The 138,069-nt window shown below is 49.0% G+C and overlaps 8 protein-coding genes and 1 long non-coding RNA gene across 17 annotated transcripts in view; 3 read left to right on the top strand and 6 right to left on the bottom strand.

Moving 5' to 3' along the window:
- NXN (nucleoredoxin) overlaps positions 1–28,743 on the bottom strand; it is a 46,869-nt gene extending 18,126 nt beyond the window's left edge. Inside the window, exon 1 of the mRNA XM_063402778.1 lies at positions 28,336–28,743. Coding sequence (XP_063258848.1) covers positions 28,336–28,653 — 318 coding nt within the window. The 5' untranslated portion in view covers positions 28,654–28,743. The remainder of the gene's footprint in view (positions 1–28,335) is intronic.
- A 5,278-nt stretch (positions 28,744–34,021) lies between these two features.
- LOC134553289 (multidrug and toxin extrusion protein 2-like) lies at positions 34,022–43,288 on the top strand. Its single transcript, XM_063402777.1, has 17 exons — positions 34,022–34,179; positions 36,052–36,153; positions 36,594–36,662; positions 36,979–37,127; positions 37,272–37,314; positions 37,936–37,980; positions 38,365–38,462; positions 38,696–38,793; positions 39,101–39,214; positions 39,390–39,457; positions 39,861–39,969; positions 40,359–40,434; positions 40,716–40,785; positions 41,311–41,443; positions 41,711–41,805; positions 42,035–42,116; positions 42,427–43,288. The coding sequence occupies exons 1-17, from the start codon at positions 34,084–34,086 to the stop codon at positions 42,675–42,677; spliced, it is 1,698 nt and encodes a 565-aa protein (XP_063258847.1). The 5' UTR covers positions 34,022–34,083; the 3' UTR covers positions 42,678–43,288.
- Positions 43,289–43,860: 572 nt separating this feature from the next.
- LOC134553288 (multidrug and toxin extrusion protein 1-like) lies at positions 43,861–49,904 on the top strand. The gene is made up of 17 exons (XM_063402776.1): positions 43,861–44,448; positions 44,534–44,635; positions 44,806–44,874; positions 45,157–45,305; positions 45,402–45,444; positions 45,545–45,589; positions 45,924–46,021; positions 46,173–46,270; positions 46,780–46,893; positions 46,981–47,048; positions 47,293–47,401; positions 47,536–47,611; positions 47,690–47,759; positions 48,060–48,192; positions 48,477–48,571; positions 48,911–49,055; positions 49,427–49,904. The coding sequence occupies exons 1-17, from the start codon at positions 44,290–44,292 to the stop codon at positions 49,636–49,638; spliced, it is 1,785 nt and encodes a 594-aa protein (XP_063258846.1). The 5' UTR covers positions 43,861–44,289; the 3' UTR covers positions 49,639–49,904.
- Positions 49,905–50,033: 129 nt separating this feature from the next.
- On the bottom strand, positions 50,034–56,044 carry LOC134553285 (aldehyde dehydrogenase family 3 member A2-like). Its single transcript, XM_063402773.1, has 11 exons — positions 55,979–56,044; positions 55,172–55,344; positions 54,737–54,968; positions 53,692–53,777; positions 53,395–53,603; positions 53,116–53,233; positions 52,870–53,011; positions 52,552–52,718; positions 51,904–52,003; positions 51,033–51,268; positions 50,034–50,892 (listed from the first exon to the last, which is right to left on the bottom strand). The coding sequence occupies exons 2-11, from the start codon at positions 55,331–55,333 to the stop codon at positions 50,866–50,868; spliced, it is 1,479 nt and encodes a 492-aa protein (XP_063258843.1). The 5' UTR covers positions 55,334–55,344; positions 55,979–56,044; the 3' UTR covers positions 50,034–50,865.
- Positions 56,045–56,501: 457 nt separating this feature from the next.
- On the bottom strand, positions 56,502–63,798 carry LOC134553281 (aldehyde dehydrogenase family 3 member A2-like). 6 transcript variants are annotated; one of them, XM_063402767.1, is made up of 12 exons: positions 63,666–63,798; positions 62,855–63,028; positions 62,267–62,498; positions 62,037–62,122; positions 60,975–61,183; positions 60,677–60,794; positions 60,431–60,572; positions 60,113–60,279; positions 59,879–59,978; positions 59,235–59,470; positions 58,193–58,316; positions 56,502–57,922 (listed from the first exon to the last, which is right to left on the bottom strand). In XM_063402767.1, exons 2-11 carry the CDS (start codon positions 63,014–63,016, stop codon positions 58,236–58,238), a joined length of 1,533 nt encoding a protein of 510 aa, XP_063258837.1. In that variant the 5' UTR covers positions 63,017–63,028; positions 63,666–63,798; the 3' UTR covers positions 56,502–57,922; positions 58,193–58,235. The 6 variants fall into 6 exon arrangements, with proteins under 6 accessions (XP_063258837.1, XP_063258838.1, XP_063258839.1 ...); XM_063402768.1 differs by lacking the exon at positions 63,666–63,798 and adding an exon at positions 63,493–63,595; XM_063402769.1 differs by lacking the exon at positions 63,666–63,798 and adding an exon at positions 63,358–63,461.
- Positions 63,799–67,852: 4,054 nt separating this feature from the next.
- On the bottom strand, positions 67,853–104,862 carry ULK2 (unc-51 like autophagy activating kinase 2). Its single transcript, XM_063402760.1, has 28 exons — positions 104,170–104,862; positions 102,884–102,976; positions 101,646–101,687; positions 93,299–93,331; positions 92,878–92,914; positions 91,573–91,746; positions 89,498–89,571; positions 88,880–88,981; positions 88,494–88,552; positions 88,103–88,185; positions 86,133–86,183; positions 85,660–85,745; positions 84,891–85,062; positions 83,949–84,009; positions 83,637–83,729; positions 80,553–80,690; positions 79,399–79,544; positions 79,103–79,183; positions 76,165–76,451; positions 75,858–76,051; positions 75,117–75,226; positions 74,167–74,319; positions 73,372–73,580; positions 71,980–72,158; positions 70,995–71,113; positions 70,472–70,629; positions 69,811–69,946; positions 67,853–69,725 (listed from the first exon to the last, which is right to left on the bottom strand). Exons 1-28 carry the CDS (start codon positions 104,260–104,262, stop codon positions 69,658–69,660), a joined length of 3,231 nt encoding a protein of 1,076 aa, XP_063258830.1. The 5' UTR covers positions 104,263–104,862; the 3' UTR covers positions 67,853–69,657.
- Positions 104,863–105,034: 172 nt separating this feature from the next.
- Positions 105,035–109,951, top strand: LOC134553287 (uncharacterized). The gene is made up of 4 exons (XR_010081061.1): positions 105,035–105,333; positions 107,842–108,044; positions 109,616–109,682; positions 109,823–109,951. It is a non-coding gene; the product is annotated as an uncharacterized LOC134553287 (long non-coding RNA).
- Positions 109,952–110,969: 1,018 nt separating this feature from the next.
- On the bottom strand, positions 110,970–118,215 carry NLE1 (notchless homolog 1). Of its 3 annotated transcripts, none has more exons than XM_063402770.1 (13): positions 118,146–118,215; positions 117,736–117,927; positions 117,435–117,652; positions 117,270–117,349; positions 116,955–117,031; positions 115,655–115,752; positions 114,121–114,313; positions 113,400–113,535; positions 113,143–113,189; positions 112,805–113,007; positions 111,764–111,923; positions 111,609–111,679; positions 110,970–111,153 (listed from the first exon to the last, which is right to left on the bottom strand). In XM_063402770.1, the coding sequence occupies exons 1-13, from the start codon at positions 118,152–118,154 to the stop codon at positions 111,141–111,143; spliced, it is 1,497 nt and encodes a 498-aa protein (XP_063258840.1). In that variant the 5' UTR covers positions 118,155–118,215; the 3' UTR covers positions 110,970–111,140. The 3 variants fall into 3 exon arrangements, with proteins under 3 accessions (XP_063258840.1, XP_063258841.1, XP_063258842.1); XM_063402771.1 differs by lacking the exon at positions 118,146–118,215 and adding an exon at positions 118,039–118,132; XM_063402772.1 differs by lacking the exons at positions 115,655–115,752; positions 116,955–117,031; positions 117,270–117,349; ... (1 more) ...; positions 117,736–117,927; positions 118,146–118,215 and having other exon boundaries at positions 113,400–113,593; positions 114,121–114,257.
- A 547-nt stretch (positions 118,216–118,762) lies between these two features.
- Positions 118,763–136,859, bottom strand: AKAP10 (A-kinase anchoring protein 10). Of its 2 annotated transcripts, XM_063402761.1 has the most exons (15): positions 136,507–136,859; positions 132,900–132,947; positions 130,666–130,848; positions 129,871–130,389; positions 128,398–128,496; positions 127,877–127,961; positions 127,418–127,541; positions 126,251–126,387; positions 125,126–125,270; positions 124,235–124,408; positions 122,736–122,845; positions 122,310–122,392; positions 121,700–121,752; positions 121,022–121,114; positions 118,763–119,988 (listed from the first exon to the last, which is right to left on the bottom strand). In XM_063402761.1, exons 1-15 carry the CDS (start codon positions 136,664–136,666, stop codon positions 119,983–119,985), a joined length of 2,019 nt encoding a protein of 672 aa, XP_063258831.1. In that variant the 5' UTR covers positions 136,667–136,859; the 3' UTR covers positions 118,763–119,982. The 2 variants fall into 2 exon arrangements, with proteins under 2 accessions (XP_063258831.1, XP_063258833.1); XM_063402763.1 differs by lacking the exon at positions 132,900–132,947.
- Positions 136,860–138,069: the final 1,210 nt, after the last annotated feature.

Below are 138,069 nucleotides of genomic sequence, written 5' to 3'. Positions count from 1 at the left end.
AGTCTGTCTGAGGAACACACGAGCAGCACTCAGGTGGAAAAGTGCCCTTGGTGCAGGGCTGCAGGGAGCAGCAGAGCCCATTGCCCAGCTCTGCCTGCAGCCCTGCCACACAGAGCAGCTCCAGGCTCAGATATCCATGGCCATTCCCAGTGCTCCAGCGCTGCGGGAACTCCTCTGTCCTTGCTCACTGACAGTGTTAAACTGCAGCTTTTACATCGTGCCTTAAAGGGTTTACAAGCACCAGGGGCCACCCAGGCTCTGCAGACAACAGGCTGCTCCCTCTCCCTGTCGATTTAAATCTAGTTCACGCCTGTCCCTACGATTCAAGCTCAGCTTGGGCAAAAGCTCCTCTTCCAGCCCTCCCTCACTGCTGCTTTTCCTCTGTGCATCAGGGAAGCCCCTGAGCAGAAGGGGAACACAGTGAAGGAACAACACAGCCAAGCAGCGGGGGGAGACCAGATGGTGCACGCCAAGGTCTGACCCCGTGACACGGAGGAGATCGAGCAAGGCTTGGGATAAATTAATGTCCATTGTGCTGCTGCTTCCCTCTGAAAGTAAATCAAAATCTAATTACAAAATACAATGGTGAGAGAGATGTCTGCTCTGGGAGCGTTAATGAGCTGAGGAGGGAGGATTTGGAATTGTAATAAACAAGATTGATGTGAACAGCTGAGACAGACAGCACAGGGCACTGGGGCTGCTGGCCCATACGGACACCATCGCTCCCCTCCATGTGCACACTGCCTGCAATGGCTGAAAGCCCAGTCAAAACCAACCTTAGCACCAGTTTCCCCTGGCACTCAGCCTGCCAGCACCTGCTGTGGACATTCCAGCAATATGACTCGGTGCAAGCAAAAAAAAATCAAAAAATCAACCCGCAAGTTCTGCTTGTCACTTCCATCCTCGCCTTGCTGCGGCTCCACGGTGGGACACTGGCACAGCACGGTCCAGCTGGTGGCTGCCCACATCGCCCCACAGCTGCTGGGGGGACAGGGGAGACCCTGAGCTTTTCTTCCTCCTGACCAGGGAACACAGCAGCAGCAGGTTTGGAGGCGAAGCAGAAGGAAATCCTCTCTGCAGGTTCCTGGCATGGCAACCAAGGGCTGCTCTTTGTTCCCCTGAGCAGCTCCACAGCCAAAGGCTGGGATGAGGGACCTGGGCCAGCCCAACCTCATGTCCTGGCGTTTCCTCCCATCTTCTTCCCTCACCACGCTGTTTCCCCAGTGCTGGATGTTGCACTTTGCAATTTCCCAGGCTGTGCCATCCAAGGGACTGAGCGTTTTGTTTGAGGGCAAGGCAGCATGTGGCTGGCTCCGAGCACAAGCTGCCTCCTCTCCCCCTGACACACACACAGGCTGACAGGCTGGATCCTCCGCAGCCCACATCTGATAGGAAAACATTTAATTTGAGCAGAGCTGAAGAGCAGTTAACATGATGTATGGAGAGCAAAGCCCCAGGGCCCGCAGCAGACACGGGAGCTGGCCCGGTTGTTTCACATGTGCAGGTTTCAAAGAGGTGCTGGGATGGCAGCTTGATTTGATCTCAGGATCAGGAGGAAGCAGCATTTGACTAAACATACAGATAACAATACAGGCAGGAAATCAAGCAGGGAGGATGCCACCAGACAGGCTGGTCTGTCAACACTATGAGGATGTTTTTCATAAACATCTTTTTTTTCAAATGTTTCTCAAATTATATTGAATAGCCCAAAGATGATGCAGAATTTAAGGATGCAGCATTGCACCCAGGACTAAGAAATACACCTCCATGTACTTCCAATAAATGTTCTTTTTTCCTCCATGCACACATTCCTTTACCTCTTAAAAGGGTGCTTGCACATGAACAAGGTATTTAATAAACATTTCTTCTTTCTGTAAACACACAAAAAGCAGCGAGGGCAGCAGGAGTTAAAGCGTACATGGGAAAATTTTAAGACACATGTAGAAGTGTATCATCCATGGCTCCTATAAATTACACCCCCAAATGACTAACACTGAGTAAGAAATAGCTATGTAAACACAAAGGCAGTAAGAAAATACAATAATTTCTGTCTCTCTATGGGAAAGGGATATTTTTCCATCTGTTTATAGGAAAGGCGAGGGGTGGGGTGGGAGTCTGGGATGTTGAACTGCAGTTCAGGGCCTCCCTTGGTCCCATGTCTCATCTGTCACTGGAAGTGGGACAGCTGCCAGGACATTCCTACCCACTGCCTTTGCTGCTACTGTTCACTTGAGTGCTGGCAGCAGTCTCAAGGCTGAACACCTTGCAATCCCGGATCATTAAAAAACAAACACTTCTGAAAAGCCTTGAGCTTAGACAGAGTTCCCACCAAACACAAAAGCCTTTTAAATCAGCAAGGAAATCGGGATTTGTTTTTTTGTTTTGTTTAATGCACACAATGAGGTATTAGTGGGGTTTCTGTTTTGTTTTCAGTGGTTAATCCGAGAGGGAACCTTACACAATCAGACCAACAAAATCCTGGAAAACAATGGAGTATTTGTTAGCACTGTAACACACCCTGGGGAGTGAGGGCTCCAGGATGCTGCAGCCAGGAGCCTCCCAAGCAGTGACAAGCCAGCACCAGGACATCCCCCAGACCAAATACACAGAAGATTCCTGTAAAACTATCAAGACTATCTCAGATACCCTCTTGTGCTCACTGTTGCTGAGGTATCCACTGGGTGGATGGCAAATTTGCTTTTCTACAGCACCTTTTGAAATGAAACAGCTCATCCATCGCATCACTGTGATGCTTCTTTACAAGAATCTCCACTCAACACAGCTCTTGCATCACTGCAAACACTCAGACTGTCTAAAAGCAGCCACTTTTCTCCAGGAAAAATCTCGGGAGAGGCTGCACTGGATGGTCTGGTCCTCCCTACAGCTGCATCCATCTCGGTGTCTCAGAGCTGACAGCACTGAATCTCATCTGGCAGCACTCCTGGTTTGCAACCCAAGGAGGATTTTCATGCAAAGGTCACACAGCTGCAGAGCTACAAAGGCCACAACCACAGCCCTGGCTGCGGGGGCAGCTCTGGGCTTTGCATGCAACAGGCTCTGCTCACAGCCCGGGAGGGCGGCACAGCTCAAGGGATTCACTCTAACCACAGATCAAAATATGCCAGGAACTAACCAGAGCCAGTTGCTCTCAAGCTCCAGCTGGAAAGAGCAAGCCCTGCCAGTGACAGCTCCGAGTTATCCCTCTCCTCCTCGGCTCTTGGGGTGGAAGGGATCCCACAGCCTGTGTGACCCAGCACTCACGGGGGCTTCTCCTTTGGAGCCCCAAGTCATCCTGAGCAAACATCAACCCACCAAAACTGCTCTGGGCTAAACCACTGATGATGCTGATGTGTTTCCAGGGCATCTCTGCCCTCCTATCACTTCACCAGCACAGCTGAGCCCCAGAGCTGTGCTGGCCTGAGCCAGCACTGGGTGCCCTGCGGGGAAGAGCATCCGAGTGAGGCTGACACGGGCAGGACAGATGTAACACAGGCTGCTGGAAAATGCTCTCCTGCTGAGCACTTCCCTCCCTCCTGCTCCCCAAAGTGACACTCAGCCCCTCGGCAGAAAGGCTGGAAATGCAAACCTGCCCCGGCCAATGATCTCTAAATGGGAAAACGCCACTGAGAGTCCCACGTTTGCAATTAATCACTTGTACACATTAAAAACCAGGGCAGAACAAAGCTGCCCAGAGCTCAGAGGCACCAACAGCTCAACTGCAGTACAAACCAGCAGGTAGGAAGCTGGAGAAGCCACTTCTTCATCCACTCCTTTTGCAGAGCAGCTTTTCCATCACACTGTGCTCCAGCAAAACTGGGGAACAGGGAAGGGAGGGACAGGAAAAGGAGCAGAGCCGTGGTATGGGCTGGGCACAGAGGAAGGGGAGGGACAACCAGCATGGGGCCAGCAGACAGGGCTGAGGGGTTTGTGACACACACACACATGGTGGGCCAGGTGCAGGGCAAGCAACCCGATCCATCCCCGAAACCCAGCACCGAGCCACAGGAGGCTCCCGGCTCCAGAGCCATCAGGAATGGGACAGCAGCCTGCAATTCCCTCTTCTTCATTTTAAGGCATCGTGCAATAGCCAAACCAGTTAAGAAGATGAGCACAGACAGTGAAAAATCAGTAGCAAGGTCAAAAGCTTCACGGATGAAAGCGGGAAAATAGAGTTTCCCAAAGAGCCAGGAGTCTCTGGTCAGCATATGGACGAAGGCAGGACACTGGTGAGAGCCTTGGCCACCGTGTCCCCCCTGCCACCCCGAGCACGGCACAGACAGTCCTGGATAAACAAGGAGCTGCTGCCAGGAACTGATGAAACGTGAATCCCACGGGGGTGTTCAAAATGTCAGATAAGATGCATCACATTAATTCCCTCTACTGACAGCCAGCCCCAGCTGGAGGGGGAGGCTTGGAGGCTGCAGGATTCAGAGAGCCAAGGATACCCAGCACCAGCTCTGCCACTGAATCTCTGAGTCACAATCAAAACAGGAGGTGACACAGAGGGCTGCATGGCAGGAGGGCTACCTCATATGTTTTTGGTGAGAATAAAGAAGATTCTGTGCAAAGAAAAGGCAAATTGTGTGTTCTTTTATAGGACACCGAAAACTTCTGTGCGCTGGCAGCGACCCTCCTCAGATGGGGCTGTATTTCAGCTGTTACTATATTCAGTTTGTAAAATGCTCTGGGATGATAAAAACCACTCCAGAAACAGTTACTAAAACTGTTTCCAGGAAATAGATTCACAGAGCTGGAGAAAGCCTGGTGTTTTTACAAGAGTTTCAACTAGAGAAAGACCAAAGTTAGGCAGGAAGTTTTGCCTCCTTGTCTTTTCAGCAATAAAAAAGAGCTGTACTGGGGTTTATTTGATTCTGCAACATACAAAACCACCATCAGTTGTTTCCTCAAGTAGCCTGGCTTGAGATGGACAGCTAACACCCCCCAAGTCACCTGGAGTTGTAGGCTTTCTGCCTTAGTCAAGCTCTGGATTTGTCTGCTTGCATTCTTGCTTTATCCTGTTGCTTTCCATGATTATTGAATTGTCCAGGAGGTGATCCCAGGGTAACTAAATCCATCCTGCTGAGATTTCATCCAGGAAAAGCACCATGGGAGCACGATCTATCTTCCCATCCACACTCCAGCCTCAGTGCTAGGAAGCAATGTATTTGGAACTGGATGAGCCACAGGAAACGCAAGCAAATCATCCACTTGTGTCCAAGTGACTTTTTCCAAGGATCTGCCATGAAGTTTGAGGCTCAGTCACCCCTTCCCCACCCCTGGGTCAGAACTGATTGAATGCAGCCACCGAGTCAAACTCCAACACACTCATCTCCTTTGGCAGCCCTGCGGTTCCGCTGCGAGCTCCAAGCTTTTCCCCTCTTTTCCCTCTCCCTCCTCTCGTTCAATTATCTTGCTTCATCTTTATTCTGTTTCCAGGAACACTTAGCAACAGGCTCTTGCAATCAGCCACCGGCAGGCAGGATCTGAGGAGGAGACTGCAGTTGCGATGACCTTTTGCTACACTCATGCAAATTTTAAAGAAAGTATGTGAACAATTTGCCTTTTAAGTATCCTCTGCTTACATTCACCGGGAGTTAATCCTCCTTCTCTCCTCAGAGGCATCAGAAACACCAGATTTTCTGATTTTACACTAATGAGAACAAAACCTGCGGCTTAATTCCGGCTTACTTTGTGGGATTTTTTTTCTGTATCTCACGCTGTGAGCAGAACCTGAACGGGTGAAAATTAACATGTGACACCTGGCCTAGACCTCAGGTCTGCTCAGACACCAAGTGCTCCTGTCAGCAAAAGCCAAGTGTGGATCCAGGACCCATCCCAGCAGCCAGACTTGTCCTGAGATGGTCAAGGAGCTGTTGCTCCTCTTGGTGAGCAGCTTTCCCTGATCACCATCAGAGACTTTCATCCCAGGACAGCCCCGGGGTACGCCAGGAGCCAAACACTGCCTCAGCCTCCCATGGAACCCCAGCTTTTGTCATCTCCATAATTAAAGCTCATCTGCCAAGGCAGCAGATAAAGGCTGGGACAGAGGTTCAGGACGCTCATTCCCATGGGACTCCTGGAGCACTCCTGCCAAATCCAGGGACTTTGGCAAGTGACATCCTCCAAAGCAACACCCCGACCACCACAGGGCTCTGGGAGGGACACGCTGGATGGAAATGGGTAAATCACAAGCCTGGGTTTGAAAAACCACAGCAACAAACTCACAGCAGCCGTTCTTACAGCCACCCCAATGGGTGCTGGCAGAGGAGAACAGGCTGCAGCCTTGATTTTCATCAGATTTCAATCAAATCCCCAAAGCTTTCCAGCACTTCCCCAGCCACTCAGTGATTTTCCCACATACACAACCAAGTTTGGAGATAACCCACAGCACACACCAGGACAGCCAGTGCAATGTGCAGGGCACAGAGGCATTACAGCATTTAAGTACTTTCTCCTTGAAACAAATACTCTGTGTTTGGAATAAAAAATCCCATTTTTCTTGCAGTGGCTAGAAGCTGAAGGGAGGGAATGGGTGAATACCAGGTACCAAGGCAGGCAGCTCACCTCCTGCTTTCTAAGTGGTGTTCATAACCAGGGAAAGAATTTGCAGGGCCCTAATCTGGGAAACAAACAAAACAAAAACCCCTCACAGATCTTTGATACTTCAGATGATCTTAACAAGTATAATCTACTTTTTTTCCCCCCTTTAAAAAATGAAAAGTCTAAATAAGCACGCCATTGATCCGATTGCTGAGAACAGCATCTGGAACATCAATCTCTGCCTGAGACTGCAGAAGCTGCAGGAGAGCTCAAAGCAGCCAAGGCTGCCCTTGAACCAGATGCCGCTCGCTCTTGCAGAAACGCCTGTGGATCTGTGTGAAAATGATTAAACAAAATTGCTCCCTCCTTTTTCAACTTCAGAACTCAAATCTGTTTTCTCTTAGAGGGCAGATGCTCATTACATATCCCACAGCACTTCAAAGGGCAGGAAAAGAAGGAAGGCGGCCACCCTGCCATGCACCAGTGCCCAGGGTCCTGCCTGACCAGCACCCACCACCTCCCCTCCCCAAAACCTTTGGCTTGGGGTACAGAGGACAGAGGGTCAAAATGTCTGTTCAAGCTTTGGTCCCCACTTAGTGACAGCATGAAAGATGCCAACCAGAGGCTGTCTGTTCCCACAGCAGCAAACAGCAGCCACGTGTTTTGTAGGGAATTCTCTTGGGGCTTCAAAAACTCCAGCTACTACAGCACCTCAGGGAGCCCCAAAACTTGGGTATTTCTCCAATATTCCTTCCCCATCAGTGCTTGAGCATTCAGAGCAAAAAATACCCAAGCAAAACTTGGGTATTTCTCCAATATTCCTTCCCCATCAGTGCTTGAGCATTCAGAGCAAAACACAAGGGACCATCAGTCCAGTCCCAGACCTGTAACTCCCATCCAGATCCAACCAGCATCTTCTTCAGATGCTCTTTAACAAAATGAGAACATCAAGAGAACATTGCAGAGGTGCCAGGGGCCTCCCAATCACCCATGAGAGGTTTGGCAGGATGTGACTTTAGGGGCTCCAAACCTCGTGCATTTAATGCCACACCTGATTCAAACCCCTGTGCTCAGAGGTGAAAGGCGAGTGAGGGATGGGAGGCCTCATTCCCAGAGCCTTCTCACTTATTTTAGTTCACAGACCTCAGAAAACTCAAGGCAATCACTCACCAGCTCGGATATTTAAGGAGGAGTGTGGGGAAGTGCGCCTGGGAAGCAGGAAACACAAAGTCAGCTTCATCCAAGATCCAAGAGAGAGGAGTCACAGCCAGGCTCTTACTTAACAGCTTCTTCCAGGCAACCCACTGCCTCATCCGTCTTAATCTTTGACCGCTGAGAGATGAAAACAATTTATCCTCATTCCCTGCTCTTACTGAGAGGTTACAAGAAATAAAACTAAACCAAAGATCAATGTTATACCCCTTCTCAGACAAACTCTGCCTGACCTGGATTTTCTCAGCATCCTTTTATCCAGAGGAGTGTTTTGGCTACAGCTTTGCAGAGGAAAGCCGTGTGAGCAGTTAAAAACCTGGCACTTTCATGTTTATACAGCCAGCTAAGCAGCACACTACAAAGGCTTTTCTTCCAAGTCTCTCCTGACAAGCCAGCATCGATAAATTACATAATCTCCCAGGAATTATGATGCACAGGGGGAAAAAACTCCAATTCCCTAGGTAAGAACCAAGGGTTTAGAAAGTGAGAACTGAAAGAAAAGTCTATACAAAAACCATCCCAAGATTAGGAGGCAACTTTTTTGTACTAAAAGGAGACAGCAAAACCAGCTGTAGGTGCAGATGCACTCCTTTCCCATGGCTACCAAGAACTCACTGGGCCCACAGCTGAAGACAGAAATACCTCCAAGGTCTCTCTTCTCCCAAATATCCCTATTTCCAGAAAAACCAATCTGAAACAAGCCCCTGTGTTTGACAAGCAGTGCAAGTGGCTACAAGCACGAGAAGAGATGAGCTTCCCAGTCTGAGGGGTGCAACTGAGCAATGAATCATAGAACAGAATCGTGGAATATCGTGAGCTGGAAGGGACCCACTAGGACCATCAAAGCTGCTGTCAGTGGGGTGCATCCAAGTACAGCCTGAGCTCCCAGGCTGTATCAGGCTTCACACACTGACTGTGTACTGAGCTGTGTTGGTTTTACATGCTGTGTGTGCAAGAGCCAGGAAAAATCCATCTTCAATGTCAAAACAAACCCTAAGGTAAACACAAAGGCAAGGCCATGTGTATTATTCAGTTAAACAGGCACATAAAGGAGAAGGCAGCCCTGGCCATGCGTTTGCTGCTGATTTTTGTTGTTTCTCAGTGAGCACACAGAAAAATGGGCCATGTTGAGCCCTGCATGAAGCAGATGCTCCCTTCTCCAAGAACAAACCTGCTGCTCCTAATAAAAACCAAGAGTTTTACAAAAGAAACCTGTATTTCACAGTTTTTGCACTGCTCTCCCCCACCAGTGAGTGAGAAAGGAGCACACCTTGGCCCCTTGCAGACACAATGCCCCAGGGCTTGCCTGGGGTTGGGCAGCTGGGATAAACACCCAAACCCAGAGAATTCCCAAACTCTGAGAAACCAAACCAGAGCCAGCTGGTCTGTAAGGCTGCAATCCTACAGAAAAGTTTTGTCTTCAAGTTATCAAGTTTATGGCATTTGCTCTGCACATTATAAATTACACACGTGGTTTTTAAGGAAGGGTTGTCTGAGGGTCCAGGTGCCCAGTCAGGCCAGGAAGCAGCCAAGGAAGAGGTCCACCTGCACAGAACCTTCCACAGGAGCTCTACCACAGCTGGATTGGGTTTTCTGTGCTTCCTCCAGGAAGGCTGAGCAGCTCCTCCCTCCGCTGGGCAGAGCTGGAGCCTGCCACATCAAACCCTGGGCACAGAATTGGCGGCACTCTGGATTACTGACAACTTCCAAAGGATGAGAAAAGCCCTTCTCGGGTAAGTCCTTGCTGCTCAGTTTGCTGAAGGGCATCAGGACAGGCTGAGCCAGCAGCTTTGCTGAACATTTCCAGACTCCGTCTGGCAGCCTGGCACCCAGCCTGCTCCTCCTTTTCCGTGCCAACAGGGACACCCGGATACGCAGGACCCGCGTCGGCTACGGCAGCTCCGAAGCCGAGGGGAAAGGATGAGTAACTTCTACAAGAAAGATGCTTCCACAGATTGTACAAAATGAATGCTTTTCAACTCTTGTGCTTGCTTAGGAAAGGAGAGATTTAAAGCCCCAAAGCCAGGCTGTTTGTAAAAATAAACAAATAAATAAGAACGAGTCCCAGATTCTGTTCCGAATCGCAGGGACTCAGCAGGTGGCAGATGGTTAAAGCCAGAAAAAGGCTATTTCAGATCTGCAAGCTGAAATATCCCCCTCCATCCCCCCTGCAGATCTACAGGAGGGCCACAGGGAAGATTTAGCACCTGCAGCTTTGGGTTGTTGCGGTTACCTTTTAGCCCATTTAAAAGAATATTACCATGTATTCCCCAAGGAAGTCCATAAATAGGAAAGGATTCTGCTCTAATCCCCTATCTACTCCATTCTGGATAATATGGCATTTGGACAAGCACTGCCAAAACACAGATTTATGGCAAAGCTGAGAGTTTGCATGGCCAACACATGCTCTAAAAACTCAAGATTCCAAGGAATAAATAAAACCTTTCCTAGGATACAGATGGCTCTTCAGTTGTGGAAGCTTCATGATACGAACCTGTTTGCAGGATTTCTGCTTCCCTCTCCTATACCAGGCAAAAGACAAGTTTATACTGATTTTCCCCAACACCAAAATCAACTGTTCTCACTGGGTGTTCTTGCTGATACCACCAGCACACAGTCACTTCCCATTTCTTTACTAATACTTTATAACATCTACCAGCTATTACCTATCCAACCAGCTTCAAACTTCTTTTCTGACAGAGACCAACATCAAAGGGAAAAGAACTAAGAAAACTGCAGACGAAGGGAACTATAAAAAGTACAGTTGATGAGTGCTACAGTTTTACTGCTTCACTGGAGACACCAGGGAGCTGTGTGTTCTTAGAAGTCCCTCAGTGAATGTGTATTAAAATAAAACAAAAAAACAAGTAACAGCAATTTTGCACACAACTCGGTGCTACTGCAACTAGATTTTGTAATGGAAATGCTGAAAAGCACCTGGAATACAGAGCCAGTGTAACACATTCATGTGGCTGTGAGAGGCAGAACTGGTGGAGGCAGAAAATTCAGCACCAAGTGCAAGCAAATCTATTTTCCCACCTGAAAAGTCAAGCCAGTGAAGACACATCCACTCCCAGAGGCAGCAGGCAGGATTGTTTCCTACTCCACACTCCCTAGGTGTGATTTTAAATTACTCACTGCTGGAGCTGTCACACAACTCCCTTGGGTGCCTGCACCACAGCCCCGTACAAAGGCACAGATGAACTGTCAGGCACAGCAGCAGGGTCAGGGAGGGGCATGCTAGGGTACAAAAAAAAAAAAAAAAAGAAAAAAAGAAAAATAGAAAAATGCAGTCATTTTTGACAAAGGGGAAGAGCTGCATCCCTGCCGAATCTCTGTGGTTGCCTACACACCCTTTGGATCCTGGCTACTTGCAAGCCAAACATAAAACCAAGGATATTTGTTCAAAACCCACAGGCGGACACTGTGATTCTATTGAAGAAAAAAATACAACTGGCATTCATTCCAAAAACTTCCCACCACTGGGACTGGGATTCAAAACCAGCACTGGGCAGCGAGGCCAAAACACACTGAGAGCAGACGCCTGCAAAAGATTCCAAGGGAAATTAGTTATGTGGGTTTTAACAAAAATAAAATGAAATCCAATGTTTACAAAGGGAAAAAAAGGCAGCTTCCCTAGGAGACAGTGCTGCAAACACCCTTTGCAGATAAGTCAAGACCTGTCTGAGGCTTCCTTGGATTCCTCTGCCACCTCCTCCATCCTCGGAGCTGGCAGGGAAGGGGCTGCCCTGTCCTCCTCCACAAGGCAGAGCCACGCCAGCTCTGAGGAGCAGTGGAAAGAGAATTCTCCATCCATCCCTCCTCTTCTGTCAGCCTCAGGGAGCTGTGGCCAGGGGAGGACGAGCTCCTGGGCTTTCACTGCTCTGCTTGTCCCGTCTCATCTCTCTCCAGGAAAAGACATGGTGGGCTAAAGCTGGACGAGCAAGTGGATTTACAGAAAGTCCCAGTTTCCCTTCTTGTGTGCTAAAGTCAGCCTAATTCTGTAAACTTCTCTTTTTCCCTTAAGTAATTTTTCTGCAGCTGAGTCACACACAGCTTCTGCCAGGAATTTTTATAATTACTGAATTAGAGCAAGGTTTTGCCTGTGCACGCCTGACAACATCTGCTGATGGAAGCGAGCTCTGCTCAAACTCTTGCACAGCCCTGCAGGAGCAGGGCTGAGCGCTGCCCTTCCTCCCAACAGCACCTCTCACGGGGCTCTCCTCACTGCTCCTCCTGCAGAGAGCTTTGCAGCTCCTCATCCACATTTTGGGTGGAAGGAAATAAACTGGAACAAAGACCAAAGGGTACTGAAGGTGGAGGAGAAACGCTGTCTGCCTCTTGGCTCTCCAAGCCTGTTGCTGGAGCATCCCTGAGGCAGCATCCACAGCTATGTGCCTCTCCATCAGCTGCATAGCTGCAAAGCCATCGTGCGTCACATCTTCCGTGGAGACAGACAACGGTACAGAGTTCCATAAAACCACGGAAGAAAACAACTCCCTCCACCTCCTTCTTCAATGCACACAAGGAGTTATTCTGTAACAAGGCTCCGACACACAACGCTGGTCCAGACTGAAGATCAAACACAAGCCACGTTCAGATAAGCCAAAAGCAGACATCTGGCATTTGCAGCCTAAACTACACACTTCCTGCATGATCCAAAAACCTCCCACTTTATGCTACAGGTCACAAATGTAAAGGAATTACCATCTTTAGGACTGAGCTGTTCAGCCTCCTCCTTGATTCTGTTCGCTGGAGAGTGATGCCTGTAGCCTCGTGCTTCGCTGTAATTTATCCCACACTGCACCCGAAGGGCTGAATTAAGAAAACAGGACAGTTGCCAAGCCCTGAAAAGCGAGGATGTGCTGGAAATATGCTGTATCTGTAGCTTTAATCCAGTCCACTTGCAGGGGTCTTTACAGCATGGCCACATACCATGTGTGCTCACAGTCCTGACGCAGTTAGAACCAAGAATAGATGCTCAACTAGAGAGGAATTACTCAGTTCTGGGTTTCGGGCTGGTTGTGCATTCACAGCACTCAGCTTTCTTCACTTCACACTTTTCATGTGCTGCTCCAAGGCAAAAATGAAGGCGTCTTGCCACTGCAGACTGGGATTCTTCTCAAAGGATTCTGAATTTATTTTCATAAAATCCTAGAGAACTACGTTCACAACACCTCGGGTTTAGAGACGAAGAAAAGAGTTACAGAGAAGCCCTGGGCATCCAGTTCCAGAATCAGCCTCCAGCTCCCTTTTAAAAAAATAAATAGCACGGAGCAGCATTTTAAATGTTTGACGTACAACTTCCCATGAGATCATCTGCAGCAGGAGCGCTCGGCACTTCTGCAACTCAACCCTCACCCTGGGGACCTGGGAAATCAAGTCCCTCGTTGTGCATGAAAAGCAATTTACCCAGCACCATCCCTGAGCCCTGCAGCAGCAGCAGAGCAGGAATTCCAGCACTTTACTCTCTCTTTTAGCCTCCAAGGTCCTTCACATGGAACCCCGTCCTTCACTGGGCTGCCTCAGTTGCCCTCCAGGAGCAGCAAGGGCAGGGGTGCCATGGAAAAAACCCATACGTGATCCCATAATTAGAAACGGCATCGTAACGTATACAGGGGGATGAATTAAGGTTGCAGAGGAATACTGTAAATTGGATGCACATTTCTTGTTCCATTTTACTGCCTTTTTTTTTTTTTTGCCCTCTCCCTTATTGGGCTTTGGCTGCGTTTCAGGTTAAGCTCCTAATAAGGGTTGGAGTTGGATGAGATTTTTTCAGCCCATCAGATTGCAGCCTTCCAAGCCATTGAAATGAGATTCGAGCTGAACTTGAATTTTCAATAGTTTGGCCTAAAGGCGAGGGTGTTAACAACAGACCTGCCAACACCTCCTCCATGCAAAATGTCTGAAAACATGTCTACACATCAAATGCTGCTCAGGCTCTGCTAGACAAAAGCCACAAAGCCAACATCCCAAATCCACTGCTGACTTGCTTGGCTGGTTCTCCTGCCAGTGAAGCTTATACAACTTCTCTGAAAATCTACTGAACCTCTGTATTCTCTCTAGGAAAAGGGGTTTTCCCCCAAAACCCCTGTTGTGGTTTTATTATGGTAAGTCAAGGTGGGGCTAAGGAGACATCAGGTAAATCAGGTGGACACATAGGAGGCACACACACACCAGTTCACCCAACACAATCTACCTAAATGATACATCCCCAAAATTAAAGATACTCCAACAACATGCACAGGCTTCAGTCAAGACCTCTACCAGTACTGTGAACTTATTTTTAAATGCTCAAGTCTATTTTCTTGAGGACATAAATGTTTCAGCTTCCATGCCACCAAAATTATTTCCATTTCACATTTCCAGTGGACTGATGAACATCCATGGCTACTTTGGTCAGTGCTCCAAGGAGCAAAGCAGTGAAGGGAAGGTGCTCCTCTCCTTCGATGTGAAAGGATAAGACAAAAGAAATTATGGTTTCTTGAACTGCATCCAAGGGAACGTATGCCCTGCTGGAGTGCCTGGCAGGGCACCAACAGCAATGGAAATTTCAGCTTTCAAAGAAATAATACTAAAGAAGGGGGTGGGAATATCATGTAGGAGCTGAGGTGACACTAATCCCATGGACTGTTTTACAAACTGCCACTTCTCTCCACTGAAATTAAATCCTCTGCAGAAAAATCATCTGGCTCCAACATCTTTTGCTAAGTAGAGCATAAACAGAATGAAGAAGAGCTCCTAACTGAGCAGAAAAGGGGCTCAGATGGGCTGCTAAAGGCAGGAGAGTGGAGGGACAGCAATCAGACCACTGGGAGTTTGCATTTTTCTTTGGATGGTCACTGCAGGATCTTTGAACCCCACCAAGCCAATAAAGCTCTTCCAACACAGCGGGGACCCTCTGCTCGCTGTGAGGGGAAGGACAGCAGGGTGGGAGGAGAGCACAGCACCTCCCACACAAAGGACTGGACTTGATTATCAACTTATTTTCTTTAGTAACATTTAGCTAAGCAAGCGGGGAAGAACCCCGTGGTGTCCTTTAGTGGCTCTTTCCAGGGAAGCTGGAATGAGGCTGTTCATTCACCCGAGGAGCTGAACAGGCTCGGCACGGCAGCAGGAGCTGCTCACACCAATATCCATTTCTCTGTCGGGAGCTGCTTTCACCAGCACAAACAAGAAACACTGAAAATGTGTGAGTAAATGGCACTTTGAAATCAGAAGGTGTCTGGCAGCTCTGTGTCAGTGTGATGTACCCTCCAGGGCAATTACACACCGGTTCACATAGCTTGAAGCTCTGAACAAAGCAAATGCTGTGAGTAATGGTGGAGAAAAAAAACACAAAATGGCATGAAAAGTGTTTGCCCAAGCTCATATCAGGCAGGACTTATCTATCCCTGTGACACAATGTCCAATCTGCTCAGCTACAGAAGAAGTTTAATTTCTTTTTTACAAGGTTCATGATCTCAGCATCGCTCTGGCCATGAACCCACTGCATCAACGCTGTGCAAGGATGACTGGAATTATTTAACAGCTGAAGGAAAACACAGGTACAGCTTGTTTGCTCCTCATTTTAATGTCACTAAGCAGCTGTGGGTGGACACAGGCAAAGCACTGACTAGTGCAGGAGCAGCTCAGGGCCAGGCACATTCTCACTGACTCAGAGGGTCAGAGCCAATATCTACATAGATCCTGACTCCCTTAAATTCACCAAAGCCCCCCCAGGGTCAGCCTGTGCTTCTGCACAAGGCAGGTTTGTCCTCAGGGCAGCAAATGCCATGTGACAAGCACACACAGAGCAGCAGAGAGAAGAAAAAATCTGTAGCTGTGCTAATTGCTGGAGTAATTACAAAGTAAAATACCAAACTAAATACCACAAGTCTGAGAATGAGCAAAGAACCCTTTTCCTTTCTGGGAGCTGCCTCTCACAAATGACTTTCCCCACCAAAAACCACCTCCATGGGCCCAGACAGGCGTTTGAGCAGATGACTAAAAAATGTCAGGTATTTCTCTTTTCAATAGATTTTTCTCCAGACAGGATGAAAAGCCCTTTCTCCTGAGCAATTGAGTTTTCCCCACAACAGACACGAGCTGGCATGTTCTGAGCATTTGCTATTTCAATCCCAATTAAGTAAAATAGTAATTGCTGCACCTAAGGGGTTCTCAGCTCCCTAAGCGGAAACACTTTATACATACACAGATTTTCCTAAGCTTTACTACTGCCTACTTAAGACATAGATTGAGTGATGAATCACAACTTCAAATTCTTTATTACTAAGCCTGGCAATCAACACTGCCACTTTCTGGCAAAGAAACCCTAAAAGCCTTCACCTGTGATGTCATCTGCTCACAGATTTATGTTCCATGGGGCGCTCCTGTGACTCCTTCACTGAGGAGGCAGCTGGGGAACAGGATTTGTTCTGGATAATCCCTGCTCCAGCTCTCAGGAGGGGAGGAAACAGATGAAGATGAACTCCACCAGAGATGGCAGCCACCACTTTGAGGGAATTTATTATGCCCCAGCCACCTGCCAGGTGTAAATCCCATTTCTAGTTTCAAGCCTGGAGAAGGCAGAGCCATGAAGACAGAAGGGAGGTGAGGGAAGTCTGCACTTCCCTTTCCAGATCCCAAACCTGTGTGTCCTCAGGGGAGGAGGCATCAAGCCTGGCCTGTCACTGTGGGGGAGGCACAGCCCTCATGGTGGGGAGGTAACACACAGCCCTACAAAACCAACTGCAGGGTAAGGACCATCTCCTTCAAATGCAGCTCTCTGAACAGAGCCCAGCACAACAGACCTGAGCTGCCAGCAGGGCTGTAAACTCTGCCTGGGGTTATTATTTTCATAATTAGAGGGATGGCCACGGACAGAGGTGGTATTTGGTGGCCTCTTAACCTAGAGACTTACTGGGGTTTATGCAGATGACTCCACTGTTTCAGCAGCAAAGCCTGCAGCAAATCCTCGTGGGGACAAACATCAAACCAGGATCTGGATGTGGCTCAACACAAGGCCACTGCTCGGTCAGCCTGAGCCAAAGAACAACACAAAACACACAGGGCTCAGAGGGAGTTTAATTTTTAAAATTGACTAAACCCTGCAATTCAAATCTGGGCTGTCTGAAGCAAAGGGACTTTTCAGGTGAGGCACCACTCCTTGCTCTAGCCCAGACCTCATACCTCTCTCCCTCCACCCATCCCTCCATCCATCTGCTTCTCTCACACCCACCATTCCTCTCCAAAACATCTCGTCCCAACCTAGGAGGCTCTTCCCAAGCTACCACATTCCCATCTTTCCACCTGAAGACCCACTGGTCCCACACAGCAGCAGGGACATGCCTGCAGGGAAGGGCAGGGACAGCCACCTGCTCTTCTGCTTCTGGTTTGAAAACTGCCTCTCTAGGCAAAAACTCATCCTGGGAGCCACCAGGATCTATTTTGTGCACCACCTAAGAGATAAACACCAGTCGAGGTCCTGGATGCTCCTGCCACACACAGTGATTAAACCATCAGTCGGGACACAGGGAATTAACGCAGGCAGAGAGGGACAAAGGAATGAAATAGCTTCACTTGAATCCTCACAGCTTAACAAAAGCAAAACAGGGTCAGACCTACTGAGGAAAAAAGCAAAAGATAGAAGAAATCTCATTTAACAGTTGCTTTTCCCAGAGAGAAAAGCAGAAAAGCGAGTATGCAGCAAACGAGGATCAGGCTGGGATGAAGACAGGCACGGAGGGCAGTGCTGTGCCACAGGCAGGAGCACACACAGGACACTTCGTTTTTGATCAGCAAGAAAACACTGTAACAGAGGTGATCTGCAGCTCTCTGAAGACAAGGAGGAGGCCAAATCCCTGGAACAGCAGCCCATAGCATTTCCCTTTCCTTTAAGAAAGAAAGGAGTGGAAGCTGTGCCATACGTTAGCACTTAAGTAGTCCCTTAGCCTCAGTTTCTCACCATCTGCACTACTCTCTGAAACTCCCCTACTCATTTAATTTATTGCTGTGTGTCTCCGCCAAAATCAAAGGCCGAAATATCAGCAATCTTGGTGGGAGGCATCCAGCTGCTCCAGCTCACTGTAGGAACAAACCCTATTTGTGCAAAGTTGCATTGAGAAAACCAGGCAGCAAATCTCCCTAGGAACAACTTCCCGTGCTTTCAGATTAGCAGATCAAGCTGCAGGCATTAAGACCTTTCCCTGTCTCTATCTGTGAAATCCAGCACTGTAGGACACAAAAATGGGTCTTTTCTAACCCTGGAACGAAGCGATTTGGGAAGCACACGGCACAGCAGCAGCAGGGGGCAATGGCTGAGGGAAGCAGAGCACAATCTCAGGGTCATGTTCATCAGCTGTGTGAGATGAGGCTTTTCCCTTTTCCTGGGAGTGCTGGGACCTGGAAATTGTGTCTGTGGCAGCAGCACAGCCCCACTCTGGTCACTCATCCAGCCCCCTCACACCTCTGCTTCTCTGTCCATGGGGTGAAGCCAGCAGGATTTCCCTAAGCATGCAGCTATTTGCAAATTTCCAAGCAGAGATTACAGGGAAGAGCTCATTAGAAGCAGCCTGTAATGTAACACACACAGGCACCTCTGTTCTATTGCCACAAACCTGAATCAAAAAGGGAGCATCCTAAAAAATCAGCTCACAGAGTCATCAGCCTCTCAGAAGCAAATAAGCACAGCTCCCTGGCCCTCTTAAAACACCAGATATCAGCTGATAAAAGAGGAGCAATCCTGCAAGCCAAACACCCAGGCAGTACTTGCAAGGCAGGATTTGTAGCCTGGTGCCCTTTGATTTGCTCTGAGAGTGACAGAACTGTAGTCAGAAAAACATGAAGGGGAAGAATATTTCTAATGTTCTGGTGACCTGTACAATGCTGAAAATCCCACCAGACACAAGAGTCTGCACAAGGACCAGGGTGCTGCTGCTGCTCAGACACTTGGAAGGGCAGACACAGGGACAGAGCTCCTCAGTGGGGTGGGGACACCCAGACCCCCAACAGCGCTTGGACTCACTTGGCTCTCAGGGGCTGAAACAATCACACAAAGGAAGTTTCATCTGCTTCACAGATCTGACACCAGATCTGGAAATTGTCATCTCCTTCCCACGCCATCACACAGCTTGGTTCATTTGAAACCTGGCTCAGTTCAGCTTGTCTTATTCCTGCACACAACAGCAGCAGCCAAGCAAAGAGTGGACAAGCTGGGACCCCCAGCGAGGGCCAGGCAAGTAGAGGCTGAACTGGAAACACAAGGGCACAGCCCACAACCAAAACACTCCACACACATCTCCAGCCCAGCATGCAAACCTTTCAACCAGCAGCAAGCATGAGGGGATGGAGCCGAGATCCCTGGCAACACTGCTAAAATCCCTGTGTTTCTCCTTTATTTTGGGAGAGGCAGAATAATCCTTTTGAACTACCCAAGTGGGGGAGAACCAACATCTGTTCAGATTCAACAGCTTGGGTCTCGCTGCTTCAGCTCCAACTCCTTCCCGGCGGCTGGGGAAGGTCTCTAGCTTTTATTCAGAGGCACTGCCCTCACGCAGGGCCTTTCAGCAGAGGCTCGCAGAGCACCTCACAGACATTTAATTAAATCCTACTGCCCGCCCCGGTGAGGAAGGGATTACAAACAGGCCCCCGGCTCCAGCAGCAGCTCAGCAGCACAAGCATCTCTTTCTCTGGTACGGCCGAGGCAGTTGCAGGAGTACAGCAGTCCCAGCTCCACCGAGCTCTAAATACACATCAAACAGTCCAGAGACTTTGAAGAGCCAGCAGAGCAGAGCAGAGCGACCAGGAGCATCCTCTGATGGGATGGGTAGGGGCCCCTACCCCAAGGAGATGGGTTTAGAGACAACAAATCCGTGTTTTGCTACCCCTCTGCAAATTAAACTATATATTTCCAAAGTATGGCATTCCTGATGACCAATTCATCCACCCAACAGCCCTGGGAGCTTCATAAAATGGAAAAAACTATTTTCCTTTCTTTTTTTTTCCCCCACGCTCACCTATGGAGTAAGACTTTTGCTGGCTGAATTACATCTATTTAAACAAAACTAAGTTCAGACATCTGCCTTTGCACAGTGTCAGCTGCGAGAAATGAGCTAACATCCAGATGCAGTGGCATGTCAGGATTAGCCCAGGCTGGGGCAGGAATGCTTCCATGTATGGAAAAATATTGGAGCAGTGAAACCATAAGCTTGGAGCTGAGTGAAGTGAGAGGCCCTGTCAATGAAGTTGCAGGCTCAGGTTTAGAGGATTTAGCAGCTCAGATCCACCATAAGATCCTCAGTGTGTATTACAATAAATTTCACACTTTTTCCAGAAGGGACTCCTGCAGCAATGCTGAGAGTTATGAGAGTGAGATCCTACATCCCTCTCTTTGCTCTGGAAGCCAGGCTGGAACTGCTGGGTCCCATTAACACTCCCCACGCCAGGCACAGGCTCGGGCACTGGTGGAGATGTTTGGCTACTCCAAGGCTGCTGCTCGCCCATCCCTGGGCTGTTCCTTCTGCCCAGCTGGATTTATCAAAGCCAGCCAGAGCTGGAACCGAGGATGAAGCAGTGGCAGTTCAAAAGCAAATGCTGAGCTGGAGCAGCTTGGCTGGGGAAGCAGTGCCCAGTTCTGCCATCATCGTGGCAAGGGCAGTGACTGTCAGGGCATGCAGAGAGAGCCTGAGCAGTGTTTCCTTCAGCTTGACACAAACCAAACGGGCTCATTTGTCAGCATCCTGAGCTAACACTAATGAAGTCATAGCTATGACTTCATCTCTCCAGTGGGAATCTCTTGGGAACGAGGGAGAACTAGAATTTCTCTCTCCGGCTGCTCATGCAGTTGCAATTTGTTTCAGTCGCCTTATACTCTCTTCTGCAAACGTTACTTAATTCTCACACAGATTTTAAAATCCTTGCCCTGAAATGTAAAATAATGTTCCCTTTTCAACTGTCAAAGCCCAGCGTTGCTGAGATCTCTCCTGGTGGGATCTGACCCTTTGTGCCAGCTGCCACCCACTCCCTGGGGTCTCAGCACACAGCTATTTTTCATACCTCAAACATGTAACTAAAATCTGGTTACTCTTGCCAAATTCATTTTAAACAGGGACTTTTGCACCTTTTCTCCATTAAAATATTTTAAAGTCAGGCTGGATTTAGCCACAGTTGCAAAGACAGACAAAACGTTGCTGGAGGACCCTGGAGCTTCTTTTCTTGGCTGGACAGGACAGATTCCAATGCTGCAAAAACCACGCAGCAATGAATGTCTCACACCACTCTGCTGCCACAGCGCCTTGTCTGCCTGGAGATAAATCCAAGAATTGTCCCAGGGTATCCCTGCTGCCTCCCTCATCACAAACCTTCAGCTGTGGGGTTTGCTCCCCTCCCGTGCACCATTCCTGGTGTCCACAGCTATCACTAGGAACGCATCCTTTAGGAACCAGATGGTTTGTGGTGTTTGGGCTCTCCCCACACAGGCAGGGACCCTGCACCCTCACACTGCCCTCCCTGTGCCTCGTTGAGGGCTCCCATCCCTTTGTTTTTAGGCCAGAGGGGCTTGCTGAGCTCCAGAGTGGGTTTGATCAGACTGCAGCTGCTCAGCTGCCGCCCTGATGCAACTGAGCAGTCACTCACTCACCCTAAACAAAGGCTGCAAATTCTTTACATATTAATTGTTGGTTGCAATTGTTCACAGTGCTGAAAGACAGACGTGACACTATGCAGACAACATTCCTACATCTTTTTAGTTCCACCCTGCCATTAGTTGTGTGTACTCTCTGCCAAATCAATAAGACACTGCATTTTCCTTGGAAAACTGAGATGAAAACGTGATCGGCTATGAGACAAGGCACTCATGTCGTAATCTGAAATACTCACATAATTCACTTTCCCACGAGAGAATTTACAGGTCTATCTGCTTACTTGTCAACTCATCCCACTCAGTTTCTCCATTGACCTTGTCTTTAATTTACAACTTACAGATTTAATTCTGATTGTGGTTTTTTGCCTACAGAGCATCAGCTGAGAAGCAGCAGTTCCAGCCAGCACAAAGGAAACTGCTCTGTGGAGGGACATCAAGGCAGTGCTGGAGAAAACCCTCTCCCCACAACACCCCCAAGTCCTCCATCTGGGCTCCCACCTCAAGAACAGAGAGGAATTAATGTGCTCAAAGCCCGAGCTGTAATGAATCCAAGCACCCTCCCCAGGCTGGCAGTGCTCCCTCCTCCCCAGCCGTTATTATCTGGAGATGGCACAAAGTGATCTGTCTACAAAAACATTTCAAACCTATCGTGCATTACGCTGTGATGTGCCATGGAACCAGTTTAGAGAGCACACGCAGCTATAAAGTCGTGATTATTCAGTATTCAACCCAGCCTGAAAGCTCAGGAGTCAGCTTGTTATTTGCTGAAAGCGGGGGGCCTGAAATTATCCGTGAATAGTTCAAAGCTGCAGTTAATTCAACATCTCGACTTTCAAAAGCATAAAAATCACAGATTCCTGGAGCGTGTAAGCTTTTCAAAAATTACAAACTACTAACTGTCAAATCAAAGCAGCAAATAGAAATCCACATGGCTGATAAGACAAATAGTTGCATTTTAAAGAGTAATTAAATATCACTTTGGAATATTTTGCTTGGAACTTGTTTCTCTGATAAAAAAAATGGGGAGGGGAAGGAGGAGGAAGCAATCCACACACACCAATGAGCTTCTCATCAAACAAATGCTCTGGCAAATGCTGCTCAAATTTGTTTTGCTGAATTCAGAGTTCAGTCTGCTGTACCACAGCCTCGTATGTCCTCTTAGTTTCCCTAGATCCCTACATTTCACATCAAACTCTAGCAATAAGGAGGAGGCAATCACTATGATGAATGTGGATTGCTGGGGAGGAGGGTTGGGACAAGAATTCCCGTGGTGTGGTCACCAAAAACTGCAATATTTTCTGATTTGACTTAGATTAAAACCATGCCCCAACTTCCATGCTGGGAGCTTGGCTGAAAAAAACAGGAATGCAAAACAGAGAGCTCTACCCAGATGCAATTCAGAAGTGAAACCTTACCCCAGTCCCACACACTCACCCCACTAAGTGCTGCTTTCAAACACTAAAAGATTGTCCATGAGAAAGGATCAAAAAACTCCAAACCATCCTGGACTCTTTCAAAACCTGAACCTGCCAGCAATGTCACCACAAATATCACCACAAATATCACCCAAACTTTCTGGTACTAGGCAATACCTGTGGGCAACAATACAAAATAACTGAGTACTGAACAAGGAGACAGCTACTGCATTTCAAACTGAAATGTTATTGAAGCACTTGAAGAAGCCACCATCCAAAGGCCACACAAACCTGATGTCAGTTTTTGGGATGTGTACAGAGCCCTGTTCAAGAACCAATCCTGTGATCCTGTGATCCTGCTTGTCCCCACCCTGGAGCCAGGAGGATTTGATAATGGAAAGATGCCCAAGGACTTTCAGAGCAGGTCCTAAAACGTGGGTAATTACCCACTGAAGGATGTAATAAACACCACAGCAGACTACACGTCAGCAAGACTTTTAAAATACTAATTTTCCCCCAGGGAAAGCGCTCAGGCAGGCAACAGTTTGGATATGGGGCAAAATCCAACCTCCACAGACGTCAGTGGTGTTTTTGCAGCTCTTGCAGGACCAGGACACAGTCCCCAGACTTGCAGCCTACTGACGCTTATGGGGATTTCACAGAAGGATTAGGGTCTTGGCATGAGAGAGGACTGCTAATTGTATGGAGGGTGACTGCAAAGCTGTGTAAAATACACACAGAAATAATCTGGAAAAAAGGCATCAACAACAAGAAGAAGAAGTCAAAATGTTTTGGCTTCGATGTCATCTGCACAATGTGGAAATACTGAATAGCTTATTCCTCAGTCATAATTGGAGTTCACTGTTGAACGTCTCAAAAATCACAGGGAAAAACGCTCCATTGTTCTGCACTTTCTTTTGTAAAGCTGTTACGTGTTCAGCCTCTAAAGAATGCATTTTTGGAGAAGAACTACGCACTGATTACTTTACAAAGTAAAGTTCCTTTGCTCGGTCCTGCAACCTGAGAGTAACGAATGAAATTGTCAACCGTGCATTTTTAAACGAACGTTTTCATTTCAACATCTGGATTAAGATGCCACAATGAAAAACAGCACACAGGCTTCCCTCTGCTCCCTTCATACATCTCCCATTCTTACATTTCAGAACCAACAAAGTTTCAAAGCAAACAAAGAATCAGTTGGTGCTGCTAATGCCTTGCTTCTTACTCAATAGCCTGATGTCATGAAAAGACCATATTTTTCAAATCTGCAGCTCCATAAGCTGAAGATTTCATATACATTCCCACCCCAGAAATATGAAGTCAGGAATACAGCTGAAAGTAATTACTTAGATATTTTTATATGATGAAATTCAAAAGCTGCTTCAAGTGATTTACAAAATCTTCTGTAAGACAAATCCCACATCTGTGCTGACCACTTGCCTCCCAGATCTCAGCAGATGGCAGTTTCAAACAGAAAAGTTCAGAGTCCCTGAAAATCAGGGTTTACCTTAAGCTGTAATCAAGGGTTTGAAGATTTTTCCTACACAAAAAAAAAATGTGGACAGTCCAATTTAATGACATTTCTATCTTCTCTCCACCACTTCTTGTATAAAGTCTACCTACAAAATTAGTACCTGGTGTCTTATTGGGAGAGGCTCCCATGGCAGATGATCTTTTCAGATAAAGGGAAAACACTCTGTCCCAACCAAAGGGAATTTACCAGCGTGAGCAAAGGGAGATCCTCCAAATTGTTTTCAGATACTTGACTGAATAATCACAGAAAAACAACCAACATGTTTTGCATTTATTTAAATCCAGAACAGAAGCATCTCAGCCTTCCCAAGAAGAATCTGTACAACACTCAACCAGATGCATAAACACAGCAGAAAAACACAACACACAAAAGAGGCAAAGCACAGCCCCAACGCCACTGCGGCACTGTGTGGATGCACCAAGGAAGCGTTGGGAGAGAATTCAAGATTAAAAAGAAGAAGGAATGAGGAAGACAACTGGGCCAAGAAAGCAACAAGTAAAAACAAAAGCAAAGGCAAATAAACAACAGCGAAAGATAAACTGCTGCTCTCTCAGTGTAGAGCTTTTTCTCCTCCAGCACCCAACTCTACTTGCTCCCACTCCTATGTGGAACTATGTGAGAGGATCTACTCAATGGAGAATATGGTTTATAATTTTTTAGCAGAGAGGCCAAGATGTCCCACAGCAGGACAGCACTCCTCCAACAGCCTGTGTGCCATAAGGCCTTGAAAAGCCCCCAAATTCACCCCAAGTGCAGGCAGACTCTGAGGCAGGGATGGTGTGGAGCTCACCAGGAGAAGTCTGGGATCCTTCCAACAGCAGGAAGGGAGATACCTCACTGTGGGTGCTGGGGGACATCAGGGCATGTGGGCAGATGGGGGCTGAATCAAAGGAATTAAAGCTGTTATTAAATCAACCCTCCAGAACTCGAGCAGATGTCTGTGCAAACAGACAACAACGAGGTGATGTTAAACCAAAATCACAACTGAAACAAAGACACAGAGCAACCTCTTCTCCCCATTGCTCTGCTCACCCATGCCAGGCACTATCAGAAAACAAATCTATCACCAAAAGCTACCTTGGCTGCCCAAACCCGGGGCTGAACAACTCAACTGAGGGACGTGCACCACGAGTTAAAGGCTTTCCAATCCCATTTGGCGTGTTCTGGTTTTACCCTTGAAAAAAACCCACCCAATAATGGGTCTGGCTGCGGCTCAGACGGAGGCATAATGCCATCCTCCTCATTAATCAAAGGCTTTCCCCACGGCCAGATGTTTGCTGACTTGTACTGCTTTCTTTTATTACTGGTTTGGAGGCAGAAATTGCTGCGTGCTGAAGTTACTCCAATTGAACTGGTTGTCCCTGGTAACTGCACCCCGGCATTATTGAGTTACCGAGGCATGCAATGAAGAGTGGCTGTTTGCTTTGACAATTCCATCCACTTCCCCCAATAACCATCAGAGTAAGATGCTAATTTACTTTTAGGACTGTGGGAATTTTACTGCAAACCCAGAAAGGAGCCTGGGTTTTAAGATCTGTCAATGCCTGGTGCCCAGGGTTTGGAAGAAGGAGAGATGTAGAAAAATGCAGAGTACACCAGAGAAGGACAATGATAGGCAGACCTTAAAAGTCGTGTTTTTCAATAACACTGAGCAACAAAAGTGATGTTTTTATATAGGATAGGAAGACATCATCTTTCCACAAAGCTTTCATGGCCTCAGTAGATAAAGTAACCAACCTACAATGGGAAGAGTTGGCCAGAAAGGACTTCTGGAGGTCTTTGAGCCTGAGCATCACCCACATTCAATGCTGCTGGGCAGATCTGCTCCCAAACAAGCTCTTTAATCTGCATGGATGGGGAGCTGAGAGCTCAGGGACAGAGCTCTCAGTGTTCCCACCTCTCTTGCTGTCTCTACCCTGCATCTATAATGTCCCTTTCTTCCCATAAATCTACATAATTCGCTGGGGTTTAGGAGTATCCCTTAGTGCAAAGGAACCATAACTCAAAAGCACTGCCTACATTCCTCTAATGCTTTTGTTTTAAAACAAATTAAGCCCGTGAGGTACTGAACATATGCTCGACATCCCCAGCTCTCGCTGGCATGTTTTTGAAAAATAGAAAGTTTGTGCTTTTCTGGGGAGTCAGGTCATTAACCCGACTATTTAAAAAATCAGCCTATTACACAAGGAAACTTCTAACTGCCTGAGCTACAGGTTATAAATCTCCTGTTTAGAAATCTGATATCCTGACATAATTGCCCTTACAACTTACAAATAGGTTCTCTGTTATCCGTAGATTAAGCTTCCTCCAAAGCCACATCACATCTGCTTAGTTTTGAAAATATACAGCATGAGCTTCAATTACTTTACACTCCACACAAAAATAATCCTGAATTTAACTCAGGGCTTCTTGGAATAAGAGTTTAAGACCCCATAATCTTTTTATTTCATGTTTTCGTGCAATCTAATAGATGGAAGCATTGGCCAGCATGTAAAATTAATGCCACCTTCCACTTCTACGATTTCCCAACCATTTAACTACATTGCAGTGGAATTTTTAAAGCAAATATGGCAAGCAGAAGTCCCACCATCTAAATAATCTGAAATGTTCTGTAGGGAAATGGTCAGCTACTAATTGGAACCACAGTGTTTTTACATCCCTGTAGGAAGAGGGTTTGGTTTAAAAGAAACCTGAGTTAAATTGTAGTTTCTCTGAAGGATGAAGCTTCTGTTGCAGCTCCCCTGGTTAATGGAACTGCTCAGATCCCGAGCACTTGGGTGAGCTCCCAGTTAGAAGTGTCTGGACTTCAAAGGGGCAAACTGGGGGCCTTGGGCAGCATTATCATCCAGGTGCACAGCATTAAATACGTGAGGGGTTTTGCAGAACTGCGGGCTTAGTGACAAAAAACGGTAGCAAACGAGCGGAAAAAAAAAGACAAATCCGTGTTTCAAAGCTACATCTCTTCTCAGCAGCAGAGACATCACACGGCGCTGCCAGACAACAGCCAACTTTTCCTTAAACAATTCCTTTACCTAAGGAACAGAACAGGGCTCAGAGACACATCCTGAAGATGTCATCCCTCTTTTCCCAACACAGCCTTGCAGTGTCCAGGCACAGGGGATGCCGGAGGGGGCTCAGCACCCCCAGCCCTGCAGGTACCAGCGTTATCCCAATCCCAACCAAAGCTGAGCCTGAGTCTGCCCGCTGCTTCCACACCGCTGCCTCAGCCACCAGCCAGAACGATGGTTAGAAACAGCACTGTGGGGCACCACCTTTTCAATTCTTACTCAATTGCTTCCAGAGATTAGATTTGTAAAGAGGATTTTTTTTTTCTTTTAAGCGTTGCAAGTTCGTTGGGAAGTGGAGGTTCAGCCTGTGCCTTCCTTTTCCTCACAGCCTGCCCCGTCTGGGTCTCAGCGTGCTTTCTACCCATTATCTTTCAGATTGAACTCTACGGATGAGAAGCTGTAACTTGTACAGCATCGAGCACACCGAACGAGAGGAACAAACCCCATCCCACAAACTGGCAGGGCAGCTTCGCCAGCAGCTCCCAGCCGAGCCGGGCTCACTCGCTCCTCAACCACCGCGTGTCCTCCCACGGCCGGCAGAGGCCACGGCTCCTTTCCGTGCCCAAACCCACGCAGGAGCCCACGGGCACCGTGTCCGCTGCCCACGCCAAGGTCTGGTTTCCTCGGGCGCCCACCTGAGCGCCGCCGTGCCCGTGTGGGGGCTCGGAGGAGCTGCTCCCCTCACGCCTCACCTGCAGCCCCGCTGCTCTGCGGGGCCCGGCGGCTCCGGCCGCCCGCACACACCGCGATGCCCAGCCCAGGGCTCCCCTCCCGCGGGGCTCCCAGGCCCCGCAGGAGCCGGGCGAGACCGCGTCGCCCCGCGGGACAGCAGCCGCCACCTCCCCGCCGCTTCCCCGGCTCCCCCGGGAACTTTCTGGAAAGGCCGAGCCCCGCGGCCCCCAGACAAAGCCCGGGGCGCGCCCCCCGCCCGGCCGCGGGTCTCACCTTGCGGTGCTTGTCGGCGAAGGGCAGCGCCAGCCAGGGCATGGCCCGCACCGCCTCCTGCCACTGCTGCTGCTCCTGCTCCGCCGACACGAAGACGATCTCGAGGCGCTGCCCGCCGGCCGCCGCCGCCTCCCCCCTGAAGCGCCCGTAGAAGGCGGCCAGGCTGGCGCCGAGCTGCGCGCAGGGGCCGCCGAGGCTGCAGCCGAAGTAGAGCCCCACCAGAGAGACCCCGCGGGCGGCCAGCAACGACACGGCCACCTCCTCTCCGTCGGCGCCCACCAGCACCTCTCCCAGCACGTCGGTGAGCGCGCCCGCCATCCCGCTCCGCTCCCGCTGCGCGCCCGCTCCGCTCCCGCTCCGCTCCGCGCCCGCCAGCCGCGCACGCCCCGCCCCGCCCCGCCAGGGGGCGCTGCCGCGCCGCGCGGCCCCGCGCCCGCCCCCGCCTCGGGCAGCGCCGCCCCGGCCCGGCCCCCCCCGCGCCCTCAGAGCCGCCCCGGCCCAGCCCGGGCACGGAGCGGGGCACGGGCTGATGTACCGCACACCGATACCGCACACCGATACTGCACACCGAGGTACCGCACACCGATACCGCACACCGATGTACCGCACACCGATGTACCGCACACCGATGTACCGCACACCGATACCGCACACCGAGGTACCGCACACCGATACCGCACACCGATGTACCGCACACCGAGGTACCGCACACCGATACCGCACACCGATGTACCGCACACCGATGGGTGGGGTGTTGGGGAGGAGTTCTTCCCTGAGAGGGCGAGGCGCTGGCGCAACTTGCTCGGAGGAGCTGTGGGCGCCCCGTCCCACGAGTGTCCAAGGCCGGGCTGGATGTGGCTCTGAGCAGCCTGCTCCAGTGGAAGGTCTGCCAGCCTTCCACACAGGATCACACAGACCTCAGCTAGGGTGACAAAAGACCTTTGAGGTCAGGAGTTATGACAGAACACCGCCTTGTCACCCAGACCGTGGCGCTGAGTGCCGCATCCAGCCTTTCCTTAAACACCCCCAGGGGTGGTGACTCCACCGCCTCTCTGGGCAGCCCATTCCAGTGCCAAATCGCTTTTTTTTCTGTGAAGAACTTCTTCCTAATGTCTAGTCTAAACCTCACCTGGTGCAGTTTAAGACCGTGGTCTTGTCGTGTTGCTGTTGCCTGGGAGAAGAGGCTGACCCTTATCTGCCTACAACCTCCTTTCAGGGAGTGGAAGGCTGATAAGAGAAGTGATAAGGTCCCCCCTGAGCCTCCTTTTCTCCAGGCTAAACATCCCAAATTCCCTCAGCCACTGCTCCCAGGACTCCTTCCATAAGGTGCCTTCCAACCCAACCATTCTGTGGCTTCCCGCTGGCCCCATGAGGGTTGATCAAACCTCCCCAAATCCCACGGATTTGTTCCCTTCTTTGTTTCCAAAATCGAACATAAATTCATATTTACCCCTATCAAATGCAGGCAGAAAAACCTGAAAGCCAGTCCAGAAGCATAAACATAAATTGGGCTGCATTGAGTTACACCGTCTGGCTGGCTGGGATACAGAAAGGAAATAAAGAAAAGACAGTGACATGCAAACCAGGCTGTAAAATGTATTTGCTCTTTGTAATCAAAGCCTGCAATCTGCAAGCCTGCAGAATTCACTGCAGGATCCTCAGCTGCTCCCGACTGATGTCCGTGTATCCATGCTGCAGACAAGCCCCAAAACAGCACACTGAAATCTTACTATCTACTGCAATAAACACCTTCGTTTTTACAACCCTTCCTTATTTGGCTTCTCCTTACTGCTGTTGTTTTCAATTGTATTTAAAATCGTTGTATAGCATCCAGAGCCATTAGGGGATGCTTTATAAATACAATTAATTATCATTACTATTATTATTACAGCTTTACAATCTCTCTTTTCTCTTGCCAAGACCTGCTCCCTAGAGGTGGTTCAAAGCAGGAGAAGTTTTGTCTTGTTTTTTATTTGTCCTGCCTTATCTGACTTAATTAAGTATCTGGGTTCTTCAGGGCAGGGAAGCTGTTTTTTAAGTCTGCAACCCTGAACTCAACCAATCCATGCATCAAGATAAATATTCTGCTGTAAAAATAATATTTATGGCTGCAGTTAATATGTCTGGCCCTGCTTTTAGTGAACAAAGCAGGAGGAAGATGCTCTGAAATACAGAACAAGTCAAAAGCAGTTCTCTCTTAAGGAACAATAAAATAAAATGAGGAAACAACTGTTCTTAATGAAAAAAAATCACAAGGTGAGGTGTGACTGAACTGAAGTTACACCATGAGAGCACTAGAAATGAGGTGGATGAGTGTTTGTCCAGGTGCTGGTTCTGCAGCAGAATCACAGTTCAGGATGCCCATTTGACAACCAGCTTGAGACACTGGAATTAAAGAGTCAGGACAGCATCCCAAGGTTTTTAATAAGCACTTTCTTGTCCATACAGAGCCAGTGCCTATCTGCATTTTTCTAACTCCTATTTATTTTTTATAAATATGGGGGGTTTTTTTAATAGTACACACTATATTTTTCACTGAAGTATTTAGCAAGGTTTTTTTTCCCCAAAGTATTTGCCAAATACTTGGCGTATATTTGGCAAATGGTTTGGCACGCTCTGGGATTTCCCTGGGTGTTTAACAGACACCCGGTGCTCATTAGGGTCTTGAAAAATACAAACACTGAGGGAAGGAGGCAGGGTTGAAAGTGCTCGGGTGAAGGAGCCCGAGACACGAAGGGCTGGAAAAAGGGAATCCGTGTCCCCCTCCCCGCTCCCTCCCGGTGCTGCGGGAGCGCCTGGAGGGGCCGCGGACCCGCGGGGCTCCGGTGCCATCTGCCGGGGACACCTCGCACGGCAAGAGGGGACCGCGACCGGCACCGGGGAGGGAGCGGGGAGAGCTCTGCAGGGAGAAAAAGAGGCTCAAAGGGACCTTGTGGCGCTCCACAACTCCCTGAGATTGTAGCCAGGCGTGGGTCAGTCTGTCCTCCCAGGTACAGAGCGATGGGACAAGAGGAAACGGCCTCGAGCTGCAACAGGTTGGGTGTTTGGGAAAGATTCTTCACCAAAAGGGTGGCCGAGCCCTGGAAGAGGCTGCCCAGGGTGGTGCTGCAGTCATCATCCATGAAAGTGTTCAAAAAACGCCTGGATGTGGCACTTAAACTGCCGAGTTACCCTGAAGTATCCGCTGATGGCACTGATCATCTGATCCTATGGCACGACACGTACATAAAAAATAATTGGATTGCAAAAGGCTCTTCAGTTTTTAATTCAGCTGTATTCTGGACTCCACGTTGCACCGAGGGCAGTGGATTTTCCACAGTATTGTGGACATCAGCCAGCAGCAAGGTCTGTTAAAGAAAAGGGACCCACTTCAAACAGTTCAGTGTTTGACATAGATCCATTGTGGCCTTCTCCTTTTGGAGCAGCTCTTAATCACGAGTACATTTGTGGGGTGTATTTTAGCAGCAAGATGCTTGTTGTGTTTCAGATTATGGATATCCATATCCAGAGAAAGCCCAGGGCAGCCATCCTGCTGGAATCTGCAGGGAAAACAAGGGCTAATTCTGCTCTGCACATGATGCAAGTCAACTGCAATCCTTCTCTCAGGTTATTTTTTGTCTTCTGGAGTCTCATCAGCATCGCAGAGAACTGCACAGAGTTCCAGCAGCCCAAACCAGCTCCAGCAGGGCAGACTGCCTGCCTGCTCTGGCTGGATTGTGGCTGGTCACACATTAACTCCTTTAAACAGGTCTGTGCTAAGGTATCAGACTCCCAAAATGCTGCTGAGAATCCACCGGAGGTCTGAAACAACAGCATGGAATTTGACCCTTCAAATTCCTCCAGCTGGTGTTGCAATCCTCTAAATAGCCGGATTGCTGAGGGCGGCTGGTGGTACCTTTGACCCCCCTCATTGTCTGTGGGTCCTGCTCAATCCCACCGGGCGGCTGGCAAGGTCCTTGTCCCTGTCACACAGGCAGAGGCAGTGCCAGGTCTGTTGTGCCAGTGATGGGGGAGGCCTCAGGGCACCCCTGCTCACCCAGCCAGGTCCTGGGGTGCCCGTTCTGCCACTTTCCAGCAGGACTGGGATCCACGTGTAACCACAGAAACTCAAAACATCGCTTCTGAAAGCAACCAGAGTTGATTTCAAACAATACCAGCAAAACACAAGGAAAGACATTTCAATCATAGCCCTTCTGTGTGTATTTGGCCCTCTGGGGGCTAGTCCAGGACCCGGCTCCTGGGACTGGGAGAGAACTTTTCTCCCCAAGCTAGTAAAAATGGGCCTTCTTATTTTCAAAGTCCTTTTTCGCCAGGTTTTCTCTCCCTGCTCTTCACCAGCCCAGGGTATTGATCTCAGCAGGGTCACCGGTAAACTTCAAAGGGACTCACACTTGCACTGCTCGTTTAGGACCATGAATAGCACCATCTGAGCCTTATCATTTCCCCTCTGCCTCCACGGGAGATAAGAGCACGGCAGGAACCCTCGGGCCATCTCGCCGCCAGGCTGGTGACAGTCACACCACCAGCCAGTTATCACCTTTTCCCATAACCATTTCTGTTTCTTCAGAGCTGCCCCTGCTGCACCATCCTGCACCCACCGGCCACAGGGGAGGAGGGAAAAATCATTGAGAGGAGAACTCTTTTGTCCGGAAATACCCTGATTTCATCAGGGCACATAAAATCAGAATGACCGTGACTCACCACTAGTACTCTGCGATATTTCATGATGTCACATCATATTTGAAGAGAGGAGGAGATTAGTGAAACATTAACAAGACATTACATTTCAGGCTGGTGACACCACAGCTATAAGGCACCGGGGCAGCATTTAAACAGCTGGAAAACCGAGACCTACTATCCACTGTAATTTTCCGTGCCTTAGCAATAGGCTTGGTTACAGCTATTTGGTTACGAGTACCTGCACTTAGGTAAAATTTCACTCCTGTAACAACCCAGCCTCTGACCCAAACCAAATCTCCTTCTTGCCAGGTGCTGGGCAACACAACCATCCCAACCTCCTCACCCTGCCAGCTGCCACCACTGCTGGGTGGCAATCCCTGAATGAGAGAGGATGGAGGAGAAAGGGAGCCTGCCCAGAGCCGGCTGCTCTCCCCTGTTTCCATGACGCTGATGGCAGAGGGGACACTCCTTTGCTCGGATGTCCCGTTCCTGCCTTTCACAGCCCCTGTGTTAGGGAACCCACCCCACAGACAGCACCTAGGGGTCCTAAACCATCGTCCCACAAGGAGTTCTCCAGTCCATAATCAGCACCTGGGGGTGTCCGGACCTCTGGTGACCCCCTGATCAACAGGTATCTCCTCAGGGGATCCCCGTCCCAGAGCCGACGAGCAGGAGAGCTCCAGATGTGGGTGAACAAACAGGGGGATCCCCTGCTCTTTGCACAGCAGATCCCCAAACCACCAACAGGGGATCCCCAACTCCCCAAAAAACCCCTCGGCGGCCTCTGGCCATCGCCGGTGGGCGGGGAATGCCCGGCTGCCCACACGCGGCCGGGAGGGTCCCGCTCCCGTCCGGCGGAGCGTCCAGCCCTGACCCGGAGCACGGAGCTGCCCGTGCCGTGCCGAGCCGTGCGGTGCCGTGCCGTGCCGTGCCGTGCCGAGCCGTTCCGTTCCGTTCCGTTCCGTTCCGTTCCGCCCCGCCCACAGCCCGGGGCCCCGGGGGCGGAGGCGGCCGTGCCGTGCCGTGCCCATAAGGCGGGCGGAGGTGGCGCGGGCGGCAGCGGCGGCGATGGCGGCAGCGCGGTGCCTGCGGGGCGCCCGGCGCCTCCTGCCCGCGGGCGCACGGCAGGAGTGCTGCGAGCTGGCCCGGCTGGCGGGGCCCGTGGTGAGACCCTGGGCGGGGTGAGACCGGGAGGGACACGGGGACACGCAGGGGACACGATGCCTTCCCGCCGGTGGTGCGGGAGCGCGTTGCCGGGACGGGGATTGTCCGCAGGCGGGCAGCGCTCCCCGGGCGCTCCGGGATGCCGGGGAAGGAGATCTCCGGCCCTGCTGGTGCCGTGCTGCAGGGTTTCGGCTGCCTTCAGCCTCCGGGCACGGCTCTGCGGCCGGGGGTGTGCCTCCCACCCGCGCCGGGGCCACAGCGCGGTCCCTCCGCCACTCTCCATGCCTGGGCTGGCGCTCGGATCCTGATTCTTTGCCCCAGGCGCTCTCGCTGCTGCCCGGCGTGGTCCCTGCCTCCCTGCAGCACGGCTGTGGAAGAGCAGCGGTGGGCTCGGGGAGGGGGACTAAGCTGTTAAAGTGCTCTGTGAAACCAGGCCTGAGCCCTGGCACTGCCACTCAGCCCTTGGGTGACAAGTGAGTCACTCTGCTCAGTGCCAGGTGCATAGAGGGCCCTTCCTGCGGGCTCTGGGTGCCCTGTGACTCCCTGTCCTGAAATCCTCCCTGGACTGGAACGGCCGCTTGCCATTTGTCTGGACCCTCTGGAAGGAAATGCACCTTTGGTGTTTGGCACAGACAGTGCTGAGCAAATTTTGCAGAGGCTTCTGCCAAGGGGAACCACGCACCACAGCCTTGGTCTTAATCACTTGTGTGTGAAATTTTGTGCTTTAGTGTTCTGCTATATCTGGTAAGAAGGTACCAGCTGTTAAACTTCTCAGAGGCACCCTCCCTGACATCAAATCCCTGACCTGCTGTGTTCAATCAGCAGAGGAAGTCTAGACTAGTTTCAGTTTCTGTAGCTGGACACATCAAGCCCTCTCAGTCCCCTCAACCGTCCTGCCTGCAGCACAGCCTGCTCCTCCGTGTGCACAAACACCTCAACCCCAAACCTACAGCTGCTGTTTAGTGATCATTTCATGATAAACGCTGTGCTGGGATGATGCTGGAGGTACAGATCCCTCCTGTGGGCATTACTCACAGAACTAGGTCGAACATGCCTGGGCCTGGCAGCAGCACTGCATCTGCAGACAGCAGTGGGAGGTCTGCAGAGGAGAAGGGATCGTTCTGCTCTTCCTCTGACCCCTCAGAGCTGGTCTTGCAGCAGCTCTGGGCTCTCGTCTTGCCAGCTGCTGTGTGGGAAGGAGCATGAAGAGCTCCTGGGCAAGGTTTGCAGCTGTGCCCACCCCTCAGTGGGTATAAATGTCCCTGACTGCTGCCATCTGTTTCGAGCTGTGCCATGACTGTGTGCCCTGGCTGCCTGTGAGGGGGACATCCTCCTGCCATGGGAAAATGAGTTTGGAGTGCAATCTCTGCTGCAGCATTGTTCCACACTGCTGGCAAGGAACACGCAGACTGGCCTTGGTGTCTCTCCAGGAGCAGAGGATGTTGTGGTTTTGGAGGATGGTTTTCCACAGATGCACGCAAATGTGGGAAAGCACTGGGATGTTTTATTTTCCCTTCTCTATGCAGCCTTCATCCTGGGAAAGAGGATTTCTAGTGAAGCCCTTAAGCCTCTCTTAAATGGGGTCATCTGGCAGATTGGCTGTGTAACACCAAAACACCGCAGGGCAGGTAGATGTTGGCTTTGAAAGACAAAGCTACTGAGAGCCTGCTTGAGTCCTGGAGCTGCCTCCTCTGCCCAGCAGTGTTGGCAAGTAGGGATGGGTTCCAGGACCTCAGCAGAACCCTGGTCTCGAGGCATGGCCAGAAACATGAGGAAACCTGAGTGTTCATAGTCCATCTCCTGGGGGAGGGGTGGTGTTCCACAAGCCCTAACAGGTCCTCATCTCACCATCTCCCTCTCTTCTCGTCCCAGTTCTTTGCCCAGCTGCTGGGGTTCCTGATCAGCGTGGTCAGCTCCATCTTCTGTGGCCACCTGGGGAAGGCCGAGCTGGACGCTGTGACCCTGGCTGTGTCCGTACGTATTGCTCCAATTCCCCTTGGATTTAAAGCACATGAATTACCTGCCACCAAAAAAAAGAACTAAAAAAAACAGGCCTGTAGGAATGTATAGGTGAGGGCCCTGTTCTTTTTTTTCAGCCCTGAGCACAGGCAGGAGAGGGGAGCTGAGCAGTCAGTGGCTGTGCCAGTGCAAGGCCAGCACCCGAGAGCCTCTGGCCAGCTCCCTGAACCCACCAGACCTGGGCATGTAGCCAGAGCAGCACTGTTGGTTGTGGTTCTTTAGATCCTCACCCCTTGCTAGAAGATCCTTTCCCCCACTATTTAGCTGACGAGACTGTGTTATTCTGAGAAACAGAGAAGGACTGGAAAACTGCCCAAAAACTTAGCAGAGCTGTCTCTCCACCCAGCTGGGAGGGAGGCAGTGCTGTGGGCCAGGTTCCCCTGTCTCTCCTCCAGGTTATCAACGTGACAGGCATCTCCATCGGTTCTGGCTTGGCCTCAGCATGTGACACGCTGATGACCCAGGTCAGTACAGCTCCCCCTCTCCTGTACCTGGAGGTGTTTGCTGCTGGTGTCTCTGGGCACAAAGGGCAGGGCCTGGAAGGTGCCAGACACAGCAGGGTTGCAAACACTCTGGCTGGAGCCTGCTCCCTCCCCAAGGAGCCCTGGGTCATGCCTGGGTGCCAAAGGATTTGCAATCTGCAGGTGACACCCAACCAGCCTGGTATTTGCAGCTGCAGGCTATGAGAAAGGAGTTTAATTGTCCTGTCGTTGCCCTGAGCGTTTTCCCAGCCCCTTTGGCTCCCTGTGATGCCCACCTTGACCCTCTCTCCTGACCCAGACCTATGGCAGCAAGAACCTGAAGCAGGTGGGCACCATCCTGCAGCGGGGCATCCTCATCCTGCTGCTGTTCTGCTTCCCTTGCTGGGCCCTCTTCATCAACACCGAGAGGATCCTCCTGCTCATCCGACAGAACCCCGAGGTCTCCAGGTCAGGGGTGAGATCCAGCCCTTCTGGATCAGGCGTTTGCCATGGAGTGTTGAAATCAAGGCTCTCTGGAGCTCGAGTGCAGTGCTGTTTGGCTTGGCTCTTGCTTTGCTGTATCATTAACTGGGGAAACAACTCTCTTTCCAGGTTAACTCAGCTCTACGTGATGATCTTTATTCCAGCACTTCCTGTAAGTCTCTGCTGGAGCTGTTAGAAGCTCTGTGTACCTTAGTAACGCCAGGGAAAGGAGGGAGGCCTTTGCTGTGTGGCTCACAGGGCAGGTTTAAGGTTTTACAACGTGCCCCTTGGCCTTGTGCCTTACCAGATGTGCACAGCCCAGCAGCTGCTGGACCAGCCAGCAGGGGCTCCTCATCTTCCTGTGCAAAGGCTTTTGCTGTGGTCACATAACTTGTGATGGACATTGGAACCAGAGCCCCCAGGCTCACTCTTAGCCCTGAGATAAAGGCTGGAGCTGTTCCCACACTCACAGCTGCTGGGCTCTGACTCCTCTGAGGCAGGGAGCAGTACCTCTGTGGGATAAGGCCCTGGAAGTTTATCCTTTCTTCCAGGCTTTCCAGGCTTTCCCACACTGGTGAGGAAGCATTGGAGATTTCCCATTTGGAGACTGATCTGTCTTCCCAGCGGGAATGGGATGTGCTTTCTGTCACTCTTGGTTTTGGGTGCTGGCAGTGTTTCAGCTGGAGCACAGGGGTTTTAAAAGAAGGTGGAGGGGGGCTGATCTGGCAGTGTTCAGTGGTCACTTGGCTGTTGAGCCATGGTGTGGTGATGAACTGAATCCTGACTTTTGCAGGCGGCGTTTCTGTACCAGCTGCTGACAAGATATTTACTGAGTCAGGTATTGTATAATTAGCCAGCTTCTGGCCATGGAATAAAAGTATTCCCAGGAACATGGATAGACTTGGGGGATCTCAGTTCACCCTGTTCTGGGGAGGGCTGGGCTGAGGAATGTGTGATGAGCCAGCCCTGGCTGAACTCATGGCAACCACTCTTAGCTGGCTCCATTTCCTGCTTCCCAACTCTGTGTTTTATGGGCTGCACCAGCTCCTGAGCTCTGCCTGTCACCCCCTGCATGTCTCAAAAAGCCCAGCCTCACCTGGAACCTGAGCTCCCTTCTTGGCCTTCTCCTTGGGGGTTGCTGGAGGTCTCCCCTGTGTTCACTGGATGGGGCTTGGGCTGCATTTTGGGGAAGCAAATTCCAAAGTTCCTCCTTGACTTCCAGGAGATCATTATGCCTCAAGTGGTGACAGGGATTGCAGCCAACATCCTCAATGCGGCCATGAACGCCTTCCTCCTCTATGCTCTGAAGCTGGGCATGGTGTAAGTGTGAGCAGGGCTGGTGACAGTCTCTCCCTGGGTGCAGGGGCTTGCTCAGGGCATGAGGGGGTTCTCTGGGTGCCCAGTTCTGCCAGCCCCCAATCTGCAAAGCTGAGGATGGAGGGGTCTGGCCCATATCTGTAGCGAGGTTGCTGTGGGTGCCCTCAGGTCTGTCCTGCTGTGGCTGAGGAGGTGGACAAGGATGTCCCTTGTAACCTGCCTGTCTCTCTCCCCAGGGGCTCTGCCTGGGCTAACATGGTTTCTCAGTACACCCAGGTCATCCTCCTCGTCCTTTACATGTGGTGGAAGAAGATCCATGTGAAGACCTGGGGAGGTACTGTTCTATCTTAGTCCTTCAGAATACCTTCAGTGTCTGGCCCTGGGAATTTGGCATTGTCACCAGCCCGTGACAAAGGGATTGCCACCCCCTCACAGTGGGAACATGCTGTAGCCGTGTCCTCAAGGCCTTTACTGTAGCTCCAAATGCATTCCTGTTGAATATCCTGTCTCAGGAATGCAGCAATCCTGGGCTGATGTCCCGTGAGCTGCAGGGGGGGTTGTCCTAAGAGAGTGGATGTGGCTCCCCTTTAGGGGAGCAGATGGGTGACAAATGTTCATCCTGCCTCACCTCCTCCTGTCAGGCTGGAGCAGGGAGTGCCTCGTGGACTGGGGCTCCTTCATCTGGCTGGCAGTGCCTGGCATGGTCATGATGTGTATTGAGTGGTGGACCTTTGAGATTGGGAGCTTCTTGGCTGGTGAGTCCAAATCCTCATTTCCCTCTGGTTCCTGGTGTCCCCAGAGCCCCCCTGCCAGCAGCAGCCTCCTCACCCGCAGGGCTGGGCCTGCAGGACACTGCAGGTGTCCCCATCTCTTCCATGGGGATAGATGCCTCCTTTTCAGCCAACGAAGGAGGTGGCAAATCTTTTCCAGGGCTGATCAGTGTGGTGGAGCTGGGTGCACAATCTGTCATCTACGAGCTCGCCTGTGTCGCGTACATGGTAAGGGCTGGGGGTGTGAAACCCCAAAGAGCCTGAGAGGAACCCCAAAACTGTGGATCAGTGCTGAGGTGGGAAGCAGGTGATGCCTCTCAAGCCTGCACATCCAGGGGGTGCTGCAGATGGAAAATCCCTCCATTGCAGCAATGCCAGTTTGTCCCAAATTCCCCACTGGGGAAGAAGAAAATCACTGCAGGATCTGCTGTCACTGCAGGATCTGCTGTCACTGCAGGCTCTGCTGTCACTGCAGGCTCTGCTGTCACTGCAGGCTCTGCTGTCACTGCAGCTCTGCTGTCACTGCAGCTCTGCTGTCACTGCAGGCTCTGCTGTCACTGCAGGCTCTGCTGTCACTGCAGGCTCTGCTGTCACTGCAGCTCTGCTGTCACCTCCTCTGTCTCCTTCTCAGGTGCCTCTGGGCATCAGCGTGGCTGCGAGTGTCAGAGTGGGGAATGCCTTGGGAGCAGGGGATGTGGAGCAAGCCAAGACCTCGTGCATCACTGCACTGCTGTGCACAGGTCAGTGCAGTCCTGCAGAGCAGAATAAAGGGCAATTGTCAGCAAATGGTTCAGTTTCCCTCCCCCAAGGCCAGGGCCCTCCCATAGGAACCCAGTCCCACTTGTTTGGACCCTTTGGGCAACAAGATCCTGACTCATCTTTTCTGTTATGAGCCTGGTGCAAAGGCTTTGATAATTAAAAACGCAGCTTAGTCTTCTGTCCTCACACTCCAGAGGGTAGAGGGATTATCTGGGGAGAGTGAGGGGAAAACAGACTTGTCCCCTGCTGCAGTATCATTTGAGGGCAGTGAAGTCCAGTCCTCACCACATGGAGCCCCTGAGGTCTGGGCCTGGCTCAGGAGCAGGATGTGCTGCCCTTGAAGCAATTTGACTTTTCCTTTTTCTTCCAGGAGTTTTCGCTGTGGTGGTTTCAGCCTTACTGGGGAGCCTCAGGAACGTGGTGGGATACATCTTCACCAATGACACGTGGGTTAACAGCTTTCTTTAAGTATTATTGCCTTCTAGGAGGGTGTCATTTGTACCCCAGAAGCTGCTGATAGATAAGAGGTCATAAACCTCCATCTGGCAAATGTTTCTCAAAGATTCCTCCCCATTTCCCAGTGTCCCTGGGCAGCACTGCTGCTTCTACCACTGGGACACTGCTGTGGTAGCAGGCTGGGATCAGGGAACAGGAATCAGCCTTTGTGGCTGAACCAAGGATTAGGTGGTGCTGCTTCCCCTGCTCAGTCCATCCATCTTCCCAACAGGGAGATTGTCAGCTTGGTGTCCAAGGTGATGCTCATCTTTGGTCCGTTCCACTTGCTGGATGCAACAGCAGTGAGTATTCCAGCATGTGGAGTGGTTCCTCTCTGCAGCTTGGAGTGCAAAGCTGCCTCAAGCCCACTTTGGACCTGTAAAATGATCCAGAGAAGCAAACTGAAAAAACTGTCAAAGCAGCTGCTTGTGTTACCTGTGACACCTCTGCTTGTGGCTGCCCCTGGGCATTGCTGCAGACACCCCAGTTTTTCCTCCTCTTTTCCCCTGGCCAAGGCTCCAGCTTTTCACTGGTTTATCAAAGCAACACAAGTGAGCAGCTGGGCCTTCAAAGATACCAGTTTCTCCCAGCACACTGGGACACTCCACAGACAGTAATTCTGGCCCGTTCCCTCCTGCCATGTCCTGGGGGAGGCACCTGGGGAAGCTCTTTGGGATCTGCTGGGTGTCTGTTGGCAGACGAGCCCTGTACCTCGTGGCTTTGCTCCCTCTGGTCTTGGTGGGACAGTGCTGTGGCTTTCCCTGCCCCCAGGGCTGTGCCACACCCTGGAGCCACCCAGCAGTGACCCCTGTGTCCCCTGTCCCCAGGCGACGTGTGGCGGGGTGCTGCGGGGCACGGGCAGGCAGAAGCTGGGTGCCATCGCCAACGCCGTGGGCTATTACACCATCGGCTTCCCCGTGGGCATCTCCCTGATGTTTGCAGCCAGGATGGGCGTGTTGGGTACGTGTGCCCCCTTTGCTGTGCTGAGCAAAGGATCAGCCCTGAACTCGTGCCTGGACTTTCCTTTGGATCAGTGGGGCTGGATTGCACACTGCTGTGTTTGGGGCGGGCGTGGAGTGTGTCCCAGTAAATCCAGGCTTACTCCCAGCTTCCCCAGGGGTTGTTTCCTTGGAAGTTCTTGGGCTAAAGTCCTTGGGCATTCTGGCAGTGACTGCCCAAGGCAGGTTTTGCTCAAGCCCTCCCTGAAGTAACTTCCCGCTGCTGCAGGTCTGTGGGTTGGGATGATCATTTGCATCTCCGTGCAAGCCCTTTCCTTCTTGGCTTTTGTCATCCGCATGGATTGGAGGAAAGCTGCAGAGGAGGTGAGAATTGTGCTTTTCTCTGGTAATTCTTGAAAGGTGCTGAGTTAACTCCTGTTTCAGCACAACACTACAGCCCTCTAGGAGGTTGCAGAAGTGAACTGGGGTCTGTCCTTTTGTAGCAGAGGAGCAATTTGGTACTGAGAATGCTTGTCTTGGGAGAGTGGAGGGTTTTTTGGGCTGGGCAGGACACTCCTGCCCTGAGAAGAGCAACTCTTCCCTGTGTTTTTAGGCTCAAGTCCGAGCTGGAATGAAAGAACGAGTAGAAGATGTGAACTCCAATGGCACAGCTGCTAACAAAACATCTGCTGTGGGTATGTAGCCGGGCCTGACACCAGGCAGGGAGCCCAAATTCTCCACCCAACCCTTTCCCTTCCTTCCCAATTATGGCACCCATGTCTGTCCTGGAGGCTCAAATGGCTGGAAGGAGCCCAGTGCTCGGTGCTGGCCCTGTGGCTCTTCTCCTGAGTAATGGGGTACAAGACACAGCGTGCAGCCGTGTGTCCCAGTGTCCCCAAGCCTTGGGACAGGACCCTGAGGACTGTCACAGCTGCCTGTGCAGCATCAGCTTGGAAGCCCCTGGCTGGGCAGCCCAGCCTCCCTGCAGAGCTCTCTGTCCCACAGGTTACACCTCCGTGGACACGGACACCGGGGACACTGGGGACACCGGGGACACCACAGTCCTGCCGGAGAGCATCATGATGGGCGAGAGGCAGCCTGAGCTCACCACCACACAGGAGGAGCCCGTGGTTGTCCCTGTCCTTCCCCCTGTGGCGTGGAGGGCTGTGATCCTCTGCCGTGTGCTGGCCGCTGCTGCTGCCATCGCTGTCCTGCTGGTGGGGATCCTGGTCCGGCTCCTGACTGGCAATGGCTAAAGCCAGGGACACTGGGGAACTGTGCACGGAGCAGGAGGGCACCTGGCAGTGTCCCAGAGGATGGTGTGGGGAAGGAATTCCCCCTCAGTGCCTTACCTTACCCTTTGCACGGTTTCTGGTTAACCCACAATGTTTTATCCCACACGCAGAGTTCTTAAAGGGGGTGAGGATGTTGAAAAAAAGGCTCGAGAGCTGGTTCCTCTCCTGCACTGCACTGGGATGTCACTCGTGGGAGGTGGGAGTGTATCCTGGGGCTGACCTGGGAAGGAGGCAGGGTCCTGGTGCTTCTGTCCTGCCCTCTGGGGACATCGGGCCATGGCATTTGCTCATGGCAGAGCTCCTGCTGCCCACAGCACGTTTCCTCACACGCCAGCCTGTACCCACATCTTGGGGTGGCAAATCCCTCTTGCAGCCGCTGTGGGAACAAAGAACAAAATGGATTTTGCTGAGAGCTGTCTGACTCTGCTGTTGGGTGCTGGCTGCTGGTCCTGACCCTGCTCTCCCTCTGTAGGGCAGGCACAGGGCCAAATGCAACTCTCCTTTGCACTTTTGTAAGGTGGGATTTTGATACAATAAAGTTTTCTGAGTAAATGTTAGGCTGTTTAATAAGGAGTGAGCGTGACCCTGGTCATTGGCAGGACTGTGCTGTTGAGAGCAAGGATTGTGGGTCTGGCCCTGCCCTGAGGTTTGGGGCTGGCTCCAGACACGCTGTTATCATTCTTCCCCTTGGGTACAAAAGCAAGACTTGTTGTTGTCGTGGTTGTTGAGCAGCCCTACAGAGCCACCAAAGAACTACCCTATGTCATAATGCGAACAGCCCAGCACAGCTCTCCTGCTGCTGGCGGCCTGTGAATGAAAAAATGTGACACAAACGAGCTGGAAACTGCCACCAGCACCAGTGGGAGGACGTGGCAGACCCTGCCCCGCTCAGAACCCCGGTAGGTTTGGGATGGGAGTGAGGGGAGAGCAGGAGGGTGTCTCGCCCTGTTTCATGAGTTATCCCAGCCCGCTCCGTGCAGGTGGGGTCTGCCCTGGGCAGCCTCTCCCCTTCCCTGCCTCCCCGCCGGGCCGAGGACACCGCACTGGGCTCGGGGGAGCGGTGCCAGTGAAACCCGACCCGGCGGGGCTGTGCCAGGGACACAGCCAAGAGGGCCGCTGGAGCCAAGGGGGCCGCTGGAGCCAAGGGGGCCGCTGGAGCCAAGGGGGCCGGCTTGTCCTGGCCCCCGTGATGGGAGTGAGTGAGCCACTGCCCCGCCACTGCCGGCAGCGGCTCACCACACACCCAACAACCCTCCACCGCCGCTGGAACAGGAGCGCGACCCTCCAGCCCTCTGGCCGGCCGAGCTGTGGTGAAGCAGGAGAGGTAGGAGGGTTCACAGGGTGGATTAGGATGGCTCAGCTCCTTGCACGGTGCGTCCGGGCTCCTCTGCGCTGCCAGGACCCTCGCTGAGCTGCGCCACTCCGTGCCTTGCCCTGCCCCACTGCCCGGGCTCCCCACGGCCAGCCCGGCCCCGGCTGAAGTTCAGCCCGGCGTGGTTACACATTGCTCGCCCCCGCGGGGATTAACAGAGCGCGGAGGAAGGGGCCGGTTCCACTCCCCCGGCAGGGCAGCATGAAGCCGGAGAGCAGCCCCGAGGAGAATGGCATAGGGGAGGGAAGAGCCTCCGGCCAGGGCGACCTCACACCCGAGAGCTGCCAGAAGAAACGCCGCTGGATTCCGGAGACCTTCTGGGAGGATGCGAGGCAGCTGCTGGTGCTGGCGGGGCCGCTGGTAAGGAGCCGGGAGGAGAGAGACCCCCAGAACAACCACCCCTGCTCACCTGCATCCCTAACCTTCTGCTCTGCTCCGTGCTTAGATCCTGATCCAGCTGCTGATCTTCCTGATCCACCTTGTCAGCTCCATATTCTGTGGCCACCTGGGCAAGGTTGAGCTGGCCTCTGTCACGCTGGCCATCGCTGTAAGCACTCCTGGGGCCGGGCAGCAGCTCCCTCCCTGCTGACACGGGATGAGACACGGCAGGGGAAAAGGACAGAGGAGATTTCAGACTCCCACTTTTCCTTTCAGCCCCTCTCCCCTACCTGAAAGTCTTAAATGCTCTCCTTCACTCCTTGTCTCTTTAACTCCCAGGTGATAAATGTCACTGCCATCTCTGTAGGTTATGGTTTGACTTCAGCATGTGACACCTTGATATCACAGGTGGGTAGAACAGGACACAGGTGGGTAGGACACGCTGGCCCTTGTCCTGGGGACACAGGGGGTCTCCAGCATCAGCTGATGATGCCCAGGCACTGCAGGGAGCCCTGGCTGGTCCTGTGAGCTGGGGAAGCTTTCCCCAGGTAATGACCCCGTAAAGAGCAGAGCTGTGCTCCAAATCCTTCCCAGGAGGTTTCCAGGGGGTGGTCAGGGCTGCTCCCTTCTCTTCAGGGCCCTCTTTCCCCCAGCACCAGCTGATTTCACCGCTGCCCTCTCACCTTGCAGACCTACGGCAGCAAGAACCTGCTGCGCGTGGGGGTGATCCTGCAGCGCGCCACCATCATCATCCTCCTCTGCTGCTTCCCCTGCTGCGCCGTCCTCATCAACGTCGAGCAGCTGATGCTGCTGATGCGGCAGGACCCCGAGGTCTCCAGGTTGGGTGGTGCCCTCATCCCTCCCTGGTGTGGAGGGGCTGAGAGGAGGGTGGCCGTGGCCATGCCCCTCCCTGACCCCTCTCTGTGTGCCCCCAGGATGACCCAGCACTACGTGAACGCCTTCCTCCCTGCCCTCCCGGTGAGTGGATGCCACCCTGGGTGCCACCTGCACATGGGGACAGGCTGTCCCCACCCTACAACTCAGCACTGGCTCATCCCATCCCGAACTTCCTTTGCAGGCGGTTTTCCTGTATAACCTGGAGACAAGATACCTGCAGAACCAGGTGGGTCCCAAAGTCCTCACACCCACCCTGGCTCAGGGCTCCCCTCCACGGTGCACCCAGGGTTTCCATGCTCGCTGTTCCCAGTGACAAGGTGCCCCAAAATAACTCTGACCCTGTAGATCACCCATTCCACAGCCAGCTGTATCCTCCACCTCCCTTCGTGCTTCCCCACTTCAGGGATTTACCTCCATCACACTCATTTTCCAAGCAGGCGACATCTCTGGAAGTTTGGGTTTTTTTTTCTGGGAAAGGCATTGAGAGTAGGGCTGGGGGGACCTTCACACCTCCCTCCCAAAATCTTAGTGAAGACCTCCTCATCTCCTCCTCTTTGCAGATGATCATGTGGCCCCTGGTGCTGAGTGGACTCATCGGCAACATCGTCAACGTGGCTGCAAACTACGTCCTCCTCTACGTGTTCCACCTGGGCGTCACGTGAGTGGCACCTGTGTCCCCTGGGGAAGAAAAGAGGGCACCTGGCAATGCCAAGGGAACACTGAGCTCACAGGGGTACAGCAGGATGTCTTTTTCCACCCTCAGGGAGGCATAAGCAGGATGCCAATGACCTTTCTCCCTTCCTCTGCAGGGGCTCTGCCTGGGCCAACACCACCGCTCAGTATTCACAAGCCATTTTCTTGTTCCTGTATATCATAGGCAGGAAACTGCATGTGAACACCTGGGGAGGTAAGGGCATCTCCCCTGCTCCCTCTGCTTTACCCAGAAGTGTCCATAAAACTTCCATCAGGTGTTCTTGCTAGAAGAGGAATTCTGCTCATCCTGATGGTGAAATATTAACCCCAGCCCGAGGTGCCCCGGATACCACAGTGCTGCTTCAGTGGCACCTCATCACCTCTGCCCTGGCAGAGCTGTGTCATCAGCACTAAACATTAATTCTGCAGAAATGAAACTTCCTGCTGAGGCTTTGGAAGGTCCAGTCCCAAAGCTGGATGAGCACAGACGGAAGCAGGGGGATGTCCTTGGACATGCTCCAGGAGGGATGGGCTGAGGGTTGTGCTGCTCTGTGGCCCACGGGGCAGCAGCAGAGAGGTTGTAGGTGGGCACTGCTGCTGGAGATCCCATGGAGCTGCTGGCTCTGAGAACAGGACTGGCACCTCCAGCTGCCCCAGGTGCTGTGAGGATGTAACACAGGGCTGGTCTGGTCACCCCTCAGGTGTGGTTTCTCCTCTCAACAGGCTGGTCCAGAGAGTGCCTGCTGGAGTGGGACAGCTTCACCTCCCTGGCGATCCCCAGCATGCTCATGATGTGCATTGAGTGGTGGACCTACGAGATTGGGAGCTTCTTGATAGGTCAGTGGAGAGGGGAGCTGCCAGGACACGGCCAGGCTTGACCCAGAGCAGCACCCACAGCCAGCACTGACCCCTCCTGTCCCACAGGTCTGCTGAGCGTCGTTGAGCTCTCTGTCCAGTCCATCATCTATGAGGTGTCTGTTGTGGCTTTCATGGTAAGGGCTGGGTTATCACTGCAGGCCAGGGCTCCATGGGGGCTGTCCTGAGACAGGCACACAGCAAAAATCAGCTCCAGCAAAACCCCACCTTCCCCCTCTGCACCTGAGCCTCTCCCTGCTCCTGCCTATCCCTCCTTATGGAGCTGCTTTAAATCAAATCCTGGGCTCCTCCTGCTCTCTGCTGGGTGGTTATCACTGTGACAACCCCACTGCCAGACACACATGAGCCCTGTGATTGCAGATCCCCCTGGGGCTGGGCACTGCTGCCAGTGTGCAGGTGGGCAACGCGCTGGGCGCCGGCGATGCCGAGGCGGCCAAGAGATCCTCCAACACCAGCCTGATCTGCACAGGTCAGTCCACAACAGCCTGGAAAGGCTCTCCTGGCCTCCTTCCCATGGAGCAGGGAGTGTTTGCAGTCCTCTGCCTGCCTCTTCTCGCCCTGCTCTCCAGCCAGGCTGAGCTCAGCTCTGTGCTGTGTTTTCAGGGGTGTTCTCTGTAATTGTGGGGTCCATTTTAGCCGCCACGAAGAACGTGCTGGGACACATCTTCACCAAGGACAAGTGAGTTACCCCAGCTCCTGGCCTCGCTGTGGGCAGGTCAGGCCCCAAAGGTGATCCTTGGCTTTCCTCCATCCCCAGGGAAATCATTGACTTGGTGGCGTGGGTCATGCCCGTCTACGTTGTCTTCCACTTGTTTGAAGCCATGACTGTAAGTGCCAGGGAATGCTGCTGTTTCCCATGGGGAGCCTTGGTGCTCAGCAGCAGCGCCGTGGATCAGGCAGTGGAGGGTCCCTCAGGCTGCAGCTGAGCACCAGTGCCCACACCAGGACCCTGCAGAGCTCCTGGGATCTCCCCTTAGAAAACATCAAGAGCATACAAAGGTGGTGACCCATAGGACTGGGCAGGGACACAGAAATAATGGCCGGGGGCAGGGAGCTGGGTCATCTCCTGAGTTTGGCTGAGGTGATGCTCCCTGCCCAAGCCCCTCTCCCTCTCCCTCTCCTGGCAGGGCGCCTGCAGTGGGGTGCTCAGAGGCATCGGGAAGCAGAAATTTGGTGCCATCATGAACGCCGTGAGTTACTACGGTGTGGGCATGCCCCTGGCAGCTGTGCTGCTCTTCGTGGCCAAGATCGGCGTCATGGGTACTGACCCTGGGCCCTGCACCCCCAAACTGCCCCGGGCAGCTCCCCTGGGGCTCACCACAACCCTTGTGCCTGGCTCTGCCCCCCTCTGACCTGCCTGGGCACACTGGGGTGGACTGGGATGGCTCCTGCAGCTGCTGGGAGCTTTTACTGGGAAAAAGTAACCCCAAATCAGGCACCCATGTGCACCCCGTGTCCCCACTGACCTGGGTGACATCCCCTTTGAGGACCTGCTGTCCTGGGATGCTGGGTTGGCTCTGGCTGATGCCGTGTGCCCTCTGCAGGCCTGTGGGTCGCGATGCTCACCTGCATCTTGATCATCTGCACCTGCTTCGTCACCTACATCTACCGCCTGGACTGGGAGAAGGCAGCCAAGGAGGTAATCCAGGCACCGACAGCACCTCCCAGTGCCCTGCTGGATGAGACAGGCTCAATCTCGTGTCCAGTGCTGTCCTCCAGTGCCCTGGAGCAAAACTCAGCGCTCCCATGACATCCCTGTGTTCATCTTCCTGCACAACCACTCCAGGGCCTCAGGGTTTCCCCCTGTACTGTGTTTGGGGACACAAAGCTCAGAGCAGATGGGGTGACCCAGGCTACCTCAGCCCCGCAGCCCTGAGCATCACCTTGTGCCTCAACAGCTCCAGGGAGACCCCAAGAGAGGCAGCAGAGCTTTGCTGGGTGGGAATTCCCAACTGAAGGCAGCACATTCCCTCCCCAGGCTCAGTGCCGCGCAGGAGTGACCCAGCCGCCGCCTCCGGAGCTGCTCAGCGTCAGCTCCGAGCCATCCTGCAAGGACCTGGACATGGGGCCAGCCCCCCAGCCCCACACTTTCCTCCCTGCCAGGGCGGTGTTGGGGTCTGTAGGTATGGCAGGAGGCGGGCATGGCAGGCAGGGGAGGGTTTGGGGTCAGGAAGGGTCCCTAAGGGTTCCCATAAGCTGGGAGCAAAGCCACAAAATGGCAGAGAGTGTCCTGCTGGTGACACCCCCAGTCACTGGGAGAGCAGTAATTACAAGGTGGGCTCGGCAGGGTGGCAGAGGGACAACCTGCGGGCAGTCCTCACCTTCCAGACACCTGGTCCCACCTCTGGGGCAGGACCTGGTTGAGACCCCCGCGCTCTGGGGATCTCATTCCCATCTGGAATGCTCCTGACGTGCCTTCAGCCCCGGGACAAAACCCTCCCCAGAAACCCCTCAATCCCCGCTCCAAACCCCTCTAACCCCGCTCTCCCTGCAGCGGGGATAGAGGTGCAGGATGACGTTGTGCTCACGGGCATCACCACCACGACAGAGGCCCCCACGTCGCAGCTGGAGCTGCGGGCGGCCGCGGCCCCGGTCACCCCAGCGGTCACCAAGGAGCTGCTGGTCCGGCGGGGGCTGGCTGTGGCCGCAGCCGTGGCCGCGCTGGCCCTGGGCATCGCCATGAAGCTGATCACCAGCACGGACTGACGTGCACCAAGGGCTCTGGGGACTTGTTTGTGGGGTGAAAGCCTTTCCTGAGGGACAGGCAGAGCAGCCAGCGGGAGAACGGAGCGCACGCCTGTCCCGCAGGAGCCCGGGGGCCTCTGTCAGTGTTCGGCAGTGTTTGTGCAGATACTGCTGGGGTATCAAACACCCCCAGGGTGCTCTGGCACACAAAATGCTGCTCTGGGCTGCCTCAGTGTGTGGGGCACCCTCCAGCCCAGCTCCCTCTGCTGCTCCATGACAAATGGCCAATAAAGAATAAACACGGCTGGAGTGGGGCTGCCTCCTTGGGCTGCAGGCTGAGGGCAGGGCTGGGGACACAGCAGGGAACACCCACTCATGGGTCTTGCTCTGCCCCAGGTGGCCTTTGCAGTAAAACAAAGGTTTTATTCAAGCAAGGGTCAAGGTCAGCTCTCAGTTACAAGTTTGGAGGTAAAAGGCTATCCATAAATTAATAAACCCCTGAAATTCAATTACAGAGGAGGTAGCTGTGGCTGCTCTGCTGCTCCGGCAAAGGATGTCCCAGATCCCTGTCTTTGTCCCAGTAGCCCCAAATGCAACAGCACAACAGTCCCTGGCACCTCTAAGGTCCTTGGGACAGCATGGACACAGCTCAGGTGTCTTTTGCCATCACCTCGGGTGGCCTCTGCACACCTTGGATGGCTAAAGGTGGTTTCCCTGCAAGGAGCATCCCCCACTCAGTCCTGAGGCCCTTCAAGGATGAGATGCTGCAGATTCTTTGAGATTCCTTCCCTCTGCTCTGGGGACAACCAGCCTGGACCGTCCCCTGCAGTGACACCCTCATTTCCGAGGCTTATCTCTGTGATGAGCAGCTTCCTCTGGGGATCAGGTGAGGTGTTACACAGATAACAGGCTCAGTAATGAGTGGCTTTGTTTAGATACCCTTGTGACAAACACTCCCACGTTCCCAGGAGTTTTTAGAGGAGCTACTGTTTACAAAGCAGGGTGGATGCTGTTTCCTTCCGTCTGCCTCTCACTGCTCAGGCATGACCCACGGCCTAGGCTGGGATAGATTCCTGTTTCAGCAGGAGCTGGAGACTTTAATTTGGGGGGTTTCTGCTTTAGGTGCATTTTTTTGGTCTTCTACCTCTTCAATGCCTTGGCTGCCTTGGAAGAAATGAAATTGCAGCAAAGAGAAGTTCAGCAGTAGGGCTGCAGGGAGCGAGCAGCGGTCCAAGGGCCGGCTGCCCATCACGCCTCTCGCTGGGGGCACAGCATCTGGGAAGGCACAGAAACAGGGATGAGTCCTCCAGGGAGGGAGCAGAGCTCAAAGGAACGGGGTGATGAGGGCTGAGAGTGGCTGGGGCTCAGGGCACAGAGCTGGGAGCACACAGGGACAGCAGAGACCCAGCGCTCACCTTTGCCAGCACGGCTTTCACAGCCCCCAGCAGGGCCGAGATGAACTGTCCCACCCTGCTCTGGTTACACTGCCTCAGGAGGAAGAGCTTGGCCAGGTGCATCATCTCCATGCTGCCAGGGGGATACCTCAGCTTGTTGAGAGCCTCCCAGCCCAGGTCCTTGATGAGGCAGGAGCGGCGGTGAGAGAAGGTCTCGAAGCTGTAGCGGCCCAGGTAGGCGCCCATCCCGCTGTGGCCTGAGGGGCACAGCCAGGGGGTCACTCCAGGCACAGGGACACCTCAAGCTCACCTTGGCAGCCCCCCAGGACACGGGGAAAGGTTGGTCATGCTGCTTCTCAGGGCAGAGGAGCAAGGAGCAGCTTTTTTAACTTTGCAGAAATCAGTGAGGATGTGCTCGCTGCCTTGAAAGTGCTGCTTGTGTGAACCCGCCCTTAAAGTGATAATGACACCAGTTCTGTCCTTCCAGGGCCTTGCTTTCCCCACAGAATTCTCACAAAAGGGGTCAGGGACAGGAGGAGTGGGACAATGATTTTAAGGAGTGGGACATGAGGAGGACACTTAGCAACACCCCAGCCAGGTGGTCTCTGCCACAGGAGCCTGACAGCAGCTGAGGAAACTCAACCAGGCCATGGACAAATTCATCCCACACCCCAGCACAGGAGAACCAGAACTCACTCATGTGCCGGAGGGTTTTCCTCTCTCACTCTCTCTAACAACAAAACACTAGTGAGCCTTTTTACGAAACAACCCACCCCAGAAAATGACAGTAATGGGAAAATGCAGCTGGAAGTTCCTGAATTGCCAAACAGGCACGGCAGCTCCCGGGCCAGGGCTGCTGCTGCTGGCTGCAGGTGCTGCAGCAGGGACTCACCCACACCACCGAAGGGCAGGCCCGGGACCACGCAGTGCATGATGACATCGTTGGCTGTCATGCCGCCACTGGAGGTCTCTGCTATCACCCGTTTGATCAGCTGGCCACGATGGGAGAGGGCACAGAACAAATCAGGATGGGGCACAACACCATGTACCAGAGCAGGGAGGGCTCAAGGTGATGTTTCCACCCCGCTTTGGGGGGCACAGGCTGTGCCTTGTTCCATGAGAGAGGTCAGTTTACAGCACCTAAGCACAGGATCTGCCCAGCTGGAACAGCCACAAAATGAAAGGGCTTCATGTCAGCCCAGGGTGCTCCTCAGCCCTCCCACCCAAACTGCCTGGGGCTGTTGTTCCAGGGCAAAGCCCTGACCTGAATTCCTGAGCTGGCACAACAGGGCCTGAAAACGGGGGCAGGAGACATGGCAGGAAGCAGCACCCACCTGTGTGGGTGGAGATGGACAAACCTAGAGCCCTTCAGCAGGAGACTGGGAGCCTCCAGCACCTCTGGGGACTCCCATGACCTCCAAACGCTGCAATTTACATGGAAAAGGAGCTGACACAGGGCCTGCAGAAAGCTGAGTCTGGGATCAGCCACGTTCAGGATCCAGCTGAGATGCTTCCATGAGGGAGCACAGCCCAGACCCACCTTCTTGTTGTTGGAGAAGACATACAGGGCAAGGGGCTTCTCCCGAAAGTTGATGAACTCGATGGCTTCCTCCACGCTCATCACAGTCACAATGGGCAGCACCGGCCCAAAGATTTCCTCCTCCATCACCTTGGCCTCCGGGGAAACATCCGTGAGGATGGTTGGTGCTGCAGCAAATGGAAGAACAGCATGAGCAGGGCACAGAGCTGGCCCTCACAGGACCTTGGTCTGCTCAACATAGCCCAAGTAAGGCACAGACACACGGACCCCAAACACCACCCAGCAACACCTCCCCTCCACAGCAGCTGCCAGCAGCACCTATGAAGCAGGAGGCCTCATCAGTCTCTCCCCCAAGAGCAATCTTCTGTCCTTCCAGCAAGCCCAGAATCCTCTTGAAGTGTCGCTGGTTGATGATCCTTCCGTAGTCTGGAGAGGACTTCACGTCATCCCCATAGAATTCCTGACAAAGGAACAGCAGCAACAAAAGTGCTCAGCACAGCTTCCCACAGCTCCAGGAAATCACAGCTGGGACAATTGCCATGCCAAAAGGGACTCGTGCCTCACCTTCAGAGTGGCCTTGATGTTCTCCACCACCTTGCCCTGGATGGATGGGTGGCACAGGATGTAGTCTGGGGCAATGCAGGTTTGCCCACAGTTCATGTACTTGCCCCACGTTATCCGCCTGTCACAAGGGACAAAGGGACATGGTTTCTCCATGCTCTGTTCTCCACCCCTCAGCCCAGCTGGCACCACCTGAGCTGGGGATGCTGCCCCAGAGATTTCCCCTGCCCCACGTGGTTTTTGCCCCTGTGCTGAGGCCCATGAAGGGTGCAACAACCCGACCTGCAGGCAACAGCCAGGTCACAGTCCCTGTCGATGTAGCAGGGGCTCTTCCCCCCCATCTCCAGAGTGACAGGGGTCAGGTGCTTGGCAGCTGCTGCCATCACAATTTTGCCCACTGCAGGGCTGCCAGTGTAGAGGATGTGATCAAATCTTTGGGTCAGCAGCTCGGTTGTCTCAGGAACTCCTCCAGTGATCACAGCGTAGAGATCCTGCAGGGCAGGAGTGTCAGTGTCACCCCAACCCAGAGCATCCCTGTGACACAGAGAAACCCAGGGACCAACACGGGGCCATGCTCACCTTGTCCAGGTACTGTGGGAGCAGCTCAGCCACCAGCCGAGCCGTGTTCTCGCTCACCTCTGACGGCTTCACCACCACGGCGTTGCCTGCAGGGACACCCAGCACGGGCACTGAGCCCTCACACCCCTCACAGCCCTCACAGCTCCCCACAGCCCTCACAGCCCTCACAGCCCCCACAGCCCTCACAGCCCCTCACAGCCCCCCACAGCCCTCACAGCCCCTCACAGCTCCCACAGCCCCCCAAAGCCCTCACAGCCCTCACAGCCCCCCCAGCCCTCACAGCCCTCACAGCCCTCACAGCCCTCACAGCCCTCACAGCCCTCACAGCCCTCACAGCCCCTCACAGCCCTCACAGCCCTCACAGCCCCCCACAGCCCTCACAGCCCCTCACAGCCCCTCACAGCCCTCAAAGCCCCCCACAGCCCTCACAGCCCCTCACAGCCCTCACAGCCCCTCACAGCTCCCACAGCCCCCCAAAGCCCTCACAGCCCTCACAGCCCCCCCAGCCCTCACAGCCCTCACAGCCCTCACAGCCCCTCACAGCCCTCACAGCCCCTCACAGCTCCCACAGCCCCCCAAAGCCCTCACAGCCCTCACAGCCCTCACAGCCCTCACAGCCCTCACAGCCCCTCACAGCCCTCACAGCCCTCACAGCCCCCCACAGCCCTCACAGCCCCTCACAGCCCTCACAGCCCTCACAGCCCCCCACAGCCCTCACAGCCCCCACAGCCCTCACAGCCCTCACAGTCCTCACAGCCCTCACAGCCCTCACAGCCCTCACAGCCCCCCACAGCCCTCACAGCCCTCACAGCCCTCACAGCCCCCCACAGCCCTCACAGCCCTCACAGCCCTCACAGCCCTCAAAGCCCCCCACAGCCCCCCACAGCCCCTCACAGCCCTCACAGCCCCTCACAGCCCTCACAGCCCCCACAGCCCTCAAAGCCCCCCACAGCCCTCACAGCCCCTCACAGCCCCCACAGCCCTCACAGCCCCCACAGCCCTCAGCCACTGCCCCACCCAGGCCAGGACCCTGCTGCATCCCCACCTGCTGCGATGGCCCCGATCAGGGGCTGCAGCACCAGCAGAAAGGGGTAGTTCCAGGTCCCGATGACCAGCACCACACCCAGGGGTTCGTAGTGGATGTAGGCTTCATCCCTTATGGTCAGCATGTCCTTTTTCACGGGCTGAGCGGCTGCCCAGGATGGCAGCTCCTCCATGGCTCTCACCAGCTCCCTCAGCACGCCCAGGAGCTCGTGGCTGTAGGCGTCGGGCCCACTCTGTAACAACAGGGAATTGGGAAAGGGATGGAAAAGGCACCCACCTCCCACAGCCACTGTGGCACCCTGGAGAGTCGGAGTCACCCAGTTCCACCGTGGGGGACACGACAAAACCCACTCGTCCCTGCAGAGGCAGCCCTTGGCCTCCCTGCTTTGCTCAGGGGTACCCACTGCCCACACACAGCAACAGAGACAACACAGACCTTTTTCAGATCTGCCTTGAGGGCTGCCAGGATCTCCTTCTCCTTCTCCTGCACCATCCTCTCCAGGGCCTTCAGCTGCTGAATCCTGAACCCCAGCGGGCGGCTCCGGCCAGAGTTGAAGGCGGCCCTGGCCCGCCCCACGATCTGCTGCATTCTCTCCATGCTGCCCAGCACTGAGGGGACACAGGTGACACCCAGCTCACAGGGGGCTGTTCAGCCCTGGGAACGAGGTGTCCCATCCCGAGCAAGGCTGGCAGGTGTTGTCCTTCGTGGAGAGGAGCTCCCACTCTCAAGGTGAGTGCTGGGGGCCCACAGGACCCGAGCCCAGTTCCACCTGCACTGGGCACGCCTCCGAGCGATGTGGGGTTTGTGATTGATCCTGTTGTGAGGGTGCTTTCTCCAAGCCTCAAACCCACCAGCCACGCCAGCCTCTGCTCACAGGGATGCTCCCAAGGAGCCAAAACGCAGAGGTGACCGTGGTCTGGGTGGGCAGCCAGACAGAAGCAGAGCTGTGTGCCCAGAGCTGCCCTGCTCTCATCTTCCCCACAACCCTGAGGCCCTCTCATGTCTTCACAGAAAAGTGACCAAACCCTGCAGGGATTTCACCCTGTTTCCCATGAACAACACTTCACTCTTTAGTCAAGACCAGAGATCTTGTCCTGCATCCCTCCCGAAACCCATCCAGACACTGAGCTCCCCTTACAGGGATTAAATCCTGCCCTTCCCAACCCCCTGCCACAGCTGTGTGACACAGCCCAAGAAAGCAACAGACTCACTAAAAAACGAAGCAAAAAAAAATCAAGTTACCTTCAGAGAAGCTTCTCTCTCCACCAGCCTCCTGTGGCGAGTGCGAGCAGGCACTCCCTTCCCCTGCCAGGGATCCCTGGAAGTGATCCCTCCTCCCACGGGAGGGCTCTTGATGGGTACAGGGTGCCCTTTACCCAACCCCATCCGGGGCTGTGGGGCCCTGGGTGGCTGCTCCCGGCCGGGGCAGTGACTCAGGCCCGTGTGGGATGGCACAGAGCACGTGGCTTTGCCCACGCCGAGCCCACATGCCACACTCACGCTCGGCACCCAAAAAATTGGGTTGGTGGCAGGCAATCCAGGCATGGATTTGAAAGGGGGAAACACAGGGCCAGATCCTCTACTGGCTCATCCCACTCCCCACCTGGCTCCAGGGGCATTTTCAGTGCCCAACAGAGCTCCCAACCCTTCCCAGGGTGCCGGGGACAGCTCACAACACACGTGTGCCATTCAGTCAAGCCATGGCCAGAGCTGGGACCAGCAGGGCAGGATTCCTCAGGAGCCTGCAAGGACTTACCACACTCAGTTTACTATTTAAATTCTCAGTGTTTATTTAGTGGCTTGCAAAATGTATCATCAAAAAGGCTTAGCACATGGATTTTCACCAGACATGAAGAAATCCCATTTATTGCACAGTAAATATAATTTTCTACTCTATATTAGTTGCATTTAGTAATAATTTTTCAATTTAACATTAATAGTTCTAAGGATCTTTCACCTTCAATTCCTTCAGCATCCTTCCCCCAAGCTAGAACAAGCCCCACATTATCCCCCAGTGCAAGATTACAGCATCCTGAGAAGCTCAAACACGAAGGAGCACACACACTCTTCCAGTAATTGTTTTCCCTTGGAGGAACATGACCAGGAACAGCTTTGTGCTGGCTTTGGCTGGGATGAAGTTAATTTTCGTGGCAGACACTATGTTTCTTTGTAGAAGGATGGTGCTGTTTTGGATTTGTGACATTGGGGGTTATGGTGTTTGTCTTGCCAAGTCACCACAGGTTGATGATGCCCTGCTCTCCTGGGGATGGCTGAACACCTGCCTGATGAGGGGAACTAATGAACAAATTCCTTAATTTGCTTTGATCTGCCTGCAAGCCCAGTTTTCACTTCACCTATTAAACTATTTTTACCTCAACATACAAGTTTTCTCACTTTCTTCCAATTCTTTTCCCCATCCCACAGGGAAAAAGCAAATGGTTGTGTGGGGCTGGGCCAATCCACATGGCATTTGTCATTCCCACTTCTCTGAACAGGCCTGAAAGTTCTTTTGCTCCAGCATGAGACACTCACCAGCACAAAACAGGCAGTGCAGGCATCACCTTTGGAATTTTCTAACGGCTAAATAACTGTTAAAGGCACATGATGAAACACAGAAGGCAGCAAGCAGCCCCTGACCAGCCGTGGATGATTCTGGTTTGCAGAGATGTGAGAATGTTTCACCTCAATTAAATGGCAAGGGGAACCTCGCTGGGTTTATTCACAGCCATCACTCCTGGTCTGTGTCTCAGGTTTGTCACCAAGAGGGTGGGTGTTCAGCCCATCCTCAAAACTGCAGGGAAAACACTGCCAGCCCAAGGACTGCTGAAACTTCAGCTCCTGTTGGTCCCTGAAGGAAGGTGAGTGGCTTGGTGCAGGACACTGTGAGTCCCTGGAAGCTCTGCATGGCACGGGGTGGAGGTAGGGACTGGAATTTCTTGCTCTGCAGTCCTCCTTCGGAGAGCTTGTCCCCCACTGGTCCCTCTGTCCCAGCATGGCTTTTAAGTAAACAGGAATCTGAGCCTTCTCGTAGTTACTGCCTCTCTAATGCTACTCTGTGTGCTCGACAGCTCACTGAAATCACCCAGAACAAAAGAAAATAATGACTTCCCAGCTTAAGGAAACAGACACAAAGCCAGCACCCAGAGTGTGAGGTGGTGCCTTCTCCTCTCTTCATCAGTTAACCACCTGTGAAAGCAAAGCACAACACCAACGTCCTGTGAAGGATCTGCTGAGACAAAGCCAATTCCCTTTCCAGAAGAGCCTGAAGCAAAGCCCCTTCAGTCAGGGGGTTCCCCATCGTGCAGCTCTCCTGCCTCCTGCCCCTCAGCATGCACTGGTTATCTCGGATGCCAGGGAAGGCATCATGCTCTGGCTCAGCCCCACATTCCCTCAATCTGCAAAGCTTTTCCCAGTCTCAAGCTAGGTCTACACACAGGAGAAGAAAAAGGCTCCTACCTCACCGTGACAGCCACAGCAGTGCTCTGAAACCTGCTCCTCCTTACCACCCACTGGGCCAGCCCAGCCTCTGCACAGCCAGCACAACCATGAGGGCTTTTCTCTTCAGCACAGACTGGTGGCTCTGAGAAACCCAAACGATTTCAAGATGCCGTGAGTTTCCCCCCCTCTCATTCCCCTGGCTCCCCTGGCTGCTGCCTCCAGGCCTGAGCCAGCTCTTGGCTCTTACATCTCCTCCTGGATTATGTGAGAAGGTTATTTGCCCTGGGATGTTGGGTTCCTGAGTGTCTCCTTGCAGCAGCAACTACACAGACTGAAGGGCAGAGTCCTGCTCCACCCTGCCACCTCCTGTGCCCTCAGGAGCTGCTCTCTCAAGCTCACTAAACCCAGGGAGCAGTCAGTGAAGGCACACGCAGTGTCTGACATGGAAAACCAACAGTGATCACGCTTAGAGATTCAGATCTTGCTCCTCCACCTCAGGAGGAGCCTCCTGCAAGCCCCTGCCTCCTGCAGAGAGGAGAGGACATCCCACCCTTCCGCACTACCCAGCTGGAAACGAGGCAGGAAATTGGAATAATTGAGCTGAGGTCAGACAGGGGCTGCAATGGGTGAGGAGGAACAAGAGCTCGTCACTGATCCCGGCTTTGGGACACAGCCTCCCTCCCCAGGGTACCACGGCACAGACTGCAGCTCGCTGGGGCTGTGAGGCAGCTCAAAGGTGGCTGAAGGAAGCCCTGGAATGGAAACCACTCCTAACCAGTCCAAAACTACCAACCTCTGCCTCTGGAGGGAGCATCCCACAGGTGTCACCTACCGGGGAAGGGCAACAAGGAGCACAGCAGCCTGCGAGATCTCTCCGGGGATATTCCTATTCTACAGACTGCTTGCAAGAGCGAGAAGGTGAGAATTTAAGGTGGGACAGATGTCACAAATCTCAAGACAGAAGAAGAGGTCAGGCTTTATAAAAGGGCTGCGGTTGCAAAGAACAGATCGGGCGAATTGCAAAGGCACTGCCACAGAGGAGCAAAGACCCAAAACTCACCTTAATCATCACGGCTGCCACAACGCCCAGCAGGGCCACGACAAAGAGCCCAACCCGGGCCTTGTTGAACCGCTTCAGGAAGAAGAACTTGGCCCAGTCCACCTTCTTCTGGCTGCTGGGCGGGTATCGCATCTTGTTGGTGCTCTCCATCTTCAGGTCCTTGATGAGGCAGGAGCGGCGGTGCGAGAAGGTCTCGAAGCTGTGCCTGCCGTGGTAGGCGCCCATCCCGCTGTGGCCTGAGGGGCACAGCCAGGCAGGGCACTCCTCAGGCTCTGCCCACCTGAGGACAGCTGAGCCTGCCCCTGCAGCGCTCCTCAGTCTGTGATGCCCACCTGTACTCCAAGCCTCTTCTTCCTCACCTCATTTCCACCAATCACTCTGATTGCAGCTAAAGGTTTTAATGCATCTTTCCTCATCAGGCTGCACTAAATGCTTAGGTCTTTCCATAAATACACCCAAAGGTTTTTCCCTCCTGGCCCCTGTCCTAATGCACTCCCAGAACTTATCATTATTATCAAGGCCTGCTGCACAGAGACTCTTGGGCTGTGGAGGGACAGGGATACCCAGACACAAACCCTGAGTTGTTGTTCCCTGGGACACACTGTGCAGCAAGTCCCAACTCTTCAGGAGCTGCAGTAACTTACCAACGCCACCAAAAGGCAAAGTTGGGAGGAAGAAATGCATAATGACATCGTTTCCAGTCACACCACCACTGGAGGTTTCCGAGATGACTCTCTTGATTAACTAGAAAAAGAAAAAAATAACAAAAAAAAAGATTAGAAAGGCTCAGAGAAGAGACCAAACCATGTAACTGAGGATAATGGGAATGGAGCTACAGGTGAACAATGTTCATTTCCTCTGGCACAGCCCAGACCCACCTGCTTGTTGTTGGAGAAGACATACAGGGCAAGGGGCTTCTCCCGACGGTTGATGAACTCGATGGCTTCCTCCACGCTCTTCACAGTCAAAATGGGCAGCACTGGCCCAAAGATTTCCTCCTCCATCACCTTGGACTCCGGGGAAACATCCGTGAGGATGGTTGGTGCTGCAGCAAATGGAAGAACAGCATGAGCAGGGCACAGAGCTGGCCCTCACAGGACCTTGGTCTGCTCAACATAGCCCAAGTAAGGCACAGACACACGGACCCCAAACACCACCCAGCAACACCTCCCCTCCACAGCAGCTGCCAGCAGCACCTATGAAGCAGGAGGCCTCATCAGTCTCTCCCCCAAAAGCAATCTTCTGTCCTTCCAGCAGGCTCTTGACCCTCTTGAAGTGACGCTGGTTGATGATCCTTTCATAGTCCGGAGAGGACTTCACGTCATCCCCATAGAATTCCTGACAAAGGAACAGCAGCAACAAAAGTGCTCAGCACAGCTTCCCACAGCTCCAGGAAATCACAGCTGGTACAACTGCCATGCCAAAAGGGACTCGTGTCTCACCTTCAGAGTGGCCTTGATGTTCTCCACCACCTTGCCCTGGATGGATGGGTGGCACAGGATGTAGTCTGGGGCGATGCAGGTTTGCCCACAGTTCATGTACTTGCCCCACGTTATCCGCCTGTCACAAGGGACAAAGGGACATGGTTTCTCCATGCTCTGTTCCCCACCCCTCAGCCCAGCTGGCACCACCTGAGCTGGGGATGCTGCCCCAGAGATTTCCCCTGCCCCAGAGATTTCCCCTGCCCCACGTGGTTTTTGCCCCTGTGCTGAGGCCCCATCAAGGGTGCAACAACCCGACCTGCAGGCAACAGCCAGGTCACAGTCCCTGTCGATGTAGCAGGGGCTCTTCCCCCCCAGCTCCAGGGTGACAGGGGTCAGGTGCTTGGCAGCTGCTGCCATCACAATTTTGCCCACTGCGGTGTTGCCAGTGTAGAGGATGTGATCAAATCTTTGGGTCAGCAGCTCGGTTGTCTCAGGAACTCCTCCAGTGACCACAGGGTACAGCTCCTGCAGGGCAAACATGAGCCTGAGAGTTTCCTTGATTCAAAGCACTTACATCAAGGCAGCAGCCCTGCATGTGGCAGAGGGCAGACTTAATTGTGGCCTGCCTCATGACAGGGACAAAATATAGTGGTATCAGAGACATACTATATACTCTGCTCCTTCCCCTGATATGAGGTTTCACTTCCCACTTTGTGCCACATGAACTAAAAGTAAATGGAGGCTGAGGCCAGGGCTGAGTCTGGCTGTGGAGCTGCTCCCACACAGTAAGAATAAGAGCCAGGCTCTCCCATGGGCTGCCTCCTTCCTCTGCTCCTGCCTCCCACCTAGAGAAGGCACAAACTCCCTGGAGGAGGAAACTTCAGGGCCCTGAGCAGTGAGAGCAACAGTGACACAGTACAAGGGATGACAGAACTGCCAGGCAAGAGGAGGAGACACAACACCACCTCCCACGAGTGTGGTTCAGCAGGACACAAAAAACCAGGACATACTGCCATGGAACACACAGTGCCCAATTCTCAGGAAGAGCCAGGCACAGGCACCATCCTACACAACCTGTGCAGACCTAAGGGCATCCCCAGCACAGCTCCAAAAGAGCAGCTCTGCAGTGAGGAGCACATACAACCTCTCCATATGGTCATGGGTGTCAAAAAGGTTGCCAGGCTGCAGCAGAGTTGTGTAAGCTCATACACAAACACAGGGAGAATATGTCAATCCACCTTTGGACTCTAACAGTAACTGAACCCTCCTGCTACGCTCCTTTGATGGGAGCAGGCAATGGATCTGGCTGGAACCTGCAGGAGCCTTTTGGAAGCAGGCCACATCAAGATGCTCAAGTCAGGCACAGAGCCACGCTCACCTTGTCCAGGTACTGTGGGAGCAGCTCAGCCACCAGCCGAGCCGTGTTCGCGCTCACTTCCGACGGCTTCACCACCACGGCATTGCCTGCAGGGCACACCCAGCACGGGCACTGAGCCCTCACAGCCCCTCACAGCTCCTCACAGCTCCCACAGCCCCCCAAAGCCCTCACAGCCCCCCACAGCCCTCAGCCACCGCCCCACCCAGGCCAGAGCCCTGCTGCATCCCCACCTGCTGCGATGGCCCCGATCAGGGGCTGCATGACCAGCACGAAGGGGTAGTTCCAGGCCCCGATGACCAGCACCACACCCAGGGGCTCGTAGTTGATGTAGGCTTCGTCCCTCATGGTCACCAGGTTCTTCTTCACGGGCTGAGGGGCTGCCCAGGACGGCAGCTTCTCCATGGTCAGGGCCAGCTCCCCTAGCACGCCCATGATTTCATGGCTGTAGGCGTTGTGCCCACACTGAAACAACAGGGATTTAGGGAAGGGATGGTAAAGGCACCACAGCCACATCTGCTGCTGCCAGGTGTCTGTCACTGGCAGTGACAAAGGATCCCTGGCCAAAGATGGTGTGTGAGTGTGTCCGGGTGTGTGAGGCAGAACCCAAAACCTGACAGCCAAGATTGCCTTTGAAATTTAACTCCTTAGGAATGGTGGCAGCAGACCTTTGCAGGCCACAGTGGGAGCCAGAGCCAAGGGCCAGGGACAACAGCAAAAGCCATTTAACACAGCAATGGCAGCCCTTGGCCTTCCCACTTTCCCTCCAGGGCTGACCACTGCCCGTGCACGGCTGAGGGGAGAAACTCCCCGACCCACACCTTGTTCAGATCCGCCTTGATGGCTGCCAGGATCTCCTTCTCCTTCTCCTGCACCATCCTCTCCAGGGCCTTCAGCTGCTGAATCCTGAACTCCAGCGGGCGGCTCCGGCCAGAGTTGAAGGCGGCCCTGGCCCGCCCCACGATCTGCTGCATCCTCTCCATGGCTGCCCAGCCCTGAGGGGACACAGGTGACACCCGGCTCATCGCGGGCCCTCCGTGCCCCGCACAGCCCGGCTCGTCCCCGGCGGCGCCCCCGCTCCGCCCGCAGCCCCTGCCCATCCCCAGGCAGCGAAGGCGCCGCCCGCCCCTCACTCCGCCGCATCTCCCCGGAGCCTTACGTAATTCCCGAGTTAGAAAAGTTTGCAAAGCGGCGCGGGGCGTTGGCGGGAGGGCGGGGATGTCACCGAGGCAGCCGGGGGCTGCTCCCGGCGGGGCGGAGCGCGGGGCCCGCGCCGCCGAGCGACCCCCGGCCAGGACACGGCGGGACCGGGACCCCTCCCCACCTCCGGGGACCCCCGAGCGACACCGGGGCTGAGGCGACAACCGCGGCAGCGGTGGCTGCGAGCCGCTGGCTCTCCCCGCGGCCGGTGCCCTCCGCCCCGGGCAGGACCCTCCGCCCCCGCGGCCCCGCCGCCCACCGGGGTCGCCGCCGCCGCCGCCGCTTCCTCTTTCCGCTCACATGACGGAAGCGGAACGGGCGAGGCCGCGGGGCCGCCGCTGCCCCTCCCTGCCCGGGTGGGCTCGGCGGGAGAGGGGAGAAGGGCAGAGCGGAGCGGGGGGAAGGTCGCGGCCCCGCGGGCACCGCCGGTACCTGCCTGGCCCGCCGCGCTCCGGGATGCTCCTGTCGTGCTCGCAGCGCTGCGAGGCTGCCGCGCTCCTCCGTGGACTCCGCGGGGCTGGCACTGCCGGGCCGGTTGTGAAACGCTGCCGGGGCGTGGGGCTGCTCTGCGGGCGGAGGGCAGAGTCCCTGCGGAGCCTTATCGGGGCAGGGAGCGGGTAACGGACGGGGCAGCGGCGCCCTGCCCTGCCCTGCCCTGCCCGCCACGGAGGGCGAGCGAAGCCGGGCAGGTGCTGTTTTTGGGGAGGCAGGAGGAGCCCGGCAGGACGGGCGAATTAACCTTGGTACAGTCGTGGCGTGGGAAGCGAGCCAAGAAAAGAAAAACGCAGAGAAAGGAACTCAGGCAAGGCTGGGCACATTCCGGTTAAAAATAGACCTGCCACAACTTGTTCTAGGAAGAGCACGGGGATTACTCCAAAGTTGCAGGCAGGTTGTTACACGATGCCTCTCGTGACTCGATTTACCCAGGGCCTTTACTGCCAAGGCTCTTCAGCGGCAGCTGTACCCCACTAAATCTGTGCCTGCTCCTGCCCAGGTGAAGGGGGCTCCGAGCATAGAGCACCCCTTCTCCTGCAAAGTTTAATCCCATTTTCCCACATTAACACGGCCCGCCGAAGCTGGGAGTGCCCTTTGGCTCCAGGTTGTGCAGAACCACAATTCCCCCCAGACACCAAGCCTGGCTTCTGTGGTCACTTGGCTTCACTAATACCTCCAGGGTATGGCTCAACAGGAACATTTCCCAAGCTGTTGCACAGATTTTGGCAGCAAACACCCAGCTCCGGAGAAGACACGAGCAACTGCTAAAACGTGTGCAAGAGGCAACACGAGAAGGAAAAACAAGCTGGGCTTGACAGGGCCCTTCCTGGTGGTGTATGGAGAACATAAAGCTGGTTTTGCATTGAAGAAAGCACGGGTAGAAGCAGGAATGTTCCTCACAGGACAATTGCCTGATGCAAATGCTCCCCTTACCCTGTCACCATCCTTGCAGGCACAGCAGGTTGGAGCTCTGTGCAGGCCCAAGGGAATTGGGATGAGGGATTAATGGCACTGCAACCAGAGTAAAAGCCTGAGCTCTCAGCACACAGCATTACATTGTGCCTGGGGAAATGGTGCTGCAAGGCACCCACCGCGCCTGGCAGCAGGAGCAGGGAGGAGGATGGGTTCTCCAGAGCTTGTAAAATTCTCACCCGTCAGCCCAGAGGGTTTTCATGTCACAACAGAGCTGCCTGCACTTGGCAGCACACACTGGAAGCAAATGTCCCAGCTCCCTGTTATCCCAGTGGTCAGTAGGGATAAACCTCTGCAGAAATGAGGCAGCAACCTGGGAGAAAGTCCCTTTTGGTCCTTGTCAGGGACATCTTTTGGCCAGTTAGGGACAGAAAACAAGGCTGAGGGCTTTTTTAGCATTGCAGACTCTCAGCTGGGTGAGACACGTGGATTTGAGGGAAGTGTGGGATCTCAAGTGAGACAGAGGAATACCCCGTGCTCCCCACGCCTGGGAGCTGGCAGTGTTTTCTATTTTAATTCAATCACTAAGAAACAATAAAGGGAGCTATTTATGGGAGAGCAGTGGAACTCCAGAGGAACTGGGAGATGAGCAGTGCTGGGGGGGGCTCTAACCTGTAGTCACAGCAGCAAGAGGTGTTTCACTGAGGAGCTGAGCTCCAGATTCCCCCTTGCCCTCACTCTTTACAGCCCTCACTCCCCTCTTGGAGTCAATTAACAGCAATGAGACAGGCTCCTGCCCTGCCACGGGGAGCAGCCCTTTGTGCTGATCCTTACCCTGCTTCTAAAAGCACCCAGCAGAGCCTGGGGAAGGAGGACTTTGGTTTGGAAGATAAACTGTGCAGTATTTGGTTTCAGGAGTCCACCAAATAACACAGCTAATCGATAAACGTTCTCTCAGCTCCCACATCACACTCACTGAACTTCAAGTTTTCAGCTACAGTCCTCAGCCTCTGCTTAAATGCCTGCCTAGTCTCAAATTCCAAGTGTTTTCTGGAGCCAGATCCCAAACCCAAACAGCACTCGACCATAAAAGCAGGCTCAGAAGATGAACAACAGGGAGAGGTTTTTAAGGAACCTACAGGAATCAATGCAGCTCAGTTCATTTGTGGCATCACTTGTTTTGAAAGCTGTGGCTGATCTCACATTCGCAAGAAGGAGATACTGTGTCACACAGAGCCCGGGTCTGTGGGCTGCATTGTGGACAGAGTTCAGGCCATGGAAAATGTGAAAGGGACACAAAGAAACAATGGGAATGATTGGCACAAGGACTGCAACAAGACTCAACAGCCCCACTGGCACTCGGTTGGCTTTCAGGCAGCGAGGAGGGGGGAGCCTGCCCTGCACAAAAGCCTATTGAAAAGGTGTTTGCCCCAAGGAGCAGTGCCAAGGCTTCCTTCAGCTGGGCTCCAGCTGACATGGAGCTCTCAGGAGAGGGGATACCCTGCTGGACTTCACTCCTCTGCAAACAGGAGGAGCTGTGGTGGCACTCTGGGAAAAGCCACAGCCAGGACCGTGGCTCAGGTCAGATGGGGAAGTTCTGGATAAAAAGAGATTTGCTTAAAGACTTTAAAGGCATCCTGGACAGGCAAAAGAGATAGTAGCAAGCAGAACTTAGAGAAAACAAAAAAGTCAAAGGATCAAAATTTGAATTAAAAAATTCCCCAAAATAGGGGAGGAAGCAGGAATCAAATAGGAGGTGGGTCACAAGTCAGGTCACAAGCCAGCCTATCTGAATTTCAAAGCCTCAGCAAGCTTTGGAAGCAGCAGGATCCAGCTTTCCCTGTTCCAGATGAAATGCAAGTTTCCCTTTTTGGTGCAGCTGGGCACAGCACTGGGACATGGGTGAATCACAAGTTATTGCCTCTGAACCCTGAGGTGATGTGGAAATACAAGATAAAAGCAAGAACTCTGCCAAACCCAGGCAGTCCCAGGAACACCTCCCTCCTCAAAATGCTCCTTGGAATTACTTGTAGCACCTTAGTTGCAAGTTAAATTAACAGGATTTCCTCCTCTGTGCCAGAGGAAGGGCTGAAAGTTCAACTTGTTGCTTATGAAAAGCAGCAAATGTCAGAATCAAAATGTGCTTTAGATTCCTCAGCTGACATTTTTGTAAAATGGACAGAGTGGAGCAAGTGCAGAGCACTCAAGGAGCTGCTGGAGAGCTGAGCTAGAAAAGCACATCAAATCTCTCAAGTTCTATCTTTTAAAGGCTGGTAAAAAAAAAAGTATTTGGTAAAAACAAGCACCTGCTGTTCAGCACCAAGAGCCAAAGACAGAGGACAGCCTCAGGATCTTTGTGGAATGAGTTTATGCAGAAAGACAGGCCATGAGCATTGGTCTCCTCCTCCTGAAAACAGCCAGCAAGAATGGCCCTTTTCTTCTCCTCCTGTTTGTGCAGCTGTAGCCTTGCTGGCAAGAGGGGAAGGAGAATGAGCTTGAATCCTGAAAGGAAAGAAAGAAAAGCAACAAAACCCAGTGAGTTCCTGAGAAAAGCAGCCTATCTCCTAGACTTGTGCTTTGTTCCTAGACTCGGGCTCAGACATATCATTAGCATTCCCAGCTCACTCCTTCCTCATCCTCTTTATGTGCCACTCACAAGTGGAGGGGTTTTTAATAATAAATTGAGAAAAATCTGATAGTACAACTCAAGAATACAATATCCACACAGCAGCTGCCACAGCATACCTCAGCTGGGCAGAGGGTACGAGCTGTGTGAGGTGAACAAAGCCCATTTTTTGTCAACTTTGGGTAGAAATTGTAGCTTCCTGCCAGCTTTTGTCAGTTAGCTCTGTATATGCTGTTCTGGCAGCCCAGACAGCTCCCCTTTGCTAAAGGCAACAAATAAGCACCTTGTTGAAAGCTCATACAGCTGTTACCCAGGATCCTACTTTGCATTTTTATTTTCCAATCCAAGTTAAAAAAAAAAAAAAAAAAAGAAAAAAAAAGAAGGAGCAGGGTAAATTGTCTTCCTAAAGCCAGGGAAAAACAAACTCAGGGACACTTTGTGCCAGAACTATGCAGAGATAATGAACTCAAGGATGCTGCTGGCAGCTCCAGCTGCTGAGGGGAACTTTCAGCAACTTCTTTACCCAGGCAAGCAGAGATCTTTTTCCTAATTTAACACCTCTGGTCACAGAGACACAGAAACTCAGTTGTACCATAGAAACACTTCTAGTGTCAGTATTTATTTTTACCTTAATATACATTTATACAGGCCATAATAAAAAGGCTATTACGCAACAGTTCAGTGAGTTATTACCTAGTTCCAAGAATAATGCATGCAATTACAAAGGAGAGGTAGAAACACCGTATTAAAGACCTAAAAATACAAACATTATATAAACAAACACTTTCAAATTAACTGTTGGAATTTCATACCGATAAATAAGGTAAAAAGTACATTACTCTGTCAAAGTAAAGGAAACACATGGTTATCCCAACACTGAAACAATATTTTGATGTGTAAGCCCTGTACAACTTTGTCAAATAGTTCAGACCACTGTGTTTAAGAGGATTAAAATGATTTTGTCCTGGAGAATGGTTTATTCAAGTATTCAAGCAGTTGAGTAACAAAAAAAAGTCCCAAAAATAAAGTATAGGAACCATTTCCAGAGAAGCTGATCTGCCTAAATACTTTGCAAATCGCTGTCCTGATGATCTCATGGGATGCTTGAAATGACAATGCCTATAAGGCTAAATGAAGCTTCCCACCTCTCCCCCAAAATGCACACAAAATAATCCTGATTTTCCACACACTCTATATGTAGAGATCCTACATCATTTTATCAGCATCTCAAACCACAACATTATTTTCTGGTTTGTTGTTTGTTTTTTTTTCATCTTTTTTTTTTTTTGCATGGTTCCTTGCAGAACCTTTCAATTTACAGTATTTATTGTAATACTGCCCAAGAAACAAACTACAGAGAACTGTCATTACACCCCTAAAGACTGCAGGCATTAATGCACATATTGCATGCACAACAAAAGATGCAACCAAATCTATAGAAAAAGCAAACAACCAGCAACTCAACATTGCTATTACTGAGAAAGTCCAGAGCAGTAGTTACTCAAGTATTAGACAAATAGGTATAAAATGGAAAGGTTCACATGAATACAAGTTTTTACACAGTTTGTTTGAAAGTCTTCTAGAAGCTACATTTGAAATTCTGAAAAGAATTTTATGTACACTGAAATGAAATTCAGCCAAGTCCATTGTGCCTTCTTTCTCTAGATTTTTTTTTTAATACAGTTCTTCAAAAATGAATATACAGTTGCTTTAGTAAATTAGTGCAAAACAAAATATTTTGGAAGAAGATCATCAAATTGTATCCACATCAGCTGAAACCCCCTGGGGATTTTTGCACAGATGGAGAGAATTTCTTCCATCCCCACTTTTCCCCCGGGGTAAGAGCGTGTTTGCCATCCCTTCATATGACAACCTGAGCCATGTGTACAACAGGTGAGCTCCCAGACAAGGCAGCTGAGCCCCAAAAAGCTTCCAGCAGCACTTGCACATGGTTAGGGTTTCCTAAATTCACTCAGCCACGTTTTACTGAACAGCTTAAAAACTCTTGAGGGAATCTTCTGAGGGAAATGTCTGTTTTTGTACCTGATGCAGAAGGATCCGCTCTCTAAAAACCTCACGAGGATAAAACAACAAACCCTGATCATTCAAGTTCCAAGCACACGTACAAGGATCAGTTTGAAATGTGAAGAGAGATTCTTTTAAATTCTGTTGCTAGGAAGGAAAAGGAGCTGCTGGATCGGTAAGGCAAGTGTACTTTTGGAATTTCTCCTCTTTGAATAATGCTGCTGTTTCTTTGGTAGTCACCACAGAAATGTAAGAATCATCTTCCACATGGGGCAGAACAAGGACAACAATGAAGCTGTAGTGAAAAAAGTGCAGTATCACTGATGTGGTCCCTTATGTTCACACCATCTGGTCCTCAGGATATTCCTACTGCTCATACACAGCCACTGTGCTGTAGCAGAGTGCAGAAAGCCTTCGCTCGATGCTGGATTTATCTGCAGAGAGAGGCACAAGGTGATGACCAGAGTCATTTTACAACCTGTTAATTCCATGTAATTTCCATTATTCAGCTGCACTTACACTTGTGTACGTTCTCGATGTCTGCAGGGTCCTGCAGGATTTTGGTCAGTCCCTCCAGCAGCAGGGCTGCCTTGTGGTATCGATATGTGATGTCCTCGGTCTGCTGGAACATCTCATCCAGAGCTGCCGACTGCACCTGAAATCAGTCAGGACCTTCAGTCTCACTAACTCCCTCAGGCAAGCAGCCAAAGGAAAAATGCAGAATTAATCACCTAAAAGTGTCATTAAGAAACTGTTTTTCAGCTTTGATTTAGCTGATGTGTTGTAACTAAGACAACAAAATGAAGGTGGAACTAGATGATCTTTAACATCCCTTCTAAACCATTCTGTGATTCTGAGAGGACACAGCACCTGTGCTGTGGTAACTGAGAATATTCTGCACAAAAAATCTGCACTTTTGATATGAATAAATATGCTCATTTTTACACCTGCATTCCCTTGTAAAGAAACAAATTAATTGTGCACAACACCACCATTATCAGGGTTAAGCACAACATTTGCCAGAATTTTTTGTGTGACACAAGAATTCCCTCTCATCACTAAAAAGCAGTTAACTTTCCTTTGTGGTCACTGAAAATATCAATTCTATTTTCTGGTTATGTAGAAGGGATCTGTGAGGGAAGGCAGCAATTCCTATAGTTCAGGAAGAGGAAGGACTTACCATTTCCACAGCACAGCTGTAAATGAGTTTCTCTGCAGTTACACTGTTGATTTCATCAATGAACCTTTGCTTGTCCGAAAAGAAACGATTCAACTTTTCTGTCAGTTTTTTGCACATTCCAATACAGAATTTGTATCTCTCATTGAGGCTTTTCACAACTGGGAGAAAGGTAAGAAGAAATTTTAAAAAAACCAACAAAAAACAACCAAACAAAACCCAAATAACAACTTAGCCTGAGTTCAGGTTTGCAAAGTAAACTTGTTTAAATTTGTCCTTTTAGTGTTTATTTACTCTACCACTTCAATGACTTGAGTATCTATCAAATAATTTCCATTTCAAGTTAATGAATACCCATTTCCTAACTGTTTCTGGCTGTTTACTATCAGAATTGTGCAATTATACATATCTACAGTTCTCCTGCAGAGAAGAAAAAACAAAACAAATGTTGCAACCTGAACTTTCTGAGTGATGTGTCAGCAAAGAAAATTCACAAACAAAGCAAATTAGATGATGTTGAATTTACCTTGCTTCACAGCAGTGGATGGGTTCAGTTTACCAGATTTAACCTGTGCTTTGGCAAGATGCAGAGAAGATGCCAATAACTGGGCAGCTTTCATGTACAACACCAGCTGCTCCACTTGTCTAGGGAGAAGAGGAGAAAAAAACGTAATTTATGCATCAAAATACCTTTTTTGAATGCACTCAAGCCAGGGGCAGACACCACTTTTTCATCACAACACCCCACAGGATGCAGCAAGAGCAGAAAAGGAAGACAGATGTTTAAAATGCAGCTCCACCCCTGCCCTCCCTTCCCTTCACAAACACTCTGTCATGGCATAAGGGGACATCTGCTCATTTAGGAACTGCAGCAGCACACACAAACTGCTCTGAATGCAGATATTTGAAAAAGGAGCACTTCTTTGTGGGGACTCTCTGCCCGAGGTCAACGTCTCACCACAAGTGACTGGGTGTACTTTTCATTTCCTATCCCCCTGGAATTCTCAGTTGTGAAAAGCAAACACTTTACAGGGGTTTTCTGTTGGGTTTTTATTGCTTCAGGAAGAAGGCAGGAAGTAGAACTGCCCTTTCCCACCACTTCAAATTTCTCCTATTTCTCGTTGCTTTTGATTTGGTATTAGGGCTGATTGAGTGTTTTTTCCAGTGTAACTAAATTTGGACACTTTTTCTCCCCTCCCAACCTCCACCTCAGAGCTTCAGTCAACAGGAAGGGATGAGGGCTCAGATGTGCCAGAAGCTGGTACACAAGTTTCCATCCTCAGAAATGCACTGCTGCACCTCAAGCCTGAACTCAAACACTTTCCTCAGAAAAGTGGCAAACCAGAAAAAAAACTTGTCTTTGCTCTTTGATCTGTTTTCAGCTGTTAAAAAAATAATTCCTATAAAGATTCCCTACAGGAAAACAACCACTCCCAGCAAAAAGGGGCAGAGTCCAATACATTTTTGATGTGTTGGATCTTCCCTAACTCCCTGTTTGACTGCATACTCACCCCCACTCTTTGCTGAGCTGGCTGATCTGATCCACCACGATGCTCTCCTGGATCTGGTACAGTGACACAGCAGAAGTGCACAGCTCTGGGTTCCCTCCCCTCACTGCTGTCAGATCCAGAACACACTCTGTAAATGTCAGCATCATGTTTAGGTGACGCAGTGTGTCTGTGTGCTCTCTCTGCCAGAGGGAAAGATGACAGCAATTTAACCACTCTAAGCCATCAGCCACACTTAAAACTCTTGTTAATCATTGAAAGATTTCTTGGTATGTCAGTTCTGTGCAGGAATCACATTGTGGTAGAGGCAGCATTAGGGATGACACAACCAAATGGGCCCCAACAGATCTGAACTTGTTCTCTTCTTTGTTAATGAATTCAAGATATTGTAGCTTATAGTTAAGAGTCTTTCAACAATGCCAAAGGAATTGGTACATGGAGTTCTGTGTTGAAACCTGAGGAACTACAGGAATCACAAGTGGGATAAATTACTTATTATCATTGACACAAAAGTATGCTTGGCACTTGTGTGAGGAGCCAGGAGGAACATTTGGCTTTTATTATGTAATAGACTTAATACCTACAAAAGAACTGATCTGCCTCACTCTAATTCACACTTGATTCTGGAATTAAATTGTGTTAAAAGGTGGCTGCTACCAAAGTTTACACTTTAGACTAAAAACTTCAACTGGAGTGAACAACTCATTCTGCTCTGTCAGTAAAACACACAGTACACATGCGGAGTTTCTCCTCAAAAAGAAGCCTTCAAAACTAATCAAACATGTCTGAGCAATGTTTGTAATATTTTCATTAATAATACAGGTGCAAATACATTTTAAACTCTGTCTGTGGGAAGAATACAGTGTACTGGTAAGCGTTCATGTTAAAAGAGATATTCAGTAGGGACCCAAAAACTTCCCATCAAGATGTGAATGAGAAACCAGAACAGCAATCTGTCTTGAGAAATGTACACTCCAAGAATAGCATTCTGGTGAAAGACCATCCCAATTTGTGTTTTTAAAGTGTCACTCCCCCACACATTTAAAAAAATATAGGACAGTCTTCCCACAGGCAGGATTGAACATCATTCCCTGAGTGTGAGGAAGCAAGGAAATGCCCAGAGGGGCTGGGTAACTCAGCACCCATTGGCATTGAACAGAGGCAGTCATGTTCCTTTGGTTACCTATTCAAACATTCAAAATGAAATGCCAGCAATAACTGCTAAAGAGAAACTGGCAACTACTGATACAGCAATATTTTCAAGATCTTAAACCAAAACACCAACACGTGAGACAGCGCAGAGGAAACTACAAAGCACACGGAGCAATCCTGCTTTTACCACACCTCTTTCAGCAACATCACACATTAGAAAACATGAAATGATTGTTTCTGTACCTCCATTAGAGTTTCCTCAGGCAATTCAGGAGCTTCAAAAGTGATAAAGCCCTCAAGGCTGGGAGGGGAAGTACCATAAGGGATGTACTTCAGGCTCGGAGCAGCCTCGGCCCCCGGAGGAGAGGAGCCCATATAAATGCCAGGAGGAGAGCCCATATAAACACGGCCACTGGTGGAGCACAGAGAGCCTCCAGAACTGTTTGATCCCACTACAAGAAAAATAACACACATTCAGTCTGGTTCAGCACTGGGTGACAGCAGGTGACACACGAGGAGCCAGCACAGAGTCCCCCATGGCCTCTCCTCACATGGCTGTGCAGAGAGAGCAAAGGCTGTGCTGTAACAGTGACAACTCCTAACACGTTCTGGGACTCACAGTGACAAGGTTGTGCTGTGGTTCACACTGCTCACCTGAAGCCCTTAACCTTGAGGTCTTTGACAGCACAGCTGACTCTTGCCAAAATGCAGGCAGCTCCCACCCTTGGTGTGCTGCTTCTGGGACAATGCACAGCAGCAGGCAAAAATCAGATTTCTGACTTTTCCTCTCCACCTCTGCCATAGAGATCACACTCCCAGTGAGGGAGTAAAGCTGTGCACACAGGAGGTAACTCACTGCTGGACTGTAAATCTGTGCCTCTCACCCTTTTTAGGAAGGAAAAGGCAGAAACCATCTGCTATTAATCCCTATTTCCAGAGCACTTTTACTGTAGGCCCCGTGCAAGGCAGCAAGATAAAAGTGACAAGCCCAAGTGCTGCCTTTGAGAAATGCCCTCACAACTGCCAGGAGAGCCTTACCTGAGGTGGTTCTGGTTCTGAGGACCATGTGGGTGCAGGTGGGAGGGGTGGCACTGCTTGGAGGGGACCCCACAGTGAACATGACAGCCCGAGAACTCGCCCCACTTCCCATGGATGGGGTTGCCATTGCAATTCCATAGGCCCCTGCTGGAGCTGGGAGAGAATATTTCAGCAAGTTAGTCCCTGTTCCATGTAATCACAGCAAGAAGTAATTATATGCAGCAAATTGGAGCACTGCAACACAACGTGCTTTGATGCAGATCCAAGCCCTGGATTAGTTAGAGGTTCTCTCAGGAAATAAAAGAAGCTGAGTGGACAGTCTTGGTGAGACAAAAACAGTCAAGGCGCAGCTTAACATATCTTTTTACTTTCAATATCCCAAAAAAGAGCAACAGAGACTCCCTGAGAGCCTGAAGATGTCAGTTTTGCAGCAAAATAAAAATTCTAAAGGCAGATCATGACAGGTCTGGAGGCTAAAGCCCAGCTCTGTCTGCAGAACTCCTTCCACCTGCTCAGAAGGGAGAACTTCTGGTGGCAAGGGACAAGCTCAGGGAGGAGGAGAAAAAAACCCAACCAAACACCCAGAATTACATAAATTTGCTTTCACATGAAGTTAAGGTGGAATTAGAAAATGAAAAGCCACAAATGCTAAATTAAAAATAAAACCCAAACCAGAAAATCCCAAACCCTTCCAGCCAGCATAGGCAGTCAAGATATTTCTGTGCTTAGCACAGAAATAAGTATTTTCCTGTCTTGGTTATTTTTAAAGCTATGTGAAAAAAATGGAACAGATCCCCTTAAACATTAAAAAAAAAGCCTTCTGTGCTGAGGCTAAAAATTGTCAGAACCAATTCCTGAAGCTGGAGGCAGAACTGTGATCCAGCTGGCATTCCATAAAAACCCAAAAAAGGCACAGGGAAACAGCGTGGATGTATCCCTGTGATCCTTACCTGTATCCATTGGCCTCTCTGTGTTGAGACTGTCTGTGCTGCCTTGGTATAACTGGCCTCCAAGGTTGGTCTTGACCTGTTGATCTGACAGCTTCCCAGTACTAACAGACCTGGACAGGAAAACACATGAATTCCCAAAGAAAAAAAAGTTATTCAGGAATAACATCCATCTTGCAACTAAGGATAACTAAGATTCTTGGCATTTACCAAGAAATTTTTCAACAAAAATAAAGTATTGAAATCTTGCTTGTTATCATGGATCTTCTAAAACAGAGCAAACCAGAAAAATAGAGAGACCTTTTCTCTTGAAAAATTTATGTTGCAGATTTTGTCACAGAGATTTTCAAGCAAAAACTGAACAGGCTTTACAGAGGCAATGAAATTCCAGATTCAGCTAATCAAAACAAAAGGGAACTTAGACAGCAACACAAAGTGCTCCAGGAAGTCTCTGCTATATTTATAGCCAGTACAAAATGTTTCTGTTGCACACACCAAACCTCAGCATCCCCTCACAGCTTTTTCACCCTCTGAGAATTTCTGTATGCAGTTCTGCTGCCCAGCTGCCTCCCCTAGGGATGCAAAATTTCTCCTAAAGCCAATGGGACAGCTCCAAGTTATCATTTAAACAGAGGGCTTTGGGGAAATAACTCTTATAAACACCTCACCTACTCAAAGATGCCCGTCCTCTTTCAAAATTAGGCCTGAAATTTGAAGAAATGTTCTGTTCCTGGCAGTGCCTACCTGCCAAAGGTGGTTTTGCTGTGCTGTTCTCCTGCCTGTTTGTCAGCTGCCTGGCTGGAGTGGAAGTGTGTGAAGTCCCTTGGGTCAGTGATATCTTTAGGCTGCAGCGGGGTTTCAGCCAAGCCCTGGCGGTTTGCCAGGGCCAGCAAGTTGGAGGACGCTTGAGTTTTAGGTATTTTGAAAGGAGCTGTTGCCTTTAAGAATCAAGAGCAAGAACACACACACACACAAAAAAAATCAAAGTTAGAACCCCAAAATATTCTTGTTTTCAGGCACTGTGTTAGCGAGAATTGCAAATTTAACCAACCTTAGTGGGAGAGCCGATGATTGTTGGCAGTGGGGTTTTGAAGAGCCAGTCTGAGCTCCTGGGTGAGGATCCCATGTGCTTGGTGGGGGATGTTCCCAGGCTACCTGGCCTGCTTGGCTGTGGAGAATGACTGTATCCATACCCAGCATAGGATGGGCAAACTGGGTCTGAATGCTGCTTTCTGAGCTTCTGCTTGTTTTGGTAGATATCTGTGAGAGTAGGAGCACTCTGCAACCTGGCTCCCATCAAAAGTGACTGTGGAGACTGAGATGGTGGTACAGGAGAACCTGTGGAGATGACAAATAAGGTAAAATTCCACTTGCAGTGCTTGCAAAGGGTATTGATGAAGCCCAAAATTCCAGAGAACAACATTAAACCGCAAATATTGAGATGTGTTTGATCATTAGCTGACTAGATAGCAAGGAGAATGGATTTAGCCTGTGGATTATTTGAACTATTGCTACACCACACTGGTGAGACCTCCAAGCTGCCAAATAGGCACAATTTCAGGCTGACAGCTGTCCTGGCAGCTGCAGTACATCTGGCAACCTGCACCAAGACAAATAAAGTGGTTGGATTCAGCAGGAATGGCACAACCAGCATTGAAATTCCAAGGCCTGGGATGATATTCTTGCAAACAAGAGCGTGAATGCGACATCGCATGTTAACGACTTGTTTTGTGTGTAATGACTTCATCTGCAGACACAAAGGCAGCTCGTGCTCCTGCAAAAAAACTTGGTACTAAAAAGAACCAAATTATTCAGATGGAACAGTTTGGGGACATTACTTTGAGCAGTCATTTACTTTTTAGTCTGTCAGACTGAATCTTTTTTTCAAAAGCTGACAGACGAAGTCCACACTTAGGTACGAGGGCAGTTTCTCCTAAAGCAAATGGGAGAGCTCCAAGTTATTTAAACAGAGGGCTTTGGGGAAATAACTCTTATAAAAACACCTCACCTACCCAAAGATGCCCCTTCTCTTTCAAAATTAGGCCTGAAATTTGAGGAAATGTTCTGTTCCTGGTGTATGTTTTTATGTCTCATGATAGGGAACTGTGCAAAGTTACAAACACTACATCAGACTTCAGATTTATGGTCACAGAGAAATGCCTGTCTGTAACCTCCAAGAACTGACACTGAAGTGAGTTACAGTCATGTTTAAAAAAAGGGGGAGGGAAACTGAACCATAAAACCAGAGAAGGTTTTTAAAAGCTGGCCACAACAATCTTCTGAAAGAGGCTTCACTTCATAAATGTCTGCTGAAAAAAACCACCCCAAACTTCTTGCAGTTTGCTCAGCAAAGTGCCCAGCAGTTACAACACATCTTTCAGCCTTCTTAAGCCCACGTTCTTGCTAGTTGGATTTTGAATATGAGCTACTTCATCTTGATTTCATTCCACTCCATTAGGCAGTATGTTTCAGGACAGCCTGTCTGCCTGCAGCTCCAGCAGAGGGATCAAATCTTTCTCATTAATTTCCCAGCCAAGAACTTGCTTGCCTGAAATCCCTCTGCTTGTCTGTCTTACAGCACTGGGAAGTCTTCACCTGTCCTTTCAGAACCAGTCTGAAATCTCACTGGTTACTGTTCCAGTGTTGTTGCCACCCCAGGGAAGGTTTCTGAATTAAAAGTGTGTCCTCTGCTGCCACTGGCAGCAGGAACAGCTCAATTAGTTCAGAAGCTGCATTACGAAAGACATCTCAGTCCTTAGAAAAATCTCAGCTCAGATGACCTCACCTCACCCAAAGCAAAAAACTGCTTCCCGTGCCCATTTAAATGCTGAGAAACAGACTCGCTGCAATTTGTGGTATTGTACAAACAGAAACACCACTGCAGTCACTTCAAATTAAGAAGTGAAACCAAGGAGGAAAAGAATGCAGAAAACATATGAAGAAATAAAACATTAAAAACTGCCAGCCAAAAAAACAGTGCTGTGGTGCAAGTTAGTTTGATACTGGAAAAAGGCACTAAACAGCCTGACAAAACCCTACCCAAAGAAAAGTTGCAACAAGAAAAGCAAACACAGTGCTTTGTATTCTCTTCACACACACCCCTTTTCACTTTTTAAGAGACCATTTCATATCTAAGGATTCATTCATTCCTTTTTTTGAGCCAGCCAATGGCACAGCAATTATAAAGGTAATTTTTGAGACACATCATGCAACTTATTTCATATGGATCAAACCATTCCCAGATGTGGCTACTCCAAGAACTGAAGGCTCTGATGGTTTTGGACAAGTGTAAAATAGGAGAAAAACTCACAATGAAGTTTCAATAACACATCTTATGAAGTCAAAATAAGAAGTATAACCAATATTTTAGCTAGAGAAGAAAATGCACCCTAAATGTGCACAGAGGAAGAACAAGTTGCTGAATTGCACATTTTTACACCAAATCCTTCTGGCATTACAGTGCAATTCCACCTGTAACAGCCTCAGAACATCTTCAAGTCCTATTTCTTCCTGATCTTTTTTTTTCCCTGCTGGCATGCCATAGTAATTTTTGACTTGCAAAGCTTGCTGACTGCTTAGCAACAGTAACATCAGATGCAGCCGATTTCCCAAGGGAATGACGAAAACGTGTTGCACGCTGTGCACTGGCAGCTCTGCCTCCCTTTTCTGAGAACTGGCATGACAGAGCTGGTCTATCAAAACCAGATTCTCAGAAGCATGTTACTACCATTCATTATAAACCAGCCCTGGCTCAAGACAGGCTTCAGCAGAGTTGTTGTTCCATCCTAACTTATTTTAGTTGCTGTCTTATTGTGCAGGGAATTAGTTATGGGTAAAGGTGTCACCCAGGCCATAAATGGGTTGTTTCCACAAGAACTCAGTGTCTCCTATTAACCCCTTCTAACATGTGTTTGCTCTCCTACCCCTTCACAAAATGCTCTAGAAGCTCTATCAAAATAATGCTGATTGCATTGTCCAAAGTCACTCACCTGAGAAGTTTCTACTCCTTGATTCATGTCCTTGGAGTTGTCCACAACAACAGTGCCCAAGCTGCTCAGGTATGGTTCCAACTATGCAAACAAAACCAAAATGCAGATTTACACTTTATACTTCACTTAAAAAGATAAAGCAAGTGGAAACTTAGTTTACTTCTGTGAGCCATTTCACAGCAGTTATTTCTGCACTGGGCAGGCTGTGGTTTAAGATTAATTTCAAGCAGGAATTAAAGCTGTGAATGACTGCTCCAGATAAAGCTTTCCTAATTGCCAAGCATTTGTGTGCTTACCTAGTGGTGAAGGAGAATATGGTCTGGAGGATCCTGTGGACAGCCTGCGCCCAACGCCCTGGGCAGGGTCGGCTGGCACGGGGGAGCACGAGCCCATCTTCATGAACCCCATGGGGCTGGTGTTGGAGCGCCTCACAACCCCGCCTCTGCCAAGGGAAAAGCATGTTCACACTCCCTGTGCTCACTGTTCCTTCAGAAAAACTTCAGAATCCCCCTGAGGAGTCTGAGCAGTTAAAGGAAATACTGGTGTTCCAAGAGAAAGCTAAGAATTTAAGCAAAGCTTTCCATACTGACAATAATCAAGATTTAATTTCCTTCGTTACCACAGACTTTTAAACTTTGAATGCTGTAATAGTCTGTTAAATGGAGAACATTAAAACAGACTTCCCCTAGTGCACCCTAATCTTCAAAAAACTTGATCACCATTTTTTTAAATTTCACAATCAAGTATTGCTGTAAATGCCCATTTTTTAGTCAGCAAAGATTCTGACAAACTTTTCATAATGGGTCTGGAATACAGATCAGATAACTGAAAAGAGATTATTTAAGGGAAAATCATTTCCCTGAATGTAGCAACTTTAATCAAATCAGGGACCCTGGAAAAAATGTGCAAGAAACCCTGGGTTTTGTTTTTGTAAATATCTCCAGAGTTCTGAGTAGTCTATTTATGAGTCTTTGACCTTCACCAGCCTGATCTTGTAGACCACAAGGCAGAGAATGCCTGGCTCACTAGAGCTTTGTAATGAGACAAGCTGGTTAATTAGCATGCCAGAAATTGTTTCCTTGATATTCTACAGAACAAAGCATTCATCTCATCACTACATGTGTGAAAACAAAACACAACTTATTACTGACATTTCAGTTCATGATGTAATGCCATGCAATACACAAAGAGCAGTAAAAAAAGGCAAGACTTCATCTTTTTACCTTCTTGGGTTGCATTTGGAGTGAAAGAACAAGCTCATTTTGTTTTCATTAAATATTTCAAGTGCCCATCCAACAATCTTGAGATTGTGAAGGGCTTTTATTTGTTATCACTGAAACGTCTCTTTAGCGTGGAAAGAAAAATGACACCAGCAAGAAAGCAGGGACATCTGTGAGGGTACAAACACCAAGCAGACCCAAGAGAAAGGAGTTAAAAAGGCCAGGCTCACCTGGGTGATCCGTGGGGGTTTGACACGGGGCTGGCAGTGGAGGAGAGGTTCTGCTCTATGCGCTGGTAGTTCCGCAGCTGGGTGGGAACCGGGATCGGCGCCGTCTCGCTGCGGGGGGACACGGAGGGCTGACAGTGCCTGAAGGTGGAAGGTGTGGAGACAGGAGATGGAGACAGGAGGTGAATACAGGTAGGCAGGTCTCACTCTCTCAGAGCTGTACTGTGGGAATTTGGAGATAATCTAGGAAACAGGCAAATAAATTTCTTCTGTGCTCCCTGGGTGCGCTGTGATCTCGGCTTGTCCCAGCCCAATACTGCACAGGGAAGGATCAGGAACTGTTCAGGATTCGTCGCCTTCCCTGCACTGGCTGGGATCACACGGAGCTGGGAGTCAGCCCTTGGTCACACATCACTGAGATCTCCAGATCCCTCTGACTCCCTGCCAAGCCGCCTGCTGTGTTTACCACACTTGAAAATAGCGTTCTAGGAAAACCCAGGGACAGGAAGTTCAGAGCAGGGCTGGAATGTGGACAAAAGCCACCGAAGCACAGGCAGAGATATCCCCAGAGACACTGTGAACTTGCAGGAGGAAAACATGTTATGTAATGCAATAACCAACCCCTGACAGGAGCAGCCAAACCACACACCTGAACATTAATCCACAGATTCCAACTGCAGATTGCCCAAGTTCAGCTGCAGTGTCGCTGACCTGCCTCGCCTCAGTGGGGCTCCTGATAAGGGACTCAAACCACTGCATGTAATCAGTAACCAACACTTTTAAAGGAAAACAGAATCCAACGGAAAGAATTTCAAACAAATGGGCTGTTAGGAAGATAATAGTTTTATTATCTGGTCCTTTATTGACCATGTCTTTAAAGAAAGATTACAAATTCTTAGAAGAAACACGAAAAAAGGTTCTCTAGAAGATAGGCTGTTACAAGATTCACTGCCTGGCTCCAGCTGAACAGAAATCTGGGGTTTTTTAATGTAATCGTCCTGTTCTCTTTGCTACCACTTAGAGTGAAATATTACTTCCTAATAGGCACAGAACTTCCTTAGCAAAAGAAAGTAAATTTGTCCCGCTGTTGCCACCCAGTTTCTGAATCCCACAGAGTAATTTGGAAGTTGGCTGTGGGCACACAATCAGCAGAAAGCCTGAAAACTTCCAGGCAAGGAGAAGGACTCCCAAGTGGAAACCACAGGAAGGCTGTGGGCAGCCTGCCATGACTACACAGCACACTCAGGGAGCACAGGGAGCCTCTCCCCAGGAGAGGGAAGCAGATGTTATTTAAACTGTGGCAGTGACACTCAGGAGACCATGAAAGGCACTTCAATTTTAAAGAACTCAGCAGGGAAAATGCCTTTCCTGCTCTCACACAGCCCTGCAGGTGAGTCCAGGCAAGCTCTTGGGCAGGAGGCAGCAGTGCTGTGTGAGGGGTGCAGCCCCATCAGGGCTCCCCAGCTCAGGCCCTGAGCTCTGGTCAGGCATCCTCCAGTCTGGTGTGGTTTGTTACCAGTCACAGGAAATGCAATACAGATGTGTGCAGAGATACATGCAAATCTTGTTTCTCTGAGATCCAGAGGATAAAACTGGTTACAAACCACAGGAGAGTGAACCACCTCAACCTAATCTGCCCATTCTGGCTTGAGATTGTGAAGATACACAACACAAAGCAGTGTAACTATAGGCACAATTAATTCCATTTCATCAGCTAATCAGAAAGATTCACTGCTTCACAGGGCATAACCTTTTGTAAAACACCAGAAACTAAAAGAAACAACCCACAAATAATGAAAGAATATTTGTCAGGAAATAAAAAACCAAACCCCAAAACCAGCATCTTGTAAAATACCAGACTCACACTCTGCTTTCTTCAGACCATGCCCCAAATGCAGTTACTGAATTAACTCAGCCAGCAATTAAATCAAACTATTACAGCACAGAGTGTGAACAGTAGGCACCTGTTTCTAACCACATGACCATTTAGCTCTTACTAATGTACAGATAACACAGCTGGCATGTTTTCATAAAATTTCTAACTCTAAAAACTCTGCCTGACACAAAAAAGGAAAGGACAGTGTATTTATACTACATTGTACATGGCCAGTTCAGAGCAAATGGATCCCTACAGGCAAACCACCCCCATTATCTGCCCTTAACCATAAAACATGAGGCTAAAAGCTGTATTGACAGCCCCTGTCAGCAGATTTCACCAACTGCACAAAGATCAGCACAAAGTAACAAACTTTTCTTGTGACAAGCATTTCTAAACAAATAATGCTGACTTGCAGCCCTCCAGCACTGGCACAAGCCAAAAATGCACCCAACATAATAGCTTTATTCCCCAGTTAGCCACTCATCCTCTTTCTGTTTGTACTGAAAACATCATGAAATTCATCACTTGGACAAATTCTGCTTAGATATTCCATGAGTAGTTAAACACCACAATTAAGCTTTACATTTTCCAATGTAACACAGGAAAGATTTCAGGCCCCGCTGATGAAAATCAGTTCTATTTTAAACCAGCAGAAACTGAAGCCTACAGCCATGTGGAAGAAAGGGGACTAATTACCAGTGCTGCTGATGGAAAACCTGCAATACATGTTTAGCTCCTTCATGTGACTTTGGCATCTTGTGAGACACGAGCATGAAATTCACAATAATCACTCGCACAAAAGCCACACCCAGTGATCAAACAAACCAAGCCAGCCACGAGACACAAATCCACAGAAATCTGAGCTTTCAAAGTTCCTCTTCTCTCACAACCACTTCTTAAAATGTATCTGCATTCAACATCTTGATTCACTAGATGAAGGCTTGTGCTGTGCTTCCCAACACCAAAAAAGACAAGTCAGTTATGTCCCTAAATTTCTGCTTTTAAACAGTTCAAAATTTAAACAGATGAAGAATGCTCTCAACTCCTTAAGGAAATCTTTTGGAGATGCATCAGAGAAGTTATGAAGGGTAGAGAGTCTTAAGAAAAGAGGTCTGGCTTCTATTTTGGTCCAGTTCCACAATTAAAATAAATAAATAAATAAAGCCCAAACCATAAAATAGCAGAGAATTTAAGGCCACATCACACACCTGTTAGCTGTACCAGAGGCAGCACTTCGAGAAGAGGCTGAGGATGGTTTCTGTACAGTTCCTGAGCTTCCAGAAATAGTTAATGGTGACTGCCTGTTGAAACAAAAAACACAGGTCTTTGGCACCAGAGAAACTCTCTGCTTGGCAGCAAATCGTCCTGAATTCAAGCTGTTTAGATACTCAAATTCAATTCTTGTTTATCTTTCAGAAAATCCAGGGCTATGACAAGCCAAAAGCCCAGAACCCCCTCCTGCAGCTGCAGCATCAATTTTAGAAGAGGTTTTTCTTCTGGAGGAAGCTCAGCACACCTACCCTCCACACATCAGGAACTCGCTGGAAGCCCGCCTGCCAGCTGCTCCCAAAGGCATGTCATCTGCAGGAGGGAACACATGGAAAACCCACGTCAGCAAGCAGAATCGTACAAAAAATTCAATTTCCAATATTGTCATTGCAGAAAAAAACACTTCTGGGAACAGACTAAAAGGTTTTGTGTAGGAAAATATCTCAAATGTGGCCCCCAACAAAAGTGGAACTGGGGAAGGGAGTTCTTTACAAAGTTGTTTTGCTGTTTGTTTGTGGGTTGTTGCCATATCAATAATAATTTTGAAATAAACTCCATTGTTTGGGAGTACAAGGTATCAGCACTGGGATGTTTACAGCAATGGACGGCAGAAACCCTTCAGGCAGTCATTTAGTCAAATATTTACCACAAGTTGGTGGCACTGTCCAGAAATGAGCTGACTTTGGGCAATTCAGGTTGGGACCACGTCATAAATGTGCTACATCCAAGCTTTTCCTTATATAAGCCCAAGCTGGTGTTTTACCTTTCACGTTAGAAGTGTTTTATGTTTTTACCTACACCTGTTATTTAAAGCTCTAGAGCATGAGCTATAAATGTTCAGTGATCTGGAGGAAACAAAGTGCCTGCTTCCACAAAGAATTCCAGGAGAATCCTTGGGTATTTTATCAGCAGTTGTTCACAACTGAAACTCTTCTTCTACTGCCAAGCCCCACTATTTTCCATGACTTTAAACCACCCCTATTACAATCTGGCTGCTCAATTGAAGATAAAAATGTCCCAGATGGATGTGCAGTACCAAAGAGGTTCCTTCCAAAAAGGAATCAAACTACATAAATCAATTTCAATTTGAATTCAGACACATTTAGAGCAAAGAGAGCCAAAGGACAACGGGAGGTAGAAGTGTGTTATGAACGAAAATTGGGTTGAGATGTAAAAATGAGAAAGGTTCTTACATGAATGGTCTGAAGAGATATTGTGTGGGACAAGAACAAAGTCATCTGTGTCACAAGAGGAGTTCTTGCTACTGGTACTGGCAGAGTCTTTAGAGACTTGAAGATAGTTAGGAGGACCCAGTGGAGGGGAAGACAAATTTTCTTCTTGTATGTGCTGCATGTCTGGCAGAGACTGGAGGGGGGTGGTGGGAAAAAAAAAAGTTAAAAAAGAACACTGTAAATCCAGTGATTCAGAAAGTAGAAATGCTTTTGAACTATGATATTTCAAATACTGGATAACTCTGTAGTGTCAGTTTGGACAGTTCTATACTGATTAGGCTGTGAGTTTAAACAATTGTGATTTATTCAATCATTCCTGGTGATACAGATGTTCCTGTTCCAAATGTCATATAAAATTGAAGTCACTGGTTTGTAATAAGGGGCCTTAGCCAAAAGGGACAATTCAAAATTTGTCTGTAACAGCCATTACATTGCAAACCACACCAGAATATCTAAAGATTTGCTGCTCTAGCATTTGATATTTATATGTATTTTTTTATCTTAACCAAAAAGAACAACAAAAACCCCACAAGATACAACACAAGGAGCACGACAGCACCAAAGTGTTAATGGTATTTAAAGAAAAGACAGGGGTGTTCGTTGCTCTTTGCTCCTAAACATGACAGTTTACAGTGCTCAAGTATTAAAAGATTTTAAAAATTCATGAATTCTTGGCTAAACATTACAGATAATATTTTTTTCAGAGGTTGTTGTGTAACACAGAACTTACTGGAGGAGAAGCAAAGCGACAAGGAGAGCTACCACAGGAACTGCCAGAGACTGAGCCTGGGTATGTGGGCACTGGTACAGGACAAGCTAGAAGAGAAAAACCCAGAGGGGAAAAAAAAAAAAAAGGGACTAAGACTTCAAAAGGCTGAATTTCAAACAAATTTCCTCACTGCTTCTCATTCATAAGCTCTTACACAGCTTATAAGAACAGCACATCCTCAATCACACGAGGGTATTTAAGTTCAGTGCAAACGTCAAAAGAACAAGTAAATAAGTATCACATTTCAGTCTGGCATAATACAAGAAAGGATTCAACACTCATAATAGAGCACAACAACAGGCAGGCTGAGGAAAATGTCTCATAAACACTTGGTGTGATATTTGGCAGATCTTCCTCCCTCCCAGCCCGCAACATTCATCATTCATACAAATTAGTGAAAAAAAACCCACCAAAAAAACCAACTAACTACTTACATTTTTTCACTGTTGAAACGTGCTCCAGGAAAGGGTGGTTGAAAAATGCTTCTGTAGAACAAGAAACAAGACCATGGTGAGTAGATGTGCAAATGACAGAATTTACAGGCTGTATTGCAGATGGTGATAAATGGTTGCCTTCCCAGAATCAACAGTGCAGAGCCACAGGGTGAAGAGCTTATGAAAGATTAAAGCTTTCTATGGTATGTACTGCTATAGAGCTTGGAAAGGAAACAAGAATCAATTGAATAACTTCAAACATCAGTCAGCAAGGCAAATCAGACTGAATCACCAGAAGACATCTTGTGACTGCATTTAAAGCCATGTACACAAGAAACCTCCCTATACTGCTGAGAAAATTATGTTCTCTGTGGTAGTAATTCAGTTTTAGGCTGCTCTTCACAACAGTGAGCATTTTTCACACCAGACACTGAAGGTATTTTCAGCTCTGCCTCTCCCAAGGGCTGACATTTATTTTGAAGCCACCTTAGGTGGAAAAAAAAATCACAGCAAGCCACTCTCCTTTCCACTTCCCAACAGCAGAACACGACCTGTGCAGCCAGTTCATGGCATAAAGCAGAATTAGACACCATTTCTTTAACAATTTCCTCAGTGAACTCGCTGCTGTTACATTAGAAATACTTTGTTGAGGCACTTTTAATTGAGCATAACCGGTTGGCCACCAGGTTACATGGAAAGTTTTGTTTTTCAGCTGGTTCAGGGAATTTGAGGGTTGGTGGGAGCCAGCTGCTGAGCTGGGTGAACTTTAATGTCCTAACACTGGAGCAAAAACAATGCTGTGCCTCAGACATAAGCAAATAACAAGGAGAAAAAAAAAAGCAGAGAAAGAATCTGAGGCCTGCAGTATGTCCCTCCCTTCAGCAACACTTTTCTCCATGACCCGATAAGGGAAGGAATCCAGCTGTAAGGTCTGAACAATGTAATTATTAACTTGAACACAGGGATCAGGTGCTCTCCAGCTTTTGTACAACACCTGCTGTTCTACTTTATACTGCTGGATGACCAACAACATTGTCAGAGCTATTTTTACCTAACAACAGGCGACTGGGCTGTGTTATAAACTCTCCCTTTCACTCCCTTTGCTAAGCACATTCCAGAGCAGCCCCTTTGAGGCCCTTTAACTGCTCAGCCAAGGAAAACATGACTTTCATCACTGCCATTCTGCTTTCTATTTTTCTTTCGAAGCACAAACGCTTTCTCCCACCACCACAAGTGATACAGTGAATTTCCCATGGTTGAAGAAACTGTAGGGATCAGCACACCCAGGGTGCAGAGTGGAATCAATTACTCACAGTCCAGGTTTGTGATGTATTATTTCTCCTACATGTAGAGATTTATATACTGACTTGTGGATACTGTCAGTGTAATTTGTGACATTCTACCCAATTATCTGGATTTGTACTAAAAATTTAACATTAACAGTTCCTGGCAGCTATAATAAAGCTGCATTAACAAGTAGTGCTACAAAATTTAAATAAACAGCATGAATATCAAGACATACAAGATGCAACTAAGGAAAATTAATCAAAATGTAACTTTTCAATAGTGTGTTTCCAAAGTGGGTTCTTCCAGTACATGGAGATCAGAAATTTTTACTCCCAGTCTGATGCCAAAACACCAGTTAAAGTAACAGAAATAAGACTTCAACATGAAATTTAAGGTATAGCAGTAACTCCTTGAAGGAAAGGGCACAACTAAAAGAATTAAACACATTTATATTTCACTGCTCAAAAACAAAGTCATGATTTATGTGCATCACTTAATACTGACAGTGGTTATCCAGTGATTAGTTTTAGTTACTCTGCCTTCTTTAGGAAAACAGAGAAGAAAAAACCACTTCACTTCTCATATAATTGGCTGTGGACAAAAGATCAAGATAATTATTTTGGTCACATGAATACATCTAACAGGGAAAGTCAAAAGAGCAAGAGGAAAAAAGAAATACATACCAAAGTCCATTCTGTCCTTTTGGTTTCTCTGAAGCAAACCCAACAGCAGGTCAGCCAGGTAAGCTGACGTTTCCCTAGGAATGCTGCACACAAGAGAAGTAAAACATGCATCAAATGCAATGCATGCATTGAATAATGCATAGCACATTGAATTTCAGGAATCAGCATTGTGCCACGTCCATAAGTCATCACTATCTGTGCTTTACAGCCTCAGTACATTTAGTTTCAGCTAGGTACAATGAAGGCAAGATGCAACATGATTCAGTGGTATCACACTACATCCTTGCAAAGATAGCAACAGCAAATATTTGTATGAATCCTGGGCATTCCCCAAGATGAAAAAGTGTTCAATCAACAAGTGTAAGTGACAGGAAAGGCCATGGTGACATACCTAGGAATCAAATTCCTGTTCTTTTCATAAAACATTCTCAAATCTTGAGGACTATTGGCCTGTCAAATAAAAATGTACATTAATTAAAGCTCGGTTTCATGGAGGAAATAGCTTTTGTACCTAAGCACACATACACAAAAAGGAGACTTTTGCATATGGGCATTAAAGGAGAAAGCACAAGCAGAGCAGTGAGGATCTTTATTTATGTATTTCCTCTGGATTGAACACACTCATGCAGACTAAGCATAAATAACTTCTCCCTTGGTATTCTCAAGCCTTTGCAGCACAACACTCAGACATCACTTGCTTCTGCTTTCCTGGCCAGAAGCAAGAGCCCCAGGAATGTCCTTCAGACTGAGAAGAGGGAAAAGGAAAGGAAGTGTTACCTGAAAAGGTGGTTTTCCAACAAGACACTGATAAATCACAGTTCCTATGCTCCACAGGTCTGCTTTAGCATCATAGTGTTGAGACATAATCACTTCAGGGGCCTGGAAAGAACAGCAAAGTCTCAGAAGGGAAAACAAAAAAAGGAAAGCCACAGCAATATCAATCTACTGTCAGAGCAGTATTAACAGAGACCACTTTATTTTAAGAGAAAATTTGCATTTTCATGTGCATCACATAGCTTGAGAAGTACCAGCTCCATCTAAAATGAAAGCTGTGTTTCAAAACCACAAAAAAAACTAGAAATGCTGATGTTCTGAAGAAAGCATCCAGCATTTGGCATGTTTGGGAAGATAAGGGAAGTGTTATTTATTTAGCTTCTGCAGTTCTTCTTCTCAACAAAGAATCACTAAAAAATGTTTGATGTCTCTCTGATTTTAACAATCACAATCTCCAAATCCCAAGGAGGAAAAAAAAGGCAGTAAAACTATAGAAAGTAAAACTATGTCCCTGATCCCTATAAAGCAACACGAGGCATTTGCCAATCTGCAGGCAGTCAATTATTTTGTTCTGGCAGAAGAATGTTTGAGATAAGCAAAATAATGTGAAATATCCCTTACCATGTACATAGGGGAACCACACAGAGTTGCAGCCATCATGTTGCTGTGCAGATAGCGAGCAAAGCCAAAGTCAGCTGTGCAAAGAACAACCTTGGTCAATGAAGAGAAAGATCATTTTCCAATTTTCACAGCCTAGAAATCACCTGGCTCTGACTGAAATCTGCTACAATTAACGGTGAGATGGAAAAAAGACAGGTTTAATATCTAGCCAGCTACATGGGATAGTAGAATCTTTGTCATGCTGAAAGAATAATGGATTATCTTTCAAATGAGCAAGCCAAGAAGCAGCAGTGACATCATTTGCACAAACTGCTGCTCAGGCACCTCCCCAGCTGCAGAACAGCCTGTCTGGCGTCAGCAGGAAAGGATTAAAGTCACTGGCTAAATATAAATGGCTCATTAAGAGTGATGAATATACAATCTGCCTGCAGTGAAATCACATCAGGTACAAGTTGAAGAAGTCAAGTTTCAGGTGCCTGAATTTTCCATGCAGGCAAAAGCATCTGAAGCTATCAAGTAAGGACAGCAAGGGAAGATGCTTTGTCTTCCCTGTGCAGTTTTTGAGCAGCACAGGAAAGAACTTGTTAAAAACAAGGTACTTTTAAATAGACACTTAACAGACAACAAGAAATGATTAAAACTCCTGAAGTGGCCTCTGCAGAGGGGTTTGGTATCCTGAATATTTAAATTTTATTTAAATATCCTGAATATTTGACATCTCTCCCCTGTTACAAGGCCAAACCTCCCTTCTGCCATGCCAAAAATAGGTCATAACCTTCATTTCCAAACCTCTCAAATAACCCTTAGGAGGATCTATCACTAAAAAAGAAAACAGCTGGAACTACAACTGGAGTCTTGCATACACAGAGTTTTGAAATGGGTGAAAGGCTACTTCAAGTCTCGAAAGTTAGATTTATGCCTAACTACAACAGTTCAGTACTAGAAACATCAGCTAAATAGATTTGCCCTGCACACTTCATCAAAAAGGTCTTTACGATTCAGTCTTTTTTTACCCTGAGAACGCAGCACAGCACAAAGCTCCCCATTCTTGACTTGCATCAACTGGATACACTCCATATCCAGTAGCTGAACCACAGAGACCTTTCTGAGGAGGGGAAACAGCCCAACAGTTCTCAGGGTTATTGATTCCCTGAGATTCTCCTTGGGGTTGCTGTTCCCCAAGGTAATAAGGGTTCCCCCAGGGTTGCTGTTCCCTGGGAGTTTCCTCAGGGTTGATGTTCCCCGAGGTAATCAGGTTTTCAGTCTTCTCTTTGCCCTGGGTGTTTCACACCGAAGCCAGAGACAAGTTGAGTCCAGCAGTTCGTGTTATCAAGGCTGTTTATTCTTAATTATCTCTCAGTTCTTGTCGAGCCTTGCAAGGCGTCCCCAGCAGAGCAGGACATGGGGCAGGACTGGGGTGGATCAGAGAGCCCCGCACCTTATGTACAGTACCCCTGACCCAACCACTGTCCAAGATGTATTTTTTATTTACAAAATTTTACCAATACCTACTACCTATGCTAAGATGTCAGTTCTACTCTAAGCCAATCTCTAAAACCCAACTCAGCACAAGATGGGGGACGAGAGCAAGAACAAGGAGCACAGGGGCCACTCCCCAATTCCTCCATCTTGTCTCTTCAGCCCCATCTACTAAGAATCCTAACTTCTATATTTATATTCTATAATAAACCATCCACTACTTATTTTAAATTCTTAGGGTTTGTGATTCTTCCTGCATGTGAGTGTTCACTCCCATGGACAGGAATCAGAGTCAGTGTCCTCCTGGGATCTGCGTGGATCTAACTGACCCCACTGTACAGATCCCAGACCCTCCTGTCCAGTCTCCAGACCCTCCTGTCCAGTCTCCAAACCCTCCTGTCCAGTCTCCAAACCCCCCTGTCCAGTCTCCAAACCCCCCTGTCCAGTCTCCAAACCCCCCTGTCCAGTCTCCAAACCCCCCTGTCCAGTCTCCAAACCCTCCTGTCCAGTCTCCAAACCCTCCTGTCCAGTCTCCAAACCCTCCAGGGCGGCCAGAGGGATATCCTGGACTCCAGGCACCAGTGAGGAGGGTGTACCTATTTTGATGCGGATGCCGCTGACGCTGGCCTTGCGGCGGCTGGCGTAGGACAGCAGGATGTTCTGGGGTTTGAGGTCCCTGTGGATGATGCCTTTGCTGTGCAGGATGCGCATGGCTGCCGCGATCTGCTGCAGGAACACGCGGATGGTGTCCTCGCTCAGAGTCCCCTTAGCTGGCAGGGACACACGCGGGAGCAGGGGGGAGATAAATATCAGTATCTTTAGGTAAAAGCGATAAACTTCATCGTGAATTACACTCAGAATGATCCAATCTCCAGTGGTTTTTTCCTTTACAAATTCTCAGCAATACAGACATCATCATAGTTTTAGAGGAGCTAGAGAACTCTGAATCATCTGTTTTTCCAGTAGTTTATTCAACTTTGTAGCATCTTAATTGTAAAACTTCTCAATAGCCATTTGGCTAAAAAGGCAAAGGAGGCAAGAAAATAAAAGAACTTCACATTAAGTGCATCCAAAAATCATGTTAAAAGCTGAAGCCATAAAATTTGTTCTTTAAACAAATGATTATAGGGATGCTGAGAACCACTCTGCTCAAAAATTTAATCCATGGTAAAACTTATTTTGAAAGGGAAAAAAAGGAGATGTACTTTTGGAAGTCTCTTCTGAAGGTATTATCTCATTCTGCAGCCTGAAAAAGCACTGAACACAGGAGCTGCATTTCACTGTCTGAGTCTTCCCAAAGGTTTTAATGGCAAGTGAATTAGGCTTTTAATACACACAGTTACCATAACAATAGCTGTGCACAGAAAAGATTCCTTCAGCACCCTGAGATACAAAGGTAAGTAGAATATTTTAATAATGAAAAGTATGATGATTAACATCTCTGCTCAAAATTTTGGTTGGAAGAAGAATCCGTTTGTCATGATTCTGTAAATTCTGTCCTCACTCTGGGCAAAGCCATTGAAAATCTCTCCTAAGCCAGCACTGCCTCTTTCTTCTTATTATTATGTAAGTAAATCAGTGGTTTTAAATTCATATCACAGAAAAGAAAAACAGGTGGAATCAAAACACTGGGAACAGCCCCCAAAATGCAGTTTTAGAAACAGAAATCCACACATTTTTTCAGCATGCAACTTATGGTTAACTACAGCTTCTCCCTCATTGACAAATAAGGGAATGGTGCATTCATCTGTGGGGGGAAAAAGTGTTTTCTGTCTGTATTTTCATATTCACCCATATTTAAAGCACAAGCAAAAAAATCTCATAGAAACACTAATGGATGTCAGGAATGCAGATTATAAACACGTAAAGCAAAATAATAGGTAAATACAGTAATCAATTACCTTGTAAGTAATCTGCCAAGTCCCCACCATTGCAGTACTGTTAAAAACAAAGAGTTTTATTCAAAATACAAGCACTGAAACACCTGCTACATGATTTCTACTTTGTAATCTTGTAATGAAAATTAGATCTCTTCCAGCTGCTTGCCTTAAAACTGTTTTGTTAATTATTTGTAATTAATAATTTGAGGTGTCACACTTCATCAATACTTACAGTATCCTAACATGAAACTGAATCATTTAGGAAACAAACATAATTTATGAAACAAGTGCTGATAAATTTAGTGGGGCGTAGGAAATCCATAATCTACTTTTCAGAATTGTTTGTTTTAGCAAGCCATGGTTAGTTTGCAGCTGTGCAAAGGAATAGTTTTGTCTAAAAGTCTTTAAAAATCAACCCAGAAACATACATGTTAACACATACCTCCATGACCAAAAAGACAGAATTGGGCATTTCCTAAAAGAGGAGAAGAAAACTGATTTAAGAATGTGAGAAGACAAAGCCTTTACCTGCATTAACCAAATGTAACATGGGATTTTTCAATCACTGAGACACCTTAATGTAAAATCACTGTTTCAGAGCATAGCAAAAGTGTGCATTCTCCACTAGGAGACATTTTACATTTCCAAAAATATTTTCATATGTAAAAACATAAACCCACCAGGCAATACTTCCATAAAGTGTCTCCCTGAGTGAGCCTTTGGCAGAAGCACATCCCTGCCCTGCTCCTCCTGGCAGAGCTGGGAGCTGTGTCCATCCTCCTCACATTTTCCAAAGCACCGACCTCCCGTGACCCAGCTGAACCTGAATTCCCTCTCTTGTAACTGGGGAAAAGTTCCTGAAAGACAGATTGCCTAACTTCTACTGTAAATTATCTATACACTCCATAAACCCAGTTTAAAAAATAAATCTGTGCTTAAACCTGACTGTAACAAAAACATTCATCCTTTTTCCAAATATTTATTTTGTGTGAGGGAAGAAAGGCCCGACCTGTCTGTGCTAATAATCAACATTGTTTTCCACAGTCTCCTGCATAAGACAGTTCTGTTGGACCTACAAAGTTCAAGATTCTGAGAGTTTTTAGAAAGTAAAAGTATTTTTTTTTCTCTGAGCTGATTAAGATTGAAAGGAAAGAACACAAAGAGAACTGGAAGGAAACTAAGGGAAGTGTACAGTAAACAGGATGATGCTTTTACTTACAGAGTGTGTTACCTCCCTTTCCCTTTAAAAATAAACTTAAACAAGGGCTGACAGATTGAGGGAAAATATGTTTTTTAAGACAGTTGAAGGGAAAAAGCGAGATGGCACCAGACAAGGCCAGGCACATGCCCCAGTGGGAAGTGAGACTGCAGACAGTCTGACTAAATTCTGCTAAACAGTGTGACAAGAAAGTCAAAAGGGACATTGCACAGCAAAAGAAACGCTGTGAACTCAGCCACCTTTCCCTGTGCTTGCCCTGAAACCTCAGCAGATGTTCAATCTGGCCACTCTGGCAAGCATTACCACCATTGTCAAGGGCTCACTAACAGCTTATCTTAGAAAGCTTGAAAAAGAGAAATAAAAGCAAAAATGGGCTCATGGGCCCAGGCTAGAGAAAGCAATGACCCTAAATGCCACACACAGCACAGAGCTCAGGGATGGCACAACCCATCACAGCAAACACATCACAGACAGACAACTACAGAAAATGGTAATAATTACAGTTCAAGATGAACTGGGTGGTTTAAGGTTAATTCAAGAATGTATTAGCCTGCTTCACTTTTGGGAAGCTTTTAGTCACTCATGTCTGTGTTACAGAAATGCATTTGAGGTTCTTTCAGCCCAAAACATCAAGCACATTTTGCAGGTTGGTTTACATTTGGAAATTAGCTTCAAAGAAAGCAAGTTTCTAGGAGCATGAGTCAAATCTATAGGGAATGGCGGGCAAACTCCAACCAATACAGAATATTAAAGCAGCAGCAGATCACATTTCAGGAAGTCCCAATTGTTCAATGTTTCTTCAACTGCTGTGACCAACATGAACCATAATTTACATTCCTATAAACACCTCAAAACCTCAATGCATACAGCAAAGCAAAAAAACCCAGCAGTAATTACTTGCTTTGCAAATTACTGGAAATATATAATTGTTCCTTTCTGCATTGCTCCTTTGCAACAACACCCTCCAAGAGAGAAGCTGTCTTTTAGGAATCCCAAAGATGCTAAACAGAACTTTGAGATCTCAGTTTATCAAATTGAAAATTCTGCCAACTGAGGATCACTTCACCTAAAGGACAACTGTGATGTGGAAAAGAACCCAGCTAAGGAGCACGCAAAGTCCATTCTCCAGTGACAAGAAAGCAGCTCAGCTCCTGGATTTCCACCCCAGCATTGCAATCCCATGAATCACAAAGATGTTCCACGGCGTCAGAGCCTCCACTGCACAAAACCAGCAGCTTATGGCAGCATGTAATGCTCAGCTCATGACAGACATTTATTCATCACACGGCTAAGAGGATGTGTCTGCTGGATTTCCTTGGAAACAAAGTGCTCTCAAATGAACTGCTCTCTTCAGAAACCTAGAGCTGATGATCTGCCCTGCTGTACCAGCCCTCACCTGTTTAGAAAGTCATTTCTGCAGATTATACTGGATTGCCCTCAAATAGAATTACTCACATTTTTTAAAATTGATATTCTTGATGAAAAATAAGAAATCAAGTAAAGTCACAGTAAGGAGTAGAGCACATTTTCTTAATGTATCTTGGAAAATCCCTTTTTGATAAGTGAGCAGAGCAGATTAGATTCCACAAAGACATTTTCCCAGACTCAAAAGTCCTCTCCAATTCATAGTGAGGAAGTAATAGTTTGCACAGAACTGATACCAACCCTCCCAGCCACAACTTGTCCCAACTTGAACTCATAACCAAACACTTTTCAATACACCACCAACACAAGCTTTAGTTCAAAACAGCTGAACTTGTTCAACCCTTCAGAGTTGCTCAAATTTTGCCTCACAGTTCCTGGCCAGCCTGACTGGGAACGTGATCTCCATTTTGGGAATACATTCAGAACAGACAAGCCAGTTCTGGAGACACATTTTGCCCTTCTAAATTATTTTGCTGAACAATAAAGCTCTCCATATCAACATTCCCCAGACTTGTGATTTCTGTTGCCTTGCTAAGCAGAGCAAAGTGCTCAAAATGGAAAGATTAGAAAACCAGCATGTTTCAGATCTAACGTTCAGGAATAAAGCTGATCTAGCAAGTTATTTTAAACTGCCTCTTGAAACAGATAACAAAGCTTTCAACGATTTGCATTGATGTACAGATCACAAAATTAGTGCAGCTGGAGTTGCTCTGACCTACACTTCTACCTAGATAAATAAGCAAAACAAATATCTGCTGTGTTGCAACAATTACCAGTTTTGCCCAGCAACCCTTGTTTGGCTGCTGAAAGTTTTCTTGACAAAAACTTACTTCTGCACCTTTTTATTCTGAATCTAAGTTTTACTTGCAAGCAAAGATTAATGGCAAACCAGTTTAAAATTCTGAAAAGTATACAGAAAAACCTAAGAGAAAGAGGTTAAGAGGCAACATATTTGCCAAAACTTGTGTTTTAATCCAAGGCTTCCACTAGCTGTCTTAGGGGATGCAAAGTTCCAACTTGAATCACAGTCTCAGCACAGTAGTTCCATTTAAAAAAACATTAATTGAAAAAGAAGTCAAAACATCCATGGTTACTTCCAGAAGCTGTTGCTAGATCTCTGGAGCACTGGCAGAAACATTCCCTAGATTTCATTTTGGTTCACAAGTCCTCCTTTAGAACAAGCTGAAGGTCTGCAAGGAGCTTGGTGAGCTCCCAAAGCAGAAACTGTGGTAAATAGTTATTCTCTTTTTGCTTTGACTCTGTAGATTTTATTTCATTGAAGCATGCTGGGAGTCCCCAAAGTAGGAGAGTTAACCTGACAGCTTGTGCACTGCTGTTATCTGATTAATTTTCTGCTATGTTCATCTGTGCTATATTGGATATAATTTTTTGGCCAGGAATGCACTTTTTTTTTTTTTGAGCTTTAAATACACTTGGCAGAAATTCCAATAAGGTAGTGAAAAAGGTCAGGTCCAGATCTTTTAAAGGCTGTTTCTCTCTGTATTAAAAGACATTCTTGGTTTACTTTGTGAGTGCAACCAGCAACAACTTCCTTGTTCAGCTCCTATCACCTAAAGGACTGAACATTTTGTTAATTCTGACAAAATGTTAAATCTCAGACTAAATGTCACTTGACATGTGCCTGTAGGATTCAAACAGGGTGTATGCAGCCAATTATTCACATAAAGGAGCAATCAGCCATGGAGAAATGCATCACAAGAACTGGATCACCCATTTGCTGTCAGTGAAATTTAACCAAGATATGGGAGGGGGAAAGGGGCTGCTCTGCTGCCCAGCACTGAGGAAAGGCACAGCTGTTCTCAGCACACCTGTGCACTAAAAAATCATGAGAAACAGTTCTGAAATTCAAATTACAGCATGCAGGCACAGCAGGAAAGCAAAGACTGTGTAGTAACTCTTCTGAAATAGTTCTGAAATTCAAATTACAGGATCTAGGCACAGCAGGAAAGCTAAGGCCTGTGTAGTAACTCCAACTCTTTAGTTCTGTGGGCCACAAGAAATTCTAATCCTGGCTGTCCCCAGCTTCCAACATCTACCCTGGCATCATTCATACCAAACTTTTCAGCTGGCATCAGCTGCCAGGTAGTGTTTCAAAACCTTTACAGTTGCTACAGGGCAGGATTTTTCTTTTTATCTGAACAGCATGTTCTCATATGATCACTTCCACACAGACACAGAGGATGGATATTGACAAACACAACGGCCTTAAGCAAGGAGCTGAGGGGACAAAAATAAAGATACTGAGACATCCCCTGCTCTGCTGGGAGCGTGGAGGCAATGAAAGCTGTGAGACACCGAGATCAGGAGCATACACAGGATGCCTGGAGCAAATATCTCAAGAAACAAATGCAATAGTACCAGAGCAACTGGAGTCCTTGGGTGAACATGAGGTATTTAAATCCTGCTGCTAAAACAACAGTTCCTCCCTCAGCACCTCTAGAAAGAACTCCTGGGCTCTGTACAAGTAAAGCTGAGCTGTAGGTCCCAGAAAAATCTCTGGATCCATTCCCACTGGCCTTCTCTGCTTCCAAGGACAGCAGAAGCAGCTGCAGGTTTTTTTGTCTGCTCTGTACCAACAAGCTAAGACAAGAAACAATTTTTATCCAGATACTGTTTCTCCAATAACACTCTCGAAATTAGTTCTCCCTAAACTACTGTTCAAATAGCAAACTTCAGACTCCATACAGTGAGGACATTAATTCACTCTCCTAAAATGCTATCTCCAAGATACATTACAGGCTTTCATTCTGAGGGCTGACATTCTAGAGAGGTTTTGAATTAAATTATTTGCTAAAACAGGAACTGTCTAGCACTGTGTAAGAGATTAGTTCTACTCAGCACACACTTGGGATCATGAACTGCACAAAACTGTAAATTCATGCCCTAAATATAGAACATTCCAAATAACTTACTGATACCTTCATACTTCAGTGGAATCCTTTATCCAAGGATCTCAGTGTATTTTATGCTGCTAAGTTAGAGGCTATTTCAGACTCCTTTTGCTTTTGAGAAACAGTGGCTCCACTTCCCCAGTTAATAGCATCCAAAATTGATTTTCTTTTGCAGGATGAATGACATCCCACAGCACCACCACAGGAAAAGAGTTGCATCCTTAAACCATTTCAGAGATTTGGGAGTTTTTTAATTCTCGAATGACAGACAACCAAATATTTGCCCAAGAAGACAAATTAAAAATATCTGTCTTGCCATCCATCTATTGTATCTGAGTTTTTTGAAGCATTTCACAAAAAACCTCATTTTACTTTTAGAGGTGAGCTCTTTTCCAGAGCCCTACTGTTGAAAAACATTTGTCTCTCACAATGAGAGGGTTTTTATTTCAATATCTCTCCAAGTTCCCTTAGCACCATGGCCTCCACACCCTGCAGTGTGCAGCTCCCCAGCCCTGTGAGGTGGCACCAACAGCAGTGGAGTGCTCTGCTTACATAAAATGCTTATCTGCAGCTCAAACCTGCCGGAGCTGCACGTCCACCTCGCAGAAATCAAGGGCAATTATCCTGCTGGCTGCAGAACAAAACGTTTTTATGCCCTCATTAACACACACCAGTTCACTGGGGTGTGGCTCCAGATGAATGGGCACTTCTAGTAATTGAACTCCAGACACGCTAATAACATATCAAAATGGAATTCACAGGAGATGAAGGATCAGCAGTGGAGAAGGCCTGAAAATGTTCATGCACAATCAGCAGAACGGCCCACAAGTTCTTCTTGGATTTAATTAAAACCTTCATGGTGTATCTGTCTTTATTATGCTGACTTGTGTGAGTGGTCGTGCAACAGGAACACAACCATAAATGAAGAGACATGAAGGAGGAGGAATCTAACTACTTCCTGAAAATCAATCCAAATAAAGCTTTTTGCAAATAAATAAAATAATAACTGGACATTCATTCTCAAAAGATACATTCTAAATTGCTATGCAGGGATACAGCTTTAATCTCAAAGTACTGCCATTAATTTAATATCATGAGATGTGAAAATATTTATCCTTGATCACAATCAATTTACACTTTTTTCACTTAGTTTTGTCACTTTGCACACCATCTTTTCTACATGAAAACTCAGAGCAACAATCAGCTCTTGGCTTATTCAGCGACATGATCTGTCAAACTGCATCTGAAACAGGAGCATTTTCTTATTTCAAACTGTCTAAGGTTAAGAAAAGCTTCAGCCCAACAGAACTACAAAAATAAAACAGACTCCCATTCACACTGAGAACTTCCTACTGTGACACAGACTCCACTGGCTCCAGCACTGAGGAAAAAAAAAATCACTTCTGTAAACTTAGAAATAGCTTGAAATCCTGAAGTCTTATCTGCTGCACTGTATCACTGTGTTCACAATACCCTGGCAAACAAAAAGGGCAGCACATGCTAGAACATGAAACGCAAAAGAAAATTAGTAGGTGTAACAGCCTACTAGACATGTGAATGCCTTGCATAGTGCTCATTCTTGCTGGGCTATAAATTAATATAATCACAGAAGTTAATGATGTCTGCCACTTCACAAACACAGCAGAAAGGGAAAAGCTTATTTGTGCAAGTGGCACACACTTTATACCACATCTTGCAAAGCAATTCCCTCTGTAGAAGCAGCATCCTGCTGCCGAGCTTTGTGTTTGCTGTGAATGTATTTGAAATCTATCACAGTACAGGACACAGGTTTGCCCTTCTCTTTGCTTTAACTGCTCATTTCATTTAAACACAATTGTTGGTGACAAGCAGCACCATCCCCTTCTCAAATGGAGCAGCACTGATCATTCAAGAAGTCCTGTCACCCTTTCCTGGGCCAGAACAGAAAAAGTCATCTTTACAAAAACCCTTTAGATAAAGAAACCATAGACAACTGTAGGACTCTGCAGTCTGTTTCCTTGTGCATAAATCAAAATTATAAGAGTCTCTCTAAAGTTCAGATGTTAAACCATCCAAGTACCTAACTAGTCCCCTGCCCCCAGGCTGAGCTGCAGAGCTGACTAAGGAACCTCCACATACAAACAACTGTAAAAGATAAATCTAAAATTCAGCAGCTTACTCACACACCAACACCCTCAGTCAACAATTCCAGTTCCTTTTGAGATGTCTGGACGTACTAAATTTAGGATGCTGAGAGATTATTTCCACTTAGCAATACTCAGGAAAACCTGATCTCCTCAAGAAGCACAGCAGACAATACTTTCCCTCTCAGAGCAGATAATATCACTCAAAATTAAGGATTTTGAAGTGAAAATCCAGGAAAAACAGAGTCTATAGATTGAACCTAGAAGTTTTGATGCACAGTCAGTTGTTATATGAACATCACAGCTTTGTACCAAAAGTCACTTGTGTGCTACAGACCTAGAAAAGCCGAGCCTGCATAATTTATCTCACATGAACACAGACTTCCATAGCAAAAGCTACACATCCACACAAACTAAAAGCTTTCAGCATGTGAATGTGTAAAGACAGGAAAGACTGAATGTCACAATCTCTATTTTGTGCTGCTTTGGCCATGCAATGCCCCAAAGGTGCTTCTCAGTGATTTTTTTCATCAGTGTAACTCTGTATTTAAAATCAGAATTAAGCCCAGGAGATGAATGTATAGTTCTTATTCAAGCAAAACAAATGGCTGCATGAGCTACCTCATGTCTTATTTAGCTTTGCTCAACACTGGCAGGCCTTAGGATACAAAAATGTACTTTATAAGCAGAATACACTCCCCTAGACAGGCTGCAGAGTAACCCCTCCACCTTACCAGGCAGGACCCTGGCAATAAAGAGAGCAAGACAATCCAAAGCAATTTTAATTGAAAAGATTCAATTGTCTGCTTGGCTTTTTTCACTGTATCCTGTCTTTCTGAACACACAGGCAACAGATACATGTGACTGTGGTTTTCTACTTCCTTCAGTTCCTCTTCACTGTGACACAGGGCTGAACACCAAATTTCTTTGTCACACAGATCCTCAAGATGCTGCTCTTGCTGCCACTTGTTTTTGATAAATTCCAAACTGATGACAGCAACAAAATAGATTCGTTCAAAATAAAGCCATCCAAAATCTTCTACTTGGCAGACATTATATATATTCATTACAAATTTATTTTAATAAAATAGATATCAAAGTATATTTTACCTGGACATCATAAAGAGCTACAATGTTCTCGTGCTGAAGTTCCTGTAAAACAAAATATTTGTATTATGGAAAAAGGTTATTAGTATTACTACTGCTATTATTATTATTATTAATTAAATTTGCTGATAATGCTGATTTGGTGATAATCAAAGAGAATCTTTTTAAGGTGATCAGATGGAATTTAGAGGAAATCTCAGCTGTTTAGACAATATTTACAGGATAAGGAAGTTAGGCAATATCTTGAGAGGTCATAAAAACATTTGGTTCCAGAACTTTAAGTCTGTGACTTGTTACAGAAAGTACCAGAGCACAAGATCCTCTAATGAGCACTGAAAGTTGACAAGATTTAATTTTCTGCTCTTACACAATTTCTTGCTTAGTGAAGTAACCAACTAGACCATGTTCAAATCAACCTTACTTTTACACTACAAAGAAAATCAAACCAAGTAACATTAAATAGAACTCATGGGACAGCTCATTAATTATTCCTAGCTCAAAAAACTTTTGTTTGTTAAGTACTTGCAGCACGCTAATACACCCACCACTAATTCTGGTGTATAATAAATAAATGAGAATATAATATGTATATAAAGTAGTGATGTATCTCAAGAAGCTACAAACATGGGAAGAAAGCAGCACTCATGATTACTGTGTGAAGTGAGATGTGAAATTCAGAGAGCAGGGAATGCTAAGTGACCACCCAAGGAGATGTTTCCATAAAATAACACTGAAAAACAGAAAGATGCTCCATTACATTTCCTCTGTTAGAGCCACACTCCACTTTTTAAGGCAATTATCACAAGGCAGAAGTGGGCAGCTGCTTTAGGAATTAAAGTCAGCTCACTGATTTCAGCTTTCAGGGCAGCTTTGAGCAAAAAAAGATGAAGAAAGATCAAAGAATGATGCTTCACCCTCAGCTATGATCTGCTGGGAAAAGCAGATTTGCTATCCTGAAGGACCAAGTCTTTCACAGGTGCAAAGCAAAGCACAGAGACTGGTTCCACAACAATTTGCTGTTTTTAACTGCAAAAGCACGTTCACAGTCTATTCTGAGACATTTCAGAACTAAAGATGTATTTTTTCTGTTCTTCTTAGTATTTTTATTTCTGGATCCCTAACAAAGAAACAGCACAACAGCAATTACTGTGATACCACACATGACCTGGAATGAACTAGGTCAGAAGTCTCTTTTCCTTTTCAAGCAAAGCAGCTTTAAAAATCACTGCAAATTAACATACCTTTAAGATTTTTATTTCTTTTCCAAGCAGGATTTGTGACTTTGACAAGTTCTTTTTGTTAATACTCTTTATGGCTACTTCCCAATCAGTTTTCTGAAAGTGAACAAAAAAAGTATTGTCAGTTTACTTTTTTTTAAAAAAAAAAAACTTTCTCCTCTAACAACTATCTAGGAAAACACTGAAAAAAAGTTGCAAGATCACCCCTCTTCTACCAGTTATTACTACATCACATGATACCATCAAGAACTATTTAATTCCACAATAGCTTAGAGAGCTATTAAAATCCAGCTTCGGCTACACTGCATTTTAATGGATTCAAAAGCATTTAAAACAAACAAAGAAAAAAATACAATAAGTAATCGTGCATTATTTTTTTGGTAGCAGTGCTATGTATGTGCTTCTTTAGACCTCTCACAATGGTCAAGTTACTTTTACTATCCTTCAAGGACTTCTCATATTCAGCTTTTCTATACTCTGCAGCTGAAAACTGCACAAAACCCCCTCTGTTTTAAGCAAGCTCATATATTGTCTATTTATATATTATCCAAAAATAAACTACTTATTTGTGAGGTGGGAGCACCTCCATTGGCCTTTAAAGTTTCCGTTTCCCTTTCTCCTTTTATTTTTTTCTTTAACCCCAAAATCACTGCACCGTGCCTCTCCAAGCCGTGAGCGCTGCCTTAATCCTCCAAAACGCTAAATCTGAAGGAGCTGTTTTCTGGAAAGCAAAGCTCTTTAGGCACCAGAATAAACTCACAGCATCAAGAAACCATAACGTAACTATGAATATCCGGGGCGATCAGCAAGTCACGCCAGGAAACCAGACACCTCTGAATTTAAGAAATCTTCAGCCAATCCCAAAGGAGACAATTTTCCATTAGATCCCTCGTTATCCAGCGAGATAAACATGACCCTCCCGACAAACAAAGGGCTCAGCCTCCCCTACAGCTGCAACTCTCCCCTCGCCGCTATGGCAGGGAGCTGCCAACAGCGGGGAGGAGCGCTAGGACCGCGGACAGGCCGGTGGGGTTGAGGGAAGGGAAAAAATAAAGGGTTTATACATGCCGGGGCCGCATCCCGGCTCAGGGCCGCGGGCCTCAGCCCAGCCCGCACCTCCCTTCGGCTCTTTTTTCTCCCCGAACACCCAAACCACGTCAAAACTCCCCAGAGGACACAAACCTCCCACCACCACCGCCGCAGCTGTCACCCACCCGAGGGGCTCCTATCGGCCCCGGGTTGTGTAACCAGCCCCGCTCCGGCTGCGGGCGAAGCCCGTCGCTATTTACCTTGCGGTGGCGACCTTTGAAGACCACAGCAAAGGCTCCGTGTCCTATCAGGTCCTTCTTGCTGTACTCAAAGTCCCCCACCACCTCCATCATCCCTCAGCGGGGGGCATGAAGCCCCCGGGAAGGACGAAGGGAAAACAAAGGGGCTCTTCCTCTAGCTACAGCCGCCTCACGGCAGCCGGCGGCGGGGTGGGAGCCTGCCCCGGTCCTGGCTGCCCCCGGCGGCGGGGGCAGCTCCTCTCATACCGCCGCAGACCCCCGGGCCGGCGGGGCTGCTGCAGGGCGTCACCGAGGCGAGGGGCTCCGTCGGGCATGGGGAGGGGAAAGAGGGGAATCTCAGGGGCCGGGTGTGAGGGGACAGCGCGGCATCGGCGCCGGGACGAGGGGCCTTCTCAGCGGGGAAGGGGGCTCCGTGCCCTGCCGCTGCCCGGCCCCATGGCCCCGCCACAGCGGGGGCTGCCGGCGCCGCGGCCCCGCTCAGGGACCGAACCCCAGAGCATCCAGCGACGCGGGGGGAGGCGCGGCCCACGGCTCCGGGGGTGGCTTTCGCTGTCGCCGCCGCAGCCCTCGCGAGAGAGGAGGAAGCAGTGAGGGTGCGGACGGGGGTCTCTCAGGCCGCCAGCTCCTCCCGGGGCTCCTGCCGCTCCACCACTTTCGCCACTGAGACCCGCACTCGGCCAGCCCCGGCTGCGAGTGCCCGGCCCTCCGCACCGCCCCGCGGCTCTTATAGGCCGCAGTGCGCAGGCTCGGGCGCTCGGGTGCTTCCGCCGGCGGCCAAAGAGTGCCTCACCCCGGGTAACCCGGCGGTCCCTCCGCCGCCGCCGCCTCAGAGCGGGGCCGGAGCGGGGCCGCTGCCCCAAGCCCTCCCCGAGCCGTCCCCGGCCCCACACCCGTCCCTACAGGGCTCCGGGAGCCCGATCGGGTAGTCCCCTCAGAGAGAACGGTGACCCAGGGCCTTGGGCCCACCCTTGCCCTCACCCCGGAGTCGGGGCAGAGAGGCCAAACTCAGCCCGCCACGCCCGGCCATCACTTCAGGCCTTTCTTCGGCCGCCTCAGGCGCACCCGCCAGTGAGGACAACGCTGAGGGGCCACCAGGGGAAGAGGGAGGACCGGAGTTGCACAGGACAAGAGCCGGGACAGTCAGCAGCCAGAGTGGGAAGGCAGGTATTGGATCACCCCGGGTTTCCAAGGCAGTGGCACTGCTTACATAGCACCTCCAGGTCACACACTCTCAGCCCTGTCCCTGCTCCAGGTCACACACTCTCAGCCCTGTCCCTGCTCCACTAATGAACAAGACCTTCCCTCAAACCTGGAACAAGGAATTTCAATGAATGGAGAGGCAATAGAGGAACAAGCATACAAAGTGCGGTGAGCCAAAGCCACTTCGAGTTGTTTGCTCCCTTTATAAGGAGAACAACGCCTGTAATTTACAGCCCCTGCCTCCCAGCAATTTGAGATCAGCCTGAGGTTGTTTACAGCACGTACAGACATTAAAAAAACCCCAAGCAGCCACCGAACAACAGTCACATGGAGCCTTTGACCTTCACCTCCAGGTTTACATAATTACGCTCCTTTCCTCTGTGTCCCATTCCTCACTGCTCTTTTCCCCCAGTTTCAGACCCTTCCAGGCTTCCCCAGTAACCCCACAGACCCCAGTGGATGCAGGGTGTGACCCCTCTGACCCCACACAGCCGTGCTGTGCCTCCCCTGATGTGACACAGGCTCTGCTTTCAGTGTCACCACATCAAAATAGAGCCTGAGCAAAGAGTTACACAGTTGGGCCTCTCCCCATTCCTCACTTATCTCCCTTGGCTTTCCAGCACTCAAAACCAGGCACCACTGGAGCCCTGTGCCATGTCAGGATCTCCTCAGCTAATGACTTCTCCACAGACAATGCACTTAGATTCAAAAAAATAGCCAGCAAGAGATTCTTAAGTAAAGACTGACAGCTTTATGAAGGACATTTTAAGCTATGAGAGGAATCCTAAGAAATCTGTTTTGTGCCAAAGAGAACCAAGGGGCTTCAAAACTCCTCAAAACTGAGTCCCTCCCTTTATTTGGTGAAGCTTTGAGCTCGCTCCCAAAATCCACCCATGGCAGTAACTAACAAATAACACCAAGAAAGTGGAGTTGACCAATAATTTCAACAGCTCAGAACACCCCTGTGGAAAGAATAAATGAGATGTAAAAATATTCCAAGTTAATAATAAATTAAAGTGTTGGTAGTAACAGACACTTTGTGATACGCTTCACAGTGCCCCTTTAAACCAGGAAAAAGCCCACAAGCCTCCATGTGTTAAATATTCTGATTCATAAAAATAATTTCCCTCAGAACTGGTTGTTTATTGCCATCCACCAATTCTCACTTCAGCATTAATCCTCTCAGCATCAGCGTGTATCCTCACCCCAAAATCAATGTCACAAGCTACATTTTAGGGAAGCAGAAAAAAAAAATTCATTCAGAAGATGCCTTTTGAGCAGATAAAAGTCACAACAGCCACCCATTGTGCATGACACTTGCGAACCGAGACACATTTCCCGACCCATTTCCCTTCGGCAGCAGCACTGCCCGATGTCCTTTTGTCCTCGCAGTGGGGCTGGAGCCCTGGAGCAGGTTTGTTTCAGCACAGCAAGGACAAACAGGCGGGAGCGGCGGCGAGGTTTGACCGGAATAACTAAACACGCTGCGCCGGGATGCGAGCGGCACCCGAGGGCTCCGACAGCGCTCGCTGGAGCCTGCGGGATTTGCATGCGGGTCACTCCTCCCTGCTGGGTCCTTCACTGGCGGCTGCGGGAGGCTCTGCGAGTCGGTAACTCCGGCATCCAGACTACAAAGAACCTACAAACAGCACCTTTGTTGCTGCTGGAAGAGTTGAGAGGCAGAACGGAGGGGATTCACCTTTCTCAAAGGCAGCCTCGGTGCTGGAGGTGTCGGGAGAGCGATGCAGGATAGCGCCATGGGGCTCGTGCTGCTCCTACACACGGATATCCAGAATTGAGCTCTGTATCCTGCAGCACCCAGGGGGATGCTGTGCTCTGACAGTGCAGCAGGACACTAAAACACCCTGCCTGATTTACCTTCAAAATGATCCTTCAAAAGCACGGAGCACTGTGTCCTGAGGTGGCTCATTTTTAATATCACGCTCTGCAGGAGCTGCAGCCCACTGAGAGACCACCAGCAACCCACAGTTCTGCAACCACCATTCACAGAGTGAAGAAAACACAACAGCAGCACTGGAGATGGCTCCGGGGCTCCTTCCCTGCTGCACTACTTTGCTCCAGACAAATCAGCCCCTCAGTTGTGAGCCAGGACTTCTGATCACAAGAGAAACACACCTAGGAACGAATTAGCAACTTCCAGGTTGCTTGTCTGAGTGCAGAGGATGCTTTCATCTGGTAGCAGCTCCAGAAAATACAGACATCACTGCCCTGAGTTAACATCTTTCATCCTCAAAAGCATTAATGGACTTCACACAAAGCCCTTCTCTGCCACACCACCAAAATGCAGCCCTGAGGTAGAAACATCACCCAAACACCACCTGGGCTGACCCAAATAAAAAGCTGAACAAAGCTGCTTCTCCTATTTTTCATGCAGAACAATGAATGAAGTTCATTTTCTTCCTATTCATTGAAAGATTTTTCTTGTCTCTCTCTCTCTCTCTCTCTCCCCAGGCTATAAACTTGCACATGGAAATTAAATTACAGATCCGGGAAAATATTCAAGAGATCATCTGAGTCCAGCAGGACAGGAACATGTGGCTCCAAGGACCCAGGGAACACAACACACACTCCACTTGCATGGATAAGCAGGACACACCCCAAGAAAGTTTTCACATGGATTTTAAGGCCTCGCTTATCTAAATCAGCTCCCAAAGGTAGGAGTCTGACAGCATCCTGCTCACCTCAGAGCTATCAACTCCAGGTGTTCTTACCACATCCTTCCTTCCAGCCTCCATCACACTCAGCATTTCATTAGACAGGTAAACCTTCCTCTGAGGACTGGCACGCTTCCCAGTCCTTATCACCACTGCCCTCCCATTGGGATTTGTAACAAAATTAATGGCAGCATCAGCTGAGCTTTTAAAGGAGAAAGTGTCACAGGGCTCTGTAGGACAGTTTCTGGCTATGCTTACGATTATTCTTGTATTACCAGTGAAAAATAACACCCTTGCGGTAAGCAAACCTGTGTAGGATGCTTAATGAGTAACTCAGGAGGAACTGGACCGAAACATGGAAGCAGATCCCAGGATTCCCATCAAACAGCACTGGAAAAGCTCAGGCATTTCCATTGGTTTTCTGTAAGGTTGGCGCTGCTGATCCCAGAAAAGCAATCAGGAAGCTCCAGCCTACCTCCTAGATTTGTCCTTTAACACAAAGTAACATCTTCCCCATTAATAACGCCACCAACCCAAATTTGCATCCGCAATTGCCCAAATTAGCTAATTAAAGCTCCCATCCCCAGCACCGTGGAGCGAGGGAGGTCACGCGCTCACTGCAGCTCCTGCCAAGCAGGAGCCAGCTCTGGAGGGAAGGGCAGCAGCTCTTCCTTCCCCAGTGCCTGAGCAGGCAGGAGACTGCAGCCAGACCGGGAAATGCCGCATTCAAATAAAACTGGGAGGGAGGAGTGTTAGGGAATTGCTTGGGAATACGGCTGGAGTGGGGCCAGCACTTAGTATGCACGGAGGCTGGTGCTGTATGAACAGTAAAAATAGCAGCAGATGCTTAGATAAGAAAATACAATTTGGTTTACATGCAAAGCCATCGCAGAGCGTGGTTCAAAAATCTACCCGCTATCAGATCACAGCAAGATTGAGGCTGAGTGCTTAATTTGGTGTAAACTTAGTTGCAAGGGCCTCTTTTTCTTCAAGAGGTCTCACTTCTCTTTGGAAAACCTTTCTGCTCCAGCATTAAAAGGTGAGGTTTAATTAGGCTTTGTGCCACAGAAGCAGAGTCTGAAGGGATGGCAGGAGCACGGTCAGAGGGCACAGTGATTGCTTTGGTTTGGAAATCAGTGGGCAAGGTGCATGGATATTTTAGGTACACCGACACACATGCACAGCCAAGTTCCCACAGGCAGGATTGCTTCCCTGAGCTCTGGTACATCCCTGCCCCAACACAAACCACACAGATTGACAGGGCACAGTGACCCTGAGCAGCACTCCAGGGCAGGAAGCAGAGAATGATGACACTTCACTCAGGAAGAGCCACTTGCAACCAGGAGCTGCTGCTTGCAGCAAGTCAGACCTGGGGACAGAGAGCTGAACTCCCCAGGGTGGGTCATTTCCTTTAGCACAAGCACCCCAAAAAGCTTGGAAACCAGGCAGGCTTCTTGGCTGTGTTACCAGTGACCTGCTCCTCTCCTTCCCAAGGCAGACTTACCAGCTGGTGTTAAACCACCCTGTCCCACATTTACCTCAGTGCATTACAAAAGGTTTTGTTTATGCAGGTGGACACAACCTGGCCTTCACTGTCAGCAAGAACCAGCTGGAGGAAGCACCCTAATGAAAGAGCAGGTATGGGATACTGAGCTCTTCCCAAAAGATCCCTTAGAGATAGATCCTTGCTGACTTGGCTGGCAGAAGGAGATACTAACAGCAACAGGAACCACAAATTGTCTTCTCAGTCATATTAAAGATTTAACCCTTTATTCCAGCCATTGGCTCACCTGAACACTTGCAGACAAGCAAAAGACCATCACTGCACAATCTTAATTCTCCAAAGCAATCCTGCCAGTGGGGATAAAGTCCTAAAATGTATCTCCTGCAGCAGGGAAGCATCTGAGACCCAAACTCCTACTCTAAGTTGTAGTAATCACTGTGTAGGGCTATGGAGAATGTTTTGGCCTTCATGCTAACCTGCTGCAACTGAATCTGACAGTGTAATTTCTGCCCCTTATTAATCACATCTTGATTTTCTCTGTTTCATAAGCATCCTGGAAATAAACACTTAGTCCAGGTCTATTCATCTCATGATGGCTGGAAACCTGAACTGACTGATAAAAAGGCTCATAAGCAAACTCACAAATACCCAGCTGACAGTGTGAATCCCTCTCACCCACTGGGCAAGTAAATGCACTTGAGAAATTCCAGAAGGAGCCAGCTCTGTGCAATGAAGAATTGCCATTTTCTGTGTCAGTCCCAGCCCTGCTATCAGCACGTATCCAGGGCAAGGGACAAGTGCCATACAAAATTCCTGCTCCATTCTCCCCCTTCCCCACCCTATCCTTCCTTCCCTCAGAGCCAGGGTTGCATGGGAAATGAACACTCTCTCCCCTGTTCAGTCTCATTTCCCCATTCCCAAGAAAACCTGAAAACTCAGCACAGCTCTAGCAGTCATTTGAACTCCATGCCTATTGCACCCCAGATTGGCACAGGAGTTATCTGCTGTAGATGCAGAGGATCACTGGCAGATAATGCACAGCCCATGGGGAAATGGGGCTGTGTGGAAAGGCAAAACCTTACTGGAATAATGAGAAGCCCCAACTCGTCATTCCCAACAGATCTTTGTCTCAGACACACAGCCAAGCACAATTCTGCATTGTAAAGATGTGCTGAATTTTCCCACTTTTCTCTCTCTGAAGGCCACATAAGGACAACCCTCTCTGTTCCCACTAAAACCCTCTTCTCCACAGGATTCTTCACACAACAAAAAAGGGCACGAGCAGTCTCCATCCTTTGCTTGCCCCTTTCAGGACAATTGCCACTGTGAGGCTGAAATTCCAATAAAAAGCCAGTTGAGATGGAGGCAGATGAGATATCCCTCCTGTGATGTTCAGAGGAAACCATCCTGCAACGCACAGCTCTTAATAAGAACTATAATTGAAATTTCCTTAAATAAATATAAGGAAAGAGTTCATGAGGGGGAGTTGCTGACGGGAACACGGAGCCGTGTTTGGGTCAATCTCTTCATCCATCACCTTGGAGATCTCCCAGGGCTGTGCTGAGGGCAGGACCAGCTCCATGTCACTGCTCCTATCGGCGCCATCTGGAAAGGGAAAGAGCTGCTGTGTCCCTGTGGTGGCACCAGCACTGCCACAGAGCCCAGCAGGCACCAGACAAGAGCGGGACCTGGGGTCACCAGCCACAGTCAAATGGCAACCAGCTCCCAGGAATTTGTCTGCATGACTGGGAGAGGGAAGAAGGTCAGAAAAGAAGATCTGACCAGCTGGTGCAACTGTTACTCGCCCTCTCCAGGAGTCAAAAATATCTGAGTCAAATTTCATCCTGACTGCTTGGCTGGAGGGACTCTGCTTTCTAGTTATTGCCCAGCAACAGTTCCAGCCCTGACAGAGGTCAGGTCTCCAAGCTGGAATCTGACCCAGTGCTGTGCTCTCTGCAAGGAGATCCTGCCCTAACCACGCAGGTCTCTGCAGGGGCACTGTGGCTCTGAGGGACACGTGGAGTAGCTACAACATCCTGGTGTACAAGCAGGTTACTCACATCCGCAAACACTTGTCCTTCCCTCCGCTCGCTACCCGCTGTCCGTCCGGGCTCCAATCCACTGCATACACCTGGTGTGATGGAAATCAGTCACCTCTCTGGGAGGAGGGGTCACTCCTGCCTCCCAAACCCCTCAGCTCCACCAGGCAGCTCACCTCGTCGGCATGGCCAGGCAGATCAATGGCCAGTTTCCTTGTCTTGGCATCCCAGACCTTGAGGGTGCTGTCGCTGCTGCCGCTCACCAGCAGGCGGCTGTCGGCTGACCAGGCGATCTGGTACACGGCCGAGACGTGGCCCCTCAGCGACGTCAGGTACCTGGGGACAAGGACAGGCTGCTAGAGCAGCAGGCCTTGCTCCAAACTTGCCCTTCCTTCATGTTTCTTCTCCACCAGCACTGTCACAGGATGCCTAGCACATCCCATGCAGTCAATTGCCAGATGGAGTCCATCCAAAAACCCTCCCAAGTGGGCTCAGAACCTTCTAGATAATGCCTCTTCATCTCACCCCCTCTGTCAAGAATCTCTTAATCCAGCAGGCAACACTTCAGCCTCACTGCACAGGTGTGTCCTTCCCTCTCTGGCTGAGTAGCTCAGGTTTAGAAGGACCTTTAAAACTGCTCACATGAAAGCCAAGCTCATGAGCAGTAAGGTTGGTTTGCAAGGGGAGACTGCTGCCTCCAAGAGCTCACCAGTACTGCAGCTGAAAGTTAAAAGCCGGATTACAGGAGCATCCAAATACCAACAGCACTACTTGTAACTACAAGAATTTGCATCATCCAGAACAAGCTGTTCTCTGGCACAAGAACTGTTTAAACTGGGTCAGTCTCCAGTTCCCAACACACACATCTTCAGGAGATCAGTGGAGTGGAACATCCCATCCCACCACAGCTGCGTCTGCCCTGCAGAACCCACCCTGCAGCACCAGGGTGTGCACACAGGTGCCAGGCAGGGCTGTGGCTGAGTCACAGGGGGGCTGCACACACAGAGCCAAGCACAGACACCCTGACACAAGAAAAGACAGACAAGAAACCTCCCGAGGGCAGAGGCAGCAGAGTGACTTTGTATGAGTTGAGGCTACAGAGATGCTGAACACACCAGGGAGCTGCTGGCAATGAACTGGGGCCCAGCCCTGTGTGCCCTGAGCACTACACACAGACTCCACACCAGCACCACCTCCAACAGAACAAACCAACTCACTTTCCTGTCCTCCCATCCCAGAGCTTTATGGACTTGTCAAAGGAAGCACTAGCTATTATCCGGGTGTCTGGGGAGAAGAGGACTTGGTTAATCAATGCCTGGTGGCCTGTCATTCTCTCCAGTGGCTTCTTGTCTTCTGCTGGTCTCCAAAGAAACAGGGTGAAATCATCTGACCCCGAGACGAGCCTTTCTGGTTCCTGGCCCTGAAAAAGGGATGAAAGAGCCCAAGTTTTGTACAAGCCAGGTGTGCAGAGCTTGGAAGCACACCAGTGTTGGGGTGTCCACTGCTTTCACCAGTGACAGTGTTAGAAGTGACAGCAGGGACAAAAGGGACTTACCCGGACTTGGTTGTACCTCTGCAGTGCCCTGTCTTTCAGTTCTGACACTGAAAAAGGGAAAAGGAGGGTGAGAGATTGGCAATCCTTACATGAAAAGAAACTTTATAACCTTGTCATGCCAATTCCAATCCAGGTTTGGCAGGAACAGTAGTAACCTCCCCATCCCCCAGACCGCTCCACCCTGGCATGGGCAAGAAAAATGGTGACTTCCAGCATGCCCAGTCCTTCCCCAGCCTCCAAGGTGGTGCTGCACTCACAGGAGCCTCTGACGTCCTGGGGGTTGATGGTGGCCTCGGCCGGCTCGAAGGCGCCGGTGCGGAGAACGTAGTCAGTGCTCAGGGCCATGGTGTTCACCCAGTGAGCGTGGCCCTGCAGCGTGCGGCACAGCACCCCCTGGGGACAAAGCCACCCTCACACAGGGACAGGACACAGCCACGCGGCACAGCACCCCCTGGGGACAAAGCCACCCTCACACAGGGACAGGACACAGCCACGCTGCACAGCACCCCCTGGGGACAAAGCCACCCTCACACAGGGACAGGACACAGCCACGCTGCACAGCACCCCCTGGGGACAAAGCCACCCTCACACAGGGACAGGACACAGCCACGCTGCACAGCACCCACCAGGCTGCAGGGACCAACCCCAAACCTTCCAAATGTGCCTGTCCCAGCTGCGGGCAGGGTAAGCAGGGAAGAGACAACACTGCTGAGCTTCAGGAAACAGTCTCCCTTCCACAACACCCTTCAGCTCAGGTTGCTCCAGGGATGTTTCCAAGCTTTTAGAACCATTTAATGCTCTTAAGGATGAAAACATCACACAACAGCTACCCCTCACAAATGGTGCGAAGCAACAGGTCAAGAAGATGCAGCAGCTCTGTTTTTCAAAGCACGAGCTGTGCCAGGAAGAGCAGACAAAGCTGCCCCACAATGTGCCCAGCCCCCTTTGCCAGCAGCCCAAGGGCAGCCCCTCACTCACATCCTGGCTCCTCCAGACTTTGATGGTCCTGTCCTGGGAGGAGGAGTAGAGCAAGCCATCGCCCCCCCACTTCACACAGGTCACCGACTGTGTGTGGCTCGTGAGGATTTTGTCACACCTGCCCATCAGCGTGTCCCAGATGCGGATGCTGCCGTCCTTGGAGGCACTGGCCAGGTAACGGCACTCTGGGTTTCTGGGAAAAGAGATCAAATCCATTTGTGCAGCTCCCCTGAGCTCCTTCCCCACCAGCCCCAGAGAATTCAAGGGTCCAGCAGGCAATAAAATGCAAATTGCTTTTAGCTTAAGATCAGAGAGAGGCCAGACGGGCAGAGCACTGACCTACAGAGAACATGATCTCACAAGGCAGGAGAGAGGCAGACAAATGCTTCCTCCAAACCAACTCCTGGGCTGCACTTTGAAGAAATCAATCCAGGGTAAGCCTGGCAGCTGAGGCCTTGGTAATGACCTTGCTTCCACAGCTTTAACCCACTGCTAACAAGGTCACCACAAACTGGCACCTTCCCTGGGCACAGGTTGGAGAGAGCCCTGGGCAGGGGATCAGCCTCACACAGATCCATAGCATTGGGAATGTGTTGGATGTTCTCCTGCCTCTGCCATGCTTCATCTCCAGCCTGTGGACAGAGCTGAAAGGAGCAATGTCCATCCACATGCATTGTTGCTTAGGGGGCAAATTGAACACATCTGGAATCAGGAGGCCACAACCCAGCAAGGACAGGGCAGCCACAACCCTCTGTCCTTTGTGTCTTTACCACTCTGCATGGTGGCACCAGCAGTGAGGAAGAGCACGGCCCCTCACAGTGCATTGGAACTGGTTGAAGAAACATAACTGCAGCCCTGGCAGGGCCAGGTCTCTCCTCTCCATTTCCTCATCTTCTTTACAATAATTTTTTTGGCTAATCCAGTTAACTGTCTGCAAATAGCTGGAGCTTCCTACTGGCAAATTCAATTTGCAGGGCTCTGCTCTGAAGAGGCCCTTTTTCTTTCTTTTTTTTTATTTCTGTAACATCTTGGATTGATGGCTACAACTGTCCCCCCTCCATCCACCTCTCCCAGAGGGAGCTTTAGCTGATGGAAGGGATAAGGGGATTGTACAGTTAATCATCCCTCATGATAAACAAACAACATGACAGAGGCCAGCAGGATCAGGAGAACAGAAAGGAATGCTCTGCCCTTGGGCACCACCAGGCTTCCCTGCTCCCACCTCAGCACTGCTGGAGCAGCACATCAGCGTTTGCCCAGCACCACAAAAGCAGCGTTTTCCACAGGCAGGTGTGTCTTTTTCCCAAGAGAAAAGAGCCACAGCCTGGCAGTGATTCCCCAGCAACTCACAGGGACTGTGAGCAGCAGCTGGGACCCCCAGCTGCACACCTTTATCCCAGCTCACCTTGAGAGCTGTTCTACACGGGCTTTTTCCCGTAACAGGAGAAAGGCAAACAGGAGCAATGCCCTTCGGGTCAGGCTGCTCTTTTCCACAGGAGCAAAGGGGAAGGGCTGAGCTGGCCCCTTCACTTACATGTGGAGCGGTTCCCAGCACAGACACGTGATCCATTTGGAGTGGCCACAGAGCACCCGGCCGATCTGGCTGCCCGTGGCTGGGTCCCAGAGAAAGATCTGTCCAAGAGAGGAAGCACGAGGGTCGCGTCAGGCCACAGACATCATGTGAATCCCAGAGACGTTGGAGCTCCATTTAGAAAGCAGAGGTGTCCTTGGGATCGTGTTTGCACTCGCAGGCAGCAGCAGGGGAAGGGGGCTGGATGCCTTTGCAAATCCCTGCAGCAATCAGCTGACACCCAAAAGAATGAGACCCGACTGCCCTCCCTTCTACCTACAAGGCTGCTGCTACAAAGTTATCTGACTCAACTCAAAAAAGATACAGGTTCCCAAAAAGCCACCCCCTGCCAGAGACTCAGTGAGTGTTTGCAGAGCACAGTGAAAGCCACAGCGTGCTAAACGCTGCTGATTATCGGATGCTGTGGGTGGGACACATGCTGGTTTTCTCTTGTTGATTCTCTCTCTACATAAATGTTCATCTTAAGAGCCAAGGCATTAGTCATCTCCTACTTAAGAACCTGGGAGAAATAGGGAAAAGGAGGACAAGCAGCTCTCTGGGTTCAATTAAAGGCAAACCAGGACCAAACCATGGCTGAACCACCCTGGCCCAGGACATTTCCTTGGGATTGGCACCATAACTTTGGCAGCTCTGTGAGTGCTGTCACTGCTCCCAGACCATTCAAAGGTCAGAGACAGCGACTGCCCCACAGCAGCTCAGCTCCCATTTAACCACACACTCCTGCTTCCCCACGCATTTCTGCACTTCAAGCGCACAAATCTTGCCCCACAGTGGGGGCTGAACTCCTTTCATGTTCCTGCAAGAGGGAATTTGGCCGTGTCTGTGTGGGAATACTGTAACCAGGCTGCTGCTGCACGGCTGGGTCACGCTAACAGCAGCCTTGACCTGTCCTCACTCCAGACACCTCCCTCGTGATGGAGCTGCCTGCCAATGACTACATCCAGAGCCTGGATTCTTTCCTGTACAGAGGGAAAAGCCACAAGACAGCAGGACTCAGCAGCAAGAGCTCTGGTTCTAAAACCTCAGGGGTTTGATGCCAGAGCACTGCTTGGCACAGTGACAATGCCAAGGTGACAATGCCAGAGCATTGCCTGGCACAGAAACACATCCACACCCAAAGCTCCTCTGAAGAATGGGAATCCTGCTCAAAACAACGGGATACACCCCTCACAGGAAACCCCTGAGGAAACAAGCCTTCACCCCTAATTCCCCCCAGCCCCATGCTGAGGGAGCCCACATTTACCTGGCTGTTCTTGCAGCCCGAGGCCAGTTTCTTGCCATCAGGTGACCAAGCAATGCTGAGCACCCAGTGCCGATGGCCTGGCAGAGAGAGCACGAGTGGGTGTGAGTGGAGAGCTGTGACTGTCCCTGGTGTCCCAGCAGGAAGCCACTCTCTGCTCCTCCTGACCACCCCCTCTTTTTCCATTTTGCCAAAAAGAGCTGCAGCCTGGACGGCTCAAACAGCACCAGGCTCTGCTCTGCTTGTCCCCCCAGGCAGACGGGGGGTCCATGAGGGAGGGGGTCACAAGTTGCCCTCCTGGCACATTCCAGCACCCACCTTTGGCCGTGAACTGCGGCGTTTCCGTGCTGAGGTCCCAGAAGCGGACAGTGGTGTCTCCAGAGCCGCTCGCCAGGTACCTGGGGGAGGAGGAACAGCTCAGCGCGGCGTCCCCAGGACATGACAACAGCACCCTGACCCCCGCCTGCAGCCAGACCCTCGTACTTTCCCGTGGGGCTGAAAGCCACGGAGATGACGGCCTCGGTGTGTCCCTCCAGGGAGCTGGTGCAGCGTGTCACCGCCCGCACCCTGAACACCGCCTGCGGCTGGTAGATGATGTCCAGGACCTTCTCTGTCTCCACACTCTGCCCTGCCAGGGTCTTCTCCAGCGACGCCACGATCTCGGCATCGTGGACGAAGAAGGCCAGAGGCACCGGCTCATCCTGCGGGAGAAAGGGCAGGTGAGGCAGCGAGGGGCGGCGCCGGGGCGGGCTGGGGGTGCCGGGGAGTTCGGGACGGGCCTCACCTTCTGTAGGAGGGCGTTGCAGACCAGCTGCAGCTTGTCCGGAGTGATGGTGACCGGGACATCGAAGGGGGAGCCCAGGCACTCCCCTGCCTCATCGCGGAACTGGATCAGGAGCCGCTGCACATCCTGCTCGTCCGGCGACATGTTCTGCGGGACAGCGGGCTCAGCCCTCCACCCAGCAGCGACACCGGCCTGGGTGAGAAGGAAGGGACAGAGGGACCTCGCGTAGGGCCCGTGGGAGGAGAAACACCCCGCACTGAGCAGGACCCCGCGCTGGGGAACCCCAGGGAAGGATAAGAATACCCCGAAGCACCGCAGCACTCCCACCCCTGCAGCCTGCGGGTGCTGTCCATCCCGGCCCCGCTCCCGGCCATCCCGATCCCGCTCCCGGCCATCCCGGTCCCGCTCACCGCGGCCATGTGCACGCGCGCCCCACGTGGGCCGGAAGCGGCGGGAGCGCCCGAGCGCGGCGCTGCTGCCCCCTGGCGGCCGGCGGCCAGCGCCGCTCCCGCCCCGGGGGCCGCGGGTTCGAGGCCGCGCAGGGACAACTCCGGCAGGGCCCAGGCGCGGGGTGGGCAGCGCGGTTCTAAAGCCTCAGGGGTCTGATGCCAGAACGGCTCAAGGTAGGCCGAGCATCTCACACTCCATCCGGCCCACAGGTTAAGGAAACGCAGCCCTGAGCAATATCCGTACCCAAATCTGCAACCTGTAATCCCTGAACACGCCCAGGACTAGTCGGGATCCTGCCCAGTAGGGAAACTGAGGCAGAAGTGCATTAAAATAGGCAAGGGGTTAGTGTGGTTTAATACTTTAGCACTAACCCCTGCCCCTTTACATCTTTCCCAGCCCAACTTCTGCCATGTCCTGTGATTGAACACCTCATTTACTATTTAAATAAGAATTAATCTTATTCACCACACTGCCATTAACATAATCCATTAAGAAATGTGGGCAAAATTACCCCTATAACTCACATAAATAAACCATCCCATGTAATTTCAAACCCCATGAAAACAGAAAATCAACACAAATTTTAATATTTATATATTTTAAATCAAAACACAATTAAATATAGTATGTTTTAAGTACATGAATGCTTGGGTATGAGAGAAATAAGAGGTGGTACATAGTACCAAAAACCTATACACAGCCTTTTTTGCTTCTTCATAACAATACAGTGTGTCTCTATACAATCAAATATTGCAACAGAATAACACTTTCTAGTCAATCAAGATATTCTGAACATTGGAAATGATTTGAGTTCTTCGCATAGTGATTTCTTTGCACAAGTCTGAGGAAAAAAGCAATCATTAGAATTAAAAAAAAAAAAAGGAACCCAAAATAAAAGTGTCATATACTAAAAATGCAGCAGTAACATGACAGTGAGACACTGAGTACTTCTGCTACCCTGGAAAATCAATTTTCTGGGAAAAAAAAAAAGAGAGGTGCTGTGTAACATGGTAAGTGTTGAGAGTGTCAGGAGGAAGGCCAGAGGTCATTAAAAATCGTTTTTCTTTGTAAACCAAACATCTGGAATTAGATGGGTGGAGGACAACAAGCGATGGAGAATGGCAGCAATCTGTTTTTTCCTTGCTCGTGGGATGGTGAGGACAGGAGTGGAACAGTGGTGAGGGGTGTGTGTGTGCAGGTGTAGGAGCTCAACAAGGAGGAGTTCCTGACCCTTCTACACTGCCTTCAAAATTAATGCAGTTATGAAGTAAAATACATTTATCTTACAGTTGAATACGCATCTATTTCAAGTAACGGAAAATTAAACGTAGAACTTCCCAGGCCATTCACTGCCAATGGATTCGCCCCACAGCCCTTCCAATTCTGTGTTTAAAAATTACAAGCAGTAGAATTAGAAACTACAGCAAAACCTTCCCCTCTGTTGTGGCCTATGTGTCCCATTGCAGATATTTTGCTTAAAAGTCTTTTCTTGAGACAGGGTCAAGTACTTGTGAAGTCGATCACAGTTTCTCAGTGACACATTTGTAAACTGCATCTTCATCCCAGAACCATCATTACTGTGAATGCCACAAAAACCAGGGAAAAGTGTTTCTTCACTCTCTACAGTGGAGGTCCAGGACTGCTTCTTTTTCATTCTTCCTTAGAAATGAGGGAGATTCCAGCGGTTGGAGTAACAGTGCTTTGTTTTTATTGGCTGTGTTAAAGAATCCACCAATAGGGAAAATTCACTCGTTCTTAAAGTGGAAAACCAGATTTCCTGTCCTGCAGTTTCTAAAATCATAGCTAGAAAAGGGAAAAACAGTTCATTTTACCCTAAAACATGCAAGGTAATTGTTCAATAGAAAGACATTTTGTGTTTAAAAATGTTGAAGCCAGGTTTGTTCAAGTCTGGATGAGAAAAAATCCCCAAACCTAATCCAAACACACTCAACCTTTTGATTACTTGCTTAATTGAATCCAGAACATCTGCAGCTATTTGAGATTTCTAAATACTGTGCTAAGTGACCTTTTCATCCAGGCAGACTGGAATTGTATCATTTGCAGCCAAGCTGTTAAGTGAAATCATTATACAAGTCACTTAAATGTTACTGCTCTCTAAAGAAAACACTCACACATGGATCCACCCATTCGGATCGAATAACTGGGCTTTGGCACACGTTTACCTTCAATAACTGCACATAATGCAAGTTAATTTTTACATGCCTAGAAGTCAGAAGTACCAGACATTAATTTGGTAACCTGCTGTCACCAATATTTCACAAAATCCAGCTGCTACCCCAGAATTGGGGTTTTTTAGACAGAGAACACATGGGCTGTACAACAACACAGCCCCTAAGCAACAATACACAAACCTATGGACAGGGTAACTGTGACTTTTTAAAGTCTGGAGACAGAATTGTGTAAATGAGTGCAAATTCCAAAGAGACAAATTCACAGCTGTTCAGTTTTACTGACACTTCAAGCAGAAATGCCACTACTGACTAAGAGGACACAGCAAATGTGAGCTCAAGTAAGGAATTACACTTCATCCTGCAGCACAGATCATCCTTTTAACTAATTAGGCAGTTTGTAGACTCAAACTAAGACAAGTTTAATGCTTGCACAGGAGAACCACCACAGGCATCTGTTAAGAAATTCCCACATCACACGTGGGCCGAAACACTTCCAACCTTTCTTTGGTTTCTTCCTCTCCTGCTCTGGTGGTTTGAACATTCACCAGCGTGGGTTTCAGGCACAGGAGGAAGGCAAGTGAGAGCTCTGCTCCTCCCACAGCCTGGCTAGAGCCAGATGAAGACAGCAGCCCTTCCACCCCTACCTTGGTGACCTCCAAAGGCTGCTCACACTGCGCCTGCTGCATGACGTCGTTGACAATCATCTTTGCTATCCTCCAAGCCATCTCTTCTTGAGCCTGAAAAACACAGCCCAAAACACAGATAGCTTCAGGTTCTTAAAAGAAAAACACAGTGCTCTTAGCACAGCCTTGGAGTCAGGGTAACCTTCACAGCTCTGTAACCTGTATGAACATTTCCTCCCTCCATGGAAATGCACCTGGCTTCCAAGCACAGTGTTAACTTCAGTGATTGTACTTCAGCCTTGATGCAATTTCCAAGAGAGTTGGTGGAGATTTTAGATTTATCTCTTGGGGATTTGTCCAAGCCCCTCAGAGGGGGAAAAATGCAGCCTGGAATCCTTGTGCAGTGGTCACTTCACCATAAAAATCAAACAGCACTTCCACCCCTACTTACAGATCTATAAAACCACAGTAAAAAAAACCCCGACTGCAAGCACACAATTAGTTCAACCAGCAAGCACTGGCAAAGAGCAAACTGGTTTCACACATACATACATGCAATCAAATTATATTTAGCACACAGAGTCTCCCTGTTCTTGGTGCAGCAAAAAGACACTCCGAGAGAACAGCCAGGATTAAGAACATCAATACTTTATTTCTCTGAAGTGTAAAGTCACAAGAAGAACATGAAAGGGGACACACCTCATCTGTATTTCCTTGAACCCATTTCTTCATTGCTTGTGAAAACATGGACCCTGGTTGAGATAAAAACAGCAAGCAAGGTATGTCAGCAAAGTGAGGTACAAAGCTGATTCCTGTCACCCTTCTGAAGGGTTTGCTCTGCTGGCACTCAGGACATGGAGCAGTGGCAGCAGAGACAAGGGACAGCCTGCAGCCATTTGGACACTGAGCCTCTCCCAGAGCTGCACAGCAGCACCAGCAGCAGGTCCCAGCCTGGGTGAGAAGCATGTGGAGAGCTGCAGTTCTTTTTCATCTCAACACCAAAGCTTTGAAGGTTTGATCACCAGCTCAGCTGCTGACGCTTCCATCCCTGCCAGGTTCCATCGACAGCTCCAACTCCCACAGGCTGCTCAAGCTCCCCGGAGTCCAGCTGGACCAGAAAAGCAGAATTTGGAGAGGAAACTGGGCCAGAGATGGGTTTTGCCTCAGTACAGGCCAATCCCCCACAGCATCTCTATTTGGCTTAAAACAGATTTGAAAAGAGTCAAACACTTTGCCTATCTTAACTCCAGCAGGGAAGAGAGCAGCTCTGCAGATGTTTACAGAAATAGAGAGAAAGAGCAAAGCAAACCTTTTGATTTTTTGACATCAGGCTCTGGTTCAGATTCTCTGATGAACTGCCCCAGGTCACTGACTCTTCCAAACGTCATCTTCCTGAGGAGAGGAGTGAAGAACCATGAGGCTGATCAAAAGAACTTTGGCATTATGGAAAGCTATATTTGACTATATACTTGGCTATATTTTGGAATCAAAGAGGAACAATAGCTAAGAGGAAGAGAAGAACCAATTAGAAATATTTTCCTGGCTGCCATTTTGGTCAAAGAAACATTCAACAGGTGTTAAATCACACTATTGAAATAAGTTTAGTGTCAAATATTAAGACATGGACTAAGATCTTGCATTTAGGCCTGCTCTCCATGCAGGAGGACACAGCAAAAATGAAACAGAGGCGAAACATGTAACCAGAAAGGAAACAATACACTGAAATGAACCTTACCCTGCATATGTTCGTTGATACAAAGATTCTGGATCCAGACTTGCAGCATCTACAATTATTGCTTCATCAAAATTTTTCAGGATTTTAACATTAGCCTTTTTGACATTGGACTACAAATAAAAATTCTAAGTATTAGTGCCCAATGCAGACAACTACCAGCTTCTTAACAAAACTGCAATTTTAATGCTTTTAACACAGATAAACCTCCATCAAATCTCTAAGCAAGAGTATAAAAGAATTAGAGTGTCTACACAGCCTTGAATTCCCAGCTCACAGGACATTGTTTTTAGCAGAGGGTGATAAAGTTCTGTGGACACTGCCAAAGACACAAAGCCCAGGTCAGCACATGCTGCTGCCTGAGCATTATCAGCTCAAAATATCCATGAGTGCTGGAAAATCATTTGTGAGTCTGGAACATCCCTCTCCTGTAAGCAATTCCCAAACACAGATGCCTCCCCCATGCACAGAGAACAAACATTTATCTTCTGGCCTGGAGTATTTATATAAGATTATGAAAAAAAAAAAAGCCAAGGAAACAGCAGAGCAACAGCAGGGAGGGCACAACACACAGCGATCTTTTATTGCCTCAGCACAGAACAGGAACACCGATGGCAGCTCCTTTCCTGCTGCTCTTTATGCAAAAATATGCAGAGACCCAGAGATTCTCCTCTTCAGACAAGCAGGAATGCACACCACAGAAAGCAGCACCTCATTTCCTAAATTGCCCAGCCAATTACCAGCACTTCCTCCTGCTCAGAGGATCAAGCAGCAGGAGGCTTCAAGAACAGAGATTTTATTCCCCACTTCACAGCTAGGGGAGGAATATTCCCTCCTTGCAAATTAGGAGGTTTAAAAATAGTACAAGCAGGTAGTAGAGCTTCCAAGTTGCTGGAAAGCCAGGACATGACTAACACTGGTGTGGATACTGGATTTGAAGCTCAGGGTAGCCCTGCAGAGTTCAATAAAAGCAGCTCTCACTTGGCTCTTCTGCTCTCAGCTGGGCTTGCAGTTTCCAGGCTGCCCTGGTTAGAGGTTAGGCAGAATCTGTTCTGTGTTTGAGCAGATTGATGCCTTCAGCCCTGAAAATAATTTACTCTTCAGGACAGAAGATCTGGCATTTTAAATGAACTGAGCACACAAAGCTTGCATGTCTATATTTAAATTTGATAGCATATTCACAAGTGTCAATTTTCACCTGAAGTTGTAACTATGGTATTGACAAAATAATGTTATTTTGAATAACAAGAGTTCTTAGATATTAGGGCATAATGAAAAAGTCTCCAGTAATAGTAACAGCTTAATAAAGACATCATTGATGTAAAGAAATAACAGCAGCACAAGGCTTTGGGTACAATGAATAGCAGAGACACTTCTGACAGAACTGAGCTGCAGGTAGAATAAACACATTCTAACACAACACAGGGTTTAAATGGAAGTGGAATGGTGTTTCCTTACAGGGTAAAAACTTGGATATTGACACAGAAACCCCAAATTGGTACCTGGGAGGCAGAGCCATCCGTGCTCCCTATGGAGTCACTGTCAGGAGAGCTACCAGGGCCATGGATACTCAGTGCAATGTTCCCTCCTGGGAATTCATCTCCTCGTACTGAATGGATGAGGTCGTTCAAGTATTTGTAGTAAAGGTTGCTGGACAAGAAACCAGGTAGGAAAACCTGAGAGACAGAAAAAGTCCTCCTTAATTGAGGCTGGTCTGCACAGTTATAGAAGAGCACACAAACATCTCAGTCCTTGTGTTGATGGAACACAAGTAAAAGCATCCATGCATGGAATTATTGTGGATTAGCAACTGCACTGTTTTAAATTTTAATACTACTGCAAAATGAACAAACCCAACTGCCTTTTAATCAAATCCCCCAGTAACTGGAACTGAAGTTCAGGGGGTTTTTACCCCCTCTAGAAACTTAAGCTTGACAGCCCAACTGGCTTTACAGTTATTCTGTTTGACTGTTCTCAATTCTCTGCAGCTCGAGAATCAAATCATTCATTTCTGATATCTGGGTATCCCAGAGTTACATTATTAACCACAGCACTTGTATCAGACTTGCAAACAACTCCTACTAAGAGGAAGGAAAATTTTCTAAAGATATCAAATAAGCTGTTGATAGCAATTCATACCGGAGGAAATTCTGTTACTTCCATTAAACTGCAATAATCACCCGACACAAACATTTCACAGAGCATTAACAGCAGCCAGTGGGTGGTATCTTCAAATCAGACTGGGGAAAAGAGTCTGGCAGATTTTCCTGAAGCTGTTCTATTATCCAGGTAAACAGGAAGCCAGTAAAGGAACAGAACAAATCAGGGGCACACTATGGAACCTCCACATCACCTTCACTAAGTGTGAAGCCCACCCTGAAGAAGGATCTCACCGTCTCCATGGTTGTCCACGCCTGCCTTAAGGGAGTGGTGAAGCAGTTGGGGAGAGGTCCCCCCTCCCTGCAGATGTTGGATTCAATCTCCAGCCTCACAGAATCATCAAACCCCAGAGGATGTGTGGCCTGCAGGGAGAAGTACCTGGGGCAGGGCAAGGAGACAACACAAACAGGATTTGCAAACCTCTGCAGGCTCTCAGTGCCCCAGACACTGCAAAAACCTGCACACACCTGATCCCCACTGAGTACAGGTGAGACATCCCCCCCAATACCCAAAAAATGGTTCTGAGAGCCCTGCCCTGAAACACAGATCAAAACCAGAATGGAAAACAGGAATGGAGCAGGGAACACCCAGAACTCCAAAGCAGCATTGGCTCTACTGCTCACATCCTTGCAAATGGAGTTTAAGGATGGGGGAATGACTGATGAACTTCTGAGTGAAGCATTTGCTTCCTCTCCAATTATTATTTCCTCCCTGGGTAATAACTCAAGTTGTTGTAGACCCTCACACTTAAGCTTAAGAGCAAGCACTTCCTGGAAGCAGTTGTGCTGTCTGTCTCCCAACTGTCTTATTGCTAAAGCGAACCACAAAATACAAGAAGAAAGTTCCTGTCCTAAACGTCTGATATTAAAAAGGATCTGATTGCTTCCTTAAAAGAAGGAAATATTTCCCAAGACGAAGAACAAGCACTAGTTGGCTTTTATTATTATGTGTGAGAACAGTTTGTACAGCCTACTTTATGTGGATAACAGTATCTGAACATCAAGGTTTTTCTGCAGTGCTGTACATCTAACAGCAAATTTAAGCCTAATAGCAGATCCATTTTCAAATGCATCTTCCATTTTCAAATGTCAACCAATCAGCTTTGTTATTTCCCAACCAAACAAACTCAGGCAATCAAGACCCGAGAATCCTGAATTATGTTTAGGAAGGGAATCCTTGTAAGGATTTCTCCTCACGTGTATCAAAAAATTTGAAACATTCATGAGTGCAAACACATCAAAAGCCACCTTGATAAAATGCACCTCAGCAGAACAGCACAAGAGTGCAGAGAAGTTCCTTTTGCACAGCACAACACAAAACCACAAGTACAGAAAGAAAGGATTGTTGAACTCCCTCACTTGTCATACAGAATCATGGCATCGTTCTGTGCTTCTTGCCCATCATACTGGCCTTTCTTGGCAGCAAGCTGAGACTGGAAGTTATCTGCTGCCAACCAGAACTGCAATACATTAACTGCATCTTCCTTCTCCATGTACTGGAAGGGAAATGAGAAAAAGAGGAGATTAAAGAAGTTTTAGTAAGAAACTTTTAATAATTTTTAAACTTCCTTCTTCCCATTTAGAACAAGAAACATGGGCCACACCAAATTGTCACCAAGACACAATATTCTGAATTTCTATTTCAGACAGATTCAGCTTGCTTGGAGGAAAAAAAAAAGAGAACTTCTGACATTTCTTTTCTGTACTTATTTTCACAGTTAGTTTCCTAAAAACTATTTGTCTCATCCTAGGACAGGAAACACCATTTTCATGCTACATTTAGCTTACACTGAGCTCAGCACATTGTCTCAGCTTCCTAAGCTGCAGTTTCAAACTGCATCAGCTTGTCAGACTGTCAGGACAAGTATGTCAAGAGCTGATTCCTTAAAGGTGCAGGAGCCTGAAACTGAATTCTTTTATTTAACCTATCACGTCACTAAAGGTGCCCTCTCAACATAGCACTGGTTATGATTTGTTATCTGTAATAACACTTCAGGCTTTTACAGTCACTACAATGTGAAGATCAAGATGAAAATGTCAAAGCTTCTACAAAGCAAAGAGACTCTGAGAAGCACTCACTAACTGGAGAGGAAATCACAAATATTCATTCCACAATGGACAGGTCTGAACATTTGAATTAGCTCTATGTGGGGGCAGGAAAAAGTTCAATGCATTTTCTCTCAGAAAAAAATACACCTTGGGTTTTTTATTATATTTAGAATCAGAGAATTACAGAATTGTTTGGGTGGAATGGGACCTTAAGAATGATCCAGTTCCAGCCCCCTGCCATGGGTGGGGACACCTTCCACTATCCCAGGTTGCTCCAATTCTCATCCAACCTGGCCTTGAACATTGCCAGGGATTCAGGGGCAGCCCCAGCTGCTCTGGGCACCCTGTGCCAGCACCTCCCCACCCTCACAGGGAACAATTCCTTCCCAATATCCAACCCAAAGCCATCAGGGAATGAACAGATTTCTTTGTCTGCTAGAAAGGGATGTAAAAGCAAACCCAAACATTGACACTCACCTCAGAGAAGTAGAACAGGGCTGACTCACAGAACAGAATGTCAGCCAGATACACAGTCCCACTGGTCAGCACCTCGATCTGGTATTTACAGAAATGGTGACTCCGCAAAAACTCACTAAAGTGCCTGCACAGGGACAGGGACAATCAGTTATCAGGGTCAGCAGCACCCAAGGCACCCTCAGAACCAATTAGCCCTCACCCAGAACTCTGATACTTCTGGTTGGATAAAAGCAAAACAAGCAAGAAACAGGGCAGGTTTGTAAATGGCACAAGAAAGAGATAAAGAACACAACAGTGTGAACAGCCAAGTTCAGCAAGAATGGATTTGGAGGAGGGGATCTGAGCAGTCTCAAATACAGAAGATAGCACAGAAAAGTGCTGATATGGCTCTGTCTCGATAAACATTTTTAACAGAACCTTTAGGACAAGAGACAAAAGGACTCAATTGCATCAACTTACTCTTGTTCCATTGCACTGAACACGATGGACTGTGCTGTAACAAAGCAGTTGGGATCCACTTGGCCATCCTCCCCACAGATCTTTGCTGCAAAGAAAAACCAGGTTAATTTTAACATGGATTTGGCTGATGGAGCAGAAAGGCACGAGCAAGGACTAGTTAATGAAAAATTGCAGTTCAAATCCACCAGAATCAGCTGGTTCTGACTGAGCAAAGAGCTTTCAAAGCTGGCCAAATAATATTAACATGGCTGAAATATTTGATTGAGACTCATATCTAGATCCCCTCCACAACCACCAAGAATTCTTTTCCTAATTTAAACAAAATCTCTGGAAGTTTCTTTGAGGATATTCACAGCACTGCTGAAGGTCAGATCCACTGATACTTGTAATCTCCTATCTTTTTACTGCTGCCTTTAAAGTTCATAAAAAATAAAGATAAATGCAAGTGTGTGACGTATTAGAGACACATTTTTATGGGGACAGAACAGCTATAAAATGAGGAAGCAGTTCTTCATTCTTACCAACTATGTCATTTCTCATTGCTTCTGTAATGGGGATTGGTTTAGCAGCATCTGGAGAAATATATTTGGTAAAAGTACTAACTGCATCTCGTTCTATACCTGCGGGGAAGAAACACAGAGTCAAAGTTGGAATTCCTCGGTGTGAGTGAGTAACAAATGTTTGCTCTTCAGAAAAGCAGGTGTGTGATTCTCAGTGATGTTTTTACTGCAGGATACTCATAATCTGCTCCTGACCAGCTGCAGGGGCTGTGTGATGTCCAGCCAGATCACCACAAACCCAGCACGGACCAAGATGGAATAAAACAACACAGCTCCAAATTTCCCCTACCACCACACAAGGCAGAACCCACTTCCTCAGCTGCACACCATGGTCCCAGAAGCAACACCTTTCAGGCAAGTGAAATTCCCGATTTTTAGCTCTCATCACAGAGAAATCACTTGCATTATATAGGAATTACTAAAAAAAACCATCTTAAAATGAGAGCCTCAAACAAGTTGTGTTCTTTACACAACATCGTTTCATACCTGGGACTCTGCTCTGAAAGAGAGAAAAAAATTACACTCAAAATCTTTTCAGATTTCTCAATAGGACCCTGTGTTTTCAAATTCTTTTTAGAAATCAGACAGCAGTCATGCTTTGATGACTAAAATATCATTTTCCTTGTTTAAGTGACTTTGGGGCTGAGGTTATATATTGTAGAGGCACATGATACGTGAGAAAGACAAACAGCAAGAGAAAGGGATGCAACACAAGGAAACAGTTGAGCAAACAAAAGGAACCAGTATGAAGAAAGAAGAAGTGTTTCCTTTTTGCTTGCAAACTTGCATAAATGAGGGAGGACTGAGTAGATGCAAAGTAGAGAAACATGTTACTGTGCATGTAGCTCACTACCAAAACGAAATATTTTAATTTCATCCTTACTTCCAGCAGCCTCTGAAGACGTGGAATCCAAATGACAACAAATCAGTTACAAGGGGAGGAACTCTATCAAATAAATCCAAGAACAAAACCAGTACATTCCACACGTAAATCTCCACAAGTCTCTTGCAGCCACTACTTATGTCATTTTATGTAATACAGGATATTTACCTTCCATGGCAGGTTAATTATCAATTCTCAGCCCCACCATCCAAACTTTCTGCAATTCTTTTAAGGTGGAGTGGGATGAGATGGGTGAGAGAAGAACTGGACATAGCAATGTTCACTTAATTTCTTATGACTACACATGGAAGAACAGAAGCAACCTAAGCTCATTGAGTACACAATGATTTTGAAGTCTCTTCAGCAGTTTTTTTATTTTTAAACAAATTAAACAATACATAGCTCAAACTGACCAGCAGCAAGTTAACAGTGATACATAAAACCTTCTTCCTTGGAATATCACATCAGGCTTGCCAAGAACCTAAGAACTGAGGCACAAAAACATTCCCCATTTCCCACCTTTTCAACCAAAGGCAACACACAACACTTACTTTTCATGAGCTTTCCTGACAAGTCCTTTAGTGCAGAGGAGGGGCTGTTTCTATTCGATACTGAGAGCTTGGAAGGTTCCTGCTGATCAGCTGGAAGAGAGCGAGTCCCTGTGTCCGGTTTGCTGCGGCTGTCCCGCCCCGGCAGCCCCGCGTGGTTCTGGCTGCTGGAAGTTCTGTCGGGCTCGGGCTGGAGCAGCCGGGCTGTGCCAGAACCCTCCAGCCTCTCCTCCAGCCACCCAGCAGGAGGAGAGGAGGCCAACTCCTGCTGTTTGGAGGGGGACACGGGCTCTGCCAGGGAGCTCTGCTTCACCGTGTTCAGGCTGTGCGCGCGGATGCGGGACCAGGTGGTGGAGTGGAAGCTCTCGGCCTCTAACCAGAATTTCACCAAGTGCTCCATCCTGCGCAGCTCCATGAACTGGATGAAGTAAGGGAGGGCCACAGTGTCCTGCAGGACTTGTTCAAGGGTCTTGGAAAGGCTTGATTTGGTCTCTTGAGCCTGGTAGTTCAGACACGATCTGCCTAAAGGAAAGCATGAGAGGGAGTGAGTCCGTGTTGTACCACAGAAGTGGGGGTCGGATACAAACGTGTCCTGTAATGCAACTGTGAAGGGGCAATTCCAACATAATGACAAAGTAAAGGAATTGTCTGTTCCCTTCAAAACCCTCCCAGGTTAACACAGATGCTACTGTAACAGCAGCCACACGTTTATTACCTGTTTACCTGAAAACCAAGGGATGGAGAGTGCACCAGGAATACACAGAATAAAAAGAAAAGCTGCCATTACTACAGCCTTACCTAAATCTCCAAAGTGAGCAGCTTCCATGTGACTGGGCTGCTTCTTGAGGGCAGCTGTGCGGCTGCTGGAGAAGGAGTCCATGTTGGCAGAGATGGCGTTGATGGCCACATGGCTTGGTCCTGCAGCCTCCAGCAAGGCATGATTCCTAGTGCTTCTCTGAGGGGAATGTACTGGGATTGGGGCTGCAATCAAGACAGGAATTGTTAAAACACAAGGGTCCCCACACCTCTTCTAAACATTGTCCAATGCTAAGCACCCCAAAATACACCAGGGAGCTTGCAGGAGTCAGTCTCATTAAAACCTCACTGTACCACTGTCATCTTTGATCAAGGGTCTCATTAAAGACCACAAGTTTTAATATTGCAAGAATAAACTCACTCCCACCCACCTCTATTTTCCTTACTCAGCAGCAAATCAAGAAATGCCACATCTAAGTTTACACATCATTCTTTAGTCTTCCTGCTTCCTTGATAACCACTACTGTAATAACTTTATACTCAGTCAACAATTTAGTTTAGTCCCAATGCTCCTGTCAATCCATTCCCATGCCTTTTTGAAAGTTTAAATATGCTAAAAAATCCTCAACTACAAAGCTATCTGTGAGGTTTAATAAGAGTTATTTCTCAGAAATACTTTTGTTGCTTCTGCTTGGTTGCAAGAGAAAAAAAAGCAATAAGGAAATACCTCTGATGAAACCCAGGTTATAAACTTAACCCCCTCTGGCTGTTTCAGGACATGAGTGGCTACTGCAGCTCAAAAAGAACAAATGAGAACTTCCTCACACAAAATTCTGTCAATTGTTAATTGATGACAAAGCTGAAAAAAACCCCAACGTGCCCACAGCAGATTCCAAAGCTCTCAGGAAGCTGTGTTAGATGAGAATGTCATCACCTTACACCTCTGACTCAAAGCATATCACACGAGCTGATTATCTCAGCACCTCCCAGGGATGTGTTCCATCAAGGTATCAGGCAACTTGGGCTTCATGACTTCCATGCTGCATCAATTTATTTTTATTCCCAATTTTATCACAGCAGTTGACAATTTCTCACTTAGATGTCACAGCACAGGTACCTCAGGAGCAATGGAAACATTTAAATTACTGCCAAGTGTTTGTGTAGTTGCAGGATTGGACACCAAGACACCACTTGCTGCTTCTTATAAAGCCTCTGGGTATTTCATACCAGCAAGAATGGAGAAAATACCTTTTTTCCAAGGCCAAGGGATGGCAGCAGTGGGAAAATTTGGTGGAGGTTACTTGTGTAGAGCCAGAGCCACATTCCTCATAATGCTACCGGCTTTTGTCAATTAGATTTAAATTTAATTGCATGTTATAGGCATTTGAGAAAAAAATGTTCTCTTCTCTCTAAGGGTCAAACAAAGGTGCTCTCAGCTGCAGCACCTCACAACGTGCAATACTATAAATTTTCAAGTTTATTTTTATTTTCAGGGTTACCATACTGGCAGCTGCACTGAAAGTGGCTGTGAAATGGATTCAACTCACTGTTTCCTGCATTTGATTTGAAAGACAGACCACCAAGGTGAAAAAAGCCTGTAATTTTCTCTTGATGTGTAGATAACACATTACCAAGTAGAGAAACAGGATTTTTGTCTGAGGGTATAAAAGTAACAGATCAGAATCCGGCATTTACCTCGTCTCCTTTCAGTACTGCAAGAACATCTGTCAGGATAAGCAAACTTGTTTCCCTACAGTTTATAAATCTCTTTTCCACCCAGATTTTTTTCTCCTCTCCTAAGAGATTCAGCAGCAAGACCTCTGCACCACACAGAGCAGCAGCAGAATGGCTCATTCAGGATTTGGATCTTCAGCCTAACAAGCCCCATCAAAGTTAAATCTGCAGCTTCTTCTGCAAATCAGCCACGGTGAAGCTGCACTTTCCAAACTGCAAAGGACACTGCACCTGAGCAAGGAACTTCAGGAGTAATTTGTTGTGGATAAGGAAAAACCACCACGTGCAAGGTGACCGGACTGCCTGATCACTTTGAATTAAAGCTCATGCCTGACATAACTTAATAACCTTCTGCACCTACAGATTCAGCAAGATGAGGAGGAAAGATTAGTTACTATAAATACCCAGAAACAGAATTAAGTTCTGGGTTTGATGCACAGGTCAGATCTGTGCTGAGGAGTAAGGAAATGATCCTGTTGGGTAAGATAAAAATGGTGGATGATGGCAGAGATCTGAATTTACAGATAGAAGTTTGATCTTACTTTTAATTGCTTTCACATCTGTGGTCTTTTCTTGTTCTTTGCCTTTCACTGTAAAATACAAGGGGAAATGTTAATGCTATTTTGGGTCACTAATGGCATTTACCTGAGAATGGACACAGAATGCCCAACATCAGCAAGAATCAGAGGCAGATGAAAACTATAATTTTGTTAAAACTGATTTCTCATTTAAATTGCATATCCAGTAACTGACAGAGGCTTTCAAAGTTTTTCTGTTGACTTATTTTCAAAAGCAAAACCTTATCATCCATTAATTAAGTTTCATGAAATACAGTCTGTTACATTTCCACAGAGGAAGATGTTTGCTGTCTATGGATTAAAGCCACATTCAGGGTGACTTTAATAAACAGCATGAACTGGGAAGAGTAGGAAAGGTGTGCTTTAAGTGTAGAGCACAGGCAGGTGGTCTCTGTGAACCAAAAATCACCTAAAAAAAAAAATCTCTCTTGTGTTACAGGAAGAGCAGCACAGCACCCAACACTGAGGAGATGTGGGCTGGCTCTGGCTGCTTCCATGCCCATGATGGATACCACAGAAATGCTCTGCAAACTCCCTGCAAAGAGTTAATTCTCTCACAAACAGCCTTGTTTAACCATCATCAAACCCCGGGTGAGCAACTGATGGGGAGATAGATAACAGTGTAAAAAGTTGTGATGGAAAAGTGCTTTGAGGATTTACCTTTTTCTAAAAATATTACTATTTTTTAAAGGAAGCTCCTAAAGGAAGCGAAGGAGGAGATCTGTTCAAAACAAAAATAAAGAAGCCCAAGCAGCACATAAACAGGATGGCAGAGAAACAAATGCAGGGGTGATATTGGAGAATGTGATCTACCAGAGAGGCTGCTCCAGGCAAGGATTATTACTACAAATAGGTCATCCCTGCACACCCACCGTGGAGCCCTTCCTAAGGCAACCAGCCCAGCACAACCCCACATTTACATCACAAAACACATCCAAAAAACCCACCCAAAGCCTTCCTGTTCCGACCTAAGGATGTTCAATATTTGAAAGGGGAACTCCGGTCTCCGGTTACATAATTGCCCTGGCCCGGCGGCTGCAGCGCTGCCTGCCAGCCTCCCCTGCGAGCACAAACGCTGCAGGGCTGCAAATTGGCAGCCCAGGGTCGAAAATTTCAGCTGCCAGGGAGCCCAATCTGTGACAGAGGGGTTTAAGTGCCCATTAAAAGAGGCGGATTCTCTCCACACTGACCTGCAGCCCGATGCAGCTGTGAGCAGCGAGAGTAACCAGCCTTTACATAACTGGAGCTGATGGACAGGAGAGAAATCATCGAGGAACACTGAACCAAGCAACCTCTGCCAACTCTCATCTTTCCCAAATCACTCCAGTATTTCATCAAACCAGCTCCTAGCTATCAGCAGTAATTCCTGGGTTTCACACACGAGCCCTCCATAAGCCTATTTTCAGTTTAAAGACCTCTGTTCCTTCTTTCCAAGCTACTCAGTTCCTCCCTAAATACCTACTTACAACTGGAAATACCAACTCCAGGGTCGTGTCCCAACCCTTTCCACACAGGCTGCTTCTGTCCCCAGCAGCTCTGAGCACGACCAAGTGACACCAGTAACAGCAGGGGGCAAAATCAGCCCTGATCCAGGACAAGCCCAAATGTTGAGAGTGAAGTTTCACTGCATGAATTCACTTTCACTTCCCCCAAAAAGCGGATGCTGTGTGGTGCCTGTGTGAAACCAGGAGGAACCACAGAGTGGAGGCTGAGGGTGAGATTTCCAGCAGCCAGTCCCATTCCAAAGGGTGCCAAACCAGCACGTGACATTCCAGAGCTTTAATTCACATCTTGAAATGCTCTGAACAAACTCAAAAAGCATTCACAGTGCATCGACAGAGCACAAAAAACAAGAACCTGGTGAGGTCAGCCAGGCTGTGGGACTCCACGTTATTCCCTAGATGTCCCCAGGGATGAACTGTTCCACTGGCAGCAGTTTCATAACCTGCCCTCAAGCGCCCAACTCACCTGTTACACTTTGATTTCTTAACACATTATCCACCCTCAGTCTGCCAGACTTTATTTTAAGGCCCGTACAGGTGAAGTATAAAAACACTTCACCCTCAGTTTTGACGTTTCTACAAGTCAGTTGCTTTATGATCCTTGCTATGGTTTAATTTAAAATTAGTTTTAATTTTTACCCACTGCAATATCCTCTTAAACAACAACAGCTCACCCCAGGAAGACTGGTGTTTGTAGGATTTTGGACTGCACGTGGCCAGAGTTTTATCCTAAGCCTTAACGTGCTGCTTTCCTCACAGCTTCAGTTCAAATCTTCTCTAAAAGCCAACTCTGAAAACAGAGATTACACCAAGCAGTGCTTTATGCACAGCCCAGATGAAAGGTTGCTTTTCTCCTCTCCTTCACAGCGTCTCTCTCGGGCATTTAGTGCTGATTTGCCTCTCTGACCAAAGATCCTTTAATCAAAGGAACACAGATCCTCAATTACACTTCTCAGATAATCAGACCTTTCATGGCTTTCTCCCTGAGAAAGTTTCCACCCAAGCCGACCTTGGCCCTGTGATCCCACATCAGGATGGAACCTCAGCTCCACAATTCCCAATGAAGCAGCAGGAGCTCTTGTTGAAGAGTTTATAATCACTATCAAAGTTTTATTCTGCAGCCCAACATTTGTATATAAACCCAAAAAGGATTATGGCACTTGCAAAGCCCTCAGTGGCTTCCAGAGTCTTCAAATCTGCTAACAAGAACAGAAGTTTTGACTCATTTCTCCCACAGCTACTGTACTAAGCTCCCCAAAGAGTGACATTTTCAGTGCTGCTGCTTTGGCTGAGCAAGATCCAGAGGATGTGCGAGCCAAGAGCACCAACATCACCCCAGGTACCACGTTCTTCCTCCCAGGATGTGCATTTTGGGTTCAGTAACCCAGACAGGCTTCAGGACAGCGCTGCATCACAAGATCGATGGTTGCACTGCTCGAGCTGCAGCATCACGAGGAAACACAACTTTCTCAAGGGGCCCTTCCTAAAAGGTGCCACTTGCAACAAAACCCATCCAAACCACAACTGGGCGGGTTGAGAGCGCAGCGTCCTGCCTGCAGTACGAGCACAGAGTGCCTTTGAGACGCTGCACTCCCAGAGAACACTCCAACTGCATCCACTTGTGCTGCTGGAGCATTATAAATATTTCAGGAGCCCTGAATTTCCCAGCTTGTACTCCTCAACAAATCTATTACAGAATACACTGCCAATGACTCCTTTGGCTTTCACGGAGAGCTCAGTGCGATGAGCTCCGTTCTTCAGAGATTTTCAGCTGCTGCTCTACATTTTCAGCCCATTACATTTTTCACAAAGCCGGGTATGTCAGCGTTGTGAAAAAAATCATCAGCAAAGGGCTCAGAGGCTCAAACCCTGCACGAAGCGTGGGAGGTGCTACAGCCCCCTCCCGCCCCGGTCACCGTCCGGAGCCGCCGGGAGCGGGGGCATCCCGGGGGCAGCAGCCGGCGGTCGCTGCCGCTCACCGGAGAGCCCCGGCAGAGCCGAGCCCCCCGAGCCCCGCCCGGCCCCCGAGCCCTCCCAACCCCGCGGGAGGACGCGGGCGCGGCACTGACCGTCATTGGCGGAGAGGCCGCTCCTCGGGGCCCGCGCGTCCTCGCGGGGCCCGGTGGCGATGCCCGGAGGGGCAGGGCCGGGGCCCGGCAGCCGCGCGGGGGACGAGCCCGGCGGCCGCCCGCCCGCCGCCCCCCTACCTTTCCGCCTGAAGAAGGACATAGCGCCGGGGAGGGGGCGAGGCGGCCGCCGGGGCGGGGGAAGGCGGGAGGGAGGGAAGGCAGCGCGCCGGGTCCTATGAATGAGGCTGCAGCGCCCGCCCGCCGCCGCCGCTCCCTCCGCCTCTTCCTCCCGCGGCGGCGCCCGCGGCCGCCATGTTGTCAACAACGGCCCCGCGCCCGCTTCCGGCAGCGCCGCCCGCGCGGCACGGCGGGATGCGGCCGCACTCAACATGGCCGCCCCGGCTTCGCGCTCGCCGCCAATGGGGCCCGGCGGGGCCGCCATGTTGGGTGAGGGCAAGAAAGGCGCGGGGCTTCGGGGGGTACGGGGTGGCCATCTTTGATCAGGGCGGGGGGCGCCGGGCTGCGTGAGGTGCCGGCCGCCATCTTGGCTGAGGGCACGGGTGACCCGGGGACGCTGCGGCAATTTGGGCGCGTCCGTGGGCAGCAGGGACGGAGAGCTCTGAGGGCAGGGGACATGGTCCTGAAGGCAGGGGACAGCGGGCGAGCGCCGTGGCAGGGCCGTGAGAGCCGAGGCACCCTGGAGAGAGACCTCAGGGACGTGTCCCAAAAATATCCTCTTCGGCCATAGGGGCCGCGGACAGATAGATGGACACATGGACAGGCGGACACGCCTGGCCGCTGTCCGCGCTCCCGCCCGGGGTCTGAGGGCTTTGCAGTGCCCTGAGGGCCCTGTGGCCCCTGTCTGTGCAGGGTACTCCTTCATTCCACGGCCCGCCCGTGTCCGGCACGGCCAGAAATCCCTGCCAGGCTGCTCGGGACGTGCGGACACCGCCGTGAATCCATGGCCGATAAGTCAGTTCCGTCTGCGCCCCGAATCCTGCCGCAAAAATCGTCTGAATCACCCTCCCGAGGCAAACCCGCTCTTCCCTCACCTACCAAGGACGTTTGTCACCGTGACACGGCGCTTAGGCTGATATCCGAGGAGAAGATCTCTGTCTAAAAGCTCTGCAAACACTTTGTAAAACAGACTGTGATTATAAATTCTGGTTCGTGTGTGAGGAAACTGAGGCGCAGAGCAGCTTTGCCATGCCCGTGTCACCCCAGGCCGATGCAGGGTCACCCCTGTGCCGTGTAACTGTCCTGCCCTTGCTGCTTGAGCCGTGTGAAGATGATGGAATTAATAATCACTGCCTGAGCTGTCTTTCATCCGAGCATTCCAAAGCTCTTTACAAACACTCGGTAATTAAGGCTCATTAATTGTAAATGGCGTAAAAGGTATATGGGGATCTTCCAGGGCTGGGATGGAGCCGTCTCCTGGGCGGGATGGTGCCGCTGATCAACGCCCTGTAGCAACTGCGTTTTCTCTTTTGATATTATTTTTGTTAACTGGTGCTCTTTGATACAGTTTTGTACACATGCCCAGAGGCTGGCTGGAGCATAATG

This window comes from Prinia subflava, chromosome 8 (genome assembly GCF_021018805.1).
Source record: "Prinia subflava isolate CZ2003 ecotype Zambia chromosome 8, Cam_Psub_1.2, whole genome shotgun sequence".
Classification (NCBI taxonomy): domain Eukaryota; kingdom Metazoa; phylum Chordata; class Aves; order Passeriformes; family Cisticolidae; genus Prinia; species Prinia subflava.
This window is presented reverse-complemented; position numbering and strand designations above follow the sequence as displayed.

Bases quoted from the DNA above. Each gene is read 5' to 3' on its own strand.
- LOC134553289 (XM_063402777.1), top strand. From the start codon at position 34,084: ATGGCGGCAGCGCGGTGCCTGCGGGGCGCCCGGCGCCTCCTGCCCGCG. The intron at 38,794-39,100 runs GTACTGTTCTAT...TCCTCCTGTCAG, and splicing joins CCATGTGAAGACCTGGGGAG to GCTGGAGCAGGGAGTGCCTC. The intron at 41,444-41,710 runs GTACGTGTGCCC...CCGCTGCTGCAG, and splicing joins AGCCAGGATGGGCGTGTTGG to GTCTGTGGGTTGGGATGATC.
- LOC134553288 (XM_063402776.1), top strand. From the start codon at position 44,290: ATGAAGCCGGAGAGCAGCCCCGAGGAGAATGGCATAGGGGAGGGAAGA. The intron at 45,590-45,923 runs GTGGGTCCCAAA...TCCTCTTTGCAG, and splicing joins CAAGATACCTGCAGAACCAG to ATGATCATGTGGCCCCTGGT. The intron at 47,612-47,689 runs GTGAGTTACCCC...CTCCATCCCCAG, and splicing joins CACATCTTCACCAAGGACAA to GGAAATCATTGACTTGGTGG.
- LOC134553285 (XM_063402773.1), bottom strand. From the start codon at position 55,333: ATGGAGAGAATGCAGCAGATCGTGGGGCGGGCCAGGGCCGCCTTCAAC. The intron at 54,969-55,171 runs GTCTGTGTTGTC...CTGTTGTTACAG, and splicing joins TCAAGGCAGATCTGAAAAAG to AGTGGGCCCGACGCCTACAG. The intron at 53,234-53,394 runs GTCGGGTTGTTG...CCCTTGTGACAG, and splicing joins GACCTGGCTGTTGCCTGCAG to GCGGATAACGTGGGGCAAGT.
- LOC134553281 (XM_063402767.1), bottom strand. From the start codon at position 63,016: ATGGAGAGGATGCAGCAGATCGTGGGGCGGGCCAGGGCCGCCTTCAAC. The intron at 62,499-62,854 runs GTGTGGGTCGGG...CTGTTGTTTCAG, and splicing joins TCAAGGCGGATCTGAACAAG to TGTGGGCACAACGCCTACAG. The intron at 62,123-62,266 runs GTGGGGATGCAG...TGTGCCCTGCAG, and splicing joins GATCGGGGCCATCGCAGCAG to GCAATGCCGTGGTGGTGAAG.
- ULK2 (XM_063402760.1), bottom strand. From the start codon at position 104,262: ATGATGGAGGTGGTGGGGGACTTTGAGTACAGCAAGAAGGACCTGATA. The intron at 92,915-93,298 runs GTATGTGTTAAC...TGTTTTTAACAG, and splicing joins CTGTCTTTTTGGTCATGGAG to TACTGCAATGGTGGGGACTT. The intron at 75,227-75,857 runs GTAGGCACTGCC...TTTCCTGTCCAG, and splicing joins AGCAAAACCACCTTTGGCAG to GTCTGTTAGTACTGGGAAGC.
- NLE1 (XM_063402770.1), bottom strand. The intron at 117,350-117,434 runs GTACGAGGGTCT...CTCCTCCCCCAG, and splicing joins GCTTTCAGCCCCACGGGAAA to GTACCTGGCGAGCGGCTCTG. The intron at 113,190-113,399 runs GTGAGTGCAGCA...TCCCTTTTTCAG, and splicing joins CCAGGACGTCAGAGGCTCCT to TGTCAGAACTGAAAGACAGG.
- AKAP10 (XM_063402761.1), bottom strand. From the start codon at position 136,666: ATGTCCTTCTTCAGGCGGAAAGGTAGGGGGGCGGCGGGCGGGCGGCCG. The intron at 128,497-129,870 runs GTAAGTGTTGTG...TCTTCCCCGCAG, and splicing joins GTCAGGAAAGCTCATGAAAA to GTATAGAACGAGATGCAGTT. The intron at 127,542-127,876 runs GTAAGTTGATGC...GTCCCTGTGCAG, and splicing joins TTCAGTGCAATGGAACAAGA to GCACTTTAGTGAGTTTTTGC.